This window comes from Electrona antarctica (genome assembly GCF_951216825.1).
Source record: "Electrona antarctica genome assembly, chromosome: 12".
Lineage (NCBI taxonomy): Eukaryota > Metazoa > Chordata > Actinopteri > Myctophiformes > Myctophidae > Electrona > Electrona antarctica.
This window is the reverse complement of record NC_136793.1, coordinates 11,011,034-11,155,212: the sequence shown is the minus strand read 5'-3', so window position 1 is coordinate 11,155,212 and position 144,179 is coordinate 11,011,034. Positions and strand designations below refer to the sequence as shown.

Sequence of the window (144,179 nt, the reverse complement as noted above, 5' to 3'; positions counted from 1 at the left end):
CCAGTGGTCTCAGGGTCTCTTTACTATTAGGGGAGGTGGGGGGGGGGGGGTGTTAGCCATGGATAATGTCGAGGCATAGAAAGAAACAAGCATCCACAAACGCAAGCGACGGATCAGAGAGGGTGAAACATCTCAGTTGCCCCCTTCAATGGGAATTTATGTGTCGCCTCTAATGCTAACCTTCAAGGATTAAACGAGCAATGAATCATAAAGGCTTGTAGCAATGGTGGTTTAAAGCGCCGCTGATTGCGAGAGCTGTCTCACTGAATTCGGCACCTTGCACAGGAATTATGGAAGAGTGCCGTTTGGAACGGTGACTCGGCCCCTTTTTGATTTCAAGGTGACATGCATGAGGCCACGGCAAAACGGACCCCGTTTCATACCAAACGGGGGTCTGTTTGGGAACATCCAATCCACATTGTAAAATCCTCAAGTGGGGTCTGTAACTGAGTGTACAAATGGAACCAAATGGACTCATTTGGGTCCATTTTGTACACTCTTTTGTACACACCAAATGGACACTTACACCCGTAAGTGTCCATTTGGAAGCCCTGGTGGTCCCCGGACACAGCGTTGAGAAACGCCAGGTCCGGGTTATTAGAAGGCAAGAATTGACGTGTGTCATAATTATCACATCCCATCATGACACCCACCCCCACCCAAATTATACATTTGTCCTATGGGAACGAACACACACACACACCTCTTTATGGCATTGAACAATAACTCTACTTACAATGCAACAGAGCGGAGAGGCTCGACGGCGGTGCACGTCACACAATGGAGCTTTACCCTGCTATAAAATGTGAGATGTGTGCATGCACCAGTCTTCCCCCTTCTCTCTCTCTCTCCCTCTCTCTCTCCCTCCCTTTTCCTCTCTCTCTCTCTCTCTCTCCCTCCCTCTTTGGCGCACAAGGAGCAGTCAGAGTGCGTGAGAGGACGATACTGAGTGGAGCCATAGTACACACGCTGGACTACTGCAGTGTAGTGGATATACTACTGCTGACCTGAGGATACACAGCCACTCTGCAACTGATACCTCTGCACGGCACGGTGCACCCACACACTCAGACAGGTGAGAATTGTGGGTTCATTATCTGCATGTTTTAATTTCATTTTGTAAATTTTTATCATAATTCCCTAATTTGGTCAGACGTATCCGCGACGATGTGAACAAATATCATAATTTGGGAACCTTTTTTTTTTTCTCTTCATAGATTTGGTAGAGTTAATGCCGACACCGCAACGCAATAGTACTTTGTAGTAGAATAAAATACTTTGTTTTTTCATCTACAAGATTTTATAATTTTTTTGGAGGTCGAGAATATCTCCATCTCACAAACATTAAACCCTAGTTGAATGGAGTCCCCCAGGGCTCTATACTAGAACCGCTTTTTTTTTGTCTACACCAAATCTCTTCGTTGAAAATAATGGATATACACAAGCTGCGTCCGTGACGCATTGTCAGCTTGCAGATTGGATATTTTCGCAGAATGTTAGCCCCCACAACACGGACGCTAGAATTCACGGGATTCTTTTTGCCGCTTTTCTTCCCCGCCTCCAGTGAGCCAGCCGGCACGGGCCGACCGACCATGACCAGGAAGGTGTTCACCAACACGAGGGAGCGCTGGCGCCAGCACAACGTCAACACCGCCTTCGCCGAGCTCCGCAAGCTCATCCCCACGCACCCGCCGGAGAAGAAGCTCAGCAAGAACGAGATCCTGCGCCTGGCCATGCGCTACATCAACTTCCTGGTGCAGCTCCTGGAGAGCCAGAACGGCGGGCAGCCGGCCTCCCGCCACTCCCCCACCGCCCTGCTCACCTTGCTCCGGGGCAACGTGGAGAGTCTCCACACCTCCTCGTCCCCGCGGGGACCCTGGGGCCTGGCCAGCAGCGACACGGACGCCGTGTCCCCAGGCTCCAGCTGTGGCAGCTCAGAAGCCTGGTAGTACAGCCCCCCGCGACCACCAGAGCTCGCCGATGTGGTCTTGGAGAGTGGACATTGTCTTTCTGGGGTTTTTTTTGCCTAACCTACAGTACATCCCGGGGGTGAAACTGGTACTTTTTGTCCCATCGGTAGGGCTGGGCGATATGGGCAAAAATGAAATGTCACAAGATTTGGACGGAACACCGCAATGTCAATATTGTAACGATGATGTTTCTTATTCATTATAATATCATCTTTTTCTTTTATCTAAAAAGCGATGTGTTGGTCACTATTTATGAACGTTTTTGAAAGTATAAAATAGGGTTTAAGCGATTAAACTCCGAAAAATACAACACTTGTGCCATAATCACAATATTATATCTCTGCTGTCGTGGAGAAACCACCTAATTCCAAAATGTTTTTTTTGGAAATGAAGAAAACCTTTGAAATTTTTGAAACAAGGCAATACTGCCTCATAAAAGTTGGTGTTGTGACTTTAGTTAGTTGCTTTAGTTTAGCAGACAATTTGAGAGTCCAATAGAGTTTTTTGTCCGACGCGCTTTTTTATACTTTTCATTGGTTCAATATTTTTTAACCGACACACAGAAAAGGGGTGTTCAATAGCATTGATTTATGGAAAGAAAAAAAAAGAAAAACCTCAAAAATGGAGTTGGGTGGTTTCCTCCCGACAGCGACGAACATTCCAGATGATATCTAGTCTCGTATATCACAATATCGATATAATATTGATATATTGCCCAGCCCATAATCCGGAGCTGCCCATGTTCTTTTGGACTGGACTTTCTTTTCTTTCTACTGTACTCACGTCCTGGCATGAAACTGGTATTTTTGTCACATCGGTACAGGTATCCGTATTTCCCCCCCTATGGCCAGTTTGACCAGCTTGTCATGCGGCTTTCACCAGTTCCAAAAGCAGAGGATACAGTATTATGTCTGTTGGACACCACTGTACAACGGAATGAAATGCGGTTGGATTCACCCACCGTAAGTCCTGTTGAAAATATCTTGACTTACGGGAGCCCACATAAAGACAAATGTCCATGTTATTCTGCATGGATGTAAAAAAAAAAAAAAGATGTACAGTGTTCCCATCATCATGTTAATATTCCTTGTTGCTGGCAAAGCTGGAACTAATTTAGTTTTTCATTAAAGAGCGTGTTTTGCCACAGAGGAGAATGGAAGGGGATTAAGGAATTTCTCATTTCAAGCACTAGTCTCACCAAGGCATGGTGAATTGATAACGGCACACCCAATTCACCAAGGAACGCAATCATTCTGAAATAGCCAAGGGCACTTTTTTGTCGACATGCTGATTTTCAGAGGGGACTACATTATACATTTATTTATCATGGTTATTTTTATTTAGGGAAAACATTATTTATTTCACAACCCTTCAATGAGATGATGGTAATTTTGTCGATTATCCATTTGCCATAAGAGGAACTGGGCTGATGAATGTTGGCAGAACTGACAATCCTTTGTGAAGAATTGATAAGACCACACTTTCTCATTTGAATCTTCATTTGCTCCTTTTGTACATTAAGCATGTAATTTAGCCAAAGATTGCTAATTAATTGATTGTCTGTCGTCAAGGCTATTGTGATAATTATTACAATACCTCTTTTGAAAATTAGTTTTGTTTGCCTGTGAATAAACACTATGCTATTTATTTGAACTTATTTATTTAATAAATGATTTGGTAAGAAACTATTTTGAATTGTTTATTTGTGAAGAGAACACTCCACATTATGGATTTGGAAATGTAACTGTTATATATATATAAATGTAGCCATTTATATTATACAAAACCTTTTTAACCACAACCAAATATGTCACATGGTATGAGCATTAGAGTATAAATACTAACTTGGGGTCATGTGACTGATCTGTGTGACAAAGATGAACTTTTTGGCTTGCAGAGTACCTCTGTGATGTCATTGATCACTTGACCCCAAGTTCTAGACCTCCAGTTCAAGGCTAAACAGAAGTGGGGACTTTATTTATTACTTCTACACAACAACTCTAATGTATATTAATGACATACAGTTGGAGGCCATCGATATTTTGCTGAGGTTTGCGTGATCTGCGCAAAACCCCTTTTGGTGTTTTAAACATTATGTTATAATTTAGCTATTGAAAAATAGCAGATCTACAAGCTCATAGCGCGCCACCGAGTGGCGCGCTACGAGCTTGTAGGTCTGCCATTTTTGAAAAATCGTGAAAATATTTATTCCAGAAAACTGGAGGATTTAGAAGGATTTTTTTTAATTTTGAGGTCCTAAATGGGTCAAATGATAAGGGACAATATCGGTGGCACCCAACTGTAGTTCAATGTTGAAAATGAGTGGTATTCCCCATTAAAGGGGCATTCCACTCATTTTCAACATTTTACTATGTAATTAATATACCTTAGAGCTGTTCTGTGGAAATAATAAAAAGGTTCCCCCATTCTGTGTTTCCTAGAACTGTAAGTATGAAAAAAATCATTAACATGGTGAAACACATCTTGATGACATCATCAAGATGTGTTTCACCATGTTAATGGTTAATGCCGTCCGGTAAGGTATATTAATGACATAGTGAAATGTTGAAAATGAGTGGAATGCCCCTTTAACTTAAACGCCCAATGCATTGTCAATTGCAATAGCACAAACGTTGGCACGCTACTAATCCTACATACTTACACCTAGAAACCCCATTCACACTTTAAAATGTTCATCTTATGGTTGACATGTTTGCCTGAAAAGGAATCTTTGAAATGTTTCATAGTTACACCTAGAAACCCCATTCAAACCTATTTAGGTTCATCTTACGGTGGCCATGTTTGCCTGAAAAGGAATCTTTGAAATGTTTCATAGTTTTAGAAATATAGTGCTTTCAAATTTGAGACATTTATAATGGGGCTCAATGGCAGATATTGGCACGTCAAAAAAGCACTTTCACCTAGAAACTCCATTCACACTTTTTATAATTCAGCTTACTGTGGAGACACATGCTGGAACTTTTTACTTTGAAATGTTTTGTAGTTTCCGAGTTATTTAACTTAAATGCCCAATGCATTCTCAATGACAATAGCACAAACTTTGGCATGCTACTAGTCCTACATACTTACACCTAGAAACCCCATTCAAACCTATTTAGGTTCATCTTACGGTGGCCATGTTTGCCTGAAAGGGAATCTTTGAAATGTTTCATAGTTTTAGAAATATAGTGCTTTCAAATTTGAGACATTTATAATGGGGCTCAATGGCAGATATTGGCACGTCAAAAAAGCACTTTCACCTAGAAACTCCATTCACACTTTTTATAATTCAGCTTACTGTGGAGACACATGCTGGAACTTTTTACTTTGAAATGTTTTGTAGTTTCCGAGTTATTTAACTTAAACGCCCAATGCATTCTCAATGGCAATAGCACAAACTTTGGCATGCTACTAGTCCTACATACTTACACCTACTGTATAGTATGTCGTTTTTTCATCATTTTCATATTTGTTTTTTAAATCGTTGTGAAAACCATGAACTATAGTTCATGGTTTTTGCAACGATTAAAAAAAAAGATGAAAATGATTAAACAAATATACTACAGTGTGTAGTTTTTTCATCGTCAAAAGTCAAGAAAAATGACATTGCCATTGTCGACGATTATAATCGGGGCCCAGTATGCAAATACACTGACTATTCTGTCAGATGAAATACACAGACTATTCTGTCAGATGATGGGCCAAAATGCATTGCTATTTTATTTTTAAACGTTTGACCTAATGCTTATCTGTAAAATGTTTTGTGGACAGGGTTCTTTCAGTCATAAGCCCCAACGGTTACTTATCAGGAAACAGGGGGAGAGAGCACCGTCTCCCGATGGTCCGCTCCAGCACCTTGATGACATGGGACTTGAACCTGCCAACTGTCTGTAGCAGAGGGAACCGAATCAACCAATATCAAGCACACCATGCCATTGAGCCAAGGCACCTTAGGGCATTCAGCAGATGTCTCCTGGTGCTTTTGAGTTTTTATTTTGTATTCGAGCCTTGAAAAGTTCAAAGTACTAGAGCATTGTGCTATATAGCAGCAATGGGACTTGAACATGGAATGTCCGTACAGAGAGACTGATCATTAGACCATTGCACCATCAGTCAGACACCCTCAGCCAAAGTCTCCTGGTAATTGTGTGTGTTGGCCTTCAGTTAGTAAAGTTGAAACACTCCAGCATTAAACTATAGGCGAACAGGGATTTGAACATGTAGAGCTGTATTAACTGAAGCCTATTGTAGCAGGGGCTCACAGCCCCAGCCTGATGACCTCTCATATCTCCCCTGCGCCATAGGCAACTGCTTTGGTTTAGTGGTTAAGATGTTGGCCTTCCGTGCGGGGGACCTGGGTTCGATTCCCGGCTGTTACACTAACATGCAAAAGAAGACCCCAACAGCGCTAATAGTAAGAGAAATCTATGAAAATCTGGGAACTAAATCGTTACCAAGAAATGTCTTCACCAATGTGTTTCTAAAGGTGTCTAATAACATGTACTAAAAGTTTGAAATTCAACTCCCGTGGGAAATTGAGTTTATTAGCATAATATGTGACCATACCCATAACATCCTATATAAGGCAAAAAAGTCCAAATTTCATCATTCTTTAAGTAGCATGTGACATATGTAACTAGGGGGTTTTCATGATTCTGAATCCATTCCAAGCATTAGTTTTGCACAAAAAACACTCCTTGGGAGGAAAACGGCCTCACAAACGTGATGAGGTCAGCACATTTGGTCAAGTGGATATGGCCTAATTTAGCCCAAGGAGTGTTTTTTGTGCAAAACTAATGCTTGGAATGGATTCAGAATCATGAAAACCCCCTAGTTACATATGTCACATGCTACTTAAAGAATGATGACATTTTGACTTTTTTGCCTTATATAGGATGTTAAGGGTATGGTCACATATTATGCTAATAAACTCAATTTCTCACAGGAGTTGAATTTCAAACTTTTAGTATATGTTATTAGACACCTTTAGAAACACATTGGTGAAGAAATTTATTGGTAACGATTTAGTTCCCAGATTGGTCAAATACCTGATAAAATGCCCTTACTATAAGGAACATCTGATTAATATGATTCTGTGTTATCTTAACTTTACTAACTGAAGCCTAACACACAAAAGATCACTTCAAAAGTACCAGGAGACTTTGCCTGACAGCGTCTGACTGATGGCGCAGTGGTCTAATGATGAGTCTTTCAGTACAGGCTTTCTGTGTTCAAGTCTCATTCAATGCTGCAGTAACTTGAACTTTTCAAGGCTCGAATAAAAAAATAAAAGCACCAGGAGACGTCTGCTGAATGCCCAAAGGTGCCTTGGCTCAATGGTGTGGTGCGCTTGATCGGTTGCCTCTGCTACAGACAGTTGGCAGGTTCAAGTCCCATGTCATCAAGGTGCTGGAGGACCATCGGGAGACGGTGCTCTCTCCCCCTGTTTCCTGAGATGTAACGGTTGGGGCATATGTCTGAAAGAACCCTGTCCAGCTAAACTTTTACCATGAAAATGTCCAATTTAACATACTCTTACCAGCTCTCAGTGTGCCCTTTTCCAACTGGCCTGGAAGCCAGACATAAAAGAGGGACTTTCCCACCAAGTTTTGGGCCACCAATCAGGGCCCAGTATGCAAATACACAGACTATTCTGTCAGATGATGGGCCGAAACCATGAACTACTGTAGAAACCCCATTGAAACCTATTTAGGTTAATCTTACGGTGGCCATGTTTGCCTGAAAAGGAATCTTTGAAATGATTCATAGTTTTAGAAATATAGTGCTTTCAAAATTGAGAGATTTATAATGGGGCTCAATGGCAGATATTGGCACGTCAAAAAAGCACTTTCACCTAGAAACGCCTTTCACACTTTTTATAATTCAGCTTACTGTGGAGACACATGCTGGAACTTTTTACTTTGAAATGTTTAGTAGTTTCTGAGTTTTTTAACTTAAACGCCCAATGCATTCTCAATGGCAATAGCACAAACTTTGGCATGCTACTAGTCCTACATACTTACACCTAGAAACCCCATTCAAACCCATTTAGGTTCATCTTATGGTGGCCATGTTTGCCTGAAAAGGAATCTTTGAAATGATTCATAGTTTTAGAAATATAGTGCTTTCCAAATTGAGAGATTTATAATGGGGCTCAATGGCAGATATTGGCACGTCAAAAAAGCACTTTCACCTAGAAACGCCATTCACACTTTTTATAATTCAGCTTACTGTGGAGACACATGCTGGAACTTTTTACTTTGAAATGTTTTGTAGTTTCTGAGTTATTTAACTTAAACGCCCAATGCATTCTCAATGGCAATAGCAAACTTTGGCATGCTACTAGTCCTACATACTTACACCTAGAAACCCCATTCAAACCTATTTAGGTTCATCTTACAGTGGCCATGTTTGCCTGAAAAGGAATCTTTGAAATGATTCATAGTTTTAGAAATATAGTGCTTTCAAATTCGAGAACTTTATAATGGGGCTCAATGGCAGATATTGGCACGTCAAAAAAGCACTTTCACCTAGAAACGCCATTCACACTTTTTATAATTCAGCTTACTGTGGAGACACATGCTGGAACTTTTTACTTTGAAATGTTTTGTAGTTTCTGAGTTATTTAACTTAAACGCCCAATGCATTCTCAATGGCAATAGCACAAACGTTGGCATGCTACTAGTCCTACATACTTACACCTAGAAACCCCATTCAAACCTATTTAGGTTCATCTTACGTTGGCCATGTTTGCCTGAAAAGGAATCTCTGAAATGTTTCATAGTTTTAGAAATATAGTGCTTTCAAATTCGAGAACTTTATAATGGGGCTCAATGGCAGATATTGGCACGTCAAAAAAGCACTTTCACCTAGAAACGCCATTTACACTTTTTATAATTCAGCTTACTGTGGAGACACATGCTGGAACTTTTTACTTTGAAATGTTTTGTAGTTTCTGAGTTATTTAACTTAAACGCCCAATGCATTCTCAATGGCAATAGCACAAACTTTGGCATACTACTAGTCCTACATACTTACACCTAGAAACCCCATTCAAACCTATTTAGGTTCATCTTACGGTGGCCATGTTTGCCTGAAAAGGAATCTTTGAAATGTTTCATAGTTTTAAAAAAATAGTGCTTTCAAATTCGAGAACTTTATAATGGGGCTCAATGGCAGATATTGGCACGTCAAAAAAGCACTTTCACCTAGAAACGCCATTCACACTTTTTATAATTCAGCTTACTGTGGAGACACATGCTGGAACTTTTTACTTTGAAATGTTTTGTAGTTTCTGAGTTATTTAACTTAAACGCCCAATGCATTCTCAATGGCAATAGCACAAACTTTGGCATGCTACTAGTCCTACATACTTACACCTAGAAACACCATTCAAACCTATTTAGGTTCATCTTACAGTGGCCATGTTTGCCTGAAAAGGAATCTTTGAAATGTTTCATAGTTCTAGAAATATAGTGCTTTCAAATTTGAGAACTTTATAATGGGGCTCAATGGCAGATATTGGCACGTCAAAAAAGCACTTTCACCTAGAAACGCCATTCACACTTTTTATAATTCAGCTTACTGTGGAGACACATGCTGGAACTTTTTACTTTGAAATGTTTTGTAGTTTCTGAGTTATTTAACTTAAACGCCCAATGCATTCTCAATGGCAATAGCACAAACTTTGGCATGCTACTAGTCCTACATACTTACACCTAGAACCCCCATTCAAATCTATTTAGGTTCATCTTACGGTGGCCATGTTTGCCTGAAAAGGAATCTTTGAAATGTTTCATAGTTTTAGAAATATAGTGCTTTCAAATTCGAGAACTTTATAATGGGGCTCAATGGCAGATATTGGCACGTCAAAAAAGCACTTTCACCTAGAAACGCCATTCACACTTTTTATAATTCAGCTTACTGTGGAGACACATGCTGGAACTTTTTACTTTGAAATGTTTTGTAGTTTCTGAGTTATTTAACTTAAACGCCCAATGCATTCTCAATGGCAATAGCACAAACTTTGGCATGCTACTAGTCCTACATACTTACACCTAGAAACCCCATTCAAACCTATTTAGGTTCATCTTACAGTGGCCATGTTTGCCTGAAAAGGAATCTTTGAAATGTTTCATAGTTTTAGAAATATAGTGCTTTCAAATTCGAGAACTTTATAATGGGGCTCAATGGCAGATATTGGCACGTCAAAAAAGCACTTTCACCTAGAAACGCCATTCACACTTTTTATAATTCAGCTTACTGTGGAGACACTTGCTGGAACTTTTTACTTTGAAATGTTTTGTAGTTTCTGAGTTATTTAACTTAAACGCCCAATGCATTCTCAATGGCAATAGCACAAACTTTGGCATGCTACTAGTCCTACATACTTACACCTAGAAACCCCATTCAAACCTATTTAGGTTCATCTTACGGTGGCCATGTTTGCCTGAAAAGGAATCTTTGAAATGTTTCATAGTTTTAGAAATATAGTGCTTTCAAATTTGAGAACTTTATAATGGGGCTCAATGGCAGATATTGGCACGTCAAAAAAGCACTTTCACCTAGAAACGCCATTCACACTTTTTATAATTCAGCTTACTGTGGAGACACATGCTGGAACTTTTTACTTTGAAATATTTTGTAGTTTCTGAGTTATTTAACTTAAACGCCCAATGCATTCTCAATGGCAATAGCACAAACTTTGGCATGCTACTAGTCCTACATACTTACACCTAGAACCCCCATTCAAACCTATTTAGGTTCATCTTACGGTGGCCATGTTTGCCTGAAAAGGAATCTTAGAAATGTTTCATAGTTTTAGAAATATAGTGCTTTCAAATTCGAGAACTTTATAATGGGGCTCAACGGCAGATATTGGCACGTCAAAAAAGCACTTTCACCTAGAAACGCCATTCACACTTTTTATAATTCAGCTTACTGTGGAGACACATGCTGGAACTTTTTACTTTAAAATGTTTTGTAGTTTCTGAGTTATTTAACTTAAACGCCCAATGCATTCTCAATGGCAATAGCACAAACTTTGGCATGCTACTAGTCCTACATACTTACACCTAGAAACCCCATTCAAACCTATTTAGGTTCATCTTACAGTGGCCATGTTTGCCTGAAAAGGAATCTTTGAAATGTTTCATAGTTTTAGAAATATAGTGCTTTGACATTCGAGAACTTTATAATGGGGCTCAATGGCAGATATTGGCACGTCAAAAAAGCACTTTCACCTAGAAACGCCATTCACACTTTTTATAATTCAGCTTACTGTGGAGACACATGCTGGAACTTTTTACTTTGAAATGTTTTGTAGTTTCTGAGTTATTTAACTTAACGCCCAATGCATTTCAATGGCAATAGCACAAACTTTGGCATGCTACTAGTCCTACATACTTACACCTAGAAACCCCATTCAAACCTATTTAGGTTCATCTTACGGTGGCCATGTTTGCCTGAAAAGGAATCTTTGAAATGATTCATAGTTTTAGAAATATAGTGCTTTCAAAATTGAGAGATTTATAATGGGGCTCAATGGCAGATATTGGCACGTCAAAAAAGCACTTTCACCTAGAAACGCCTTTCACACTTTTTATAATTCAGCTTACTGTGGAGACACATGCTGGAACTTTTTACTTTGAAATGTTTAGTAGTTTCTGAGTTTTTTAACTTAAACGCCCAATGCATTCTCAATGGCAATAGCACAAACTTTGGCATGCTACTAGTCCTACATACTTACACCTAGAAACCCCATTCAAACCCATTTAGGTTCATCTTATGGTGGCCATGTTTGCCTGAAAAGGAATCTTTGAAATGATTCATAGTTTTAGAAATATAGTGCTTTCCAAATTGAGAGATTTATAATGGGGCTCAATGGCAGATATTGGCACGTCAAAAAAGCACTTTCACCTAGAAACGCCATTCACACTTTTTATAATTCAGCTTACTGTGGAGACACATGCTGGAACTTTTTACTTTGAAATGTTTTGTAGTTTCTGAGTTATTTAACTTAAACGCCCAATGCATTCTCAATGGCAATAGCAAACTTTGGCATGCTACTAGTCCTACATACTTACACCTAGAAACCCCATTCAAACCTATTTAGGTTCATCTTACAGTGGCCATGTTTGCCTGAAAAGGAATCTTTGAAATGATTCATAGTTTTAGAAATATAGTGCTTTCAAATTCGAGAACTTTATAATGGGGCTCAATGGCAGATATTGGCACGTCAAAAAAGCACTTTCACCTAGAAACGCCATTCACACTTTTTATAATTCAGCTTACTGTGGAGACAACATGCTGGAACTTTTTACTTTGAAATGTTTTGTAGTTTCTGAGTTATTTAACTTAAACGCCCAATGCATTCTCAATGGCAATAGCACAAACTTTGGCATGCTACTAGTCCTACATACTTACACCTAGAACCCCCATTCAAATCTATTTAGGTTCATCTTACGGTGGCCATGTTTGCCTGAAAAGGAATCTTTGAAATGTTTCATAGTTTTAGAAATATAGTGCTTTCAAATTCGAGAACTTTATAATGGGGCTCAATGGCAGATATTGGCACGTCAAAAAAGCACTTTCACCTAGAAACGCCATTCACACTTTTTATAATTCAGCTTACTGTGGAGACACATGCTGGAACTTTTTACTTTGAAATGTTTTGTAGTTTCTGAGTTATTTAACTTAAACGCCCAATGCATTCTCAATGGCAATAGCACAAACTTTGGCATGCTACTAGTCCTACATACTTACACCTAGAAACCCCATTCAAACCTATTTAGGTTCATCTTACAGTGGCCATGTTTGCCTGAAAAGGAATCTTTGAAATGTTTCATAGTTTTAGAAATATAGTGCTTTCAAATTCGAGAACTTTATAATGGGGCTCAATGGCAGATATTGGCACGTCAAAAAAGCACTTTCACCTAGAAACGCCATTCACACTTTTTATAATTCAGCTTACTGTGGAGACACTTGCTGGAACTTTTTACTTTGAAATGTTTTGTAGTTTCTGAGTTATTTAACTTAAACGCCCAATGCATTCTCAATGGCAATAGCACAAACTTTGGCATGCTACTAGTCCTACATACTTACACCTAGAAACCCCATTCAAACCTATTTAGGTTCATCTTACGGTGGCCATGTTTGCCTGAAAAGGAATCTTTGAAATGTTTCATAGTTTTAGAAATATAGTGCTTTCAAATTTGAGAACTTTATAATGGGGCTCAATGGCAGATATTGGCACGTCAAAAAAGCACTTTCACCTAGAAACGCCATTCACACTTTTTATAATTCAGCTTACTGTGGAGACACATGCTGGAACTTTTTACTTTGAAATATTTTGTAGTTTCTGAGTTATTTAACTTAAACGCCCAATGCATTCTCAATGGCAATAGCACAAACTTTGGCATGCTACTAGTCCTACATACTTACACCTAGAACCCCCATTCAAACCTATTTAGGTTCATCTTACGGTGGCCATGTTTGCCTGAAAAGGAATCTTTGAAATGTTTCATAGTTTTAGAAATATAGTGCTTTCAAATTCGAGAACTTTATAATGGGGCTCAACGGCAGATATTGGCACGTCAAAAAAGCACTTTCACCTAGAAACGCCATTCACACTTTTTATAATTCAGCTTACTGTGGAGACACATGCTGGAACTTTTTACTTTAAAATGTTTTGTAGTTTCTGAGTTATTTAACTTAAACGCCCAATGCATTCTCAATGGCAATAGCACAAACTTTGGCATGCTACTAGTCCTACATACTTACACCTAGAAACCCCATTCAAACCTATTTAGGTTCATCTTACAGTGGCCATGTTTGCCTGAAAAGGAATCTTTGAAATGTTTCATAGTTTTAGAAATATAGTGCTTTGACATTCGAGAACTTTATAATGGGGCTCAATGGCAGATATTGGCACGTCAAAAAAGCACTTTCACCTAGAAACGCCATTCACACTTTTTATAATTCAGCTTACTGTGGAGACACATGCTGGAACTTTTTACTTTGAAATGTTTTGTAGTTTCTGAGTTATTTAACTTAACGCCCAATGCATTTCAATGGCAATAGCACAAACTTTGGCATGCTACTAGTCCTACATACTTACACCTAGAAACCCCATTCAAACCTATTTAGGTTCATCTTACGGTGGCCATGTTTGCCTGAAAAGGAATCTTTGAAATGATTCATAGTTTTAGAAATATAGTGCTTTCAAAATTGAGAGATTTATAATGGGGCTCAATGGCAGATATTGGCACGTCAAAAAAGCACTTTCACCTAGAAACGCCTTTCACACTTTTTATAATTCAGCTTACTGTGGAGACACATGCTGGAACTTTTTACTTTGAAATGTTTAGTAGTTTCTGAGTTTTTTAACTTAAACGCCCAATGCATTCTCAATGGCAATAGCACAAACTTTGGCATGCTACTAGTCCTACATACTTACACCTAGAAACCCCATTCAAACCCATTTAGGTTCATCTTATGGTGGCCATGTTTGCCTGAAAAGGAATCTTTGAAATGATTCATAGTTTTAGAAATATAGTGCTTTCCAAATTGAGAGATTTATAATGGGGCTCAATGGCAGATATTGGCACGTCAAAAAAGCACTTTCACCTAGAAACGCCATTCACACTTTTTATAATTCAGCTTACTGTGGAGACACATGCTGGAACTTTTTACTTTGAAATGTTTTGTAGTTTCTGAGTTATTTAACTTAAACGCCCAATGCATTCTCAATGGCAATAGCAAACTTTGGCATGCTACTAGTCCTACATACTTACACCTAGAAACCCCATTCAAACCTATTTAGGTTCATCTTACAGTGGCCATGTTTGCCTGAAAAGGAATCTTTGAAATGATTCATAGTTTTAGAAATATAGTGCTTTCAAATTCGAGAACTTTATAATGGGGCTCAATGGCAGATATTGGCACGTCAAAAAAGCACTTTCACCTAGAAACGCCATTCACACTTTTTATAATTCAGCTTACTGTGGAGACAACATGCTGGAACTTTTTACTTTGAAATGTTTTGTAGTTTCTGAGTTATTTAACTTAAACCCCCAATGCATTCTCAATGGCAATAGCACAAACGTTGGCATGCTACTAGTCCTACATACTTACACCTAGAAACCCCATTCAAACCTATTTAGGTTCATCTTACGTTGGCCATGTTTGCCTGAAAAGGAATCTCTGAAATGTTTCATAGTTTTAGAAATATAGTGCTTTCAAATTCGAGAACTTTATAATGGGGCTCAATGGCAGATATTGGCACGTCAAAAAAGCACTTTCACCTAGAAACGCCATTTACACTTTTTATAATTCAGCTTACTGTAGAGACACATGATGGAACTTTTTACTTTGAAATGTTTTGTAGTTTCTGAGTTATTTAACTTAAACGCCCAATGCATTCTCAATGGCAATAGCACAAACTTTGGCATGCTACTAGTCCTACATACTTACACCTAGAAACCCCATTCAAACCTATTTAGGTTCATCTTACAGTGGCCATGTTTGCCTGAAAAGGAATCTTTGAAATGTTTCATAGTTTTAGAAATATAGTGCTTTCAAATTTGAGAACTTTATAATGGGGCTCAATGGCAGATATTGGAACGTCAAAAAAGCACTTTCACCTAGAAACGCCATTCACACTTTTTATAATTCAGCTTACTGTGGAGACACATGCTGGAACTTTTTACTTTGAAATGTTTTGTAGTTTCTGAGTTATTTAACTTAAACGCCCAATGCATTCTCAATGGCAATAGCACAAACTTTGGCATGCTACTAGTCCTACATACTTACACCTAGAACCCCCATTCAAACCTATTTAGGTTCATCTTACGGTGGCCATGTTTGCCTGAAAAGGAATCTTTGAAATGTTTCATAGTTTTAGAAATATATTGCTTTCAAATTCGAGAACTTTATAATGGGGCTCAATGGCAGATATTGGCACGTGAAAAAAGCACTTTCACCTAGAAACGCCATTCACACTTTTTATAATTCAGCTTACTGTGGAGACACATGCTGGAACTTTTTACTTTGAAATGTTTTGTAGTTTCTGAGTTATTTAACTTAAACGCCCAATGCATTCTCAATGGCAATAGCACAAACTTTGGCATGCTACTAGTCCTACATACTTACACCTAGAAACCCCATTCAAACCTATTTAGGTTCATCTTACAGTGGCCATGTTTGCCTGAAAAGGAATCTCTGAAATGTTTCATAGTTTTAGAAATATAGTGCTTTCAAATTCGAGAACTTTATAATGGGGCTCAATGGCAGATATTGGCACGTCAAAAAAGCACTTTCACCTAGAAACGCCATTTACACTTTTTATAATTCAGCTTACTGTAGAGACACATGATGGAACTTTTTACTTTGAAATGTTTTGTAGTTTCTGAGTTATTTAACTTAAACGCCCAATGCATTCTCAATGGCAATAGCACAAACTTTGGCATGCTACTAGTCCTACATACTTACACCTAGAAACCCCATTCAAACCTATTTAGGTTCATCTTACAGTGGCCATGTTTGCCTGAAAAGGAATCTTTGAAATGTTTCATAGTTTTAGAAATATAGTGCTTTCAAATTTGAGAACTTTATAATGGGGCTCAATGGCAGATATTGGAACGTCAAAAAAGCACTTTCACCTAGAAACGCCATTCACACTTTTTATAATTCAGCTTACTGTGGAGACACATGCTGGAACTTTTTACTTTGAAATGTTTTGTAGTTTCTGAGTTATTTAACTTAAACGCCCAATGCATTCTCAATGGCAATAGCACAAACTTTGGCATGCTACTAGTCCTACATACTTACACCTAGAACCCCCATTCAAACCTATTTAGGTTCATCTTACGGTGGCCATGTTTGCCTGAAAAGGAATCTTTGAAATGTTTCATAGTTTTAGAAATATAGTGCTTTCAAATTCGAGAACTTTATAATGGGGCTCAATGGCAGATATTGGCACGTCAAAAAAGCACTTTCACCTAGAAACGCCATTCACACTTTTTATAATTCAGCTTACTGTGGAGACACATGCTGGAACTTTTTACTTTGAAATGTTTTGTAGTTTCTGAGTTATTTAACTTAAACGCCCAATGCATTCTCAATGGCAATAGCACAAACTTTGGCATGCTACTAGTCCTACATACTTACACCTAGAAACCCCATTCAAACCTATTTAGGTTCATCTTACAGTGGCCATGTTTGCCTGAAAAGGAATCTTTGAAATGTTTCATAGTTTTAGAAATATAGTGCTTTCAAATTCGAGAACTTTATAATGGGGCTCAATGGCAGATATTGGCACGTCAAAAAAGCACTTTCACCTAGAAACGCCATTCACACTTTTTATAATTCAGCTTACTGTGGAGACACTTGCTGGAACTTTTTACTTTGAAATGTTTTGTAGTTTCTGAGTTATTTAACTTAAACGCCCAATGCATTCTCAATGGCAATAGCACAAACTTTGGCATGCTACTAGTCCTACATACTTACACCTAGAAACCCCATTCAAACCTATTTAGGTTCATCTTACGGTGGCCATGTTTGCCTGAAAAGGAATCTTTGAAATGTTTCATAGTTTTAGAAATATATTGCTTTCAAATTCGAGAACTTTATAATGGGGCTCAATGGCAGATATTGGCACGTCAAAAAAGCACTTTCACCTAGAAACGCCATTCACACTTTTTATAATTCAGCTTACTGTGGAGACACATGCTGGAACTTTTTACTTTGAAATGTTTTGTAGTTTCTGAGTTATTTTACTATAACGCCCAATGCATTCTCAATGGCAATAGCACAAACTTTGGCATGCTACTAGTCCTACATACTTACACGTAGAAACCCCATTCAAACCTATTTAGGTTCATCTTACAGTGGCCATGTTTGCCTGAAAAGGAATCTTTGAAATGTTTCATAGTTTTAGAAATATAGGGCCTCATGCGCCAATAAGTTCCTAACTTTTCCTCTTACATTTCTTCCTAAGTGAATTCCTAAGTGAAGTCCAGTCAGATTCATGAAACGTTCTTAAGTAGGCAGAATTGTTCGTAAGCATGTTCTTATGATGATGAATCCAAATCCTCGTAACTTGAAGGGGTGTGCCAGTTCATTCAAATTATCATAGGTAGACGCCCCACATATCCTAATTAGCATCCTAATTACCATAGGGAACCGCCCCACCAATCCCATATAAGGCATTGGGAATTCACTTTCCTACCTGTGTTCACCCAGGTGGGTGTGGTTTTGCATGACTCCATGGCCTTGCCTGCAGTCACACCTGTGTGTGATTGCAGCTCACAGGACCTCACATACATATAAAGTTGAGTGAAGTCAAGAATACTTAAACTAAAGTCTAAATATGGTGGAACACCAGACTCCAAACATTAAAAATCAATAATACTGTGGAGGTACTGAAGTGAACAGAAATTTCACATTTTCAATATTTCAATATTTTAATATTTTCAATATTCATGAATGTATTTTATTATTTATCTCACAATAGTCAACTGGGGGGGGGGGGGGTGATGGCGGGGGGGGGGGGTAGGTGGGGGGGGGGGGTTATGTGGTGGGTATGGTGCGTTTGTTTGGGTTGGGTTGTGAACTCTAAACCAGTGGTTCTCAAACATTTTCATGTCAAGGACCCCCAAATTGACATGCATCCTGCAGACCCCCATATGGAAATATTTTCTGCTAGGGTAATGTTTTGAAGATTTATCAAAATGTTTTGAAAATAGCCGATCTACAAGCTCAAAATGGGCAGTAATGGGACGCGTTTGTGAGCTTGTAGATTGGCTATTTTCAAAGTATAAAATGGGATTAAAGTGGTAAAATATTCCATATTTTGCTGTGGACTGCCTGGAACTTCCTCAAGGACCCCTTGAGGTCCTCAGACCAAACTTTGAGCATCATGCAGATGGCGCTGTTTTCCCTTTATGTTTTCAGATTGCACTTAAGAACGAAAAAGGCACCCTAAGAGTGCTCCACAGTGTGCGTAGATTCTGTTCTTACCTACGAACAAATCACAGCTAAGAAAAGATTGAGGGATCCCAAAACCTTCTTAAAAACTTCCTAAGTGGGTCTAAGAACAAATTTCCTCTTAAGAACTTCTTAAGAACGGTTGGCGCATGAGGCCCATTGTGCTTTGACATTCGAGAACTTTATAATGGGGCTCAATGGCAGATATTGGCACGTCAAAAAAGCACTTTCACCTAGAAACGCCATTCACACTTTTTATAATTCAGCTTACTGTGGAGACACATGCTGGAACTTTTTACTTTGAAATGTTTTGTAGTTTCTGAGTTATTTAACTTAACGCCCAATGCATTTCAATGGCAATAGCACAAACTTTGGCATGCTACTAGTCCTACATACTTACACCTAGAAACCCCATTCAAACCTATTTAGGTTCATCTTACGGTGGCCATGTTTGCCTGAAAAGGAATCTTTGAAATGATTCATAGTTTTAGAAATATAGTGCTTTCAAAATTGAGAGATTTATAATGGGGCTCAATGGCAGATATTGGCACGTCAAAAAAGCACTTTCACCTAGAAACGCCTTTCACACTTTTTATAATTCAGCTTACTGTGGAGACACATGCTGGAACTTTTTACTTTGAAATGTTTAGTAGTTTCTGAGTTTTTTAACTTAAACGCCCAATGCATTCTCAATGGCAATAGCACAAACTTTGGCATGCTACTAGTCCTACATACTTACACCTAGAAACCCCATTCAAACCCATTTAGGTTCATCTTATGGTGGCCATGTTTGCCTGAAAAGGAATCTTTGAAATGATTCATAGTTTTAGAAATATAGTGCTTTCCAAATTGAGAGATTTATAATGGGGCTCAATGGCAGATATTGGCACGTCAAAAAAGCACTTTCACCTAGAAACGCCATTCACACTTTTTATAATTCAGCTTACTGTGGAGACACATGCTGGAACTTTTTACTTTGAAATGTTTTGTAGTTTCTGAGTTATTTAACTTAAACGCCCAATGCATTCTCAATGGCAATAGCAAACTTTGGCATGCTACTAGTCCTACATACTTACACCTAGAAACCCCATTCAAACCTATTTAGGTTCATCTTACAGTGGCCATGTTTGCCTGAAAAGGAATCTTTGAAATGATTCATAGTTTTAGAAATATAGTGCTTTCAAATTCGAGAACTTTATAATGGGGCTCAATGGCAGATATTGGCACGTCAAAAAAGCACTTTCACCTAGAAACGCCATTCACACTTTTTATAATTCAGCTTACTGTGGAGACAACATGCTGGAACTTTTTACTTTGAAATGTTTTGTAGTTTCTGAGTTATTTAACTTAAACGCCCAATGCATTCTCAATGGCAATAGCACAAACGTTGGCATGCTACTAGTCCTACATACTTACACCTAGAAACCCCATTCAAACCTATTTAGGTTCATCTTACGTTGGCCATGTTTGCCTGAAAAGGAATCTCTGAAATGTTTCATAGTTTTAGAAATATAGTGCTTTCAAATTCGAGAACTTTATAATGGGGCTCAATGGCAGATATTGGCACGTCAAAAAAGCACTTTCACCTAGAAACGCCATTTACACTTTTTATAATTCAGCTTACTGTAGAGACACATGATGGAACTTTTTACTTTGAAATGTTTTGTAGTTTCTGAGTTATTTAACTTAAACGCCCAATGCATTCTCAATGGCAATAGCACAAACTTTGGCATGCTACTAGTCCTACATACTTACACCTAGAAACCCCATTCAAACCTATTTAGGTTCATCTTACAGTGGCCATGTTTGCCTGAAAAGGAATCTTTGAAATGTTTCATAGTTTTAGAAATATAGTGCTTTCAAATTTGAGAACTTTATAATGGGGCTCAATGGCAGATATTGGAACGTCAAAAAAGCACTTTCACCTAGAAACGCCATTCACACTTTTTATAATTCAGCTTACTGTGGAGACACATGCTGGAACTTTTTACTTTGAAATGTTTTGTAGTTTCTGAGTTATTTAACTTAAACGCCCAATGCATTCTCAATGGCAATAGCACAAACTTTGGCATGCTACTAGTCCTACATACTTACACCTAGAACCCCCATTCAAACCTATTTAGGTTCATCTTACGGTGGCCATGTTTGCCTGAAAAGGAATCTTTGAAATGTTTCATAGTTTTAGAAATATAGTGCTTTCAAATTTGAGAACTTTATAATGGGGCTCAATGGCAGATATTGGCACGTCAAAAAAGCACTTTCACCTAGAAACGCCATTCACACTTTTTATAATTCAGCTTACTGTGGAGACACATGCTGGAACTTTTTACTTTGAAATGTTTTGTAGTTTCTGAGTTATTTAACTTAAACGCCCAATGCATTCTCAATGGCAATAGCACAAACTTTGGCATGCTACTAGTCCTACATACTTACACCTAGAACCCCCATTCAAACCTATTTAGGTTCATCTTACGGTGGCCATGTTTGCCTGAAAAGGAATCTTTGAAATGTTTCATAGTTTTAGAAATATAGTGCTTTCAAATTCGAGAACTTTATAATGGGGCTCAATGGCAGATATTGGCACGTCAAAAAAGCACTTTCACCTAGAAACGCCATTCACACTTTTTATAATTCAGCTTACTGTGGAGACACATGCTGGAACTTTTTACTTTGAAATGTTTTGTAGTTTCTGAGTTATTTAACTTAAACGCCCAATGCATTCTCAATGGCAATAGCACAAACGTTGGCATGCTACTAGTCCTACATACTTACACCTAGAAACCCCATTCAAACCTATTTAGGTTCATCTTACGTTGGCCATGTTTGCCTGAAAAGGAATCTCTGAAATGTTTCATAGTTTTAGAAATATAGTGCTTTCAAATTCGAGAACTTTATAATGGGGCTCAATGGCAGATATTGGCACGTCAAAAAAGCACTTTCACCTAGAAACGCCATTTACACTTTTTATAATTCAGCTTACTGTAGAGACACATGATGGAACTTTTTACTTTGAAATGTTTTGTAGTTTCTGAGTTATTTAACTTAAACGCCCAATGCATTCTCAATGGCAATAGCACAAACTTTGGCATGCTACTAGTCCTACATACTTACACCTAGAAACCCCATTCAAACCTATTTAGGTTCATCTTACAGTGGCCATGTTTGCCTGAAAAGGAATCTTTGAAATGTTTCATAGTTTTAGAAATATAGTGCTTTCAAATTTGAGAACTTTATAATGGGGCTCAATGGCAGATATTGGAACGTCAAAAAAGTACTTTCACCTAGAAACGCCATTCACACTTTTTATAATTCAGCTTACTGTGGAGACACATGCTGGAACTTTTTACTTTGAAATGTTTTGTAGTTTCTGAGTTATTTAACTTAAACGCCCAATGCATTCTCAATGGCAATAGCACAAACTTTGGCATGCTACTAGTCCTACATACTTACACCTAGAACCCCCATTCAAACCTATTTAGGTTCATCTTACGGTGGCCATGTTTGCCTGAAAAGGAATCTTTGAAATGTTTCATAGTTTTAGAAATATAGTGCTTTCAAATTCGAGAACTTTATAATGGGGCTCAATGGCAGATATTGGCACGTCAAAAAAGCACTTTCACCTAGAAACGCCATTCACACTTTTTATAATTCAGCTTACTGTGGAGACACATGCTGGAACTTTTTACTTTGAAATGTTTTGTAGTTTCTGAGTTATTTAACTTAAACGCCCAATGCATTCTCAATGGCAATAGCACAAACTTTGGCATGCTACTAGTCCTACATACTTACACCTAGAAACCCCATTCAAACCTATTTAGGTTCATCTTACAGTGGCCATGTTTGCCTGAAAAGGAATCTTTGAAATGTTTCATAGTTTTAGAAATATAGTGCTTTCAAATTCGAGAACTTTATAATGGGGCTCAATGGCAGATATTGGCACGTCAAAAAAGCACTTTCACCTAGAAACGCCATTCACACTTTTTATAATTCAGCTTACTGTGGAGACACTTGCTGGAACTTTTTACTTTGAAATGTTTTGTAGTTTCTGAGTTATTTAACTTAAACGCCCAATGCATTCTCAATGGCAATAGCACAAACTTTGGCATGCTACTAGTCCTACATACTTACACCTAGAAACCCCATTCAAACCTATTTAGGTTCATCTTACGGTGGCCATGTTTGCCTGAAAAGGAATCTTTGAAATGTTTCATAGTTTTAGAAATATATTGCTTTCAAATTCGAGAACTTTATAATGGGGCTCAATGGCAGATATTGGCACGTCAAAAAAGCACTTTCACCTAGAAACGCCATTCACACTTTTTATAATTCAGCTTACTGTGGAGACACATGCTGGAACTTTTTACTTTGAAATGTTTTGTAGTTTCTGAGTTATTTAACTTAAACGCCCAATGCATTCTCAATGGCAATAGCACAAACTTTGGCATGCTACTAGTCCTACATACTTACACCTAGAACCCCCATTCAAACCTATTTAGGTTCATCTTACGGTGGCCATGTTTGCCTGAAAAGGAATCTTTGAAATGTTTCATAGTTTTAGAAATATAGTGCTTTCAAATTCGAGAACTTTATAATGGGGCTCAATGGCAGATATTGGCACGTCAAAAAAGCACTTTCACCTAGAAACGCCATTCACACTTTTTATAATTCAGCTTACTGTGGAGACACATGCTGGAACTTTTTACTTTGAAATGTTTTGTAGTTTCTGAGTTATTTAACTTAAACGCCCAATGCATTCTCAATGGCAATAGCACAAACTTTGGCATGCTACTAGTCCTACATACTTACACCTAGAACCCCCATTCAAACCTATTTAGGTTCATCTTACGGTGGCCATGTTTGCCTGAAAAGGAATCTTTGAAATGTTTCATAGTTTTAGAAATATAGTGCTTTCAAATTCGAGAACTTTATAATGGGGCTCAATGGCAGATATTGGCACGTCAAAAAAGCACTTTCACCTAGAAACGCCATTCACACTTTTTATAATTCAGCTTACTGTGGAGACACATGCTGGAACTTTTTACTTTGAAATGTTTTGTAGTTTCTGAGTTATTTAACTTAAACGCCCAATGCATTCTCAATGGCAATAGCACAAACTTTGGCATGCTACTAGTCCTACATACTTACACCTAAAAACCCCATTCAAACCTATTTAGGTTCATCTTACAGTGGCCATGTTTGCCTGAAAAGGAATCTTTGAAATGATTCATAGTTTTAGAAATATAGTGCTTTCAAATTCGAGAACTTTATAATGGGGCTCAATGGCAGATATTGGCACGTCAAAAAAGCACTTTCACCTAGAAACGCCATTCACACTTTTTATAATTCAGCTTACTGTGGAGACACATGCTGGAACTTTTTACTTTGAAATGTTTTGTAGTTTCTGAGTTATTTAACTTAAACGCCCAATGCATTCTCAATGGCAATAGCACAAACTTTGGTATGCTATTAGTCCTACATACTTACACCTAGAAACCCCATTCAAACCTATTTAGGTTCATCTTACAGTGGCCATGTTTGCCTGAAAAGGAATCTTTGAAATGTTTCATAGTTTTAGAAATATAGTGCTTTCACATTCGAGAACTTTATAATGGGGCTCAATGGCAGATATTGGCACGTCAAAAAAGCACTTTCACCTAGAAACGCCATTCACACTTTTTATAATTCAGCTTACTGTGGAGACACATGCTGGAACTTTTTACTTTGAAATGTTTTGTAGTTTCTGAGTTATTTAACTTAAACGCCCAATGCATTTCAATGGCAATAGCACAAACTTTGGCATGCTACTAGTCCTACATACTTACACCTAGAAACCCCATTCAAACCTTTTTAGGTTCATCTTACGGTGGCCATGTTTGCCTGAAAAGGAATCTTTGAAATGATTCATAGTTTTAGAAATATAGTGCTTTCAAAATTGAGAGATTTATAATGGGGCTCAATGGTAGATATTGGCACGTCAAAAAAGCACTTTCACCTAGAAACGCCATTCACACTTTTTATAATTCAGCTTACTGTGGAGGCACATGCTGGAACTTTTTACTTTGAAATGTTTTGTAGTTTCTGAGTTATTTAACTTAAACGCCCAATGCATTCTCAATGGCAATAGCACAAACTTTGGCATGCTACTAGTCCTACATACTTACACCTAGAAACCCCATTCAAACCTATTTAGGTTCATCTTACAGTGGCCATGTTTGCCTGAAAAGGAATCTTTGAAATGTTTCATAGTTTTAGAAATATAGTGCTTTCAAATTCGAGAACTTTATAATGGGGCTCAATGGCAGATATTGGCACGTCAAAAAAGCACTTTCACCTAGAAACGCCATTCACACTTTTTATAATTCAGCTTACTGTGGAGACACTTGCTGGAACTTTTTACTTTGAAATGTTTTGTAGTTTCTGAGTTATTTAACTTAAACGCCCAATGCATTCTCAATGGCAATAGCACAAACTTTGGCATGCTACTAGTCCTACATACTTACACCTAGAAACCCCATTCAAACCTATTTAGGTTCATCTTACGGTGGCCATGTTTGCCTGAAAAGGAATCTTTGAAATGTTTCATAGTTTTAGAAATATATTGCTTTCAAATTCGAGAACTTTATAATGGGGCTCAATGGCAGATATTGGCACGTCAAAAAAGCACTTTCACCTAGAAACGCCATTCACACTTTTTATAATTCAGCTTACTGTGGAGACACATGCTGGAACTTTTTACTTTGAAATGTTTTGTAGTTTCTGACTTATTTAACTTAAACGCCCAATGCATTCTCAATGGCAATAGCACAAACTTTGGCATGCTACTAGTCCTACATACTTACACCTAGAAACCCCATTCAAACCTATTTAGGTTCATCTTACAGTGGCCATGTTTGCCTGAAAAGGAATCTTTGAAATGATTCATAGTTTTAGAAATATATTGCTTTCAAATTCGAGAACTTTATAATGGGGCTCAATGGCAGATATTGGCACGTCAAAAAAGCACTTTCACCTAGAAACGCCATTCACACTTTTTATAATTCAGCTTACTGTGGAGACACATGCTGGAACTTTTTACTTTGAAATGTTTTGTAGTTTCTGAGTTATTTAACTTAAACGCCCAATGCATTCTCAATGGCAATAGCACAAACTTTGGTATGCTATTAGTCCTACATACTTACACCTAGAAACCCCATTCAAACCTATTTAGGTTCATCTTACAGTGGCCATGTTTGCCTGAAAAGGAATCTTTGAAATGTTTCATAGTTTTAGAAATATAGTGCTTTCACATTCGAGAACTTTATAATGGGGCTCAATGGCAGATATTGGCACGTCAAAAAAGCACTTTCACCTAGAAACGCCATTCACACTTTTTATAATTCAGCTTACTGTGGAGACACATGCTGGAACTTTTTACTTTGAAATGTTTTGTAGTTTCTGAGTTATTTAACTTAAACGCCCAATGCATTTCAATGGCAATAGCACAAACTTTGGCATGCTACTAGTCCTACATACTTACACCTAGAAACCCCATTCAAACCTTTTTAGGTTCATCTTACGGTGGCCATGTTTGCCTGAAAAGGAATCTTTGAAATGATTCATAGTTTTAGAAATATAGTGCTTTCAAAATTGAGAGATTTATAATGGGGCTCAATGGTAGATATTGGCACGTCAAAAAAGCACTTTCACCTAGAAACGCCATTCACACTTTTTATAATTCAGCTTACTGTGGAGGCACATGCTGGAATTTTTTACTTTGAAATGTTTTGTAGTTTCTGAGTTATTTAACTTAAACGCCCAATGCATTCTCAATGGCAATAGCACAAACTTTGGCATGCTACTAGTCCTACATACTTACACCTAGAAACCCCATTCAAACCTATTTAGGTTCATCTTACGGTGGCCATGTTTGCCTGAAAAGGAATCTTTGAAATGTTTCATAGTTTTAGAAATATATTGCTTTCAAATTCGAGAACTTTATAATGGGGCTCAATGGCAGATATTGGCACGTCAAAAAAGCACTTTCACCTAGAAACGCCATTCACACTTTTTATAATTCAGCTTACTGTGGAGACACATGCTGGAACTTTTTACTTTGAAATGTTTTGTAGTTTCTGACTTATTTAACTTAAACGCCCAATGCATTCTCAATGGCAATAGCACAAACTTTGGCATGCTACTAGTCCTACATACTTACACCTAGAAACCCCATTCAAACCTATTTAGGTTCATCTTACAGTGGCCATGTTTGCCTGAAAAGGAATCTTTGAAATGATTCATAGTTTTAGAAATATATTGCTTTCAAATTCGAGAACTTTATAATGGGGCTCAATGGCAGATATTGGCACGTCAAAAAAGCACTTTCACCTAGAAACGCCATTCACACTTTTTATAATTCAGCTTACTGTGGAGACACATGCTGGAACTTTTTACTTTGAAATGTTTTGTAGTTTCTGAGTTATTTAACTTAAACGCCCAATGCATTCTCAATGGCAATAGCACAAACTTTGGTATGCTATTAGTCCTACATACTTACACCTAGAAACCCCATTCAAACCTATTTAGGTTCATCTTACAGTGGCCATGTTTGCCTGAAAAGGAATCTTTGAAATGTTTCATAGTTTTAGAAATATAGTGCTTTCACATTCGAGAACTTTATAATGGGGCTCAATGGCAGATATTGGCACGTCAAAAAAGCACTTTCACCTAGAAACGCCATTCACACTTTTTATAATTCAGCTTACTGTGGAGACACATGCTGGAACTTTTTACTTTGAAATGTTTTGTAGTTTCTGAGTTATTTAACTTAAACGCCCAATGCATTTCAATGGCAATAGCACAAACTTTGGCATGCTACTAGTCCTACATACTTACACCTAGAAACCCCATTCAAACCTTTTTAGGTTCATCTTACGGTGGCCATGTTTGCCTGAAAAGGAATCTTTGAAATGATTCATAGTTTTAGAAATATAGTGCTTTCAAAATTGAGAGATTTATAATGGGGCTCAATGGTAGATATTGGCACGTCAAAAAAGCACTTTCACCTAGAAACGCCATTCACACTTTTTATAATTCAGCTTACTGTGGAGGCACATGCTGGAATTTTTTACTTTGAAATGTTTTGTAGTTTCTGAGTTATTTAACTTAAACGCCCAATGCATTCTCAATGGCAATAGCACAAACTTTGGCATGCTACTAGTCCTACATACTTACACCTAGAAACCCCATTCAAACCTATTTAGGTTCATCTTACAGTGGCCATGTTTGCCTGAAAAGGAATCTTTGAAATGTTTCATAGTTTTAGAAATATAGTGCTTTCAAATTCGAGAACTTTATAATGGGGCTCAATGGCAGATATTGGCACGTCAAAAAAGCACTTTCACCTAGAAACGCCATTCACACTTTTTATAATTCAGCTTACTGTGGAGACACTTGCTGGAACTTTTTACTTTGAAATGTTTTGTAGTTTCTGAGTTATTTAACTTAAACGCCCAATGCATTCTCAATGGCAATAGCACAAACTTTGGCATGCTACTAGTCCTACATACTTACACCTAGAAACCCCATTCAAACCTATTTAGGTTCATCTTACGGTGGCCATGTTTGCCTGAAAAGGAATCTTTGAAATGTTTCATAGTTTTAGAAATATAGTGCTTTCACATTCGAGAACTTTATAATGGGGCTCAATGGCAGATATTGGCACGTCAAAAAAGCACTTTCACCTTGAAACGCCATTCACACTTTTTATAATTCAGCTTACTGTGGAGACACATGCTGGAACTTTTTACTTTGAAATGTTTTGTAGTTTCTGAGTTATTTAACTTAAACGCCCAATGCATTCTCAATGGCAATAGCACAAACTTTGGCATGCTACTAGTCCTACATACTTACACCTAGAAACCCCATTCAAACCTATTTAGGTTCATCTTACAGTGGCCATGTTTGCCTGAAAAGGAATCTTTGAAATGTTTCATAGTTTTAGAAATATAGTGCTTTCACATTCGAGAACTTTATAATGGGGCTCAATGGCAGATATTGGCACGTCAAAAAAGCACTTTCACCTAGAAACGCCATTCACACTTTTTATAATTCAGCTTACTGTGGAGACACATGCTGGAACTTTTTACTTTGAAATGTTTTGTAGTTTCTGAGTTATTTAACTTAAACGCCCAATGCATTTCAATGGCAATAGCACAAACTTTGGCATGCTACTAGTCCTACATACTTACACCTAGAAACCCCATTCAAACCTATTTAGGTTCATCTTACGGTGGCCATGTTTGCCTGAAAAGGAATCTTTGAAATGATTCATAGTTTTAGAAATATAGTGCTTTCAAAATTGAGAGATTTATAATGGGGCTCAATGGTAGATATTGGCACGTCAAAAAAGCACTTTCACCTAGAAACGCCATTCACACTTTTTATAATTCAGCTTACTGTGGAGACACATGCTGGAACTTTTTACTTTGAAATGTTTTGTAGTTTCTGAGTTATTTAACTTAAACGCCCAATGCATTCTCAATGGCAATAGCACAAACTTTGGCATGCTACTAGTCCTACATACTTACACCTAGAAACCCCATTCAAACCTATTTAGGTTCATCTTACAGTGGCCATGTTTGCCTGAAAAGGAATCTTTGAAATGTTTCAGTTTTAGAAATATAGTGCTTTCAAATTCGAGAACTTTATAATGGGGCTCAATGGCAGATATTGGCACGTCAAAAAAGCACTTTCACCTAGAAACGCCATTCACACTTTTTATAATTCAGCTTACTGTGGAGACACATGCTGGAACTTTTTACTTTGAAATGTTTTGTAGTTTCTGAGTTATTTAACTTAAACGCCCAATGCATTCTCAATGGCAATAGCACAAACTTTGGCATGCTACTAGTCCTACATACTTACACCTAGAAACCCCATTCAAACCTATTTAGGTTCATCTTACGGTGGCCATGTTTGCCTGAAAAGGAATCTTTGAAATGTTTCATAGTTTTAGAAATATAGTGCTTTCAAATTCGAGAACTTTATAATGGGGCTCAATGGCAGATATTGGCACGTCAAAAAAGCACTTTCACCTAGAAACGCCATTCACACTTTTTATAATTCAGCTTACTGTGGAGACACATGCTGGAACTTTTTACTTTGAAATGTTTTGTAGTTTCTGAGTTATTTAACTTAAACGCCCAATGCATTCTCAATGGCAATAGCACAAACTTTGGCATGCTACTAGTCCTACATACTTACACCTAGAAACCCCATTCAAACCTATTTAGGTTCATCTTACAGTGGCCATGTTTGCCTGAAAAGGAATCTTTGAAATGTTTCATAGTTTTAGAAATATAGTGCTTTCAAAATCGAGAACTTTATAATGGGGCTCAATGGCAGATATTGGCACGTCAAAAAAGCACTTTCACCTAGAAACGCCATTCACACTTTTTATAATTCAGCTTACTGTGGAGACACATGCTGGAACTTTTTACTTTGAAATGTTTTGTAGTTTCTGAGTTATTTAACTTAAACGCCCAATGCATTTCAATGGCAATAGCACAAACTTTGGCATGCTACTAGTCCTACATACTTACACCTAGAAACCCCATTCAAACCTATTTAGGTTCATCTTACGGTGGCCATGTTTGCCTGAAAAGGAATCTTTGAAATGATTCATAGTTTTAGAAATATAGTGCTTTCAAATTCGAGAACTTTATAATGGGGCTCAATGGCAGATATTGGCACGTCAAAAAAGCACTTTCACCTAGAAACGCCATTCACACTTTTTATAATTCAGCTTACTGTGGAGACACATGCTGGAACTTTTTACTTTGAAATGTTTTGTAGTTTCTGAGTTATTTAACTTAAACGCCCAATGCATTCTCAATGGCAATAGCACAAACTTTGGCATGCTACTAGTCCTACATACTTACACCTAGAAACCCCATTCAAACCTATATAGGTTCATCTTACGGTGGCCATGTTTGCCTGAAAAGGAATCTTTGAAATGTTTCATAGTTTTAGAAATATAGTGCTTTTAAATTCGAGAACTTTATAATGGGGCTCAATGGCAGATATTGGCACGTCAAAAAAGCACTTTCACCTAGAAACGCCATTCACACTTTTTATAATTCAGCTTACTGTGGAGACACATGCTGGAACTTTTTACTTTGAAATGTTTTGTAGTTTCTGAGTTATTTAACTTAAACGCCCAATGCATTCGAAATGGCAATAGCAAACTTTGGCATGCTACTAGTCCTACATGTATACTTACACCTAGAAACCCCATTCAAACCTATTTAGGTTCATCTTACAGTGGCCATGTTTGCCTGAAAAGGAATCTTTGAAATGTTTCATAGTTTTAGAAATATATTGCTTTCAAATTCGAGAACTTTATAATGGGGCTCAATGGCAGATATTGGCACGTCAAAAAAGCACTTTCACCTAGAAACGCCATTCACACTTTTTATAATTCAGCTTACTGTGGAGACACATGCTGGAACTTTTTACTTTGAAATGTTTTGTAGTTTCTGAGTTATTTAACTTAAACGCCCAATGCATTCTCAATGGCAATAGCACAAACTTTGGTATGCTATTAGTCCTACATACTTACACCTAGAAACCCCATTCAAACCTATTTAGGTTCATCTTACAGTGGCCATGTTTGCCTGAAAAGGAATCTTTGAAATGTTTCATAGTTTTAGAAATATAGTGCTTTCACATTCGAGAACTTTATAATGGGGCTCAATGGCAGATATTGGCACGTCAAAAAAGCACTTTCACCTAGAAACGCCATTCACACTTTTTATAATTCAGCTTACTGTGGAGACACATGCTGGAACTTTTTACTTTGAAATGTTTTGTAGTTTCTGAGTTATTTAACTTAAACGCCCAATGCATTTCAATGGCAATAGCACAAACTTTGGCATGCTACTAGTCCTACATACTTACACCTAGAAACCCCATTCAAACCTTTTTAGGTTCATCTTACGGTGGCCATGTTTGCCTGAAAAGGAATCTTTGAAATGATTCATAGTTTTAGAAATATAGTGCTTTCAAAATTGAGAGATTTATAATGGGGCTCAATGGTAGATATTGGCACGTCAAAAAAGCACTTTCACCTAGAAACGCCATTCACACTTTTTATAATTCAGCTTACTGTGGAGGCACATGCTGGAACTTTTTACTTTGAAATGTTTTGTAGTTTCTGAGTTATTTAACTTAAACGCCCAATGCATTCTCAATGGCAATAGCACAAACTTTGGCATGCTACTAGTCCTACATACTTACACCTAGAAACCCCATTCAAACCTATTTAGGTTCATCTTACAGTGGCCATGTTTGCCTGAAAAGGAATCTTTGAAATGTTTCATAGTTTTAGAAATATAGTGCTTTCAAATTCGAGAACTTTATAATGGGGCTCAATGGCAGATATTGGCACGTCAAAAAAGCACTTTCACCTAGAAACGCCATTCACACTTTTTATAATTCAGCTTACTGTGGAGACACTTGCTGGAACTTTTTACTTTGAAATGTTTTGTAGTTTCTGAGTTATTTAACTTAAACGCCCAATGCATTCTCAATGGCAATAGCACAAACTTTGGCATGCTACTAGTCCTACATACTTACACCTAGAAACCCCATTCAAACCTATTTAGGTTCATCTTACGGTGGCCATGTTTGCCTGAAAAGGAATCTTTGAAATGTTTCATAGTTTTAGAAATATATTGCTTTCAAATTCGAGAACTTTATAATGGGGCTCAATGGCAGATATTGGCACGTCAAAAAAGCACTTTCACCTAGAAACGCCATTCACACTTTTTATAATTCAGCTTACTGTGGAGACACATGCTGGAACTTTTTACTTTGAAATGTTTTGTAGTTTCTGAGTTATTTAACTTAAACGCCCAATGCATTCTCAATGGCAATAGCACAAACTTTGGCATGCTACTAGTCCTACATACTTACACCTAGAAACCCCATTCAAACCTATTTAGGTTCATCTTACAGTGGCCATGTTTGCCTGAAAAGGAATCTTTGAAATGTTTCATAGTTTTAGAAATATAGTGCTTTCACATTCGAGAACTTTATAATGGGGCTCAATGGCAGATATTGGCACGTCAAAAAAGCACTTTCACCTTGAAACGCCATTCACACTTTTTATAATTCAGCTTACTGTGGAGACACATGCTGGAACTTTTTACTTTGAAATGTTTTGTAGTTTCTGAGTTATTTAACTTAAACGCCCAATGCATTCTCAATGGCAATAGCACAAACTTTGGCATGCTACTAGTCCTACATACTTACACCTAGAAACCCCATTCAAACCTATTTAGGTTCATCTTACAGTGGCCATGTTTGCCTGAAAAGGAATCTTTGAAATGTTTCATAGTTTTAGAAATATAGTGCTTTCACATTCGAGAACTTTATAATGGGGCTCAATGGCAGATATTGGCACGTCAAAAAAGCACTTTCACCTAGAAACGCCATTCACACTTTTTATAATTCAGCTTACTGTGGAGACACATGCTGGAACTTTTTACTTTGAAATGTTTTGTAGTTTCTGAGTTATTTAACTTAAACGCCCAATGCATTTCAATGGCAATAGCACAAACTTTGGCATGCTACTAGTCCTACATACTTACACCTAGAAACCCCATTCAAACCTATTTAGGTTCATCTTACGGTGGCCATGTTTGCCTGAAAAGGAATCTTTGAAATGATTCATAGTTTTAGAAATATAGTGCTTTCAAAATTGAGAGATTTATAATGGGGCTCAATGGTAGATATTGGCACGTCAAAAAAGCACTTTCACCTAGAAACGCCATTCACACTTTTTATAATTCAGCTTACTGTGGAGACACATGCTGGAACTTTTTACTTTGAAATGTTTTGTAGTTTCTGAGTTATTTAACTTAAACGCCCAATGCATTCTCAATGGCAATAGCACAAACTTTGGCATGCTACTAGTCCTACATACTTACACCTAGAAACCCCATTCAAACCTATTTAGGTTCATCTTACAGTGGCCATGTTTGCCTGAAAAGGAATCTTTGAAATGTTTCAGTTTTAGAAATATAGTGCTTTCAAATTCGAGAACTTTATAATGGGGCTCAATGGCAGATATTGGCACGTCAAAAAAGCACTTTCACCTAGAAACGCCATTCACACTTTTTATAATTCAGCTTACTGTGGAGACACATGCTGGAACTTTTTACTTTGAAATGTTTTGTAGTTTCTGAGTTATTTAACTTAAACGCCCAATGCATTCTCAATGGCAATAGCACAAACTTTGGCATGCTACTAGTCCTACATACTTACACCTAGAAACCCCATTCAAACCTATTTAGGTTCATCTTACGGTGGCCATGTTTGCCTGAAAAGGAATCTTTGAAATGTTTCATAGTTTTAGAAATATAGTGCTTTCAAATTCGAGAACTTTATAATGGGGCTCAATGGCAGATATTGGCACGTCAAAAAAGCACTTTCACCTAGAAACGCCATTCACACTTTTTATAATTCAGCTTACTGTGGAGACACATGCTGGAACTTTTTACTTTGAAATGTTTTGTAGTTTCTGAGTTATTTAACTTAAACGCCCAATGCATTCTCAATGGCAATAGCACAAACTTTGGCATGCTACTAGTCCTACATACTTACACCTAGAAACCCCATTCAAACCTATTTAGGTTCATCTTACAGTGGCCATGTTTGCCTGAAAAGGAATCTTTGAAATGTTTCATAGTTTTAGAAATATAGTGCTTTCAAAATCGAGAACTTTATAATGGGGCTCAATGGCAGATATTGGCACGTCAAAAAAGCACTTTCACCTAGAAACGCCATTCACACTTTTTATAATTCAGCTTACTGTGGAGACACATGCTGGAACTTTTTACTTTGAAATGTTTTGTAGTTTCTGAGTTATTTAACTTAAACGCCCAATGCATTTCAATGGCAATAGCACAAACTTTGGCATGCTACTAGTCCTACATACTTACACCTAGAAACCCCATTCAAACCTATTTAGGTTCATCTTACGGTGGCCATGTTTGCCTGAAAAGGAATCTTTGAAATGATTCATAGTTTTAGAAATATAGTGCTTTCAAATTCGAGAACTTTATAATGGGGCTCAATGGCAGATATTGGCACGTCAAAAAAGCACTTTCACCTAGAAACGCCATTCACACTTTTTATAATTCAGCTTACTGTGGAGACACATGCTGGAACTTTTTACTTTGAAATGTTTTGTAGTTTCTGAGTTATTTAACTTAAACGCCCAATGCATTCTCAATGGCAATAGCACAAACTTTGGCATGCTACTAGTCCTACATACTTACACCTAGAAACCCCATTCAAACCTGTTTAGGTTCATCTTACGGTGGCCATGTTTGCCTGAAAAGGAATCTTTGAAATGTTTCATAGTTTTAGAAATATAGTGCTTTCAAATTCGAGAACTTTATAATGGGTCTCAATGGCAGATATTGGCACGTCAAAAAAGCACTTTCACCTAGAAACGCCATTTACACTTTTTATAATTCAGCTTACTGTGGAGACACATGCTGGAACTTTTTACTTTGAAATGTTTTGTAGTTTCTGAGTTATTTAACTTAAACGCCCAATGCATTCTCAATGGCAATAGCACAAACTTTGGCATGCTACTAGTCCTACATACTTACACCTAGAAACCCCATTCAAACCTATTTAGGTTCATCTTACGGTGGCCATGTTTGCCTGAAAAGGAATCTTTGAAATGATTCATAGTTTTAGAAATATAGTGCTTTCAAATTCGAGAACTTTATAATGGGGCTCAATGGCAGATATTGGCACGTCAAAAAAGCACTTTCACCTAGAAACGCCATTCACACTTTTTATAATTCAGCTTACTGTGGAGACACATGCTGGAACTTTTTACTTTGAAATGTTTTGTAGTTTCTCAGTTATTTAACTTAAACGCCCAATGCATTCTCAATGGCAATAGCACAAACTTTGGCATGCTACTAGTCCTACATACTTACACCTAGAAACCCCATTCAAACCTATTTAGGTTCATCTTACGGTGTACATGTTTGCCTGAAAAGGAATCTTTGAAATGTTTCATAGTTTTAGAAATATAGTGCTTTCAAATTCGAGAACTTTATAATGGGGCTCAATGGCAGATATTGGCACGTCAAAAAAGCACTTTCACCTAGAAACGCCATTCACACTTTTTATAATTCAGCTTACTGTGGAGACACATGCTGGAACTTTTTACTTTGAAATGTTTTGTAGTTTCTGAGTTATTTAACTTAAACGCCCAATGCATTCGAAATGGCAATAGCAAACTTTGGCATGCTACTAGTCCTACATGTATACTTACACCTAGAAACCCCATTCAAACCTATTTAGGTTCATCTTACAGTGGCCATGTTTGCCTGAAAAGGAATCTTTGAAATGTTTCATAGTTTTAGAAATATAGTGCTTTCAAATTCGAGAACTTTATAATGGGGCTCAATGGCAGATATTGGCACGTCAAAAAAGCACTTTCACCTAGAAACGCCATTCACACTTTTTATAATTCAGCTTACTGTGGAGACACATGCTGGAACTTTTTACTTTGAAATGTTTTGTAGTTTCTGAGTTATTTAACTTAAACGCCCAATGCATTCTCAATGGCAATAGCACAAACTTTGGCATGCTACTAGTCCTACATACTTACACCTAGAAACCCCATTCAAACCTATTTAGGTTCATCTTACGGTGGCCATGTTTGCCTGAAAAGGAATCTTTGAAATGATTCATAGTTTTAGAAATATAGTGCTTTCAAAATTGAGAGATTTATAATGGGGCTCAATGACAGATATTGGCACGTCAAAAAAGCACTTTCACCTAGAAACGCCATTCACACTTTTTATAATTCAGCTTACTGTGGAGACACATGCTGGAACTTTTTACTTTGAAATGTTTTGTAGTTTCTGAGTTTTTTAACTTAAACGCCCAATGCATTCTCAATGGCAATAGCACAAACTTTGGCATGCTACTAGTCCTACATACTTACACCTAGAAACCCCATTCAAACCTATTTAGGTTCATCTTACAGTGGCCATGTTTGCCTGAAAAGGAATCTTTGAAATGATTCATAGTTTTAGAAATATAGTGCTTTCAAATTCGAGAACTTTATAATGGGGCTCAATGGCAGATATTGGCACGTCAAAAAAGCACTTTCACCTAGAAACGCCATTCACACTTTTTATAATTCAGCTTACTGTGGAGACACATGCTGGAACTTTTTACTTTGAAATGTTTTGTAGTTTCTGAGTTATTTAACTTAAACGCCCAATGCATTCTCAATGGCAATAGCACAAACTTTGGCATGCTACTAGTCCTACATGTATACTTACACCTAGAAACCCCATTCAAACCTATTTAGGTTCATCTTACGGTGGCCATGTTTGCCTGAAAAGGAATCTTTGAAATTATTCATAGTTTTAGAAATATAGTGCTTTCAAAATTGAGAGATTTATAATGGGGCTCAATGGCAGATATTGGCACGTCAAAAAAGCACTTTCACCTAGAAACGCCATTTACACTTTTTATAATTCAGCTTACTGTGGAGACACATGCTGGAACTTTTTACTTTGAAATGTTTTGTAGTTTCCGAGTTATTTAACTTAAACGCCCAATGCATTCTCAATGGCAATAGCACAAACTTTGGCATGCTACTAGTCCTACATACTTACACCTAGAAACCCCATTCAAACCTATTTAGGTTCATCTTACGGTGGCCATGTTTGCCTGAAAAGGAATCTTTGAAATTATTCATAGTTTTAGAAATATAGTGCTTTCAAAATTGAGAGATTTATAATGGGGCTCAATGGCAGATATTGGCACGTCAAAAAAGCACTTTCACCTAGAAACGCCATTCACACTTTTTATAATTCAGCTTACTGTGGAGACACATGCTGGAACTTTTTACTTTGAAATGTTTTGTAGTTTCTGAGTTATTTAACTTAAACGCCCAATGCATTCTCAATGGCAATAGCACAAACTTTGGCATGCTACTAGTCCTACATACTTACACCTAGAAACCCCATTCAAACCCATTTAGGTTCATCTTACGGTGGCCATGTTTGCCTGAAAAGGAATCTTTGAAATGATTCATAGTTTTATAAATATAGTGCTTTCCAAATTGAGAGATTTATAATGTGGCTCAATGGCAGATATTGGCACGTCAAAAAAGCACTTTCACCTAGAAACGCCATTCACACTTTTTATAATTCAGCTTACTGTGGAGACACATGCTGGAACTTTTTACTTTGAAATGTTTTGTAGTTTCTGAGTTATTTAACTTAAACGCCCAATGCATTCTCAATGGCAATAGCACAAACTTTGGCATGCTACTAGTCCTACATACTTACACCTAGAAACCCCATTCAAACCTGTTTAGGTTCATCTTACGGTGGCCATGTTTGCCTGAAAAGGAATCTTTGAAATGTTTCATAGTTTTAGAAATATAGTGCTTTCAAATTCGAGAACTTTATAATGGGTCTCAATGGCAGATATTGGCACGTCAAAAAAGCACTTTCACCTAGAAACGCCATTTACACTTTTTATAATTCAGCTTACTGTGGAGACACATGCTGGAACTTTTTACTTTGAAATGTTTTGTAATTTCTGAGTTATTTAACTTAAACGCCCAATGCATTCTCAATGGCAATAGCACAAACTTTGGCATGCTACTAGTCCTACATACTTACACCTAGAAACCCCATTCAAACCTATTTAGGTTCATCTTACGGTGGCCATGTTTGCCTGAAAAGGAATCTTTGAAATGATTCATAGTTTTAGAAATATAGTGCTTTCAAATTCGAGAACTTTATAATGGGGCTCAATGGCAGATATTGGCACGTCAAAAAAGCACTTTCACCTAGAAACGCCATTCACACTTTTTATAATTCAGCTTACTGTGGAGACACATGCTGGAACTTTTTACTTTGAAATGTTTTGTAGTTTCTCAGTTATTTAACTTAAACGCCCAATGCATTCTCAATGGCAATAGCACAAACTTTGGCATGCTACTAGTCCTACATACTTACACCTAGAAACCCCATTCAAACCTATTTAGGTTCATCTTACGGTGGCCATGTTTGCCTGAAAAGGAATCTTTGAAATGTTTCATAGTTTTAGAAATATAGTGCTTTCAAATTCGAGAACTTTATAATGGGGCTCAATGGCAGATATTGGCACGTCAAAAAAGCACTTTCACCTAGAAACGCCATTCACACTTTTTATAATTCAGCTTACTGTGGAGACACATGCTGGAACTTTTTACTTTGAAATGTTTTGTAGTTTCTGAGTTATTTAACTTAAACGCCCAATGCATTCGAAATGGCAATAGCAAACTTTGGCATGCTACTAGTCCTACATGTATACTTACACCTAGAAATCCCATTCAAACCTATTTAGGTTCATCTTACAGTGGCCATGTTTGCCTGAAAAGGAATCTTTGAAATGTTTCATAGTTTTAGAAATATAGTGCTTTCAAATTCGAGAACTTTATAATGGGGCTCAATGGCAGATATTGGCACGTCAAAAAAGCACTTTCACCTAGAAACGCCATTCACACTTTTTATAATTCAGCTTACTGTGGAGACACATGCTGGAACTTTTTACTTTGAAATGTTTTGTAGTTTCTGAGTTATTTAACTTAAACGCCCAATGCATTCTCAATGGCAATAGCACAAACTTTGGCATGCTACTAGTCCTACATACTTACACCTAGAAACCCCATTCAAACCTATTTAGGTTCATCTTACGGTGGCCATGTTTGCCTGAAAAGGAATCTTTGAAATGATTCATAGTTTTAGAAATATAGTGCATTTAAAATTGAGAGATTTATAATGGGGCTCAATGACAGATATTGGCACGTCAAAAAAGCACTTTCACCTAGAAACGCCATTCACACTTTTTATAATTCAGCTTACTGTGGAGACACATGCTGGAACTTTTTACTTTGAAATGTTTTGTAGTTTCTGAGTTTTTTAACTTAAACGCCCAATGCATTCTCAATGGCAATAGCACAAACTTTGGCATGCTACTAGTCCTACATACTTACACCTAGAAACCCCATTCAAACCTATTTAGGTTCATCTTACAGTGGCCATGTTTGCCTGAAAAGGAATCTTTGAAATGATTCATAGTTTTAGAAATATAGTGCTTTCAAATTCGAGAACTTTATAATGGGGCTCAATGGCAGATATTGGCACGTCAAAAAAGCACTTTCACCTAGAAACGCCATTCACACTTTTTATAATTCAGCTTACTGTGGAGACACATGCTGGAACTTTTTACTTTGAAATGTTTTGTAGTTTCTGAGTTATTTAACTTAAACGCCCAATGCATTCTCAATGGCAATAGCACAAACTTTGGCATGCTACTAGTCCTACATGTATACTTACACCTAGAAACCCCATTCAAACCTATTTAGGTTCATCTTACGGTGGCCATGTTTGCCTGAAAAGGAATCTTTGAAATTATTCATAGTTTTAGAAATATAGTGCTTTCAAAATTGAGAGATTTATAATGGGGCTCAATGGCAGATATTGGCACGTCAAAAAAGCACTTTCACCTAGAAACGCCATTTACACTTTTTATAATTCAGCTTACTGTGGAGACACATGCTGGAACTTTTTACTTTGAAATGTTTTGTAGTTTCTGAGTTATTTAACTTAAACGCCCAATGCATTCTCAATGGCAATAGCACAAACTTTGGCATGCTACTAGTCCTACATACTTACACCTAGAAACCCCATTCAAACCTATTTAGGTTCATCTTACGGTGGCCATGTTTGCCTGAAAAGGAATCTTTGAAATTATTCATAGTTTTAGAAATATAGTGCTTTCAAAATTGAGAGATTTATAATGGGGCTCAATGGCAGATATTGGCACGTCAAAAAAGCACTTTCACCTAGAAACGCCATTCACACTTTTTATAATTCAGCTTACTGTGGAGACACATGCTGGAACTTTTTACTTTGAAATGTTTTGTAGTTTCTGAGTTATTTAACTTAAACGCCCAATGCATTCTCAATGGCAATAGCACAAACTTTGGCATGCTACTAGTCCTACATACTTACACCTAGAAACCCCATTCAAACCCATTTAGGTTCATCTTACGGTGGCCATGTTTGCCTGAAAAGGAATCTTTGAAATGATTCATAGTTTTAGAAATATAGTGCTTTCCAAATTGAGAGATTTATAATGGGGCTCAATGGCAGATATTGGCACGTCAAAAAAGCACTTTCACCTAGAAACGCCATTCACACTTTTTATAATTCAGCTTACTGTGGAGACACATGCTGGAACTTTTTACTTTGAAATGTTTTGTAGTTTCTGAGTTATTTAACTTAAACGCCCAATGCATTCTCAATGGCAATAGCACAAACTTTGGCATGCTACTAGTCCTACATACTTACACCTAGAAACCCCATTCAAACCTGTTTAGGTTCATCTTACGGTGGCCATGTTTGCCTGAAAAGGAATCTTTGAAATGTTTCATAGTTTTAGAAATATAGTGCTTTCAAATTCGAGAACTTTATAATGGGTCTCAATGGCAGATATTGGCACGTCAAAAAAGCACTTTCACCTAGAAACGCCATTTACACTTTTTATAATTCAGCTTACTGTGGAGACACATGCTGGAACTTTTTACTTTGAAATGTTTTGTAGTTTCTGAGTTATTTAACTTAAACGCCCAATGCATTCTCAATGGCAATAGCACAAACTTTGGCATGCTACTAGTCCTACATACTTACACCTAGAAACCCCATTCAAACCTATTTAGGTTCATCTTACGGTGGCCATGTTTGCCTGAAAAGGAATCTTTGAAATGATTCATAGTTTTAGAAATATAGTGCTTTCAAATTCGAGAACTTTATAATGGGGCTCAATGGCAGATATTGGCACGTCAAAAAAGCACTTTCACCTAGAAACGCCATTCACACTTTTTATAATTCAGCTTACTGTGGAGACACATGCTGGAACTTTTTACTTTGAAATGTTTTGTAGTTTCTCAGTTATTTAACTTAAACGCCCAATGCATTCTCAATGGCAATAGCACAAACTTTGGCATGCTACTAGTCCTACATACTTACACCTAGAAACCCCATTCAAACCTATTTAGGTTCATCTTACGGTGGCCATGTTTGCCTGAAAAGGAATCTTTGAAATCATTCATAGTTTTAGAAATATAGTGCTTTCAAATTTGAGACATTTATAATGGGGGTCAATGATTTTGGCAGCATCAGACCAATCACAGTGATGACTGTATGAGGCTGCTGCTGAGAGTGCCAAGAAGCTCCAGTGCAAGTCAGATGTTTGTTAGTGTCGGGGTACCTACCTGCTCTGCTGTGCTACGTAACCTTATGTACAGGTTCATGTGTAGGGCATCCGAGTCAATAAATTACATCGCTGTAATAACTGACCCTACACGCAGTTCGGTTAGGTTCTCATCTATAGATTGTGGAACCATTGGCGCACATGTTTGTATGTCAGAAACTGAACAGTGTGGGATATGTGCATTTTATTTAATTATTTTGTATCTTTATTTTTATTTTATATTTCCTGCTCTATTGTTTGTGATATGGATCTCCCTGGGTCTGAAATAAATATTTATATATATAGTGTGTGTGTGTTTGTGTGTTTGTGTGTGTGTGTGTGTGTGTGTGTGTGTGTGTGTGTGTGTGTGTGTGTGTGTGTGTGTGTGTGTGTGTGTGTGTGTGTGTGTGTGTGTGTGTGTGTGTGTGTGCACAAAAGGAAGTCTATAACAGGAAGGCAATTCCTGAACAGAAAGCTCTATTTCAAATCAAAATCTTATGGAAATGCCACAGGCCTGCCTACTTCTGAACTGGAGGTGAACAAAAGGCAGAGTGCAAAAAACACGTTCAAATCCCACTGTGGTCATTTTTTTCCTTTTTTGGTTAAAGTTAGGTATGGGCTTTTTATAACAAATACTATAATTATAATGACAAAAATAATAATACAGAGAATGACCAGGGTTCTATCCGTTTTCCGCAGCTATCTAGTGGGTTCTAGTGGGGTGTTGGTGACAGGCTGACACCCTACTACTTTCAGATCTGCAAAACGCAGCAAAAAACGCACCAGTGCGCAACCACCTTTAGGCTTGTCTGACCATTAATGGGATCTGAAGTAATGTAGTTAATTATCACAAAAGGAAAATAACTTTAAGGATATTTCCATGAGGCTTCATTCACTAGTTGAGGTCAAGGTGTCACGCCCTACTCCGCTTCTCATTTGTTCTGAGGGTGGGTAAGCCAATCAGAGGCGGAGTAGAAGTGACAGCTCACAGTATGCATTTTGTTTAACCTGTGTAAATGTTTAAAATGTGTCAATTTGAAATACAGAAAATACAAGATCTGATAATATACAAATTGCATCTGATTTTGTCCCGTCCCAGCCAAATACAAATGACAAAAAAAGGATTTGAAATACATGCATCTAAAGTACTGCCCGTCTCTGGATACAGAGACGCCAGGGTGAAGTGCTTAACACCATTGCAGATCTTCTGTCGTACTTAGCGAATTTCTTTATTGTGAAATTACTTCACACAGTAGAATAGAATACAGCTGCTCTCAGTGTGTTTAGGGTCTTTTGTGTGTACTCAATGGGCCCTGTGATATGTGGCCACTACATGTCCACTGATGACCGTGTGGACACAACGGTGACCCCCTGCCCTCCGGCCAGTGACCAGGGGCCCCCGGGAGACGAGAGGTTGAGGAGATAGCAACCGCTTAACTTGTGGCCCCGGGGGTCACAGGTTACTCGGGAGTCAAAGCACTGACCACCACGCACTGCCTGGAAAGACAGTGGTCAGCGACATCCTCCTCAGATGTCTTGCATTGTTTCAATATGAGACAAAATGGATGTGTGCTAATTGAGGGGTCGCTGTCTGATTTCTGATCATTTTAATAATAATAATACCTGCAATTTATATAGCACTAAGTATTCAAAGTCGCTTGTGTTTAACATTTTGATGACAGGAAATCTGTGTTGCCTATATAGATAATTGATTTGGCAGATTGTACCTCCTCACTCCCACATTGTCGGCCTTGTAAACAGTGACATCAGATATTCAAAATGTAAAAAATAAAATAAATAAATAAATAAATGTGCAAACATTTTCAATAATGTTGAGCAGAGCGTGTAGATTGGGTATTTTCACCGGCATACGACAAAGTATAAAATAGGGCTTAGCCACATCCCTATTCTGAGGGGAACATTTGCCAAAAATAACGAATATATCGAGTATAATGTGACAACGTGACCTGTTGTGATCTTGTAGATCAGCTATGTTTTCGTGAAGCAATTTTGGTGTGTAAACAGAAAAAGCTGTCAAAGTAGAGTTGTAACTCGTGTCCGTGGTTAAACTTGCACAAAAGATTGTGATTCTAATATCGGCTGCTATTCTAACTCCTTCATTTTATTGCAGTTTTGAGCCATACACCTTATGTATTATTATTATTATTTTACATATTAAATTAGGAATATTTGTCATTTCTGTCTTGTTTCCCTTCTTTCTCTTTTCTCTAAGACTTTCTTGAAACTGCAAATGCTGGGAGCTTAGTCAAATAATGTAGTTTTTAAACCTGTAAGAAAACCTAAAAATGTACCCTCATTATAAAATGAAAACAGATCTTGAGAATTACTTTTTATTTCAGATATGGCCTTGGCGAACAGAAATAAATGCCTACATTGTTTTGTATTTCCCTTTTTTGTGTGTTTACACGAGGACACACACACACACACACACACAAACACACACACACACACACAAACACACACACACACACACACACACACACACACACACACACACACACACACACACACATTTACATGCTTAACAGCCTATTGTGGTGGTGGCAGTCTGGCCCGTGTTCTTCCAAAAGGCTGCAACCGAACTAAGCTCAAGGGTAAATAGTGACTTGGTTTTTAGGGCATGGGGTGTTTTCGCCGCTATTAAACCGGCTAAATGTGTGTAAACGGAGCAGAGGGCAGCTGGACACACTGACTGTGAGGCCTGTGGGAATGGACAGGTGACTCCCATATACACTAGCAGTGCTGGATAAAACCACGGTAGGCTATACTTGAGTCAAAGTATAGATACTCCTGGTCAAATGTTACTCAACTACATTACATTACATTACAGTCATTTAGCAGACGCTTTTATCCAAAGCGACTTACAATAAGTGTATTCAACATAGGTAGGGAACAAAAACTACTAATCACCAGAAGTCTTTAGTGCATTTTCTGCAAAAACAAGCAACCAAGAGTATACCTAGCGCTAAGGTAAAAGTGCAATATATCAGCTACCTATTTCCTTAACCAGATGAGACAAAATAGCTAAATCAAATGAGCATGAGCTAAAACAATTAAGTGTATCGACTAAACAAGATCCAATAAACAATACAACAATAGAAGACAAGCGTTCGTACAACTAGTTAACAACAAGTAGGTCAGGCAGAGAGGAAGGGTAGTGTTTCCTGAAGAGGTGGGTTTTCAACCTGCGGCGAAATATGAAAGGTGAAAGATGCTCAGTCAAATTTGTACTTGTAATTTAAAGGGGCATTCCACTCATTTTCAACATTTTACTATGTCATTAATTTACCATAGAGCTGTTGTGTGGAAATAATAAAAAAGTCCCCCCATTCTGTGTTTCCTAGAACTAGAGGTCTGAAAAAAATCATTAACTTCACCATGTTAATGATTTTTTTCATAATTACAGTTCTAGGAAACACAGAATGGGGGGACTTTTTTATTATTTCCAAACAACAGCTCTATGGTATATTAATGATTAATTATGTTATAATTTAGCTATTGAAAAATAGCAGATCTACAAGCTCATAGCTATGAACTTGTAGGTCTGCTATTTTTGAAAAATCGTTAAAATGTGTCTCAAATCTTTCCGAAAATTGTCATTATTTAGGAGTACGTGCTTCATGAATTAAATTAATAACTACATAAGAACAGTACTCAAGTAAATTGTACCTTGTTACTGTCCAACACCACTGCACTATATTATATATATACACATGACATGATGCGTTCGGTAGCCCACTACGCCCACACTCTGTACTGACTGAAGATTCAAGAGGGTTTAATTTAGGCTAGCAGCATATATCTGGATTTATAGAAGTGCAGTAAGAAATAGACACACACGCACGCACGCACGCATACGCACACACACGTACATTATTGCAAGTAACAGCATGCATACATCACGGTATGCTCATGCTGTTAGTTTGCAATAATGTGCACATATGTGATTGTTATATATATATATATATATATATATATATATATATATATATATATATATTAATGCAGCATAGTACCACTGAGTGAGTGATTAGGCCTGGAATCAAATTTAACTAGGCTATCAAAATGTCAACGCATCTCAGAATAGCCGATTATGACAAAATGGATGGTCTATATTATAATGTGGATTGTGGATAAAATGTAGTTCATGGTCTGTCACGTTCTGAAAATAGCAGATCTACAAGCTCACAACACATCGCATCCGCAGCGGTTATTTTCGCTATATTCATACAAAGAGGCAAACATCGGCCATAAATGTGGGATGTCCAACATGTCATTTGCAATGGGATTATGGCGTGTGACAGCTCTGACATGCATCCCGTCATGCCGTGAAAAGCCACGGCTGTCCATTTTCGTAAATTTGCTGAGGCACATTATTTACAGAAGCCGCCCAATCACAACAACAGACATTGCGTTGACCCCGACTTCCAGCAGGATTACGGAACGCTGCATGCGTTTCCAAAATAATAACACATCTGCATGCTTCTCATCTCCTCGGCCAAGTATAGCTGCCCGATTGGCTATTCTCTCCCAAGTGTGCGGGTAATGGTCTATATGGAGAGCACATTTCCTTATCAGTGTCTCGCACGCTGTCTGAATCTGTTATCACAATGGGCCAGATCTGTGCAGGCAGCCCCTCGCTCTCCCCATCCCCGCCGAGGCGCCTATGAAAAAGAATTTCTGGAGCTGGGTGCCAAGCGATAGGCCCTGAGCTCTTTATCCCCTTAAAGCCAATTCACACTCTGCATGTTTAAATATCTCGGCGCAACCCCTGCCCTCCCTACTCCTGTCCTCCACGCCTCCCCTCCACCCTCTCTCTCTCTCTCTCTCTCTGTCTGTCTCTTTTCCTAGCTCTCCGCCGCTGCGGTTTGGTGGGCCCGCCGGAGCGGAGCTGACCTGCAGCCTGGGTGGGTGGGATGCAGGTGCAGGCCGGTCGGAGGAGGGGAGAGGCCCCTATTGTTGGGCTGGACAGCAGCCTCTCCTCTTCTGGAGCACTCCGTAATGGGGGCGCCCACGGACAATCCCACTTTCTAATCTGATTATGCAAATGACTACTTCAAAAAGCAACATGCTGTAACCCTTACCCAGTGGCAGAGAGAGAGAGAGAGAGAGAGAGGGGGGGGGGGGGGGGGGGGGGGCGGGAGAGTGAAGAGCATAAAGCACCACGGAAGAAGGCATCATGGAAAAGAGATGATGGGGAAAGGGAGGTGAAGAAGAGTATATAGATTTGGGTTCCCAAGTAGTTGGACCAGTCGCGGTTAACCACATGAACTGTAGCGGTAGTGGGCTGAACATTGTGCAATGTGATTTATAGCATGTTATGTAGACAGCACTATAATTGCATTGTATGTAGTCATAGCACGTCATAGTACATATGTATAGCATAGTATAGTATATATGTATAGTTTATATGTATAGTTTCATTAGATATTCCACTGTTACGTTCTTAGTTTACGCATGTTTCATGATAAATGCTTTTTTTAATGTGATGTATTCCCATGCTTTTTTGTTCTTGCTTAATGTAAATCGCTCTGGATTAAGAGCGTCTGCTAAATGCCTAAATTGTAAATTGTAATTGTTGCAAAGATAGCAGCTCCACAAATTCACAATGCATCGACAACACGTGTGAGCTTATAGATAGCCTATACTCGGCAAATACATTTAGTGTAGTGATTTAGTGAGGGGGCCGCAACAGGTTGCATGTTCATCCTCTGTTCCAATTAAGCAATATTACACAAGATTAAGAGGGTGTGCTTTACGGTCTTCTGCGCTGCTTACGGAGCTCACCATATCAGCGTGTTCCTGCAACGACATGATGTCGCCACTAGACCAAAAATGTTCCAAGAAAATCGCTTGAAAAAAGGAAAAGATGCCGCACAGCTCGTAGTCACGATGCAAGAAACTTTTATTTAACCGACATTTCGGCAAACAAAATGCCTTCTTCGGGATATGACACAAAATGGGTAAAACTACTATTTATAGAGATTGGGACAAAGGTGCACTCATCAGGGAGTGTCCTCAATCTGACCAACACCCAAAGTGGGCAATTGGTTGCTGGCAACAATTATAGCTTTATTTATACATCAATATAGAGAAATAATATATATAAATATAAACAACATCGAAATGCAACAGGTCAGTCGAGACAGATATATGTATAGAATTGCAAAATAGTAAATAGCCTACAATAATAAAAACAACCAACAAACAAACAAACAAAGAGAAATCGCTAGCATATACTGTAGCAACCCAGTTCCGCACTGGGGATCAGCACCGCTGATTTTTATGTTTTGATTATGGTGTTCCATCATTGGTCGTTTAAGCAAGGCCGGACAGCTACTTCAACCAACCAGATTGCTTCCTCGAAAAGACCTGTTGTATTTTACTCATTATTTTTACTCATTATTGCTAAGTTTCAATCCAGTTTCCTGGACGTTTGCTCCACAACAAGGGGAGGTCTGTCTGTGGACATACACTGCACATTTAATGAAGTAACAGCGGCCACTGACTTAATCAACAGGCCATTCAAATCAATATTCAAATGCTTATTGTTTTTCCAGATGCCCCCTAGCTCAATCCAACGTTTAAAAGGAATCTACATTGTTAATGAGGGGGCCAAGATGCCAAGTGTGAGGTTTCAGACAGCCTTGCACTGCGGTAGGAGGGAGGTGTCCTTTTCCAGGAACAACAACGGTGCCAGTCTCACTGGCTCCTATAAAGACTGCCTGAGCTCATGCATTCACACAGCATTGACCCCTGTGGCCCCGCACTGAAATCAGCTGCCCTTATTTCCAGTGGTGGAAAGTAACTCAGTACATTTACTTAAGTACAGTACTTAAGTACAAATTTGAGGTATTTGTACTTTGCTTGAGTATATTTCCAAATACTTTTACTTCTACTTCACTACATCTCGGATCTAAATATTGATACATTTTACTCCACTACATTTATTTGAAAACTTTAGTTAATGGTTAATGTGGTTAAACGCTAACGTGACATGGATGCGTTCCAGGTCTCAATGGATTAATATAGTTACTTTGTAGATTTTGATTATTATTACAAAACCATGAACCACTTCAGCCCCATCTATATACATTTCGGCCATTTGAAAATAGCAGTTCTACAAGCTCACAATGCATCGCGATGCGACACATTGTGAGCTTGTAGATCGGCTGTTTCCATCACTGCTTATTTCTACCAATAAATAAGTCTCTCTCTGAGGCAGAGCTGGGATGTATTCGCAACACCGGTAGGCCTACCTCTGAGATAGGCCATACCATAGAGATAGACCATACCATATATAGTAGCCATACCATTTTGGAAATATTTGAATCCTTGAAAAACTAAAATAAAGATGTCGTCACACTACGATATCATCATCACAATATCAAGATCGAGGTATTTGGACAAAATATTGTGACATTTGATTTTGTCCATACCTCCAGTGAATTTTCCATTTTGCCCATATATGGAGATGTCTCTTGTCTTTGTCCCTTTTAAGCCCGTATGAACATCTCAGTATCTTCTGTCTGTCTGTCTGTGTCCCTTTTAAGCTCATCTGGAGTTCCGTGTCAGCCATGACCAAATATGGATCGAGTCCACGCCAGTCTGTGATTGTACTCCATCCCAGCAATCCATGACGACATAATTTCGTCATGGCGACATTATGATGACGTCCTCCAGTGACGTTCAGGACTAGGCCAGATCACAGCCCATATGGGGATGATCTTTACGTCATTTCCAGGACGTCTTCAGCAGTTTAAATAATATAGCGGTTCTCGGGAGGTGGACGGTTCTCGAGATATGATGTGAGAGGCAACACTCAAATAAAAGCTCAAATGGCATTTCTGCTAGAAGTGTTAATTTCTTCTGAAGATTTTGATTGTCTTGTCTGAATAACACAACATTTAGTCTGTTTAGTCTTAAACAGACTAAATATCAAAATCTTAGTCTTTTAGTTTTAGTCTTAATGCAATGTTAATTTTGCCAGAAAATATTTTTTCTTAGTCTTTTAGTTTTCATTAACACACCATTTAGTCTTAGTCCTATTTAGTCTTCTGAAATTGTTTAGTCTTAGTCTAGTCGACTAAAAATAAAACCCTTAGTCTTTTATTCTAGTCAACAAAATTAACACTGCTGCTAGCGATTCCTTCTTTCTCGTCTTCCCCGCTGCTGCTCCCCGCCCTCCTGCAGGGCTCGAGTCTTCAACCTTGGGATCATCTCCGCAACGTAGAACATCAGGTCATCGCGAGAGGAGAACCTGTCCTGACAGAGGCTGCCATCTTCCTGCTTGAGCTGAACCCTGACCCTGCCCCTGAACTGGGCGTCCCGCTCCCTAGGATGCGTCTTGTTCTCCACATAGACGCTCATCCCAGCAGCCGTCAGTACATCACGGATCTCTGCACACATGGGATTCTCCACAGCCTTCTCTGAGGCGATCCTACGACCCTCCGCTCGCTTCTTCTTATTGTTTATGTACACCGGGTAGATACAGACAAACCTCTCTTTATTAGCATCATTTGTAGTTAAATATGCCATTATTAGGACAGTTGTCTTCTTTGTCTGCCCTGGACACTTCTTTCCGGGAACTTGATCCTATTATAATGAATCACCAGCATTATGGCTCTGCATTCATAATATATAGACTACAACTGCAGGCAACGTACAGATCTGACGCGTCGTGAATCGTGACATATTGATGACGAACCCATATATGGTGCTTGCTCTGGATGTAACTGATGCTAGTAAGCGCCTGGGGTTGCCATGGCTCCCATGACGTCAGACGTCCGTGTCAGGGGACAGGGATTTTGTGCCTTTAAAAGTTAAACTAAAATGATGTTTATTTGCAGTGAGTTGTGCAGTTATGGGAGAAGCTATACTTTATAATTTTTCTGTTATTTTTACAACACATTTGTACAGTAAGTCATCTGATCAGCTGCTCAACGGATGTTTTCATTCATTCACATAAAGAAAGGGGCGGGTCAAGCAGTGTGCAGGCCTTTGAGCTACACTCACTCTCAGACTCCCACATTCCATTCCCAGTACACACATGTCTTCATTCTCTCATCAGGCCAACAGCATTGGTGTTTGTTTTTGTGTTTGTTTAATCAAAGGATTTATTAAAAGCAGAAAAAAAAAAATCACCCTGTAGTGAGTTGCACTCTTATCAGAATACATCATCATCTTATTGCGGCCAATCACAACCTTCGTCTCCGTCTTCGATGTTTGTGTTTACACAAACACTCAAAGCTAGCCATTCAATGTCAACGGCATTCAATGTTTGTGTTAACAAACTGTGTGCACAAACCCTCAAAGCTGGACACACTAGCGCCCCTCAAAAAGGCAAGCTTAACTGATAAGAGGCAGAAGTTAAGCAGTCCAAAAATACAAAATCATACTCGTGTGAAGTGAGGGGCGCTCTTATGATCATACATCATCGTACATCATCATACATCACATTCCGTGCTCAGCCAATAAAATCAAAATGTCATTCCGGCCAATCACTTTTGATTTGATGATTGACGTTGCTACCTTGGTTAAAAGACAACCACAAAGATGCCTAGTAGGGAAACGAGGACCCGCCCACACCTCCCGAATCTACAGACAAATCTACAGCCTAAAATAAAGTTTGATTGCACCTAAAATAAAGTTTGATTGTTGCACTTTATCAGCATGTTCTTTTGTCGTTCTATGGCATGTCATGATCTAGTAATTGTTTTTCATTACAACTTTTATATATATATTTTTCTCTTTATATTAAAACTGCGAGGGCTGTCTGAGAACGACCTAGAGAGAGAAAACAACACACTTTGTTTATTAGATTAATACAAAAAAAGTAATAGAATAATTGCTATAAGAAAATATTCAATAGTTGCAGCCTACTACAGAAGATCTACATTTAGATTTAGGCTATGGCCATGTTTGGATACAGTACAGTAATACAAACACTCGATGCTGGCTGTATCACACAATTTCCAATTCAAAGGAGCATTATTGGCATGAGAAAACATATGTTTATATTGTCAAAGAAAGTGTCAATATATAATAAAAACAGTTGAAAATGGGGCAAGTATCTACGGTTGGAGGGGGTACAGCATTTTGTAAACAGAGCTGTCACATTGTCAAACACGACTACGCAAGGACCCACACACACACACACACACACACACACACACACACACACACACACACACACACACACACACACACACACACACACACACACACACACACACACACACACACACACACACACACACACACACACACAGCAGTGTGCTAAAGTGCATTTATTTCACCACTTTAATGATGATACAAGGCAATCTTTCACTACTACAAGGTCATTGTTACATAAATTTAAGATAAGGGAAGGATCGAAGACCAATCAATCATCTGGACTCTGGAGGAGTCCCGTTGAGGAGAATTTGTAAGAATGTAATAGAGTACAAATACTCAAGTCAGAATTAAGGACTGTAAAACCTTTTAAACTAAGTATATTAAACTTTATCTTTAATGTTATAATGTTAAACTGTAATTCTATATTAATACCTTTTAAGGATAAATACTTTAGAGGAAAACTACAATACTGAAATGAGAGAATTAGGCAGAGTAAAAGTATCAGAGTATACCAGAATACCTTAGAATGAGTTTGACACAGACACGGAAGAAGAAGTCCACACACCAGAGCTAAGGATTTTCCACTTGATATATATTATCAATTACATCGGGAGAGAAATGGCAGGTCCGTACAGCGTTAAAAAGATCTCTCCATGACACATCATCAGTGACAACATTTTATACTACATAAGTCATAACATCCTTTGGACATGGGGAAGTAATGTATTTGAGTTCAGAGGGTAACCAAAAGTGAATAATAGCGGCACCTATAGCTGGGAGGTGTACTTGGCATATTACAATTGACGGCCAAGCCGACTAATATAACATTAATAAGACGTAAATAGGAGAGCGAGGGAGACATGAAGTCTACCTAGCTACAAGGTCAAATAACATGGGTGTTTTGGCAAACAGGAGAAAACAATACTTTATCTTCCCGCCAGCTGGGGGGAGAATTAATACTTATCTAAACGCTGGGCAGAAATGAGATGTAAACTCAGTGGCACACAGGGCATGAAGATACAAAGTTATTGGGAACATGTAACCAAATCCCACAAAATAACAGATCTACAAGTCCCAAAAACCTATCAGTCATTATTGTAAATAAGAAAATCTGTATGTGGACTGTGGGCTACCTTTTACCACCAAAAGGTGTTCTTAATGGTCTGCCTGGTTAAATAAAGGTTTAAGAGAAAGTTTCTAGGTATGTTTTGAAGAGAATGTTTACATCATGTTAGCATTTTCTTGAAAATGGCGATATCACGTTAACCTGACTCTGCCAGCTGGTGGTAGCAGTGAGTTCCTCCATCTGGTCTCTCTCGGGCAGAGACGATGTACTCCGAACAAAATCTGATCGGAGCGATATGCGGCCCTAGGTGTTGATCCCGCGATCAACGCGAGACTGGTGACGTATTGTAGCTGTGCCACAGCGCAAATGTAAACACAACCTAACAGGACTACAACTCGAAATTATTATGGAGATATCAGATTTTTGTCCCACTGCTTCTGGTTCATAGTTTCTGCTTGAGAGAGACCAGATCAAGGTAGGAGGGAACTTGTGAACTCAATACTGCCACAATCTGGCAGGTCAGCCGGTTAATATCACACAGCCTATAACAGAATATACTGCACGTCATTCTGCATTTGTCACCAATACAAAACCTAAAACATACATTTTCCATATTAGTGGTTCAAGTTAACAGATAATATACTGTATTCGTAGTGTAAGTGGACATCAAAGCCCTCACCAATACGTCCAAAGGGTTATCAAAGGTTACCAAAAGGCGTTATCTGTGTTACAAATCTGCAACAAATCAGAGTTCACATCCGTCTCAAGTTAATGATTTCTCATGCATGAGCATAGTTTGCAAAGGTAGGGCCCCCAACTGATTTACTCACAAAGTCACAAGCGATCAGCATGCGGTGTGGTCGATGCGTGTCTGTGTGGGTGCTGCTGGCGGCATGCATCGCAGGGGATGCAAGCGGTGGCAACATTTTGGTATGGTACACCGAGGGAAGCCACTGGATCAACCTCAAGACTGTATTGGAGTCTCTGGTGGACAGGGGACACCACATCACTGTGCTGGTTCCCAGCACCTCCCTGTACATGACGGCCAGCGAGAATTCACGCTTCCACTATGAGCCTTTCAACGTCTCGCTCTCCATGGAGGGCTTGGAAGAGGTCGTCAAAGACTTCCTTAACTTCTTCATGTATGAGATGGACGACATGAATTACCTCCAGATCCTCAGTCGATTTACAAATATTATGAAGACAGACATGAAGTATAATCTGTATTACTTGGAGGGTCTGCTGAAAACAGACGGCGTCATAGAGAAGCTGAAGGGCGCCAAGTATGACCTTCTGCTGGCTGACCCCATCTACCCTGGCAGTGAACTTGTGGCTGAAATGTTGGATGTTCCCCTGGTCTTCACACTGCGCTTTTCCATGGCACACACCTGGGAGAGGCTGTGTGGTCAACTCCCTGCGCCGCCGTCCTACGTCCCAGCACCCATGGTCAAACTGACCGACCAGATGAGCTTCTCAGAGAGGCTGTTGAACTTTCTCTTCTATGCCTATGGGGACTTGCTAGCGCACTATGTTTGGCAAGACCTTAATGCTTATTACACTGAGATCAGAGGTGAGGGGTAGCCAATTGGTCATTTCAACACGCACTTAATATGCTTTCAAGGCTAGGCACGAGAGCCATGAAAGGAAGGGACATGCACAATGAATGAAATTAATGAATGAAACCTTTATTGCCTCTAGGAGAAATTACTTTGCACAAAGATTATAGAACAACAACAAAAACATCAGCAACCATACAGTACATGAGAGCATAACATAAAACGTATGTAAAAGAAAACACAATAAAATACTGTACATATAAGTTGAGGAAATTGATAGACTTAAAATGCAAGTGCCAAATTCAGACCATGTGATGATAGCTTGTTAAGAGTGAGTGATGTGATGACTGACTCTTCTAGTCTGTATCATCAGTGGCGTGCACAGATAGACACTAGGTGGTGCTAGAGCACCTGCCCTTTGTCCTCTTTTGAAAAAGCAAACAAAAAAATGTGTACAGTGTACACTGTACAGTATGTGGGTCATGGTGACATTGATAAATCATTGGGAAAAGAAAGCTTCTAATATATTATTTATGCTCTAAAATCTATAAATCTCACACTATTAAGGCAACCGGCCGGGGCCGGTTCCACGCACTGCATGCACAAGGTGCCCTTTTTTCACTTGAGCACCTGCCCCTCTAAATGTGCACGCCACTGTGTATCATGAGGGCATGCTATTCCTACACCATGCAGGTGAAGCCGCATATTAATCACGTCAAGACAGATGTCCCTATTTTGGGCATGTTGCTGGCAAACATTTTCAAAAATATTTTGAAAATAGAATATGTATTAGCAGAGCCACATCATGATCAACCATGATCTATCGTATCATTTTCCAATGACAGTAGCAAAGGTGTATACAGCAAAGACGTTGCCTCTCAGTAAGGAAATCGTATATCTAATGGTAGTTCTTTTGGCAAATCTAGAACTTCCTGTTTGAGAGCTAGCAAATTTAAGACATCCGGTTGCTTTCAGAATAAAAGCGTAGTTAATTAAATCATTATTACATTACATTATTAGTATTGTTATTACATTACAGTTATTGTGAAGACACACATTATGTTTCTGTGTAAAAATAAGTAATTAAATAACGTAAAAAAGTTATCTAAATGGATAAATGCCCAAGTCCATGCACTGGAGTGCCCAAATCCATTCACTGGAGTGCATGGACTTAATAAAGTGGATGCTGGACAAAATCCCTGCTATGTTTCGACTAGTGTGACATATGCACGCGTCCGGGGAGACCTCCTCTACAACACCACACTGTCCGCTAAGCAGCAGAGGTGTAAAACAAAAATTGGCACCAGGTCAGATGTAAAAAAACTTAAAAAAACTTCCCATTTCCAGACTACAGTGGACTAAAGTGGACACTGGACAAACATCCCTGCTATGTTTCGACTAGTGTGACATACGCACGCGTCCGGGGAGACCTCCTCTACAACACCACACTGTCCGCTAAGCAGCAGAGGTGTAAAACAAAAATTGGCACCAGGTCAGATGTAAAAAAAACTTAAAAAAACGTCCCATTTCCAGACTACAGTGGACTAAAGTGGACGCTGGACAAAAATCCCTGCTATGTTTCGACTAGTGTGACATATGCACGCGTCCGGGGAGACCTCCTCTACAACACCACACTGTCCGCTAAGCAGCAGAGGTGTAAAACAAAAATTGGCACCAGGTCACATGTCAAAAAACGTCCCATTTCCAGACTACAATGTCTGCAATGGGACTGCAATGCATGGTAGAGGTATGGCTATCACATTTAGATATGAGTGTTATGACAGTTGCCCTCATTTCATAACACAAACTGATAACAGTAGCTGTGGTCTCTACACTTGTTTGTTTTCCAAAGCTGTTCTGTTTGATGTGAGTCTCAACACTTACCAAACAGAGCCTGAAAAGCGAGATTGTGTATTGTATGAGCTGACAGGAAAAAAATTATTGCTCTGAGTACATAGTTTAAGTACTGCACTGCACTAAAAGGCTCTGTAGGGATTTTTGTCCAGCGTCCACTTTAGTCCACTGTAGTCTGGAAATGGGAAGTTTCTTTATGTTTTTTTTACCTGTGACCTGGTGCCAATTTTTGTTTTACACCTCTGCTGCTTAGCGGACAGTGTGGTGTTGTAGAGGAGGTCTCCCCGGACGCGTGCATATGTCACACTAGTCGAAACATAGCAGGGATTTTTGTCCAGCGTCCACTTTAGTCCACTGTAGTCTGGAAATGGGAAGTTTAAAAAAAAAAATTTACATCTGACCTGGTGCCAATTTTTGTTTTACACCTCTGCTGCTTAGCGGACAGTGTGGTGTTGTAGAGGAGGTCTCCCCGGACGTGTGCGTATGTCACACTAGTCGAAACATAGCAGGGATTTTTGTCCAGCGTCCACTTTAGTCCACTGTAGTCTGGAAATGGGACATTTTTTTAAGTTTTTTACCTGTGACCTGGTGCCAATTTTTGTTTTACACCTCTGCTGCTTAGCGGACAGTGTGGTGTTGTAGAGGAGGTCTCCCCGGACGCGTGCATATGTCACACTAGTCGAAACATAGCAGGGATTTTTGTCCAGTGTCCACTTTAGTCCACTGTAGTCTGGAAATGGGAAGTTTTTTTAATTTTTTTTACATCTGACCTGGTGCCAATTTTTGTTTTACACCTCTGCTGCTTAGCGGACAGTGTGGTGTTGTAGAGGAGGTCTCCCCGGACGCGTGCGTATGTCACACTAGTCGAAACATAGCAGGGATTTTTGTCCAGCGTCCACTTTAGTCCACTGTAGTCTGGAAATGGGACGTTTTTTTAAGTTTTTTTACCTGTGACCTGGTGCCAATTTTTGTTTTACACCTCTGCTGCTTAGCGGACAGTGTGGTGTTGTAGAGGAGGTCTCCCCGGACGCGTGCATATGTCACACTAGTCGAAACATAGCAGGGATTTTTGTCCAGTGTCCACTTTAGTCCACTGTAGTCTGTAAATGGGAGGTTTTTTAAAGTTTTTTTACATCTGACCTGGTGCCAATTTTTGTTTTACACCTCTGCTGCTTAGCGGACAGTGTGGTGTTGTAGAGGAGGTCTCCCCGGACGCGTGCGTATGTCACACTAGTCGAAACATAGCAGGGATTTTTGTCCAGCGTCCACTTTAGTCCACTGTAGTCTGGAAATGGGACGTTTTTTTAGGTTTTTTTACCTGTGACCTGGTGCCAATTTTTGTTTTACACCTCTGCTGCTTAGCGGACAGTGTGGTGTTGTAGAGGAGGTCTCCCCGGACGCGTGCATATTTCACACTAGTCGAAACATAGCAGGGATTTTTGTCCAGTGTCCACTTTAGTCCACTGTAGTCTGGAAATGGGAAGTTTTTTTAAAGTTTTTTTACATCTGACCTGGTGCCAATTTTTGTTTTACACCTCTGCTGCTTAGCGGACAGTGTGGTGTTGTAGAGGAGGTCTCCCCGGACGTGTGCGTATGTCACACTAGTCGAAACATAGCAGGGATTTTTGTCCAGTGTCCACTTTAGTCCACTGTAGTCTGGAAATGGGAAGTTTTATGTTTTTTTACCTGTGACCTGGTGCCAATTTTTGTTTTACACCTCTGCTGCTTAGCGGACAGTGTGGTGTTGTAGAGGAGGTCTCCCCGGACACGTGCATATGTCACACTAGTCGAAACATAGCAGGGATTTTTGTCCAGCGTCCACTTTAGTCCACTGTAGTCTGGAAATGGGAAGTTTTTTTATGTCTTTTTACCTGTGACCTGGTGCCAATTTTTGTTTTACACCTCTGCTGCTTAGCGGACAGTGTGGTGTTGTAGAGGAGGTCTCCCCGGACGCGTGCGTATGTCACACTAGTCGAAACATAGCAGGGATTTTTGTCCAGCGTCCACTTTAGTCCACTGTAGTCTGGAAATGGGATTTTTTTTGACATTTTTTGACCTGTGACCTGGTGCCAATTTTTGTTTTACACCTCTGCTGCTTAGCGGACAGTGTGGTGTTGTAGAGGAGGTCTCCCCGGACGCGTGCGTATGTCACACTAGTCGAAACATAGCAGGGATTTTTGTCCAGCGTCCACTTTATAAAGTCCATGCTCTCCAGTGAATAGCATTTATCCATTTAGATAACTTTTTAATTACTTATCTTTACACAGAAACATTACTTATGACTTATTTTTTACACAGAAACATAATGTGTGTCCTATAGCATCGTTTAAATGCTTAATTTATAGTTTTAATGTGCAAATTAATCTTTTTTTCAATACTCTAGAGGGTACTCTTATTTTGAAGAGATCGTCCCCCGGAAGTCTTATATTTGCTAGCTTAGATTTGCCAGAAAAACAGTGCCTAGCTCGGCTCCATAGCCTTCTACTGCTTCTACGATTCTGCCCTGCAGTATAAGGCTATGGGACTTTCAGTTTTAAATCTCAAATCGAAATCAGACCAGCCTCTCCTCTTTAGTGGAAATCTCACGAACGTTTGACTTACTCACCAATACAAAGGCGGGTTGTGTCAATAGAAAGCCTACTTTCCTTAGTGGACGCACTCTGAGCCCCCCACCACACGTATAAACTGTACTTTTTGGCCAAAAGGGGATTTTGTTTCCACCGGAAAAAAGATACTTTTAGTTACTCCGCTGCGCCCTCTACCGATATTGCCCAGAGAATGCCTCATAGAGAATATTTTTCCTCCGGTGAAAAAAAATCCCTTTCTGGCCAAAAAGTACAGTTTATAGCCTACGTGTGGTGGGGGGCTCAGAGTGCTTCCACTAAGGAAAGTAGGCTTTCTAATGACACAACCCGCCTTTGTTTTGGTGAGTAGCAAAAACGTTCTTTTTATTTACGCTAAAGAGGAGAGGCTGGTCTGCATTCATGCGAGCGGCGGAAGTTGAGAGTAACATAGCTCTAAATGAAACGCATTAGAGCTATGGATCAGAGCTAATCTAATGGGTGTGTGTGTGTATGATGAACATAGTAACAGACACAACCGAATACATTGTTTTGTTCATAGTGGCTTAAAATCATATAACCAAAATTAACAATATAATGTAATTAGCTAAAGATCCTAAAGTGAGAGAAAACAGTTACAGTACATCTGCAGAAATCATGAGGCCTAGTAAAAGTGCGGAATTCAAAATGTACTTGAGTAAAAGTACAAAAGTATTGGCATTAAAATGTAGTACCACAAGTAGAAAGTAATCACTATGCAGAATGTCCCATTTGAAGTTGTCAAAAATGTAAACATCTTTTGAAAATAGCAGATCTACAAGCTCACAATGCGTCGCATCGCGACGCATTGTGAGCTTTTCAAATGACTGAAATGTATATAGGGCTGAAGTGGTTAGTGTATGTTTTGTAATAATAATCCAAATCTACAAAGTAACTAGAAACTAAAGTTTTCAAATGCATGTAGTGAAGTAAAAGTACAATATTTGCCTCTGAAATGTAGTGAAGTAGAAGTAAAAGTACTGGAAATTGTAAATACTCAAGTAAAGTACAAATTGCTTATAATTGTACTTAAGTAAAAGTACTTAGTTACTTTACACCACTGCAATCAAGGCTCTTGTAGGTGAAAGGTGAAACCTAGCAGAGCACCTCCCACCAGGGACCCTGAAGTGGAGCCAGATCTGACTAGTTATAATATGACTTAAGTGGCTCTGGCCTCGATCGGACTCTCTCTGATTCATCCAGGGACGTCCATCTTCAGTGGGCAGAATGTATGTTGGTTGAAATCAGGTGACATTCTGGGCCAGATCTGACTAGTCAGGTCCAGACCGTGCTTGCTGGGAAGTTAACTGAAAAGTTATGGAATGTAGGATGTGATATACACAGGAATGTGGCAGACCATGCAGACTGTTACATTTTTGAGCGGCGCTAGTCCCTCCTATATTCAGCTATAGTGTAGATTTTTGTCCTAACACAAACATTGCCAATGAATAGAGAATTTACGTCATATGTAGACGAGCAAATCGGTATTTTTGTTAAATTCCCAATGACAATGAATGGAGAATTTACGTCATATGTGTCTGAGCAAATCGACATGTTACGTCATGATGATGTACGATGATAAGAGCACCCCTCACTTCACACAGGTGTGACGTTTTCTTTTTAAACCTGGGTTTTTGGTATAATGAAGTAGCCCCAGGAAAGAGACTTGTGTGCACAGTTCTCTGACTCTCCACATTAAAACTTTGGACGTTCCTTGACCATTGAGAGAGAGTATGGTTGCTATGTTCACCCTGTTGTAATGACGTAATAAAATCACACCCGTGTGAACTGAGTGGTGTAAGGTCTGTCTGACGTAATGAAATCATGTCTGACGTAATGAAATCACACCCGGTGTGATTTCATTACCTGGCTTTGTTTGTGCAGAAAAAATGAGCATGGTTGCTATGTTCACCCTGTTCACCCGGGTGTGATTTCATTACGTCATTACAACAGGGTGAACATAGCAACCATGCTCATTTTTTCTGCACAAAAAAGCCAGTTGTAGGAGTGGTTTACACCACTCAAAAATGAGCATGGTTGCTATGGTCATCCAGTTCATGGCAGCGGTGGCCGAACGGATAGCGGCGCGGTCTAGATACCGGAAGGTTCCCAGTTCGAACCAGCCGTCCGACACGTTAAAATTACCACCGCTGAAATGCCCTTGAACAAGGCATCAACCACTACGATGAAATGTGTTCTATGAGCAGGGCCTGGCTGGAAACAAGTTCTTGAGCTTAGCCCAGATACCCTGGGTAAATATAGATTTAATTTCATTTCACACGGGGGTGTGATTTCATCATTGTTAGTTTGTCTTACACCATTAAAAAATTAACATGGTTGCTATGGTCACCCAGTTCACACGGGTGTGATTTCATTACGTCAGACCACAGCTGATCAGTCTATATAAGACCTTACACCACTCAGTTCACACGGGTGTGATTTTTTTTTTTTTAAACCTGGGTTTTTGGTATAATGAAGTAGCCTGATATCCATGCAATTGAGAGAGAAAGTAGAGAGATTATGTAGTATGTAGCTTGAGATTAGTCTCAAGCTACATACTGTACTGTATAGTATACTATACAGTGTACAGTACAGTATACTACCTGGGAAAAGTTGCAGATTGATCTGCAGTTGGATAGTGCCAATAGTTGCCGGTAGTTGTTATGTCAGTCTCTTTGGCTGGTTCTGCTGGTCTAGCCAAAGAGAACTGATGGCACTAACAAGGTCATGGGTTCGATCCCATGTACCGCCAACTCAGCATATGAGTAAGACTTGCCACACCCAAGCCGTGGAGTAAGGACTAGCTGATGGTAGGTGTGGCGCTCCACCTCAGCATCCATCTCCCATGGGTCTAGTGTACTGTAACGGGGACAGACTCCCGCATGTTACCGGCTGATACCAACAATAAGAAGAATGTGTGTTGCTTCATGTTGGTATGTGACTACTGTACTTCTTTAGGATATGGAGGAGTTTGTGCAGAGTTCTGGAGATGCTGGCATCGTGGTGTTCACCCTGGGGTCCTTTGTCCAAAACACAACCACAAAGAGGGCCAACACCATCGCATCAGCCCTCGCTCAGATCCCACAGAAGGTGAGATATAAGCCGGTTCACAGACAGTACAATCTGCGCCTGACAGCCTGAAGTGTACTGTATATAGGAATATGGCTCAGGGTGCATTCAGTGTAGTGTAACATTTTGCCATTTTTACCAGGTTCTTTGGAGATACGCTGGAGAGAAACCAGAGACTCTGGGTGACAACACCAGAATATACAAATGGATCCCTCAGAATGATCTACTGGGTAAATAAGAACTTGACTGAAGTACTGTCAGGTCCAAACCAATGTTGACTGAAACAATACCAATACATTTAACTGAGTAACCATGAAATACTGAAAAAAATAACTATCTCAAGCAAATAACCTATAGGTATACCGGAGACCTCGCCAGCTTACAGACTCGCCGCGGTTTAGTGCATTTTAGTTTTAAGTCTTCACTTTCATTTAAATTGCATTGAATTGAGAGAGAGATAGTTGTTTAGAGTTTACACTAGATGAAGGAGGAATGCTAAAGTTTAAACACCAATGTACAGAAACAATGTAATTCATTAGTAAACAATATCCTGCTGAATTGGTAGGCCAACTATCATTGGTATTCACACATACTCAACTTTTTATCATTATCTAGCTGATAGTCTAGTAGCCAGCCCATAGAGCCCCATTGTGAACCCGGACATGTTGAGTACACCAAGGTTTTATGTTAGAAATGTTTAGTATGGGTCCCCAGCATGTAGAAACTGCAGGATGCTAACTTGCATATGTTGAGCAATTTTCATAATTGGCATAATATGTGACCATACCATTAACAACCTATAGAAGGCAAAATATTCAAAATGTCATCATGCTTTATGTAGGGGGTTTTCATGATGCTGAATCCATTCCAAGCATTAGTTTTGCAAAAAAAACACTCATTGGGCTAAAAACGGCCAATTCCGTCATCACAAATTGATGTGGGCATGGCCGTTTTAAGCCCAATGAGTGTTTTTTTTTGCGCAAAACTAATGCTTGGAATGGATTCAGCATCATGAAAACCCCCTAGTTTGACACATCACATGCTAGATAAAGCATGATGAAATTTTGAATATTTTTCTATAGGTTGTTAATGGTATGGTCACATATTATGCCAATTATGAAAATTGCTCACCAGCAGTTTCTACATGCTGGGGACCCATACTAAACATTTCTAACATAAAACATTGGTGTACTCAACATCTCCGGGTTCACTTTTTGGCTACTAGGCTATGACCATTTAATTGCACAAAATAATTTGATCACTTTGGAAATGAACTATAACATCTGTGGGTTTGACATACTACACTGATGAAGACAGCATGTTAGCATAACGATGAAGACATTGATGAAGAATTTTCGCTGCAGCGAGTTGGTAAACTGGCGAGTTCTCCGGATACCCCCTATAGATACTGAGATCTGCTTTGGTCTTTTCCTCAAGGACATACCAAGACCAGAGCCTTTATCACCCATGGTGGCGCGAATGGTGTCTATGAAGCCATTTATCATGGTGTCCCTATGGTGGGAATCCCAATGTTTATGGACCAGCCAGACAACATGGTTCACATGAAGGCAAAGGGTGCTGCACTCAACGTGGACTTCAACTCCATGAGCTCCAAAGATCTTGAGGATAAAATAAAGGCAGTCGTCAGTGAGCCATCGTAAGTTCTTATTGAAGTCATTTTTGGTCAATGATAGAATGGTGTATTATATAAAATAATAGATGTTGAAAATAGCGTTTTGCTATTGTCAATGTAAAGTACTAGAATTCTCAAGTCTAACACCATGCACTCCGTGTTGTTGTTTCTCTGTGCCACGTGTGTGTCGCAGTGCAATATGACACACACAACACACACACAGATAAGCTGTGGTGTTGCTTGCCATTGTCCGGTGCGATAAGGAAAAGGGCTGTTTTAGTTTCACTTGCAACACGGAACTGACTGCTGCTTGTAGTCCACAAAAATGTGCGCTCTGCCACAGAGGAATGTGAGCGTCGAATTCCCTCAATTGTATATAGGGCCTATAGATGCATTATATATACATACATAACAGTGAAATGTCATGTTGGTACAGAAAGATTCCTATTGTGCCTCATGTGTTTCAGTTACAAGGAGAACGCCATGCGGCTTTCCAGGATCCACCACGACCGGCCTATCAGCCCTAAAGACGAGGCGATATTCTGGATTGAGTTCACCATGAGGAACAAAGGAGCTAAACACCTGAGGGTGCAGGCTCATGAGCTCACCTGGTACCAATACCACAGCCTGGATGTCATAGGCTTCCTCTTGGCCGTCACTCTGATCATAGCTCTGCTCTTCTTCAAGACCTGTAGCTTCTGCTTCTCCAAGTGCTGTGGTCTAAGGAGAAAGAGCAAAACAGAATAACTGATAGTGATACAATTAAGCTCTTCCACTCAACTTGAACTGCTTCAAAGGGATAGTGGATTAGATCATTTCCTTCAACGGTCAACTCTGTTTCTATCGATGCACTTGTAACATGACATGCTATCCCTTTCATTTAAATTGTGAACTGACCAGAAACTATGTGCTTACACAATATACATCGAGACAACTTCTCAAATATCAACATACACAGGCCTTTATTTGGCCTGGATGCTGGGAAATCTATCACCATACCCAGCCATCATGAATGCCACAGACGAAAAACAATCTAAGTCCACACTATTTATCCATAAAGTATAAATGATGGATAAGGGTTCAGGACAACGAGGCCTTTTCGTGGATGGGTCAGAATGAAATTTGGACTGTTTTTCGTCTGTGGTACTGTGTGCATGAGAACACCATAACAACTGCAGTAGCCTGGCTGTTGTATCATGATAACATACAGTACCCATCATGCAATGTGAGCTTGTAGATGGTCTGTTTTCATACAACATACACTGTTGTGCAACGAAGTATTAAATAAGACTTAAGTCATTAAGCGATAGACAGACACACACACACACACAATATATATATATATATATATATATATATATATATAGATATCGGGAAGAAATGGCAATTTGTGTCAATAGAATTGCAGCTGGCACGTCATCTAATTTATTTCATACAGTAGTGAAAACGCCACTATGCTGGCTGCATCACACGACAACGCATTACGCATTACGCAAGGACCTTTGTGCATGCATAAAGACAGTGTGCCAAAGTGCATTTGGCCCATAACACATCAGTGATGATACAAGTCAATCTTTCACTACTACAACGCATTGTTGTAGTTACATTTTGAAGAGAATATTTACAGCATGTTAAGATCATTAAGTTACAGTAGATACATATCTTAGTGAATTATATATATATATAATGTACGAACTGTATATGCATTGTGGACTTTAAAGCCCTTACCTTAATAGCACCAAAACGTGCCTGATTAAATATGTCAGAGTTCACATGTCTCAAGTTAATGATTTCTCATGCATGAACATAGTTTGCAAAGGTAGGGCCCCCAACTGATTTACTCACAAAGTCACAAACGATCAGCATGCGGTGTGGTCGATGCGTGTCTGTGTGGGTGCTGCTGGCAGCATGCATCGCAGGGGATGCAAGCGGTGGCAACATTTTGGTATGGTACACCGAGGGAAGCCACTGGATCAACCTCAAGACTGTATTGGAGTCTCTGGTGGACAGGGGACACCACGTCACTGTGCTGGTTCCCAGCACCTCCCTGTACATGACGACCAGCGAGAACTCACGCTTCCACTATGAGCCTTTCAACGTCTCGCTCTCCATGGAGGGCTTGGAAGAGGTCTTCACAGACTTCCTTAACTTCTTCATGTATGAGATGGACGACCTGAATTACCTCCAGATCCTCAGTCGATTTACAAATATGATGAAGTCAGACACGAAGTATGCTCTGTATTATTTGGATGGTCTGCTGAAATCAGACGCCGTCATGACAAAGCTGAAGGACGCCAAGTATGACCTTCTGCTGGCTGACCCCATCTACCCTGGCAGTGAACTTGTGGCTGAAATGTTGGATGTTCCCCTGGTCTTCACACTGCGCTTTTCCATGGCCCACACCTGGGAGAGGCTGTGTGGTCAACTCCCTGCGCCGCCGTCCTACGTCCCAGCACCCATGGTCAAACTGACCGACCAGATGAGCTTCTCAGAGAGGCTGTTGAACTTTCTCTTCTATGCCTATCAGGACCTGCTAGCGCACTATGTTTGGCAAGAACTTAATGCTTATTACACTGAGATCAGAGGTGAGGGGTAGCCAATTGGTAATTTCAACACGCAGTTAATATGCTTTCAAGGCTAGCCATGAAAGGAAGGGACATGCACAATGATTGAAATGAATGAATGAAACCTTTATTGCCTCTAGGAGAAATTACTTTGCACAAAGATTATAGAACAACAAAAACATCAGCAACCATACAGTACATGAGAGAGCATAACATAAAACGTATGTAAAAAACACAATAAAATACATATAAGTTGAGGAAATTGATAAGACTTAAAATGCAAGTGCCAAATTCAGACCATGTGATGATAGCTTGTTAAGAGTGAGTGATGTGATGACTGACTCTTCTAGTCTGTATCATCAGTGGCGTGCACAGATAGACACTAGGTGGTGCTAGAGCACCTGCCCTTTGCCCTCTTTTGAAAAAGCAAACAAAAGAATGTGTACACTGTACAGTATGTGGGCCATGGTGACATTGATAAATCATTGGGAAAAAAAAGCTTCTAATATATTACTTATGCCCTAAAATCTATAAATCTCACGCTATTAAGGCAACCGGCCGGTGCCGGTCCACGCACTAGGTGCCCTTTTTTCACTTGAGCACCTGCCCCTCTAAATGTGCACGCCACTGTGTATCATGAGGGCATGCTATTCCTACACCATGCAGGTGAAGCCGCATATTAATCACGTCAAGACTGATGTCCCTATTTTGGGCATGTTGCTGGCAAACATTTTCAAAAATCTTTTGAAAATAGAATATGATTATGTTAGCAGAGCCACATCATGATCAATCATGATCTATCGTATCATTTTCCAATGACTGTATATCATACAGTAGCAAAGGTGTATACAGCAAAGACGTTGCCTCTCAGTAAGGAAATCGTATATCTAATGTACGTATGTGTGTATGATGAACATAGTAACAGACACAACCGAATACATTGTTTTGTTCATAGTGGCTTAAAATAATATAACCAAAATTAACAATATAATGTAATTAGCTAAAGATCCTAAAGTGAGAGAAAAAAACAGTTACAGTACATCTGCAGAACTCATGATGACATAATACCATCCTGTTGGCACCTGTTGACCTATTGACCTATGGCACCTGTTGACCTACTGTATACAAATGACTGTTATTTACTGTATTTGTTTGGCACCTTGACAGGCAAGGATACTATGTTTTGTGACATGATGGGCAGAGCAGACATCTGGCTGATGCGCACCTACTGGGACTTTGATTTCCCTCGTCCCTTCCTCCCAAACTTCAAGTTTGTTGGTGGCATCCACTGCAGACCAGCAAAACCTTTACCAGAGGTTAGTACAATCAAGCAGTGGTGGAAAAAGTACTCAATTGTTTTACTTAAGTAAAAGTACTAATACTGCAGTGTAGAACTACTTCATCATAGGGCCTCACTCAGACCTTTGCAGCATGCTTGTTGTATGAATGCTGTGAGTGTCATGGCCGCAACAAAGCATTTCCAATGGAAGTCACATGGTTTGACCCAACATTGTGTTGTGTGAGGGGGAGGGGCGGACGACTGCGCCCCTCCCCCTCACACAACACAATGTTGGGTCAAACCATGTGACCTCCATTGGAAATGCATTGGGCCGCTGGGCGGCCATGACACAACACCCAACGAGCACAGAGAATTGCATGAAAGGTGTGAGCTCAGCCTTAGGCTGAGCTCACACCTTTAATGCAATTCTCGTGCTCGTTGGATGCTTGTTGTGTTGTGTCATGGCCGCCCAATGTATTTCCAATGGAGGTCACATGGTTTGACCCAACATTGTGTTGTGTGAGGGGGAGGGGCGGATGACTGCGCCCCTCCCCCTCACACAACACAATGTTGGGTCAAACCATGTGACCTCCATTGGAAATGCATTGGGCCGCTGGGCGGCCATGACACAACACCCAACGAGCACAGAGAATTGCATGAAAGGTGTGAGCTCAGCCATAGGGTGCACTCACACGGTTAATGCAATTCTCTGTGCTCGTTGGATGAATGTTGTGTTGTGTCATGGCCGCCCAATGTATTTCCAATGGAGGTCACATGGTTTGACACAACATTGTGTTGTGTGAGGGGGAGGGGCGCAGTCGTGCGCCCCTCCCCCTCACACAACACAATGTTGGGTCAAACCATGTGACCTCCATTGGAAATGCATTGGGCCGCTGGGCGGCCATGACACAACACCCAACGAGCACAGAGAATTGCATGAAAGGTGTGAGCTCAGCCCATGGCTGAGCTCACACGGTTAATGCAGTGATTTTTGTTGTGAGTGTCATGCATTTCCAATGGAGGTCACATGGTCTGTTGTATGGCTTTCAGCTGTGTTTCGACTGCGCCCCTCCCCCTCATACAACACAATGTTGTGTCAAACCATGTGACTCCCATTGGAAATGCATTGGGCGGCCCTGACACAACACAACATTCATCCAACAAGCATAGAGCACTGCATTAACCGTGTGAGTGCACCCTAAGGCTGAGCTCACACCTTTAATGCAATTCTCGTGCTCGTTGGATGCTCGTTGGATGCATGTTGTGTTGTGTCATGGCCGCCCAATGCATTTCCAATGGAGGTCACATGGTTTGACCCAACATTGTGTTGTGTGAGGGGGAGGGGCGCACGACTGCGCCCCTCCCCCTCACACAACACAATGTTGGGTCAAACCATGTGACCTCCATTGGAAATACATTGGGCGGCCATGACACTACCCAACGAGCATCCAACGAGCACAGAGAATTGCATGAAAGGTGTGAGCTCAGCCTTAGGCTGAGCTCACACCTTTCATGCAATTCTCTGTGCTCGTTGGGTGTTGTGTCATGGCCGCCCAGCGGCCCAATGCATTTCCAAAGGAGGTCACATGGTTTGACCCAACATTGTGTTGTGTGAGGGGGAGGGGCGCAGTCGTGCTCACACAACACAATGTTGGGTCAAACCATGTGACCTCCATTGGAAATGCATTGGGCTGCTGGGCGGCCATGACACAACACCCAACGAGCACAGAGAATTGCATGAAAGGTGTGAGCTCAGCCTAAAAAAGTGCGGAATTCAAAATGTACTTGAGTAAAAGTACAAAAGTATTGGCATTAAAATGTAGTACCACAAGTAGAAAGTAATCACTATGCAGAATGTCCCATTTGAAGTTGTCAAAAATGTAAACATCTTTTGAAAATAGCAGATCTACAAGCTCACAATGCGTCACATCGTGATGCATTGTGAGCTTGTGAGCTTTTCAAATGACTGAAATTTATATAGGGCTGAAGTGGTTAGTGTATGTTTTGTAATAATAATCCAAATCTACAAAGTAACTAGAAACTAAAGTTTTCAAATACATGTAGTGAAGTAAAAGTACAATATTTGCCTCTGAAATGTAGTGAAGTAGAAGTAAAAGTACTGGAAATTGTAAATACTCAAGTAAAGTACAAATTGCTTAAAATTGTACTTAAGTACAGTACTTAAGTAAAAGTACTTAGTTACTTTACACCACTGCAATCAAGGCTCTTGTATGTGAAAGGTGAAACCTAGCAGAGCACCTCCCACCAGGGACCCTGAAGTGGACCCTTTTGAGCCAGATCTGACTAGTTATGATATGACTTAAGTGGCTCTGGCCTCGATCGGACCTGATTCATCCAGGGACGTCCATCTTCAGTGGGCACTGGGCAGAATGTATGTTGGTTGAAATCAGGTGACATTCTGGGCCAGATCTGACTAGTCAGGTCCAGACCGTGCTTGCTGGGAAGTTAACTGAAAAGTTATGGAATGTAGGATGTGATATACACAGAAATGTGGCAGACCATGCAGACTGTTACATTTTTGAGCGGCGCTAGTCCCTCCTATATTCAGCTATAGTGTAGATTTTTGTCCTAACACAAACATTACATGCCAATGAATAGAGAATTTACGTCATATGTAGACGAGCAAATCGGTATTTTTGTTAAATTCCCAATGACAATGAATGGAGAATTTACATCATATGTGTCTGAGCAAATCGACATGTTACGTCATGATGATGTACGATGATAAGAGCACCCCTCACTTCACACAGGTGTGACGTTTTCTTTTTAAACCTGGGTTTTTGGTATAATGAAGTAGCCCCAGGAAAGAGACTTGTGTGCACGTGATATTTGCACAGTTCTCTGACTCTCCACATTAAAACTTTGGACGTTCCTTGACCATTGAGAGACCATTGAGAGATAGATTTTAAACAATGTTTAAAATCTATACATTAACATCATCTCTATTGTCTGCTTATATGCGTTAATCACGTCAAGATTGATCGGGTGTGATGTTTTTTTTTAAAAACCTGGGTTTTTGGTATAATGAAGTAGCCTGATATCCATGCAATTGAGAGAGAAAGTAGAGAGATTATGTAGTATGTAGCTTGAGATTAGTCTCAAGCTACATACTGTACTGTATAGTATACTATACAGTGTACAGTACAGTATACTACCTGGGAAAAGTTGCAGATTGATCTGCAGTTGGATAGTGCCAATAGTTGCCGGTAGTTGTTATGTCAGTCTCTTTGGCTGGTTCTGCTGGTCTAGCCAAAGAGAACTGATGGCACTAACAAGGTCATGGGTTCGATCCCATGTACCGCCAACTCAGCATATGAGTAAGACTTGCCACACCCAAGCCGTGGAGTAAGGACTAGCTGATGGTAGGTGTGGCGCTCCACCTCAGCATCCATCTCCCATGGGTCTAGTGTACTGTAACGGGGACAGACTCCCGCATGTTACCGGCTGATACCAACAATAAGAAGAATGTGTGTTGCTTCATGTTGGTATGTGACTACTGTACTTCTTTAGGATATGGAGGAGTTTGTGCAGAGTTCTGGAGATGCTGGCATCGTGGTGTTCACCCTGGGGTCCTTTGTCCAAAACACAACCACAAAGAGGGCCAACACCATCGCATCAGCCCTCGCTCAGATCCCACAGAAGGTGAGATATAAGCCAGTTCACAGACAGTACAATCTGCGCCTGACAGCCTGAAGTGTACTGTATATAGGAATATGGCTCAGGATGCATTCAGTGTAGTGTAACATTTTGCCATTTTTACCAGGTTCTTTGGAGATACGCTGGAGAGAAACCAGAGACTCTGGGTGACAACACCAGAATATACAAATGGATCCCTCAGAATGATCTACTGGGTAAATAAGAACTTGACTGAAGTACTGTCAGGTCCAAACCAATGTTGACTGAAACAATACCAATACATTTAACTGAGTAACCATGAAATACTGAAAAAAATAACTATCTCAAGCAAATAACCGGAGACCAATTGCCATCTTACCGACTCGCCGCGGTTTAGTGCATTTTAGTTTTAAGTCTTCACTTTCATTTAAATTGCATTGAATTGAGAGAGAGATAGTTGTTTAGAGTTTACACTAGATGAAGTAGGAATGCTAAAGTTTAAACACCAATGTACAGAAACAATGTAATTCATTAGTAAACAATATCCTGCTGAATTGGTAGGCCAACTATCATTGGTATTCACACATACTCAACTTTTTATCATTATCTAGCTGATAGTCTAGTAGCCAGCCCATAGAGCCCCATTGTGAACCCGGACATGTTGAGTACACCAAGGTTTTATGTTAGAAATGTTTAGTATGGGTCCCCAGCATGTAGAAACTGCAGGATGCTAACTTGCATATGTTGAGCAATTTTCATAATTGGCATAATATGTGACCATACCATTAACAACCTATAGAAGGCAAAATATTCAAAATGACATCATGCTTTATGTAGGGGGTTTTCATGATGCTGAATCCATTCCAAGCATTAGTTTTGCAAAAAAACACTCATTGGGCTAAAAACGGCCAATTCCGTCATCACAAATTGATGTGGGCATGGCCGTTTTAAGCCCAATTTTGCAAAACTAATGCTTGGAATGGATTCAGCATCATGAAAACCCCCTAGTTTGACACATCACATGCTAGATAAAGCATGATGAAATTTTGAATATTTTTCTATAGGTTGTTAATGGTATGGTCACATATTATGCCAATTATGAAAATTGCTCAACATATGCAAGTTAGCATCCAGCAGTTTCTACATGCTGGGGACCCATACTAAACATTTCTAACATAAAACATTGGTGTACTCAACATCTCCGGGTTCACTTTTTGGCTACTAGGCTATGACCATTTAATTGCACAAAATAATTTGATCACTTTGTAAATGAACTATAACATCTGTGGGTTTGACATACTACACTGATGAAGACAGCATGTTAGCATAACGATGAAGACATTGATGAAGAATTTTCGCTGCAGCGAGTTGGTAAACTGGCGAGTTCTCCGGATACCCCCTATAGATACTGAGATCTGCTTTGGTCTTTTCCTCAAGGACATACCAAGACCAGAGCCTTTATCACCCATGGTGGCGCGAATGGTGTCTATGAAGCCATTTATCATGGTGTCCCTATGGTGGGAATCCCACTGTTTATGGACCAGCCAGACAACATGGTTCACATGAAGGCAAAGGGTGCTGCACTCATCGTGGACTTCAACTCCATGAGCTCCAAAGATCTTGAGGATAAAATAAAGGCAGTCGTCAGTGAGCCATCGTAAGTTCTTATTGAAGTCATTTTTGGTCAATGATAGAATGGTGTATTATATAAAATAATAGATGTTGAAAATAGCGTTTTGCTATTGTAAATGTAAAGTACTAGAATTCTCAAGTCTAACACCATGCACTCCGTGTTGTTGTTTCTCTGTGCCACGTGTGTGTCGCAGTGCAATATGACACACACAACACACACACAGATAAGCTGTGGTGTTGTTGCTTGGCATTGTCCGGTGCGATAAGGAAAAAAGGGCTGTTTTAGTTTCACTTGCAACACGGAACTGACTGCTGCTTGTAGTCCACAAAAATGTGCGCTCTGCCACAGAGTAATGTGAGCGTCGAATTCCCTCAATTGTATATAGGGCCTATAGATGCATTATATATATATATATATACACATACCGGTGAAATGTCATGTTGGTACAGAACGATTCCTATTGTGCCTCATGTGTTTTCAGTTACAAGGAGAACGCCATGCGGCTTTCCAGGATCCACCACGACCGGCCTATCAGCCCTAAAGACGAGGCGATATTCTGGATTGAGTTCACCATGAGGAACAAAGGAGCTAAACACCTGAGGGTGCAGGCTCATGAGCTCACCTGGTACCAATACCACAGCCTGGATGTCATAGGCTTCCTCTTGGCCGTCACTCTGATCATAGCTCTGCTCTTCTTCAAGACCTGTAGCTTCTGCTTCTCCAAGTGCTGTGGTCTAAGGAGAAAGAGCAAAACAGAATAACTGATAGTGATACAATTAAGCTCTTCCACTCAACTTGAACTGCTTCAAAGGGATAGTGGATTAGATCATTTCCTTCAACGGTCAACTCTGTTTCTGTCGATGCACTTGTAACATGACATGCTATCCCTTTCATTTAAATTGTGAACTGACCAGAAACTATGTGCTTACACAATATACATCGAGACAACTTCTCAAATATCAACATACACAGGCCTTTATTTGGCCTGGATGCTGGGAAATCTATTACCATACCCAGCCATCATGAATGGCACAGACGAAAAACAATCCAAGTCAACAACTATTTATCCAAAAAGTATAAATGATGGATAAGGGTTCAGGACAACGAGGCCTTTTCGTGGATGGGTCAGAATGAAATTTGGACTTAGACTGTTTTTTGTCTGTGGTACTTGATGGATAATTTTGAGTTATGGTAGATCTGTTATTTTGGTGGATGGTAGTTTCCATGTTCCCAATAACTTTGTATCTTCATGCCCTGTGTGCCACTGAGTTTACATCTAATTTCTGCCCAGACCGTGTTCCATATAGGTCATATTTTGTCATCTTGCCCTTTTATCATCATTTTACTCATAGCCTACTGTCTGTTTACTCCGGGTTGTTCTCCTTATCCTATTTATGTCATGTCACCATCCACATGCCTAATCATCTCAGACCTATATTATCCTTTATTATTTTATCATACTTATATTATGGGTTGCCTGACGCCAAGTTCAGATTCACTGTCTCTATTAGACTTTCCCCCAGTCAAGTTAACTCTGAGAGGTCTATTTTGATATGAGACTGCATGTATTTGACCTGGGTGCCTAGAAAGTAGATAGGAGTATTTCTCTCTGTCGAAAGTTTACAGCTAGCAGGGAAAGAATGTTATCTTCAGGTTGCCATAGCAACGCCAGCCTCTGTGCTTTCCCGGTCTATGGCCATCAATGACGGAACCAAGGAAGATGTCATGATACCAGTCTCATCATCCATGTGCTGGTCCAATGAGCGCTCGACAACCAGCGCCAGCGTGGCATATTGCGGAAATGAACTATCTATTCAGCCAATGAACGTTTATCAACAACTGACGTGGTCTACAGTATTAATGCCTGGGACATGATGTGTCAGGCAGAGACAACCCTGTGCATTTTGTGGCACAGGGAGAGAGATTTTGTAATTTGGCTGTATGTGGGTATCTGTTCGGTCTCTCTGATCTGGAAATGAACCGACAAAATCATATCTGCTCTTGACTGGACTCACTTCTTTCTGGTGGTATCATTTTTTATTGGGTACTTAAGGTATTTTTCTAAAAGAGTATTTCCTGCTCAGATTAACATTTGGACATTGATAATAATCCGGTTAAAGCTAATTGTTAACTTTGTCATCTGAAAAGGTTTGGTAACCATTTTTTTACCATTGTGGTGCTGAGTATTTATTTGTACTCTTTGATTACTTTCTTAAAAGTATTTTTATAGTTTCAGTATTATACAGTCCTTTTTATCATTAGTGAAACATTAATTGTCCCTTCTGCATTTTATATGCAACAAATTGGTTTTATCTTAAATATATTTCCAACAGTACTGTGTGCATGAGAACACCATAACAACTGCAGTAGCCTGGCTGTTGTATCATGATAACATACAGTACCCATCATGCAATGTGAGCTTGTAGATGGTCTGTTTTCATACAACATACACTGTTGTGCAACAAAGTATTAAATAAGACTTAAGTCATTAAGCGATAGACAGACACACACACTATCTATATATATATATATATATATATATATATATATATATATATATATATATATAGATATATATATATCGGGAAGAAATGGCAATTTGTGTCAATAGAATCTCAGCTGGCACGTCACCTAATTTATTTCATACAGTAAAAAACGCCACTATGCTGGCTGCATCACACGACTACGCATTACGCAAGGACCTTTGTGCATGCATAAAGACAGTGTGCCAAAGTGCATTTGGCCCATAACACATCAGTGATGATACAAGTCAATCTTTCACTACTACAACGCATTGTTGTAGTTACATTTTGAAGAGAATATTTACAGCATGTTAAGATCTTTCATATCTACATTAAGTTACAGTAGATACATATCTTAGTGAATTATATATATATAATGTACGAACTGTATACGTGCATTGTGGACTTTAAAGCCCTTACCTTAATAGCACCAAAACGTGCCTGATTAAATAAAGTTTTAAAATAAAGCTTCTAATATGTTTTGAAGGGAATGTTTACGTAATTGCCGACATTTTCTTGCAAAATTGATGAGAAAATGTAGATACGAACAGAATATACTGCATCTCCATCATATCCATCTGCATTTGTCACCAATACAAAACATAAAAATAAAATGTTAACATTTTCCATAATAGTGGTTCCTCTATACATCAAGTTAGTGTGCGGTGTGCCATAAGCCTACCGGTACTTTAAGTGGACTTCAAAGCCCTCACAAACACCACCAAAATGTGTTTGCGTTTGTCGTGTATTTTGGACACGAGACCCTACAAAAATACTTAACCAAAACGGGAGAGCGGAGATAATTGTGAGACGGCAGACAGAGTAGATGTTATCTACTGCAACAAATCAGAGTTCACATAGTCAAGTTAATGATTTCTCGTGCAAGAGCACAAAACCTATTTTGCTCACAAACGATGAGCATGCGGTGTGGTCGATGCGTGTCTGTGTGGGTGCTGCTGGCAGCATGCATCGCAGGGGATGCAAGCGGTGGCAACATTTTGGTATGGTACACCGAGGGAAGCCACTGGATCAACCTCAAGACTGTATTGGAGTCTCTGGTGGACAGGGGACACCACGTCACTGTGCTGGTTCCCAGCACCTCCCTGTACATGACGGCCAGCGAGAACTCACGCTTCCACTATGAGCCTTTCAACGTCTCGCTCTCCATGGAGGGCTTGGAAGAGATCTTCAAAGACTTCCTTAACTTCTTCATGTATGACATGGACGACATGAATTACCTCCAGATCCTCAGTCGATTTACAAATATTATGAAGACAGACATGAAGTATGCTATGTATTACTTGGAGGGTCTGCTGAAAACAGACGGCGTCATAGAGAAGCTGAAGGGCGCCAAGTATGACCTTCTGCTGGCTGACCCCATCTACCCTGGCAGCGAACTTGTGGCTGAAATGTTGGATGTTCCCCTGGTCTTCACACTGCGCTTTTCCATGGCCCACACCTGGGAGAGGCTGTGTGGTCAACTCCCTGCGCCGCCGTCCTACGTCCCAGCGCCCATGGTCAAACTGACCGACCAGATGAGCTTCTCAGAGAGGCTGTTGAACTTTCTCTTCTATGCCTATCAGGACCTGCTAGCGCACTATATTTGGCAAGACCTTAATGCTTATTACACTGAGATCAGAGGTGAGGGGTAGCCAATTGGTCATTTCAACACGCAGTTAATATGCTTTCAAGGCTAGGCACGAGAGCCATGAAAGGAAGGGAGAAGCACCATGAATGAAATTAATGAATGAAACCTTTATTGCCTCTAGGAGAAATTACTTTGCACAAAGATTATAGAACAACAACAACAAAAACATCAGCAACCATACAGTACATGAGAGCATAACATAAAACGTATGTAAAAAAACACAATAAAATACTGTACATATAAGTTGAGGAAATTGATAGACTTAAAATGCAAGTGCCAAATTCAGACCATGTGATGAGAGCTTGTTAAGAGTGAGTGATGTGATGACTGACTCTTCTAGTCTGTATCATCAGTGGCGGGCACAGATACACTAGGTGGTGCTAGAGCACCTGCCCTTTGCCCTCTTTTGAAAAAGCAAACAAAAAAATTTGTACACTGTACAGTATGTGGGTCATGGTGACATTGATAAATCATTGGAGAAAAAAAAGCTTCTAATATATTACTTATGCCCTAAAATCTATAAATCTCACGCTATTAAGGCAACCGGCCGGGGCCGGTTCCACGCACTGCATGCACAAGGTGCCCTTTTTTCACTTGAGCACCTGCCCCTCTAAATGTGCACGCCACTGTGTATCATGAGGGCATGCTATTCCTACACCATGCAGGTGAAGCCGCATATTAATTACGTCAAGACTGATGTCCCTATTTTGGGCATGTTGCTGGCAAACATTTTCAAAAATCTTTTGAAAATAGAATATGATTATGTTAGCAGAGCCACATCATGATCAATCATGATCTATCGTATCATTTTCCAATGACTGTATATCATACAGTAGCAAAGGTGTATACAGCAAAGACGTTGCCTCTCAGTAAGGAAATCGTATATCTAATGTACGTATGTGTGTATGATGAACATAGTAACAGACACAACCGAATACATTGTTTTGTTCATAGTGGCTTAAAATCATATAACCAAAATTAACAATTTAATGTAATTAGCTAAAGATCCTAAAGTGAGAGAAAACAGTTACAGTACATCTGCAGAACTCATGATGACATAATACCATCCTGTTGGCACCTGTTGACCTACTGTATACAAATGACTGTTATTTACTGTATTTGTTTGGCACCTTGACAGGCAAGGATACTATGTTTTGTGACATGATGGGCAGAGCAGACATCTGGCTGATGCGCACCTACTGGGACTTTGATTTCCCTCGTCCCTTCCTCCCAAACTTCAAGTTTGTTGGTGGCATCCACTGCAGACCAGCAAAACCTTTACCCGAGGTTAGTACAATCAAGCAGTGGTGGAAAAAGTACTCAATTGTTTTACTTAAGTAAAAGTACTAATACTGCAGTGTAGAACTACTTCATCATAGGGCCTCACTCAGACCTTTGCAGCATTGCCGCATGCTTGTTGTATGAATGCTGTGAGTGTCATGGCCGCCCCAAGCATTTCCAATGGAAGTCACATGGTTTGAGGACTACATTTTGGACTACAAGCTGTTGTATGGCTTTCGGCTGTGTTTCGACTGCGCCCCTCCCCCTCATACAACACAAGTGTTGTGTCAGACCATGTGACTCCCATTGGAAATGCATTGGGGCAAGCTGTGTCACACCCTTTGTATACAGCAAGCATACAGCAATCTGTTGTAAAGGTCTGAGTGAGGCCTAAGGGTGCACTCACACCTTTAATGCAATTATCTGTGCTCGTTGGATCAATGCTGTGTTGTGTCATGGCCGCCCAATGCATTTCCAATGGAGGTCACATGGTTTGACACAACATTGTGTTGTATGAGGGGGAGGGGCGCAGTCGAATGCGCCCCTCCCCTCCCCCTCACACAACACAATGTTGTGTCAAACCATGTGACCTCCATTGGAAATGCATTGGGCGGCCATGACACAACACAGCATTGATCCAACGAGCACAGAGAATTGCATTAACCGTGTGAGTGCACCCTATGGCTGAGCTCACACCTTTAATGCAATTCTCGTGCTCGTTGGATCAATGCTGTGTAGTATCATGGCCGCCCAATGCATTTCCAATGGAGGTCACATGGTTTGACACAACATAGGGGGAGGGGTTTGTTGTATGGCTTTCAGCTGTGTTTCGACTGCGCCCCTCCCCCTCATACAACACAATGTTGTGTCAAACCATGTGACCTCCATTGGAAATGCATTGGGCGGCCATGACACAACACAGCATTGATCCAACGAGCACAGATAATTGCATTAACCGTGTGAGTGCACCCTACGGCTGAGCTCACACCTTTAATGCACTGCATTGCTGTTGTTGTGTAGTGTCATGGCCGCCCCAATGCATTTCCAATGGAGGTCACATGGTTTGACACAACATTGTGTTGTGTGAGGGGGAGGGGCGCAGTCGAAACACAGCTGAAAGCCATACAACAGACCATGTGACCTCCATTGGAAATGCATTGGGGGCGGCCATGACACTCACAACAGCAACTGAGCTCAGCCTTAGGCTGAGCTCACACGGTCGCAACACAGATTTTTGTTGTGAGTGTCATGGCCGCCCCCAATGCATTTCCAATGGAGGTCACATGGTCTGTTGTATGGCTTTCAGCTGTGTTTCGACTGCGCCCCTCCCCCTCATACAACACAATGTTGTGTCAAACCATGTGACTCCCATTGGAAATGCATTGGGGCGGCCATGACACAACACAACATTCATCCAACAAGCATAGAGCACTGCATTAACCGTGTGAGCTCAGCCTCAATGCATTTCCAATGGAGGTCACATGGTTTGACACAACATTGTGTTGTATGAGGGGGAGGGGCGCAGTCGAAACACAGCTGAAAGCCATACAACAGACCCCTCCCCCTATGTTGTGTCAAACCATGTGACCTCCAACATTGTGTTGTGTGAGGGGGAGGGGCGCAGTCGAAACACAGCTGAAAGCCATACAACAGACCATGTGACCTCCATTGGAAATGCATTGGGGGCGGCCATGACACTCACAACAGCAATGCAGTGCATTAAAGGTCACACGGTTAATGCAGTGCTCTATGCTTGTTGGATGAATGTTGTGTTGTGTCATGGCCGCCCCAATGCATTTCCAATGGGAGTCACATGGTTTGACACAATATTGTGTTGTATGAGGGGGAGGGGCGCAGTCGAAACACAGCTGAAAGCCATACAACAGCTTGTAGTCCAAAATGTAGTCCAAAAACCATGTGACTCCCATTGGAAATGCATTGGGGCGGCCATGACACTACACAACATTCATCCAACAAGCATAGAGCACTGCATTAAGGGTGCACTCACACCTTTAATGCAATTCTCGTGCTCGTTGGATCAATGCTGTGTAGTATCATGGCCGCCCAATGCATTTCCAATGGAGGTCACATGGTTTGACACAACATTGTGTTGTATGAGGGGGAGGGGCGCAGTCGAATGCGCCCCTCCCCCTCACACAACACAATGTTGTGTCAAACCATGTGACCTCCATTGGAAATGCATTGGGCGGCCATGACACAACACAAAATGCATCCAACGAGAACAGAACATTGCATTAACCGTGTAACCGTGTGAGCTCAGCCTTGGTAAAAGTGCGGAATTCAAAATGTACTTGAGTAAAAGTACAAAAGTATTGGCATTAAAATGTAGTACCACAAGTAGAAAGTAATCACTATGCAGAATGTCCCATTTGAAGTTGTCAAAATAGCAGATCTACAAGCTCACAATGCGACGCATTGTGAGCTTGTGAGCTTTTCAAATGACTGAAATGTATATAGGGCTGAAGTGGTTAGTGTATGTTTTGTAATAATAATCCAAATCTACAAAGTAACTAGAAACTAAAGTTTTCAAATACATGTAGTGAAGTAAAAGTACAATATTTGTCTCCACCAGGCCGAAGGCATGGGGAGAGAGTATGTTTTGCACTCCGTCCGTCCGTCCGTCCGTGTGTCCGTCCGTCCGTGTGTCCGTCCGTCCGTGTGTCCGTCCGTCTGTGAACAGCTAATCTCCGGCATCGTTAACCCGGTCGATGCCAAATTTCGCACACACACTCCCTGGATGCCAACGATGAACCACTGCCCCAAAATTCCCCGAACGGCCTGTTATAGCGCCACCAGGAGGCCGCTTTGTGCAAAACAAGTTTTTGGACAGTACACCTACAGATTTTGTCCAAACATCACGCAAATTGGTACACAGTCTCTCTAGAGCCATTCAACGAAACGGGTTTTTCAGATTTCTCAGACTCCATCCTGATTGGCTAAGATTGTCTTCCAAAGTTCGCAGGAGTGCTCAGTTTCAAACAAAATGCTGCAAATCATGAACACATCGTGTGATTTCCGTGAAATTGCGCACGCACATTCCCACTAGGCCGAGGAAGAAATGCCATGTGAACATTTTCAACTCAGCCTCATGGTGGCGCTATAACTGGCCGAAAAGTGTTTTTACCTCCAATTGCGGATTTGTGGATAACTTTGTATGCCAACTCCCTAGAGGCCAAGGAAAAACCTTTGCCTGGAATTTTTCACATCTGCTCTTTATAGCGCCACCAGGAGGCCGACATATGTAAAACACATTTTCTAATATTACTCCTTCAGATGTTATCCAAATTTCACACAAATCGGTACACATGCTCTCCATAGTCATGTGATCAAGACGGGTTTGTTTGATTTCTCATAATCCACCTTCATTGCCTACGATTGGCATCTAAACTTTTCAGGAGTAGCCCGCTTTGTACCCGTTTTGTACAAATCGCCACAACTACTCAACGCAGCGTCCGATTGCGGTGAAACTGTGCATGCATATTCCCACTGGGCTGAGGAAGAAATGCCAGTTTTCTAATCAGCCTCATGGTGGCGCTACAACAGGCAAAGCCGTGTCTCACACACACACACACACACACACACACACACACACACACACACACACACACACACACACACACACACACACACACACACACACACACACACACACACACACACACACACACACACACACACACACACACACACACACACACACACACTCTCCTGGTGGAGACCTGTGCCCAGAAGGGCACTTTTTCTAGTTGCCTCTGAAATGTAGTGAAGTAGAAGTAAAAGTACTGGAAATTGTAAATACTCAAGTAAAGTACAAATTGCTTTAAATTGTACTTAGTTACTTTACACCACTGCAATCAAGGCTCTTGTATGTAAAAGGTGAAACCTAGCAGAGCACCTCCCACCAGGGACCCTGAAGTGGACCCTTACACCCGTAAGGGTGTAAGGGTCTTATAGCTTATTTTGAGCCAGATCTGACTAGTTATGATATGACTTAAGTGGCTCTGGCCTCGATCGGACCTGATTCATCCAGGGACGTCCATCTTCAGTGGGCAGAATGTATGTTGGTTGAAATCAGGTGACATTCTGGGCCAGATCTGACTAGTCAGGTCCAGACCGTGCTTGCTGGGAAGTTAACTGAAAAGTTATGGAATGTAGGATGTGATATACACAGAAATGTGGCAGACCATGCAGACTGTTACATTTTTGAGCGGCGCTAGTCCCTCCTATATTCAGCTGTAGTGTAGATTTTTGTCCTAACACAAACATTACATGCCAATGAATAGAGAATTTACGTCATATGTAGACGAGCAAATCGGTAATTTTGTTAAATTCCCAATGACAATGAATGGAGAATTTACATCATATGTGTCTGAGCAAATCGACATGTTACGTCATGATGATGTACGATGATAAGAGCACCCCTCACTTCACACAGGTGTGCGTTTTCTTTTTAAACCTGGGTTTTTGGTATAATGAAGTAGCCCCAGGAAAGAGACTTGTGTGCACGTGATATTTGCACAGTTCTCTGACTCTCCACATTAAAACTTTGACGTTCCTTGACCATTGAGAGAGAGGAGGGGGGGGGGGGGGGGGGGGGTTAGTGGGTCCAATAATTTTTAATTTTTTTTTAAATCTATACATTATTTAACACCAGTTAAGTGGTTATTGTCATCTCTATTGTCTGCTTATATCCGTTAATCACGTCAAGATTGATCGAGTGTGATGTTTTCTTTTTTTAAACCTGGGTTTTTGGTATAATGAAGTAGCCTGATATCCATGCAATTGAGAGAGAAAGTAGAGAGATTATGTAGTATGTAGCTTGAGATTAGTCTCAAGCTACATACTGTACTGTATAGTATATTATACAGTGTACAGTACAGTATACTACCTGGGAAAAGTTGCAGATTGATCTGCAGTTGGATAGTGCCAATAGTTGCCGGTAGTTGTTATGTCAGTCTCTTTGGCTGGTTCTGCTGGTCTAGCCAAAGAGAACTGATGGCACTAACAAGGTCATGGGTTCGATCCCATGTACCGCCAACTCAGCATATGAGTAAGACTTGCCACACCCAAGCCGTGGAGTAAGGACTAGCTGATGGTAGGTGTGGCGCTCCACCTCAGCATCCTTCTCCCATGGGTCTAGTGTACTGTAACGGGGACAGACTCCCGTATGTTACCGGCTGATACCAACAATAAGCCACTCTTATATCTAAGAAGAATGTGTGTTGCTTCATGTTGGTATGTGACTACTGTACTTCTTTAGGATATGGAGGAGTTTGTGCAGAGTTCTGGAGATGCTGGCATCGTGGTGTTCACCCTGGGGTCCTTTGTCCAAAACACAACCACAGAGAGGGCCAACACCATCGCATCAGCCCTCGCTCAGATCCCACAGAAGGTGAGATATAAGCCAGTTCACAGACAGTACAATCTGCGCCTGACAGCCTGAAGTGTACTGTATATAGGAATATGGCTCAGGATGCATTCAGTGTAGTGTAACATTTTGCCATTTTTACCAGGTTCTTTGGAGATACGCTGGAGAGAAACCAGAGACTCTGGGTGACAACACCAGAATATACAAATGGATCCCTCAGAATGATCTACTGGGTAAATAAGAACTTGACTGAAGTACTGTCAGGTCCAAACCAATGTTGACTGAAACAATACCAATACTCAATACATTTAACTGAGTAACCATGAAATACTGAAAAAAAGAACTATCTCAAGCAAATAGTTAGGTATAATAGGTATAAGGTATACCGGAGACCTCGCCAGCTTACCGACTCGCCGCGGTTTAGTGCATTTTAGTTTTAAGTCTTCACTTTCATTTAAATTGCATTGAATTGAGAGAGAGATAGTTGTTTAGAGTTTACACTAGATGAAGTAGGAATGCTAAAGTTTAAACACCAATGTACAGAAAGAATGTAATTCATTAGTAAACAATATCCTGCTTAATTGGTAGGCCAACTATCATTGGTATTCACACATACTCAACTTTTTATCATTATCTAGCTGACCATTTAATTGCACAAAATAATTTGATCACTTTGGAAATGAACTATAACATCTGTGGGTTTGACATTCTACACTGATGAAGACAGCATGTTAGCATAACCATGAAGACATTGATGAAGAATTTTCGCTGCAGCGAGTTGGTAAACTGGCGAGTTCTCCGGATACCCCCTATAGATACTGAGATCTGCTTTGGTCTTTTCCTCAAGGACATACCAAGACCAGAGCCTTTATCACCCATGGTGGCGCGAATGGTGTCTATGAAGCCATTTATCATGGTGTCCCTATGGTGGGAATCCCAATGTTTATGGACCAGCCAGACAACATGGTTCACATGAAGGCAAAGGGTGCTGCACTCAACGTGGACTTCAACTCCATGAGCTCCAAAGATCTTGAGGATAAAATAAAGGCAGTCGTCAGTGAGCCATCGTAAGTTCTTATTGAAGTCATTTTTGGTCAATGATAGAATGGTGTATTATATAAAATAATAGATGTTGAAAATAGCGTTTTGCTATTGTAAATGTAAAGTACTAGAATTATCAAGTCTAACACCATGCACTCCGTGTTGTTGTTTCTCCGTGCCACGCGTGTGTCGCAGTGCAATATGACACACACAACACACACACAGATAAGCTGTGGTGTTGTTGCTTGGCATTGTCCGGTGCGATAAGGAAAAGGGCTGTTTTAGTTTCACTTGCAACACCGAACTGACTGCTGCTTGTAGTCCACAAAAATGTGCGCTCTGCCACAGAGGAATGTGAGCGTCGAATTCCCTCAATTGTATATAGGGCCTATAGATGCATTATATATATACATACATACCTGTGAAATGTCATGTTGGTACAGAAAGATTCCTATTGTGCCTCATGTGTTTCAGTTACAAGGAGAACGCCATGCGGCTTTCCAGGATCCACCACGACCGGCCTATCAGCCCTAAAGACGAGGCGATATTCTGGATTGAGTTCACCATGAGGAACAAAGGAGCTAAACACCTGAGGGTGCAGGCTCATGAGCTCACCTGGTACCAATACCACAGCCTGGATGTCATAGGCTTCCTCTTGGCCGTCACTCTGATCATAGCTCTGCTCTTCTTCAAGACCTGTAGCTTCTGCTTCTCCAAGTGCTGTGGTCTAAGGAGAAAGAGCAAAACAGAATAACTGATAGTGATACAATTAAGCTCTTCCACTCAACTTGAACTGCTTCAAAGGGATAGTGGATTAGATAATTTCCTTCAACGGTCAACTCTGTTTCTATCGATGCACTTGTAACATGACATGCTATCCCTTTCATTTAAATTGTGAACTGACCAGAAACTCTGTGCTTACACAATATATATCGAGACAACTTCTCAAATATCAACATACACAGGCCTATATTTGGCCTGGATGCTGGGAAATCTATCACCATACCCAGCCATCATGAATGGCGCAGACGAAAAACAATCTAAGTCCACACTATTTATCCATAAAGTATAAATGATGGATAAGGGGTCAGGACAACGAGGCCTTTTCGTGGATGGGTCAGAATGAAATTTGGACTTAGACTGTTTTTCGTCTGTGGTACTGTGTGCATGAGAACACCATAACAACTGCAGTAGCCTGGCTGTTGTATCATGATAACATACAGTACCCATCATGCAATGTGAGCTTGTAGATGGTCTGTTTTCATATTTTCGCATTACACTGTTGTGCAACAAAGTATTAAATAAGACTTAAGTCATTAAGCGATAGACAGACACACACACTATATATATATATATATATATATATATAGATATAGATATCGGGAAGAAATGGAAATTTGTGTCCATAGAATTGCAGCTGGCACGTCACCTAATTTATTTCATACAGTAGTAGTGAAAACGCCACTATGCTGGCTGCATCACACGACTACGCATTACGCAAGGACCTTTGTGCATGCATAAAGACAGTGTGCCAAAGTGCATTTGGCCCATAACACATCAGTGATGATACAAGTCAATCTTTCAATACTACAACGCATTGTTGTAGTTACATTTTGAAGAGAATATTTACAGCATGTTAAGATCATTAAGTTACAGTAGATACATATCTTAGTGAATTATATATATATAATGTACGAACTGTATATGCATTGTGGACTTTAAAGCCCTTACCTTAATAGCACCAAAACGTGCCTGATTAAATATGTCAGAGTTCACATGTCTCAAGTTAATGATTTCTCATGCATGAACATAGTTTGCAAAGGTAGGGCCCCCAACTGATTTACTCACAAAGTCACAAACGATCAGCATGCGGTGTGGTCAGTTGTCTGTGTGGGTGCTGCTGGCGGCATGCATCGCAGGGGATGCAAGCGGTGGCAACATTTTGGTATGGTACACCGAGGGAAGCCACTGGATCAACCTCAAGACTGTATTGGAGTCTCTGGTGGACAGGGGACACCACGTCACTGTGCTGGTTCCCAGCACCTCCCTGTACATGACGGCCAGCGAGAACTCACGCTTCCACTATGAGCCTTTCAACGTCTCGCTCTCCATGGAGGGCTTGGAAGAGGTCTTCAAAGACTTCCTTAACTTCTTCATGTATGAGATGGACGACCTGAATTACCTCCAGATCCTCAGTCGATTTACAAATATGATGAAGACAGACATGAAGTATGCTCTGTATTACTTGGATGGTCTGCTGAAAACAGACGGCGTCATAGAGAAGCTGAAGGGCGCCAAGTATGACCTTCTGCTGGCTGACCCCATCTACCCTGGCAGCGAACTTGTGGCTGAAATGTTGGATGTTCCCCTGGTCTTCACACTGCACTATTCCATGGCCCACACCTGGGAGAGGCTGTGTGGTCAACTCCCTGCGCCGCCGTCCTACGTCCCTGCGCCCATGGTCAAACTGACCGACCAGATGAGCTTCTCAGAGAGGCTGTTGAACTTTCTCTTCTATGCCTCTCAGGACCTGCTAGCGCACTATGTTTGGCAAGACCTTAATGCTTATTACACTGAGATCAGAGGTGAGGGGTAGCCAATTGGTCATTTCAACACGCACTTAATATGCTTTCAAGGCTAGGCACGAGAGCCATGAAAGGAAGGGACATGCACAATGAATGAAATTAATGAATGAAACCTTTATTGCCTCTAGGAGAAATTACTTTGCACAAAGATTATAGAACAACAACAAAAACATCAGCAACCATACAGTACATGAGAGAGCAAAGACTTAAAATGCAAGTGCCAAATTCAGACCATGTGATGATAGCTTGTTAAGAGTGAGTGATGTGATGACTGACTCTTCTAGTCTGTATCATCAGTGGCGGGCACAGATACACTAGGTGGTGCTAGAGCACCTGCCCTTTGCCCTCTTTTGAAAAAGCAAACAAAAAAATGTGTACACTGTACAGTATGTGGGTCATGGTGACATTGATAAATTATTGGGAAAAAAAAGGTTCTAATATATTATTTATGCCCTAAAATCTATAAATCTCACACTATTAAGGCAACCGGCCGGGGCCGGTTCCACGCACTGCATGCACAAGAAAATTAAAAAAACAATGTTTAAAACCTATACATTATTTAACACCAGTTAAGTGGTTATTGTAATCTCCATTGTCTGCTTATGCGTTAATCACGTCAAGACTGATGTCCCTATTTTGGGCATGTTGCTGGCAAACATTTTCAAAAATCTTTTGAAAATAGAATATGTATTAGCAGAGCCACATCATGATCAACCATGATCTATCGTATCATTTTCCAATGACTGTATATCATACAGTAGCAAAGGTGTATACAGCAAAGACGTTGCCTCTCAGTAAGGAAATCGTATATCTAATGGTAGCTCTGGTCCATAGCCTTCTACTGCTTCTACGATTCTACCCTGCAGTATAAGGCTATGGGACTTTCAGTTTTAAATCTCAAATCGAAATCAGACCAGCCTCTCCTCTTTAGTGGAAATCTCACGAACCTTTGACTTACTCACCAATACAAAGGCGGGTTGTGTCAATAGAAAGCCTACTTTCCTTAGTGGACGCACTCTGAGCCCCCCACCACACGTATAAACTGTACTTTTTGGCCAAAAGGGGATTTTGTTTCCACCGGAAAAAAAATACTTTTAGTTACTCCGCTGCGCCCTCTACCGATATTGCCCAGAGAATGCCTCATAGAGAATATTTTTCCTCCGGTGAAAAAAAATCCCTTTCTGGCCAAAAAGTACAGTTTATACGTGTGGTGGGGGGCTCAGAGTGCTTCCACTAAGGAAAGTAGGCTTTCTAATGACACAACCCGCCTTTGTTTTGGTGAGTAGCAAAAACGTTCTTTTTATTTACGCTAAAGAAGAGAGGCTGGTCTGCATTCATGCGAGCGGCGGAAGTTGAGAGTAACATAGCTCTAAATGAAACGCATTAGAGCTATGGACCAGAGCTAATCTAATGGGTGTGTGTGTATGATGAACATAGTAACAGACACAACCGAATACATTGTTTTGTTCATAGTGGCTTAAAATCATATAACCAAAATTAACAATATAATGTAATTAGCTAAAGATCCTAAAGTGAGAGAAAACAGTTACATCTGCAGAACTCATGATGACATAATACCATCCTGTTGGCACCTGTTGACCTACTGTATACAAATGACTGTTATTTACTGTATTTGTTTGGCACCTTGACAGGCAAGGATACTATGTTTTGTGACTTGATGGGCAGAGCAGACATCTGGCTGATGCGCACCTACTGGGACTTTGATTTCCCTCGTCCCTTCCTCCCAAACTTCAAGTTTGTTGGTGGCATCCACTGCAGACCAGCAAAACCTTTACCAGAGGTTAGTACAATCAAGCAGTGGTGGAAAAAGTACTCAATTGTTTTACTTAAGTAAAAGTACTAATACTGCAGTGTATAACTACTTCATCATAGGGCCTCACTCAGACCTTTGCAGCATGCTTGTTGTATGAATGCTGTGAGTGTCATGGCCGCCCCAATGCATTTCCAATGGAAGTCACATGGTTTGAGGACTACATTTTGGACTACAGACCATGTGACTTCCATTGGAAATGCATTGGGGCAAGCTGTGTCACACCCTTTGTATACAGCAAGCATACAGCAATCTGTTGTAAAGGTCTGAGTGAGGCCTAAGGCTGAGCTCACACGGTTAATGCAGTGATTTTTGTTGTGAGTGTCATGCATTTCCAATGGAGGTCACATGGTCTGTTGTATGGCTTTCAGCGGTGTTTCGACTGCGCCCCTCCCCCTCATACAACACAATGTTGTGTCAAACCATGTGACCTCCATTGGAAATGCATTGGGCGGCCATGACACAACACAACATGCATCCAACGAGCACAGAACATTGCATTAACCGTGTGAGTGCACCGGCTGAGCTCACACCTTTCATGCAATTCTCTGTGCTCGTTGGGTGTTGTGTCATGGCCGCCCAGCGGCCCAATGCATTTCCAATGGAGGTCACATGGTTTGACCCAACATTGTGTTGTGTGAGGGGGAGGGGCGGACGACTGCGCCCCTCCCCCTCACACAACACAATGTTGGGTCAAACCATGTGACCTCCATTGGAAATGCATTGGGCCGCTGGGCGGCCATGACACAACACCCAACGAGCACAGAGAATTGCATGAAAGGTGTGAGCTCAGCCTTAGCCTTAGGCTGAGCTCACACCTTTCATGCAATTCTCTGTGCTCGTTGGGTGTTGTGTCATGGCCGCCCAGCGGCCCAATGCATTTCCAATGGAGGTCACATGGTTTGACCCAACATTGTGTTGTGTGAGGGGGAGGGGCGGACGACTGCGCCCCTCCCCCTCACACAACACAATGTTGGGTCAAACCATGTGACCTCCATTGGAAATGCATTGGGCGGCCATGACACAACACAACATGCATCCAACGAGCATCCAACGAGCACAGAATTGCATGAAAGGTGTGAGCTCAGCCTTAGGGTGCACTCACACGGTTCATGCAATTCTCTGTGCTCGTTGGGTGTTGTGTCATGGCCGCCCAGTGGCCCAATGCATTTCCAATGGAGGTCACATGGTTTGACCCAACATTGTGTTGTGTGAGGGGGAGGGGCGCAGCGAATGCACCCCTCCCCCTCACACAACACAATGTTGGGTCAAACCATGTGACCTCCATTGGAAATGCATTGGGCCGCTGGGCGGCCATGACACAACACCCAACGAGCACAGAGAATTGCATGAAAGGTGTGAGCTCAGCCCAAAGTGCGGAATTCAAAATGTACTTGAGTAAAAGTACAAAAGTATTGGCATTAAAATGTAGTACCACAAGTAGAAAGTAATCACTATGCAGAATGTCCCATTTGAAGTTGTCAAAAATGTAAACATCTTTTGAAAATAGCAGATCTACAAGCTCACAATGCGTCGCATCGTGATGCATTGTGAGCTTGTGAGCTTTTCAAATGACTGAAATTTATATAGGGCTGAAGTGGTTAGTGTATGTTTTGTAATAATAATCAAAATCTACAAAGTAACTAGAAACTAAAGTTTTCAAATACATGTAGTGAAGTAAAAGTACAATATTTGCCTCTGAAATGTAGTGAAGTAGAAGTAAAAGTACTGGAAATTGTAAATACTCAAGTAAAGTACAAATTGCTTAAAATTGTACTTAAGTACAGTACTTAAGTAAAAGTACTTAGTTACTTTACACCACTGCAATCAAGGCTCTTGTATGTGAAAGGTGAAACCTAGCAGAGCACCTCCCACCAGGGACCCTGAAGTGGACCCTTATGGGTCTGTAACTCTAGAAAAATAAAAAATTGAAACGGCAAAATTCTGTTTAATAATTTAAAATCTAGAGTGTACAAATGGAACCAAATTTGGTTTTGTGGGCACCTTAATAAAAAGCAACATAGAATATGTTAAAGCCGCAGTATGACCATCATCATCAGATACTGACCTGACGAAGATCCTGTGAGATCAAAACGTTAGGGTTAGGGAGTGCCATGATTTTTTCCACCCTAAAACATGTTCATCAGGTATTATTATTATATAAGGACGACGATCTTTTTCAAAAAAAGTGTATAGTATTTGTTAAAATGTCGTTTTTATGTGGGCACCCCCACCAGTTCATTAAGTATGCCTGGTTTGCCTGGTGGGTGGTCATCATAAGGCCAAATTACGTTATGACGACGTCCTCCGGTGACTCCGGTGATGTTCAGGAGGACTAGGCCAGATCACAGCCCATATGGGGATGATCTTTCCAGGACGTCTTCACCAGTTGAAATTATATAGCTTATTTTGAGCCAGATCTGACTAGTTATGATATGACATAAGTGGCTCTGGCCTCGATCGGACCTGATTCATCCAGGGACGTCCATCTTCAGTGGGCAGAATGTATGTTGGTTGAAATCAGGTGACATTCTGGGCCAGATCTGACTAGTCAGGTCCAGACCGTGCTTGGTGGGAAGTTAACTGAAAAGTTATGGAATGTAGGATGTGATATACACATAAATGTGGCAGACCATGCAGACTGTTACATTTTTGAGCGGCGCTAGTCCCTCCTATATTCAGCTATAGTGTAGATTTTTGTCCTAACACAAACATTACATGCCAATGAATAGAGAATTTACGTCATATGTAGACGAGCAAATCGGTATTTTTGTTAAATTCCCAATGACAATGAATGGAGAATTTACATCATATGTGTCTGAGCAAATCGACATGTTACGTCATGATGATGTACGATGATAAGAGCACCCCTCACTTCACACAGGTGTGCGTTTTCTTTTTAAACCTGGGTTTTTGGTATAATGAAGTAGCCCCAGGAAAGAGACTTGTGTGCACGTGATATTTGCACAGTTCTCTGACTCTCCACATTAAAACTTTGGACGTTCCTTGACCATTGAGAGAGAGAGAGAGAGAGAGAGAGAGGGGGGGGGGGGGTTAGTGGGTCCAATAAATGAAAAAACAATGTTTAAAATCTATACATTATTTAACACCAGTTAAGTGGTTATTGTCATCTCTATTGTCTGCTTATATGCGTTAATCACGTCAAGATTGATCGGGTGTGATGTTTTTTTTTTAAAACCTGGGTTTTTGGTATAATGAAGTAGCCTGATATCCATGCAATTGAGAGAGAAATTAGAGAGATTATGTAGTATGTAGCTTGAGATTAGTCTCAAGCTGTACTGTACATCATGTACAGTATACAAGTAAGACGCGCGAACGCGGGAAGCGAACACAGCTCGTAAATTGCAAAAACAACAATTAGAATAAATTACATAATTTTTTAAGGTTTTTTTTAAGTTCTCTTTTTTTTGTGTTTTTAAGATTTTTTTTTAAGTTAAGTTTTTTTTAAGTTTTTCCTTTTAAAGTTTTTCCCTTTTAAGTTTTTTTTTTAAGTTAAGTTTTTTTTTAAGTAATTTTTTTTTAAGTTTTTCCTTTTTAAAGTTTTTCCTTTTAAAGTTTTTTTTTAAGTTAAGTTTTTTTTAAGTTAAGTTTTTTTTAAGTTAAGTTGTGTGTGTGCGTGTGCGTGTGCGTGTGCGTGTGCGTGTGCGTGTGCGTGCGTGCGTGCGTGCGTGCGTGCGCGTGTGTGTGTTTTTGTGTGTGATACAGCTGCGCCCTCTGGTGGTGGGCGGGTGGTGTTACAGCGTGACACACCCAGACACACAGACAGACATGATCTGCTGGGTCTCATAGTAAATGCTCACTGCGTTCGCAACTACCTGGTAAAAGTTGCAGATTGATCTGCAGTTGGATAGTGCCAATAGTTGCCGGTAGTTGTTATGTCAGTCTCTTTGGCTGGTTCTGCTGGTCTAGCCAAAGAGAACTGATGGCACTAACAAGGTCATGGGTTCGATCCCATGTACCGCCAACTCAGCATATGAGTAAGACTTGCCACACCCAAGCCGTGGAGTAAGGACTAGCTGATGGTAGGTGTGGCGCTCCACCTCAGCATCCATCTCCCATGGGTCTAGTGTACTGTAACGGGGACAGACTCCCGCATGTTACCGGCTGATACCAACAATAAGCCACTCTTATATATAAGAAGAATGTGTGTTGCTTCATGTTGGTATGTGACTACTGTAGGATATGTACTCTTTAGGATATGGAGGAGTTTGTGCAGAGTTCTGGAGATGCTGGCATCGTGGTGTTCACCCTGGGGTCCTTTGTCCAAAACACAACCACAGAGAGGGCCAACACCATCGCATCAGCCCTCGCTCAGATCCCACAGAAGGTGAGATATAAGCCAGTTCACAGACAGTACAATCTGCGCCTGACAGCCTGAAGTGTACTGTATATAGGGATATGGCTCAGGATGCATTCAGTGTAGTGTAACATTTTGCCATTTTTACCAGGTTCTTTGGAGATACGCTGGAGAGAACCCAGAGACTCTGGGTGACAACACCAGAATATACAAATGGATCCCTCAGAATGATCTACTGGGTAAATAAGAACTTGACTGAAGTACTGTCAGGTCCAAACCAATGTTGACTGAAACAATACCAATACATTTAACTGAGTAACCATGAAATACTGAAAGAAATAACTATCTCAAGCAAATATATAGTATATAGTATACCGGAGACCTTGCCATCTTACCGACTCGCCGCGGTTTAGTGCATTTTAGTTTTAAGTCTTCACTTTAATTTAAATTGCATTGAATTGAGAGAGAGATAGTTGTTTAGAGTTTACACTAGATGAAGTAGGAATGCTAAAGTTTAAACACCAATGTACAGAAAGAATGTAATTCATTAGTAAACAATATCCTGCTGAATTGGTAGGCCAACTATCATTGGTATTCACACATACTCAACTTTTTATCATTATCTAGCTGATAGTCTAGTAGCCAGCCCATAGAGCCCCATTGTGAACCCGGACATGTTGAGTACACCAAGGTTTTATGTTAGAAATGTTTAGTATGGGTCCCCAGCATGTAGAAACTGCAGGATGCTAACTTGCATATGTTGAGCAATTTTCATAATTGGCATAATATGTGACCATACCATTAACAACCTATAGAAGGCAAAATATTCAAAATGTCATCATGCTTTATGTAGGGGGTTTTCATGATGCTGAATCCATTCCAAGCATTAGTTTTGCAAAAAAACACTCATTGGGCTAAAAACGGCCAATTCCGTCATCACAAATTGATGTGGGCATGGCCGTTTTAAGCCCAATGCGTGTTTTTTTTTGCAAAACTAATGCTTGGAATGGATTCAGCATTATGAAAACCCCCTAGTTTGACACATCACATGCTAGATAAAGCATGATGAAATTTTGAATATTTTGCCTTCTATAGGTTGTTAATGGTATGGTCACATATTATGCCAATTATGAAAATTGCTCAACATATGCAAGTTAGCATCCAGCAGTTTCTACATGCTGGGGACCCATACTAAACATTTCTAACATAAAACATTGGTGTACTCAACATCTCCGGGTTCACTTTTTGGCTACGACCATTTAATTGCACAAAATAATTTGATCACTTTGGAAATTAACTATAACATCTGTGGGTTTGACATACTACACTGATGAAGACAGCATGTTAGCATAACGATGAAGACATTGATGAAGAATTTTCGCTGCAGCGAGTTGGTAAACTGGTGAGTTCTCCGGATACCCCCTATAGATACTGAGATCTGCTTTGGTCTTTTCCTCAAGGACATACCAAGACCAGAGCCTTTATCACCCATGGTGGCGCGAATGGTGTCTATGAAGCCATTTATCATGGTGTCCCTATGGTGGGAATCCCACTGTTTATGGACCAGCCAGACAACATGGTTCACATGAAGGAAAAAGGGTGCTGCACTCAACGTGGACTTCAACTCCATGAGCTCCAAAGATCTTGAGGATAAAATAAAGGCAGTCGTCAGTGAGCCATCGTAAGTTCTTATTGAAGTCATTTTTGGTCAATGATAGAATGGTGTATTATATAAAATAATAGATGTTGAAAATAGCGTTTTGCTATTGTCAATGTAAAGTACTAGAATTCTCAAGTCTAACACCATGCACTCCGTGTTGTTGTTTCTCTGTGCCACGTGTGTGTCGCAGTGCAATATGACACACACAACACACACACAGATAAGCTGTGGTGTTGTTGCTTGGCATTGTCCGGTGCGATAAGGAAAAGGGCTGTTTTAGTTTCACTTGCAACACGGAACTGACTGCTGCTTGTAGTCCACAAAAATGTGCGCTCTGCCACAGAGGAATGTGAGCGTCGAATTCCCTCAATTGTATATAGGGCCTATAGATGCATTATATATATATACATAACAGTGAAATGTCATGTTGGTACAGAAAGATTCCTATTGTGCCTCATGTGTTTCAGTTACAAGGAGAACGCCATGCGGCTTTCCAGGATCCACCACGACCGGCCTATCAGCCCTAAAGACGAGGCGATATTCTGGATTGAGTTCACCATGAGGAACAAAGGAGCTAAACACCTGAGGGTGCAGGCTCATGAGCTCACCTGGTACCAATACCACAGCCTGGATGTCATAGGCTTCCTCTTGGCCGTCACTCTGATCATAGCTCTGCTCTTCTTCAAGACCTGTAGCTTCTGCTTCTCCAAGTGCTGTGGTCTAAGGAGAAAGAGCAAAACAGAATAACTGATAGTGATACAATTAAGCTCTTCCACTCAACTTGAACTGCTTCAAAGGGATAGTGGATTAGATCATTTCCTTCAACGGTCAACTCTGTTTCTGTCGATGCACTTGTAACATGACATGCTATCCCTTTCATTTAAATTGTGAACTGACCAGAAACTATGTGCTTACAATATATACATCAAGACAACTTCTCAAATATCAACATACACAGGCCTTTATTTTGCCTGGATGCTGGGAAATCTATCACCATACCCAGCCATCATGAATGCCACACACTATTTATCCATAAAGTATAAATGATGGATAAGGGGTTTTTGATTGATTGATTGAAGAATTTATTAACAGTTTGCAGAATTACAGTACATTTCAAGCACAAACTCAATACAAAGGCTGTTAACTGTGAGTGGACGACCCAATTAAGCATTACACTTGTTTCCAATAGGGTCCACCATGTTCAAATCATCAAAACATTTAGAGACGTACAAATAGACACTTCTATAGACAGAACAGGAATTCATCATAAAGGAGGTAAAAAGGGAAAAGAAACATATACAGTGAGGGGAAAAAGGGGTGGGCGGTGGGGTGGGGTCAGGACAACGAGGCCTTTTCGTGGATGGGTCAGAATGAAATTTGGACTTAAACTGTTTTTCGTCTGTGGTACTGTGTGCATGAGAACACCATAACAACTGCAGTAGCCTGGCTGTTGTATCATGATAACATACAGTACCCATCATGCAATGTGAGCTTGTAGATGGTCTGTTTTCATACAACATACACTGTTGTGCAACGAAGTATTAAATAAGACTTAAGTCATTAAGCGATAGACAGACACACACAATATATATATATATATATATATATATATATATATATATATATATCGGGAAGAAATGGCAATTTGTGTCAATAGAATTGCAGCTGGCACGTCACCTCATTTATTTCATACAGTAGTGAAAACGCCACTATGCTGGCTGCATCACACGACTACGCATTACGCAAGGACCTTTGTGCATGCATAAAGACAGTGTGCCAAAGTGCATTTGGCCCATAACACATCAGTGATGATACAAGTCAATCTTTCACTACTACAACGCATTGTTGTAGTTACATTTTGAAGAGAATATTTACAGCATGTTAAGATCTTTCATATCTACTTTAAGTTACAGTAGATACATATCTTAGTGAATTATATATATATAATGTACGAACTGTATACGTGCATTGTGGACTTTAAAGCCCTTACCTTAATAGCACCAAAACGTGCCTGATTAAATAAAGTTTTAAAATAAAGCTTCTAATATGTTTTGAAGGGAATGTTTACGTAATTGCCGACATTTTCTTGCAAAATTGATGAGAAAATGTAGATACGAACAGAATATACTGCATCTCCATCATGTCCATCTGCATTTGTCACCAATACAAAACATAAAAATAAAATGTTAACATTTTCCATAATAGTGGTTCCTCTATACATCAAGTTAGTGTGCGGTGTGCCATAAGCCTACCGGTACTGTGGACTTCAAAGCCCTCACAAACACCACCAAAATGTGTTTGCGTTATCTACTGCAACAAAGTTCACATAGTCAAGTTAATGATTTCTCGTGCAAGAGCACAAACGATGAGCATGCGGTGTGGTCGATGCGTGTCTGTGTGGGTGCTGCTGGCGGCATGCATCGCAGGGGATGCAAGCGGTGGCAACATTTTGGTATGGTACACCGAGGGAAGCCACTGGATCAACCTCAAGACTGTATTGGAGTCTCTGGTGGACAGGGGACACCACGTCACTGTGCTGGTTCCCAACGTCTCCATGTACATGACGGCCAGCGAGAATTCACGCTTCCACTATGAGCCTTTCAACGTCTCGCTCTCCATGGAGGACTTGGAAGAGGTCTTCACAGACTTCCTTAACTTCTTCACATACGAGATGGACCACCTGAATTACCTCCAGATCCTCATTCGATATACAAATTTGATGAAGACAGACATGAAGTTTTTTTTGGTTTATTTGGATGGTCTGCTGAAATCAGACGCCGTCATGACAAAGCTGAAGGACGCCAAGTATGACCTTGTGCTGGCTGACCCCATCTACCCTGGCAGTGAACTTGTGGCTGAAATGTTGGATGTTCCCCTGGTCTACACGCTGCGCTTTTCCATAGCGCACACCTGGGAGAGGCTGTGTGGTCAACTCCCTGCGCCGCCGTCCTACGTCCCTGGGGCCATGGTCAAACTGACCGACCAGATGAGCTTCTCAGAGAGGCTGGTGAACTTTCTCTTCTATGCCTCTCAGGACCTGCTAGCGCACTATCTTTGGCAAGATCCTAATAGTTATTACACTGAGATCAGAGGTGAGGTGTGAGGCTAATTGTACAGTTGAGTTGGATTGGTAATTTTCAACACATGCAGTTATTAATATGCCTTCAGGGCTAGGCACGTGAGCCTAGAAATGAATGAATTAAACATTTACTGCCTCTAGGGGAAATTGCTTTGTACAAAGAAACATACGCATGTAAAACATCATAAAAAGCGGAATTTGGAGAAATCGTTAAGGACAACAAATGCATGTTCAGGAAAGTGCCAGAGCTTGTTTAGAATGTGAATGATGCCTTCCTTGACCATAAAATGTACATATATATATATAGAGGGCGCAATTGATCTGCTATGATCTTGTGACCTTAATACAGACAGTTTAACACTATCCAGTTTCATATAATATGATATATCCTTTAATCAGGTAAACTCTCTTTTCCAAAAGTGACCAGGCCAAGAGAGAACAGTCAAGAAACAATACAAATACATAAATAGGTGCAAAAGTTGACAATTTAAAAGCAATCACTTTGTCAAACAGTACCAATTTCTCAATCTTTGTAGTGGAGTGGGATGTACCGTAAGAGTAACTTCAACCCCGGTGTCCCTAGTATTTTGGGCATGTTATGTTGTAGGCAAACATAAAAAAATAGATCTATAGCAGAGCCACATCATTGGCAAATCTTATCATTGTACAATGATCTAGCATTATGTACCATTATGTAACAGTCATTGGTAAAATACAGTAACTGTAACTGTGAACCGAAAGGGTGTTGCCTATCAGTACAGGCCTATTCATACTCCAGCAAATTACATGGCATCACACCGCAGTGGTAAGCGACTCGCCGCTCGCCCAAACCACCGTTTCGGTGGTCACCTTATCACCTAAAAGTATGAATAGAATAGGCCTTAAGCAAATTGTATATGTAATCTTGTGTGTATGATAAACATAACAGCTTAAATTGTTTAGTGGCTTAGTGGCTTATAGTGGCTTATTGGCTTATAGTGGCTTAAAATCATTGACTAACAATTGAATTAACAATACATCCTCTCTAAAGTGAGTGAAAAGTGAAAACATCTGCAAAACCCTTCCATTTATTTGTTTGGCACCTTGACAGGCAAGGATACTATGTTTTGTGACATGATGGGCAGAGCAGACATCTGGCTGATGCGCACCTATTGGGACTTTGATTTCCCTCGTCCCGTCCTCCCAAACTTCAAGTTTGTTGGTGGCATCCACTGCAGACCAGCAAAACCTTTACCAGAGGTTAGTACAATCAAGGCTCTTGTAGGTCAAAGGTGAACCCTAGCACACGGTGCTGACCGTTTCTCAACATCTGGTACGGGACCAACCAGGGGTCCTAAGAGGTCCACACCTCTCAGCATGTACAATCTTTTTCTTTTTTTGGGACCCCAATTTAAATTGTCACATTCTTAGTATTAATTTAGCAGAGTGTACCCCCTAGTGGTCCCTGAAGCCAACGCTGAGAACAGGCAATCTAGCATATGGCTGGACATTGTGGACAATGTGTGAAATTGTGGGCAGTTTAGAGGTTTTTAGGCATCGATCGCACCCCTTTCTACATCCCGAAAGGGTTGATGCACCCCCAAACCCCACCACACCATTTACAGTTGGGGAAATGGGGAGTGACACGCAGCGAAGGCTGTCGGGACCGGGACTCGAACCCGCAACATGCTGTCAAGAAACACTGAGCCTATAGGCACTTTGGTACAATGGAAATTGTTTTTAAATGTGCTTTATAAATAAAGGTGATTTGATTTGATTTGATTTAGGTGCCCGGACCTGGGCCTGTACGTCATCTAAGAAGAATGTGTGTTGCTTCATGTTGTTATGTGACTACTGTACTTCTTTAGGATATGGAGGAGTTTGTGCAGAGTTCTGGAGATGCTGGCATCGTGGTGTTCACCATGGGGTCCTTTGTTAATGACATGACCACAGAGAGGGCCAACACCATCGCATCAGCCCTCGCTCAGATCCCACAGAAGGTGAGACGTAACTTTAAGGCTATCTTGTTGTTAGCAGTGGTGGAAAGTAACTAAGTGCTTTTACTTAAGTACAATTTTGAGGTAATTGTACTTTTCTTGGGTATGTCAAAGTGTCAGTACTTTTACTTCTACTCCACTACATTTCAGATTGTACTTTTACTCCACTACAATTATTTGAAAACCTTAGTTACTAGTTACTTTGTAGATTTTGATTATTATTACAAAACTTACATTAACCACTTTGTGAGATTGTAGATCTGCCATTTTTAAAAGATTTTTATACATTTGAAAACTTTAAACATTCTGCACACTTAATACTTTCTACTTTTGGTACTTTAAGTACATTTCGATGCCAATACATTTGTACTTTTACTTGTAACAAAGTATTTCTATATTGCAGTATTTATACTTTACTTTTTCCACCACTGGTTGTTAACTAGTGCCCGAAAGCCTCAAGTAGCGTAACGTTCAGCCATGTTTACCAGGTTCTTTGGAAACACAGTGGAGAGAAACCAGAGACGCTGGGTAACAACACCAGAATATACGATTGGATCCCTCAGAATGATCTACTGGGTACGTAAGAACTTGACTTCTAAGTACTGTCAGGTCCAAATCAGTGTTCCCTCAAACAATACCAATACTCTATGCATTTAACTGAGTACCCATACAATACTGAAATAACATACTGAGATCTGCTTTGATCTTTTCCTCAAGGACACACCAAGACCAGAGCTTTTATCACCCATGGTGGCACAAATGGCATCTACGAAGCCATTTATCATGGTGTCCCTATGGTGGGAATCCCAATGTTCCTGGACCAGCCAGACAACATGGTTCATATGAAGGCAAAGGGTGCTGCACTCGTCGTGGACTTCAACTCCATGAACGCCAAAGATCTTGTGGATGGAATAAATGCAGTCGTCAGTGAGCCACTGTAAGTTTGTTTTGCAGTCATTTTAGGTCAATGACAGCGTAAAATGATGCGTTGTTTTGTGTTCGATTTAGGCATGCACCAGAATAATAATCAATAGTTGCAGTCCTAGGTAGTTGCAAAGAAATAAAGGGGATAATTTCATCATGAGATGATGAAATGTCTGATTGGTACTACATAAAGATCCCTTTTGTGCCTTGTTTTGATCTATATTTGCACGCCTGAAACCAACCATTATGTTTTTAGCTACAAGGAGAACGCCATGCGGCTTTCCAGGATCCACCACGACCGGCCTATCAGCCCTAAAGACGAGGCGATATTCTGGATTGAGTTCACCATGAGGAACAAAGGAGCTAAACACCTGAGGGTGCAGGCTCATGAGCTCACCTGGTACCAATACCACAGCCTGGATGTCATAGGCTTCCTCTTGGCCGTCACTCTGATCATAGCTCTGCTCTTCTTCAAGACCTGTAGCTTCTGCTTCTCCAAGTGCTGTGGTCTAAGGAGAAAGAGCAAAACAGAATAACTGATAAAAGTTCTTCCACTCAACTTGGGAGCTTTTATTTCAAGCCCGTTATATCACCTTACAAAGCCTGCATTTGCCCTGGGTGCAGGGAGTTATACTTCATATCAACATATCCAGTATTTTCCCTGGTCGGGTGCGAGATGTTACATTACAAAGCCCGTATTTGCCCTGGGTGTGGGGAGTTACAATATACAACATATGGCCTGTATGAGCGCCATAAGAGAACACGTCTATTTGCAGAGAGACATGTGTTCTCTCATGCGTCCTAGAAAAGTGTTCTTGTGAAATGACCCCCTCTCTCACCAATCGCTTTTCTGTACATATACGGTTATTGCAACTAGTGTTGATTTATTGTATGTCTCAATGAATTGAATACACAGGACCACAATGGAAACGAGCGCTTAGGACTTTGTGTTATCCTGTTATCCTTTTAGCATAATTGTGTAATTGTACCTCTGTATTATTTTGCAAACTGTTAGTGTTAAAACATTCAATCAATCACTGTAAAAAATAAATAAAAATAAAAACATTGTAAATAGCGAAAATAGCTTGGCTATTTTATCTATTCATCATAGTACTATATAGGGCTGAATTGTTAGTCGACGCTTTATTGATTGATTGATTGAAATATTTATTAACAGTTTGCAGAATTACAGTACATTTCAAGCACAAACTCAATACAAAGACTGTTAACTGTGAGTTATTGCATTGATGCACGATTGCACGTGACATCATCAAGTTTTGCAGGAACGCCTATACTGAGTAGCAAAAAACGACTTTCTGGCCTTGCAGCCCATGATACATCCAAAACAGAAACGTCCCATCTGATTGTATTAATTAAACGACGTTAAACTCAATTTGCCACTCACTTTGTGTATAACCTCTATTCTATTGGAGCCCTAGGCCTATCTCACAGCCCGTTTTTCACGCCCACTTCCGGTAAATAGTGGTGACTTTAACATGGGCATTTACACGTTTTTTTCTCTGGAGAATCTAAGTACATTTTCTAATGTAAAAATGTGACAGACCAATATTATTATGAAGCAAACAAGATGGTAAATCAGGTCGAGCAGATAGAACAAACCTTACCTTGAGAAAACAAAAGTTGTAGACTTCTTAAATAACCTCTGTTAACATGTAGCGTCTATGGAGTGACGTCACGCTATCACCACTAACCCCGAAAGGGGGCGTATTTAGGGGGCGGGGAAATTCTGTGAGATAGGCTTTAGGATAAAGAGGATTTTCTTTTTCAATCCCCGCTTTCAAAGTCACTCACCTTAGCGGGGGTATATGGAGGGCAGCATGTGGAACAGAGTGAGAGGCTGCGCTTGGGTGTCCGGGACACAGGATTGGGGATTGATGTAGCTCTTGTCTTGTCAATAATAGCCATGCATGCATTTAGGACATGGAAGTGTTCTTCCTGGCGTCGCATGAAATGCAGACCAGCATCTCCTCTGTAGCGAAAATATTAAGAACGTTTTACCTACTCACCAATACAAAGGCGGCTGCTTGTGTAATTAAAGCCTACTTTCCTTAGTGGACGCACTCTGAGTCTGAGCCCCCACCACACGAATACAGCACAGGGGTGGACAATGACATCAGCTAATTGAAAGCCTGTTCACCTTTGCATGAACAGAGGTTGACGGATGGCACATGATGGAGACTGGAGAGCTTCCTCAATGTAGTTTTCGGGTACCCGACGTGAAGCCGTTGTCGCTGCTCCCAAAAACTGCTCCGACACATTATGGCCACATGATGGCAATGATGTTACACTTTGCATGGGATGCCCGTAGTAGTTTGGGCCTGTGCACTGGCGATGCTGCTCAGCTTTCTGAGCTTGCAGGAGGAGTCGATGGTATTTGAATAACCGGCAAAGCATAAAATAATGGTTAAAATCTAAAGTGACACAGCTGCTTTCCCGGTCTTAATGGGTTAAGTATTACTTGAAACTCTGGTAAAGACGTTAAGGAACTCGTGAGTTGGTATAGTGTTAAATGTTGAACATTTTCAAAGTGTAAATTTAACTCTAGAAAGTGTGGAGCTATATAAACCCTGAAAAGGCCTCGGTGAGTCAATTCAACACCAGACGTCTTGCTATTTACTTGAGTTTATGACAAATGTTTATTAATTCAGGAGCGTAAATGTGTTACAAATTAATACCATCATTCAAAAGCACATAAATTCACAGTCAAATTCACATTTGTCAAGTCAAAAGATTATAAATGTGTCCTGTAAGAGCAGCAGGAAACAAAAGAAAATAATCGGCTCTACTTTGCTACACTGTAATACAATCAGAATGTCTAGATAGATATTCTATTTCCAGTGCAAAACACAATTTGTATATCGGTACTTTAAACTCTAACATTTGATGTTGATGATTGACGAAAAAGGAGAAAATACTCATAAATTACAGACTGTACATACATTGAGGTCTCATCCACTATTATTGCCATTAGTATTTCCATATCAAGAGAGAAAGCACACACTGGTGGCCGAACGGATTGCGGAGCGGTCTTGATACCGGAAGGTCGCCAGTTCGAATCAGCGGTCCGACACGTTAAAATTACCACCGCTGAAGTGCCCTTGAGCAAGGCATTGAACCACTACCATGAAATGTTCTATGAGCAGGGCCTGGCTGGAAACAAGTTCTTGAGCTTAGCCCAGATACCCTGGGTAAATATAGTAACTTTGCACTGGAGCTCTGGGGATGAAGTCGAAAGACCACCATAATTCACAATCTCAAAAATCATCCCCCCATAATCATGCAGTCTTTATATGATTGTAGCTAATATTCTAGGCACATCTGGTGGCACATCCCTCTCCCTCCATCACACAGGAATCCTCAACAGATATCGGGGTCAACGAGGGATGCAACGATTTCACTCAACTCACGAATCGATACACAACACTGGGTTAACGAGAACCCATGGATTAAAGCAAAATAAAAACTCACGAGGAAGTTTGTATGGCCACGTCGCGGGTTTATGAAACGATGTGAAAGAAGCCCCGGCACTAATGCCGTTTCTTAAATAATTAACACAATATATACATTTGTGATGTTTCAGTAATTTTGTTTCTGCTGTTCTACAACGAGGTGAATGATTGAGGCTTTGAGATTTTATGGAAGATGCTTAGAATTAACATATTGCTAGTTTTACCACTTCAAATGCTCTAATCTTAAAATAAAAAACGAAAATAGCCCATCTACAAGCTGTCATTGTGTCTGCGACGCATTGAGAGCTTGTAGAGCAGCTATTTTTTCTGCACATTATCCTTCCATATTTGCTGGCTTCTGTGGAATCCAGTGTTAATTTTGACAGCAAATTCTGATTTAGTCTTAGTCTTTTGAATAACGCAGAAACACACCATTTAGTTTTAGTCCTATTTAGTCATCCGATTTTTTCACCTTAGTCGACTAAATCTTAGCTTAGTCAACAAAATGAATACTGGTGGAATCCAAATGACTGAAGACAGTCGACTGAGAACCTTAATCAAATAATCCATGTGAGAACCTATTATTCACATTTGATTTCTTGAAAGAATCAATTGAAAGAATGGTTCCGGATATTCGTAATGTATACTAAAATCGTTCATTTCATAGTGCATTGTTACATCTCTAGGGTTTAACTCACATTAACCACTCATGCTCCATTTTCAAATATTTTGAAAAATGATATATATATATATATATATAAAAAAAGAAAATGATAGGCGAACATGTTTGCATGTAAAGACATGTCCAACATAGGGACACCATGGTTAAGAGATCACACTTGATGTGATTGTATTGGTCCCAGTAGAACTCAGATCTCTCCATCTCCACAGGCAATTAGATGAGTGCGTACTTATACTTGTGTGCTCTCAGGTCAAGCAGGGTTAGAAAAAAATAGCAACAAGCTACACAACTACAAGCTCACAACACTTCACGAGCTTGTACTGTAGATCAGCTATTTGTCATAAGAAAACGTATAATATAGGCCTTTTCTTACAAATCGAACCCTGGCTATCATGTCAAGTATTTCATTCCTGGGCTGGTGATGGGCGTGAGTCAATTTGTTTAGGCACAGGCGTCATCCACTGTCAACTCTGCTCACATTCGTCACTCTGTTCCGTTCCGTCGCTCGCCAAGCGCATTGAGCTCAACTGCTCCTCAAAGTGGTCCAAAGTGGACTCGTTGTCACATTCCTTCTCCAGCATCGTCTTCCAAAGTGTTACTAGAGGAGGAATAAAACATAAACCTTATGTTGTTTATAAATCAACTGAAAAATATGACATTTTTATTTGATAAGGCAATTCAAAGGATTTCATATTTTAAAGGGTAGCACTAGCTTAAAAAGGGTATCTTTGAAAAACAAAGAAAAAGGTCCCGCACACTGTCAGACACTGACTTGCCAAAATGTTGCTCTTTATTAGGTCGATGTTTCGGTCGATTAGATTTTCATCAGGACAGACAATCGTCTGTTGACAATTATTGTCGGTCAGACGGTCTGACAGTGTGTCGGTCAGACGGTCTGACAGTGTGTCAGACGGTCTGACAGTGTGTCAGACGGTCTGACAGTGTGTCGGTCAGACGGTCTGACAGTGTGTCGGTCAGACGGTCTTACAGTGTGTCAGTCAGACGGTCTGACAGTGTGCGGGACCTTTGTTTTTCAAAGATACCCTTTTAAATATATGCTCTATTGCCCTACGCACTTGTCACTAGCCTACTGAGGTGTGCATTGGCCTTTTGCTAAAAAAGGGTAGCACTAGCAACAGTGAAAACTAAGCATTCTTTAAATAAATAAATAAATCACACCCGTGTGAAGTGTGAACTGAGTGGTGTAAGGTCTTAGATAGACTGATCAGCTGTGGTCTGACGTAATGAAATCACACCCGTGTGAACTGGGTGACCATAGCAACCATGCTAATTTTTTGTACGGACAGACACGGACACGGACAGACACGTAAACTAACAAAGCCAGTTGTAGGAGTGGTTTACACCACCGGTACCGTTACCGGTACCGTTGCCGGTACGGTTACCGGTACCGGCAGGTTTAATGTAAAAAAATCACACCCGTGTGAACTGAGTGGTGTAAGGTCTTATATAGACTGATCAGCTGTGGTCTGACGTAATGTCTGACGTAATTAAATCACACCCGTGTGAACTGGGTGACCATAGCAACCATGCTTATTTTTGAGTGGTGTAAACCACTCCTACAACTGGCTTTGTTAGTCTGTCTGTGCAAAAACAATGAGCATGGTTGATGCTGATTGGTTGATGCTGATTTCATTACGTCAGACATTACGTCAGAACACAGCTGATCAGGCTATATAATACCTTACACCACTCAGTTCACACGGGTGTGATTTTTGTTGGTACGAACAGACACGGGTACATTTATTTTGGTACGAACAGACACGGGTACATTTTTTTTGGTACGAACAGACACGGGTACAAAGCCAGTTGTTGGAGTGGTTTACACCACTCAAAAAACAAAAAATCACACCCGTGTGAACTGAGTGGTGTAAGGTCTTATATAGACTGATCAGCTGTGGTCTGACGTAATGTCTGACGTAATGAAATCACACCCGTGTGAACTGGGTGACCATAGCAACCGTGCTCATTTTTTGAGCACAGACAGACAGACATGTAAACTAACAAAGCCAGTTGTAGGAGTGGTTTACACCACTCAAAAACATCAGTACTGCCGTTTTGAACACAGAACCGAAGGGAAGACTTCTGTTTGGTATGCTGCTTGCTGTGTTACGGCCTTAGACGTCACCTAGTAATTCATTATGAATGAGAGGTTGAGCGAGTAGGAGCCGTGAAACTGCACCCGTACCGTGCCAGTCATATATCTCTGCTGAGCCGTGAAACTGCACCCTTTATCTGTACATTCAGGGCATGCATGGTCTGTTGGTATGGAATGTTCATATTTATCGATATGATAATGATCATTCAGGCCGTGTGACGGGTCCAACCCGTGTTAAATTTCTTTCTCCCCCTGTACCCACAGCTTCCTGTCCATCTACACCCCTATCCAAATAAAGGCCTACAAACTAGTCCAGAATAATTAAAAGACTTTCGAAAGACTGAAGTTTTTATTTTTATTTTAATGTTCACGTCCATGTTTCGACAAAGTGGCTGACGTGAGCAGCGACTTACTGTACTCTGGTTCTTCAGATGTGTCAGGATCAGCCTCCGTGTCATGGCGTTCCGTGAGGTCCTCTCCCTCCTGGTCTCCTGCTAGCATCACGTTCTCCACCATCACCTCGTAGGCCCTCCTGGCCTCTGACGACAGCTCAATCATCTTGTGGTAAAAGTCCTGTTAACACCATTTAGACCTGAGACCAGATTCTACAAATCTTGACGGTTTTCTGAAAAAACCTATGTTTCGATATCAGTGGTTCTCAAACTATTTCATGTCAAGGAGGACCCCAAAAATATATGTAATTGGCCGCCAACCCCCATCTGAAAATATGTTGTTCCAGAGGGACCCCCCCAGAAGGACAGATATGAGTGAAAATGTTTCAATAGCTAAAGTTTTAAATAATGATTTGAAGCTATAAGCATCGTAGACCAATGCATATTAATGAATGTAATTAAGACTAGAGCAGGGCCGTATGACTTGCCGTGACGTCATTTGGCAGCCAAGTCTATGAACTTTTAATGTTTGCTTTTAAGCATGCCCTCCCTGTGGCGTCATGTCACGTGGCAACCACAGTGGGCTCCCCTCACTTCACACGAGGGGCATTTTTGCCTTTATTGATATATAGACCGGTGCCCGACTGTAGAGCACCGGGTCGGTAACGATGGAAGTTGGAGATCCATGCCCCACCTCAATACACATTGTACTCGTGTCAGAGAACCTGTTCCACCCATCTGTCTGTGTCCCTTTTATGGAGGGAATCTTGAAAAAACAAGCAAGTGGCCACACACGCCAATAGCTACTAGCTAGGCGACTGTGGCTCAAGAGGTAGAGCAGGTCGTCCAATGATCCATGGGTCGGCGGTTCGAATCCCGGCTCCTCCTGGCTACATGTCGAAGTGGCCTTGGGCAAGACACTGAACCCCAAATTGCTCCCGATGTGCTGGTTGGTACCTTGCATGGCTTCCGCCGCAATCGGTGTATGAATGTGTGTGTGAATGTAATGCACAATCTATGTAAAGCGCCTTGAATAAAGGCGCTATATAAATGCACCATTTACCATTTTAGCTAGAGTGCCAATACTTTATTAGGACGCAGCAGGTAAGACAAATGATGATCATTTGTCTTACACATAACTTATTTGGAGTTCTGTGTCAGGCATGCCCAAATATGAAGTGTTGTGATGTCAGAACAGGCCAGCTCTATGCCCATATATGGAGTTCTTTGTCTCAGGCATGCCCAAATTTGGAGTCTATGCAGATGTCAGAACATATTTGTGATATCATAACAGGCCAGCTCCATATATGGACCCTGGGCAGGGGCCCTGTACAGATCCCGGGCAGAGGCCTTTTGTGGCGGTTCTGGACAACCGTGGTTGTTGCAGTGCCCGACCGACACCAGGCACTGCACTCCCTGTGGGGGTGTGGAACGCGCGTGTCGAATTTCAAGTCGTAGGGGCGAACGGTTCTCGAGTTACGTGAATTACAGCCGTACACACACACGTACGTACAGACAGACGTACAGACTAGACATGCATTTGCATTTATGTAGATATAGTCACAGTGAAGATGGACAGGAAAGAGGGAGGAAGAGACGGGGAGAGACATGCAGCAAAGGTCGTCGTGAACGGGACTCGAACAGGCACAGATCCTATATGTGGCATGCGCCTGGACCGCTAGGGCAGCAAAGCGCCCCAGGATTGCACCTTTTAAAGCACACAGTTGACAAAAAGACATGACACTGACCTGCGCGCCATCATAATTGAAGATGCCCACCAGGCTGACGGGCACAGCCTTGTTGACGCAGCGGCCCAGGGCCTTTCTGGACAGAGCAAAGACGAACGGAACACCCTGCTCCCGACACGTGTTGATGATGTTGTGGAGAGCCTCGTCCAGACCGCCTGGAAACACCACAAACAAACCAGTGGTGGAAAGAAAACACTCAAATGTTTTACTTAAAAGTATCAATGCTGCAATTATAGAAACGCTCCATTACAAGTAAAAGTCCGGAATTCAAAATGTACTTTTGGCATCAATATACTTAAAGTAGCAAAAGTAAAAATACTGCAGAATGGCCCATTTCAAGTTTTGAAATGTATATAAAACTTTAGAAAATAGCTGATCTGACAAGCGCACAATGCACAATGCGTCACATCACATTGTGAGCTTGTAGATCGGCTATTTTCAAATGGTCGAAATGTATATAGGGCTGAAGTGGTTACTGCATGTTTTGTAATGATAATAATTAAAATCTACAAAGTAACTAAAGTTTTGGAGTAAAAGTACAATATTTGTCTCTGAAATGTAGTGGAGTAGAAGTAAAAGTAAATTTACTTAAGTACAGTACTTAAGTAAATGTACTTAGTTACTTTCCACCACTGCAAACACCAAACTTATCATGGTCCATTCACTTTAGTTACTCTTTTTTGTTTAGTTTTTTAAGAGAGGTTTAAGTCAAGCCCTTTGATGTTGTCTGTTTAAGGCCACAGTAGTTGGCTACAGGACTGGTGCCACATTTTTAATGTAGTAGTAGACAAATATTTTCATGGAGAAAATGAGAATCGTGACCGTGGAGGAAAATCGAGATTTACATTTGAGCAAGAATCATGCAGCACTAAAAGTTAAAAGAATCATAAAAGATATTTGTTATCGAAGCATTTGACGTTTTATTCATTTTTACCATTTCGGGAACCAAAAAGGGGAGAATCGATAAGAATTGGAATAAATAAAATCCTAATAGTTATCCCTACTTGGCAAAGAACCTACGGAGAGGTACTACTACTGAGAACACGACGAGACCACAGCTTGTTGAGGGGCCAGAACCTACGGAGAGGTACTACTACTGAGAACACGACGAGACCACAGCTTGTTGAGGGGCCAGAACCTACGGAGAGGTACTACTACTGAGAACACGACGAGACCACAGCTTGTTGAGGGGCCAGAACCTACGGAGAGGTACTACTACTGAGAACACGACGAGAACACAGCTTGTTGAGGGTTAGAACCTACGGAGAGGTACTACTACTGAGAACACGACGAGACCACAGCTTGTTGAGGGTTAGAACCTACGGAGAGGTACTACTACTGAGAACACGACGAGAACACAGCTTGTTGAGGGGCCAGAACCTACGGAGAGGTACTACTACTGAGAACACGACGAGACCACAGCTTGTTGAGGGGCCGGCGTACCTCCTACGGAGAGGTACTACTACTGAGAACACGACGAGACCACAGCTTGTTGAGGGGCCGGCGTACCTCCTACGGAGAGGTACTACTACTGAGAACACGACGAGACCACAGCTTGTTGAGGGGCCGGCGTACCTTAACCTACGGAGAGGTACTACTACTGAGAACACGACGAGACCACAGCTTGTTGAGGGGCCGGCGTACCTTAACCTACGGAGAGGTACTACTACTGAGAACACGACGAGACCACAGCTTGTTGAGGAACCTACGGAGAGGTACTACTACTGAGAACACGAGACCACAGCTTGTTGAGGCAAAGAACCTACGGAGAGGTACTACTACTGAGAACACGACGAGACCACAGCTTGTCGAGGGGCCGGCGTACCTTTGGACCTACGGAGAGGTACTACTACTGAGAACACGACGAGACCACAGCTTGTTGAGGGGCCGGCGTACCTTTGGACTGACTGAACCTACGGAGAGGTACTACTACTGAGAACAGGACGAGACCACAGCTTGTTGAGGGGCCGGCGTACCTTAACCTACGGAGAGGTACTACTACTGAGAACACGACGAGACCACAGCTTGTTGAGGGGCCGGCGTACCTTTGGACTGACTGCGCTCGCAGTTTGGCGAGATGACGACGCACTTGACCTTCCGGAGCTTGAGGTGTTTGAGGACCTCGCGGAGGCCCATCACCAGCCGTCTCTTCATGCGGGCCTTCATGGGGTCCTTCTGGTACAGACGGTCCTGGAAGCGAACCAGCTCCTTCAGCAGGGTCGTCACGCACTCGTCCACGTCTCTGCTCAGCACCTGGCTACAGTAACTGAAAATGCAAAAAGAAAAAGAAAAGAGAGGAAAAAAGGACAGGGTCTAATAAAGCTGTGGCTTCGTTTGGATCCAGTGTTGATTTTGACAGCAAATTTTGATTTAGTTTTAGTCGTAGTCTTTTGTATAAAATGTAATTTGGTATATATTTACTCACCGAAATGTGTTAGTCTCATTGTACTAAATGTACAGCTGATTTTTTGCGACTAAAATTAATTTTGGCGGGCCTTGATGACTTTGTGATGCCTGATTGTACACTTGGTTGCATACTGAAAATAGTCTACAAGCTCACAACGCGTTGCAGCGCTCAACACCTGAGCGCAACCAAACATAAAACGATCTCTTCTCCGCTAGTCCCTCCCTAAACATTTTGTCTCGTTTTTATTCGTTGACGAAATTGTCAGTATATATAGTCATAGTTTTAGTCATCATGGCTTAGTTTTTATTTAGTTTGTCAGTGAAAAAAGGTAGTCGACGAACATTTTTTGTCAACGAAATCAACACTATTTGGATCTCGGCCAGTCTATGACACCAATTCTATTACGCCAGCACTATCACGTCAGGTGTCTCCTAATTTGTGCAGTTTCATGAAAATGCTAATACACAATGATGAAACCAGAATATTTGTATGTAGTACTTCTGCTGGCCACCAAATGGGGTGGTAACATTGCGGGTAGTTCAATACCATGTTGATTGGCATGTCTGAGTAGTTCAACACGATAGTTCAAACATTCAATGATGAACAACAGTCTACAGTCTAGCATGCGATTTCAGACACACAGCCTTACTCTCTGAACTTCCTGCTGTGGATTTTGGGCGCATTTTTGAGGACAGGCGGTGGTGCCTGAGTGTTTGTTTGCTCTCCTCCAACCTCCTCCTCCTCCTCCTCCTCTGCCTCTCTCGGTTGCTCCGTTTGATTGCTCTCAAGATGACCCTCTGGCTCATCTTCTGGACCCGTAGGACTGCTGATCTCATCTGAATTTGAGTAAGCAAACGCAAACAGACACTTATCAAAGGTGTGTCTTTATCTGAACATGGCAAAACAACAGCTGCTTACTGTGTATGCATGAAGAGTAGATTGCTGCTTCAACGTTAGGCAGTTCATCCCCATTTTATACTTTGGTAAATGGACTGCATTGATATAGCGTCTCTTTCTCCAGCAGTTGGAGGTTCAGTGTCTTGCTCAAGATCACCAAGGTCCCTAATCTATTACACTGCAGTCAAATCCAGCCAAATCTGAGACGATCTTTTGGACCGACCTACCGTTGACACAGCAGTCTTGCACGCTCAGCTGTAATCAGCTGATAGTCGGCTGATTGTATCAATCAGCCTAGTTTCCCATGCCTCATTCACATCTCAGCTGATCATTATGTCACACTTCGATTCTCCAATCACACCTCATTCCCTCAACAAGGCGATCCATTTAAATATGTCTCTCTGCGACAAAATAGCTCAGCTTCCATTTGCTTCACAGACACTACCCCAGCCTCCACCTTTTGACCAGAGTCTGGCATAGGTTCAAGACAGGGGTTGACAATAAACCCCAAACCACACCAAAGGGTCGAGACTCGAGACGAGACGGTTTTTAAAGTCAACCACACCAATGCAACTCATTGAGTTACAATGAGTTGCAAACAAAGGGTTCAGCCCAATAAGTAAATAGTCCATTATAAAAATGACATGTACATTTTGAATTACCTTTTTTGTATTATTATTATAATTATTTTTTGAACTTTCTGGGGCTGTGTGATAACAAATATCATACCTCAATTTTTATGCCAAATACCTACATAGCTATGAAGAATGTGACTATGGGTTCACAGTTATTTTACATTTTTAAGTGTAGCAACAGTAAAAACAGCACATTATAGGTAAATAGTGCTCTTATTTGACATTCCAAAGACCAGAACACTGTATTGCTCAAAACGTGTAATGAATGTTGAACTGAAATCATCGTGTGCCTGGCTCTGAAGTAAACTAGAATTCAATGTTGCATAGCTCAAATCTGATTCAATGTTCTATGGCTTTAATGTGAAAATGCATTCAAGTTGTATGTTTCAAGTTTGCATGACTCAAGTTAATCTCATTAACGGTCTTGAATATGTGCCTGTTCTTGTGGGGGTTTGCTAATGTTCTCTGATTTTGCCTAGCATGCTGCATTTGTGTTTAGGTTTATTTAAACAAATCGGATTCCATTCTGGATACGTGGCACAGATCGGATTGGGATCCAGTAGGAACCCAGGGATCCATCTGGGAACCTTTTCGATTCCCAGACTATTTAAAATCTTTAGGAAATGTTGGCCTGTAATGACATGATGGCCTGTAATGCCCAAAACAGGGACGTCATATTGAAAGTGTTGCCGGGGCTGACCAGTATCACTGGGGTCACACTGCTCCTCTGTCGCAGTGTGCTGGGGCTGACCAGTATCACTGGGGTCACACTCCTCCTCTGTCGCAGTGTGCTGGGGCTGACCAGTATCACTGGTCAGCTCCTCTGTCGCAGTGTGCTGCTCGGCAGGTCTGGGTTCCTCTTGACCAGGAAGCAGTCCTCGTTCCTCCAGCAAGCGGTTCTGTTTCCTCTCCTCTCTCTCTTTCAGAATGACCTGACAAAACATGAAGCCACCAACAGCTTAGGCCTGTCACAATTATTACACAATTGCCTAATCGCAATTATTTGACATACCGGTAATCGTTTTACACATTGAAAAACATTCATACATTTTCCAAACAGCAGAAATAGCAGATCTACAACACGTCACTAAGTGACATTACAGCATATTATTATTACAGCATAATAAAAGTATAAAATTATTAAATGTCAATAATGTATTTGTATATTTAATATATTTGTCATCTCTGCCCTGTACGAAGCCTAAAAAACAAACAGAAATCAAAATTGTATTCATATGTTCAAATGCCAAAAACACAATTAAATCGTTAATCGAAATTATTTGTGCGACAATTAATCGTCAATTTAATAACTTGAAAAGTAACCACGACATTGCAAAAACATCAGGTGCTGATTCAGGACTGATTGACACGGCTGCGTCTATTCATATAGCATTTATAAAGTGACAATAGTGCCATAACCACTTAAACCCTATATAATTGTGTTGATCAGGGTCCCCCAGGGGTCTGTACTTTTCCCCTCCCTTTTTTACCCCACCAAATATCTTTGATTTACAAGGTTGCACGCTTGTAGATTGGCTGGTTTTGGCATTGGAGAAGCAGCGACAGTTTTTACGCACACATCTTGAACAAACATGCTACTGGCTTTATTTATTACTTATTTTCTTATCGTCCTTTATAATTATGGTTACTTTACACTCTCAATAACTTTGCCTAGTTTCGCAGAAATGTTCGCCTATTTAATTATGACATGCCAATAGCGATGCTCTTCTACACTACAATTTAGGATTTAGCAGACTATTCTTAATCGAGAGCGACTTACAGTAAACAAGAAAACATATGGTAATACATCGGATACATAGAAATAGTCATAAAGAATCATAAGCAAGCTAAGAAACTAACATCCGTCTAACAGTGAAATATCTATATAATGAAACTATGCGTATACACTATAGGGTGCTATGTTATGCTATCAAAATTACATAAGCTGAGCCTTTGCATACCTGTAAGAACGTCGAGGCCAGGGCAAGTGCAACGGCAAGTGCTACGAGCTAAGATGGAGTCTGAAGAGGTGGGTTTTCAGACTACGGTGGAAAGTTGGGAGTACACTAAATCTCTTCGCCCCAGAATTGGGACGCTAGTGTTCCCTGTGGTGAAGTGAGTGGACTCACCCTTTTAAGGGGGGTGGGTTTCTTGGCCTTGGGCACCTCTCTCTGCTTGCCCTTCTTCACCATGGGGCTGGTGGAGTCCAGCGGGTTGTGGGCGATCTTATCCTGCTGCCAGGGAAGCTTCTTCTGCATGGCCGCTGACTTGTGGCACGCAGCAGGCAGGGCACCACCCACTGCAAAGACAACGGGAAGTCAAGATGTGCTCAGAGTTTCTGATTAGGGCTGTTAACTATCCATTATAGTTCTTATCGATTTCATTTTTAACTTTTTCGATTCAGAGAATTCACAAATTCATAGATTTGTCCGATTTCTTTATGAAATTACTGAAATAATAATTAAAGACAAAATGTAGGAAACAAAAAATAAAGGGACCCATGAAAATGTGTCTGCGTCCCACAAATGGGTCCCCGGCCCACTGTTTGGGAACCCCTGCCCTAGAGGGAGTGGAGTCTCCTTACCTGAGAGAGTGACTGGCTTGGCCTCTTGCTTGGTTTTGTGAGACTGCTGTTTCTTCTCTAGGACCGTCAACATGTTGCCAATATCCAGCTGGACAGGAGCCTTGCTCTTCTTCCCACTGGCCTTCTCAGCTTTCTGGAGATCACAGGTCAAGCACCAACATGGTTAAAGGGATTGACATATAAAAAAAAAGATTTTGAAAATGTTCTTAATTATATATATTTTTAGGTTTTCTGAGCTCAATTGCACCCAAAAAACCTGAACTTTTAACATTCAGTAGATTTTCTGTGGTGTGGGGTTTTCAGGCTCAAACAAGTGCTCTGATTTGCCTGTGGACTGCGAGATAAGAGCTGTTTTCATTGCAGCTCAAAAGGCTTCAGAACACTTGTGTGGGTGTAACAGTGTAATAAATGAAAATAAATGAAAATTAATGCCATTAAACCTATAAACCCTCTTTTCCTAGTTGCAACTAAACTCCCCCCCCCCCCCCCCCCCCCCTCTACAACAGTGGTTTTCAACCCTTTTCATATCAAGGCCAATTAAATATTCGGAATTTGAGCCACTGACCACCATGTGATGAAATATTTTTTTTGTTATCATTGGATAAGATTTTGTCCACATTTCCATGCTGTATTGATGTGGTACCATTAGGAGGGATAACAGGCAAATGTTGATCAAAATAATAATCCTTCTACATTCTCTAATGTGTAGACTTACACAAGAAAGAAGAAATACAGATGTTTTAACAATAATTTAACCATTGGGAGTGTAAAAATGCACATTTGACATTCTCAAGAGTTAAAGATCTTAATTTGGTTACCAACTGTATAATTTAGCTGGGGACCACCTGAAACCCCCTCGACTAAGGACCACTGGTGATCCCTGGACCACTGGTTGAAAACCACTGATCTGTTATGAGCTTGCATATCTGCTAATTATTGTTCATGTATCTTATTTGTTCCACACTGATGAAGGCTGGATAGCCGAAACGTTTGTCTTCCATTATGCACAAATACAAACTAAAGAATGCAGTCTTGGTGTGTGCGACCCATTACCGTTATTATTTATATGATTTGAACGCACCACAAGTCAGAGAGAGCGTGGTGGTCACAAGAAAAGGTTTCTCTTATTTGTTCCAAGAGTTACATTAAAATCAATTAACTGTTGCACTCCTAAAGCCTATTACAAAGCACAGAAGTGTCTACAACGTGACAGGTGGGAATCAACAGAAAAACAAACCTGTGCTTTCTTTGTGGTGTCTGTGGGCAGAGACTTTCCTACAGTGGCCTTGTCTTTGTGTTGGTGGTCACCCTGCTGAGGTTGAACACCTTCTCTTTGGCTTGGCTGTACAAAAACACATTGTGTCATTTTAATGGGTCCCGGGACCCAGGGACAATTATTTTATGAGTCCCACTTCAACAACGCTACGAGTCATATTTTGTCATTTTTACAAATTGCAGCGTTTAACTCCCATTTCATCTCATGTGGTTAGTAGAAAATGTAGCCTATCTGAAAGAAATAAACAATTCCAAATCTGACAACTTATAATATTTGCAAAGAATTATGCAAACATCAACAGTGCAACGTATATACCGTAATACATTTTGCACTGTTTGTTATCAAATTATATACATTTTTAGGCATATACATGAATATACATGCTTCGTCGACCCAAGTGGTCGACGAAGCATTCCCTGGGGGTGTCTGTGTACACACAAGCACACGCACACACACACACAGCCCCCTTTTCCATGACGTACTTTCTGACCCGTGGCGAGATCGCAAATTAGGCTACGCTGTGGTAGTTTGCGTCAATGAGTAAACTAAACATTGTAGGCAGACGCTAGCCCCGTTTTGAACCTCACTCTCCGCTATAGTGAACATGGCTCGCAAATGAAAGTGAGTTTGTGACTCCTCTGTAACAAGTAGCTGTGTGAGAGGTAGGGGTGTGTGTGTGTGTGTGTGTGTGTGTGTACAGTGCACAGTGTGCTGTGACAAGAGGGAGGGAGGTAGGTCGGCTACTCGCCTCAGCTTCGCTCTTCTATGCTTATTTTGAGGGTCACTCAAAATAAGTGACCCTAAATAATTTGGTCAAAATGGCAGCACCCGTGTGTTTTATCATGTTTCTCAGACGATTTCTACGTGGATGTGGACATACAAAATGAATGTGACCGTGGATTTATATTTTTACAGAGATTATTTTTTTAACGTGGATTCTGTTACAGTACTGACTGAGTACAGTAACACCTCTGGATGGTGACATAACTGTGTCCTTTATCCATGTATTGCGTCTAAGGACCCACCGAATTTGCAACACTGTCTATCGACGGATCTGTCGATAGGACTGTCACGATCATGAAATTATCAAATATTACATTTATGTGGATTTCATCTACCTGTTTTTAGGAAAACAATTCTAATGATTATGGGAAAACATTATTGTGATTAGTTGAAATGATTGCGATCAGACAATATGTACGATATGTAAATAAGTATGACAGGATACCATCAATGCATGATATGGTTTACGTGTGAAGTGAATGGCTGCTCCATACCTCATTGCATAGCTTTGTTGTATTGCTGCTGGCTAAGCCTTTTTTGGCAACAGCCAAACCTGGAAACTCCTCTTCATCCTGGGAACAGAAGATCTTGATTCAAATTGGACCGGTACTTAACCCAATTTGGGCGGGAACCCCTTTTGGTGTTAGCATTATGTTATGCTTTAGCTATTGAAAAATAGCAGATCTACAAGCTCATAGCGCGGCACCGTGCCGCGCTATGAGCTTGTAGATCTGCTATTTTTTTAAAATCGAAGAACGACTGACATAGAAACATAGATTTTTCAGAAAACTGTCAGGATTTAGAAGTCATTTTTAGAATCTGATCTCAGGTCAAAATGAGTTAAGCACTACACTTAGTTGACCGAGTCCTCCAGGGCTATAGAATAGACTAGATTTCCCTCTAGAGCAAATCTCTTAGCTAATCTACAAGCTCACAAGGCGTCACATTTTGTGAGCTTGTAGATCAGCCCCAGCATAGGAATGCTAGGGTTCAAGTGCTTATGGTTAAAACATTTTCCTCTTTTTTGTCGCTATATTCTGATAGTCACTGCTATAAAAGTATTTGTTCCCAGTCTCTCCAGATCTTTAATAAAACAGAAAATACATTTTCAGGTGGTTGCCAATTTCATCCAACCAGGAGAAAGTTTACCGGCTTCAATTTTATAGTGTCCCAGTTCTATTTTCGTCTGCTAATTTCTTTGTCATCACTATTATTTCAATAGTGAATATTCAATATTATTTCAATTTATATTTCAATTGTTTACCCTGCATCATATATATATCAATTTTGATAAATAAAGTTGGTAATAATCCCAACCTAAAATTTGTATTTTCTGTTTACAATACTGAGGAGCTAAGCTAGAGACAGGAAGACCCCTGTTGCTGAAGAAATAGAAATCCATAGAAATCAGTTTCAGTTTCTCTCTATAGAGCTATACAACGCTTAATAATTGAACCAAGAAATATCACTTATGGCGTCGTTAACCACTTGAACCCCAGCATCCATATCCTGGGGGGACATTAGCCAAAAATAGCAGATCTCCAAGACGCATCGTGAGTTTGTATATCGGCAATGTATGTCAAGAAAAGAAAAATGTGGTTTAGAGAGAAAAAGGCGGTACAGTTGCTGCAACTCAAATCCGTTTCACTAAGAACAGAGGGTAAAACCTGAGTCCCGATTCTACAAAAGCCTTCTAAATCAGTAGTTCTCAAATGTTTTCTTGCAAAGGATCCCCAAATTGGCTTTAAAAAAAATAGTGCTACAAGCTCACAGCACGTCACTTCGTGCTGCACTGTGAGCTTGTAGATCTGCTATTTTCGAATAGCCAACGCAAGATGCTTTCCGGGATTCAGTGGGTTCTGTGGCAAAACGCTACTCTCATGTGAAACACGTCCTCATAGTAAAAGGTGCATTAAGGTGACCTCGAACTTGGGAGGCTCCTGCTGAGCCACGGCCTCCTCTGGATCCACCTCTCCGTCTTCCCCTGCGCTCTTGCCCTTCTTCTTCTTCTTCCTCCGCTGCTTCTTCTTCTCCGAAACGCCTTCTTCCTGCGTCGCTTCCTTCTGACAAGTGAAGGGTGTGTGAGGAGTCTTTTCCAAGTAATTTGAAATCTACAAGTGACTACAGAAAACAGTGATTCTCAAACACTTTAAGAGTGTACAGAAAGAGAACCAAATGGCCCTGTAAGGGTGACATCATTGGTAGGCAGGTTTGTATTTCACTTTATTTATTTAATGTGCACCCCTGCTTATATGAGACAATTTAAAATGAAAATAATCGACATGTATTAGTTGAACAGGGATGATTTCTCTCTCTTAAACCATGCCATGGTGGGACATGTGAACAGTGACTTTAAGAACTTAAGGTGTACCTTGGAGGCGCTGCCGCTGACAGTTCTCTCTTTAGGCAGAGGTGCTTTCGGAGGCTGAGAGGCAACGTTGGCCCAGGAAGTGACTACTGGTCCCGAGCCATCGGTGGGACTCGGAGCTCCTGCCGGCTGACCTGTTCACATCAAACGTAAAGGTTAGTTTCAGGAATTCATCTAAATCTTCCAGTCACAACATTTCTAATGCAAATCAACTGAAACAAATACAGACAGTATATTGAAATGGAGAGACAATATTAATTTTATTTTATTTATTTATTATTATTATTAGCTTAGATGTGATTCAATGGCGTCATTGTTTACCAAGACATGCTAGATGGATACATTCTTAATATTAGCTAACGAACATGCCAAAAATAGTGATACAATCATTTTTCAAAAATTACTAGTCACAAGCTCTAAAACCTTTGCCTTGTTTGGATGAATGATAGTGACATTGTCCAACAGTCATAAATAGCCCAGATGGCAGAAGTTGGATCCTACCTGCTGGGACAGTAGATGAAGCAGGCTTAGCCTCGCTGGCACGTTGATGGGGTTCATGCTTTGCTGGAGGTCCAGTTCTGGTGAGCAGTGTCACTGTCTATGCATGGGGAGTGCAAAGTGTTACGAGTCACACACTACACTTTACTAAAGCCTGACTGATATACAATGTCTGGCCAACATATCGGCCATTATTTTCCTTTTTTTTAAGCAATTATGCAGCACTTTAAATGTGCTATTTTGGGCATGTCATTATGTGAACATAGTGAAGAAAAATAAATACATATGGTAATAAAATAGCACATCTGACAAGATGTCAAAATGCAATGTGTAGATTGTAGTTCGCCAATTTGTCCGTTTTTGAATAGAGCTAAACTATGTAACTTTACTTGTTTGCTTGTTCATTGTATAATTAAAGTTAAATGTTATTTTCAAATATGAAAGTATGTATATTTTTTGTTTTTTTTATCTGTTGTTCAAATAGGAACTTGAATGAAATCTAAGTTTTCAAATTGATTCTAAAATGGTGCAGTTTGACAAAATATCTGTGGTATATCTAAGACTGTCCAAAAACCTAGCATTGGTCAGGCTCTACGCTTTACCTCACTTGAACAGAAAAATGCGTGCCCATTTAGCATGCACACCGTTTCTTGTTCTACGTTTCAGAAAACCTACCTTTTGAACTGGCTTTTGAATTTCAGGACTTGGGGACTCGGGACGGGGAAGAGTCGGAAGTGGAACCCAGACTGCTTTCTGTTGAACAGGAACGAATGGACTGCCGGAACCTGCCCTGACCCTCAACTCAGGGAAATCAGTCATCCTCACCTCAAACACCGCCGATTCGGTCTGTGCCGACTTGGGTCGGTCGACAGAGTTTGGGGCAGATCTGGTGTCTCTCAAACCTTTACAGAAATAGCTGTTTTGAAAATAGATCTACAAGCTCAAGAAGCTTGCACAAACAAGATGTCCATGACAATCTACAGTACATTCCACAAAATAATAGTAAAAGAGTCAACATTCAATAGGGCGGTTTATGTGTCACTTACTCATACACATACAAGCATGTTAATTAGTAGCTGGATAACAATATTAACAGCAATGTTAATTAGTAGCTGGATAAATATAATTTGCAATAAAAAAAAGGTATGAAAACGATATAACTACACTTTTGTTACCACCGTGCTCTTACTCCTATGGTGCATTGTCCTCTTAATACATGATATTTGGTAAGAGAGCGTGTGTGTGTGTGTGTGTGTGTGTGTGTGTGTGTGTGTGTGTGTGTGTGTGTGTGTGTGTGTGTTGCATGTACCTCTTCTCGACACATCCAATGATCTCTTGCCATGCCTTCTCTCCTGAGACAAAGAGTCGCTGTTGTATTTTGGGGTCTGTGGACAAAGATGCCATTCTACCGTATTAATCCGATTACCACGGTCCGGCTTCAACACTGTCCTTAGTTTGCACTAATCAGGAAGGAAACCTTGCTCACCTTTGACTGTGGATCTCGTATGGAGCGGTTCTCCTTGGACGGGTAAGCACTGGCGTCTGCCGTCCCTCTAACACGGCGGCTGTTGCTATAGCCATGTTTGCTTGGCTGGTCTCCTCCGCTACCCTGCTGCACTCCATCAGTGGCTGACGACCTCTGCCTCGGGTTAGCGACCGCATCATTCCTACACATAGGAGAGGCCAGATGTTTACTGTACACTAGGGCTGTTATTTTTCTTATTTTTTTATAATTAAAGGACCACTTTTCAACTTATCTTCATATAATTGGTCCTCACTAATGTTCATGATAAAATACCACAATTCTTTTCTACTCCGTCTGTGTCTCATAGGAGGGCTGTGGACAGTTCAGACAACAGATTTTCAGATTTTTTTTCAGATTTTTTTTCCATTATCATATTGCAACCTTTCAGGAATAGAAAGCCTGCAGTTTCTAATAGCTTGGATTCCCCATCGATGATGTCACTGGTGGACGGGTTCCTGTACTGCCCACAGCCCTCATATGAGACACAGACCGAGTAGGAAAAAATATTGTGGCATTTTATCATGAACATTAGTGATGGCCAATTATATAAAGGTAGGTTGAAAAGTGGTGAAGTGGTCCTTTAACTGTTGCACCCCTAGTTGTTTACGACAGTGGTTCCCAAAGTGGGGTCCGGGGACCCCCAGGGGTCCTTGAGGGAGTTCCAGGGGGTCCCCAGCTAAATGATAGTTTGGAACCAAATGGACCCTTATGGGTCTGTAACTCTGAGTGTACAAATGGAACCAAATGGAGCCGTCAGAGTTAAATTAACATTGATTTTACAATATAAAAATCACTGCTAGAGCCATAAAATAAAATAAATCTTCTCTTATGGGTGTCTCTGGCATGTCTCTTCAAATGGGGGTCCGTGGGCTAATTAGTGTCAATTTGGGGGTCTTTGACATGAAAAGGTTTGGGAACCACTGGTTTAGAGGCGAATACTTCTTATAACTGTCAGGGGACTAAGGATGCTGAAGACAACACGAGTGTGACTGCACTATACCTACCAGTAACGTATCAAAATCTAATAACAGGCGCAAAGTTCGAGGAATCACAATGACGCCACTACATACCGAACAAATATTTTCCCCACATACCGTCTTGAAAACTGCTCAGAGAGATAAGGATTTGGCAGTCTCATAAGGGGCGGTGATGATGATGATGATGAAGCTGTGGCCAGCTCCCCCCTAACTGGTCCCATCACATCATCTGACCTGCAGTGTTGAATTTGACAGCAAATTTTGATTTTAGTTTTAGTCATCTTGAATAGTTTTAGTCACATTTTAGTCACCTGGAATGTCTTAGTGTTAGTCGACTAAATATGATACGATTGACTTATACTGGATCTCTTGTCCACTACATTTTAGTCGTTTTTATATTTGTTGACAAATGGTCAATACATTTAGTCTTAGTCATCATAGCACCATAGCTTAGTTTTCGTCAGTGAAAAAAGGTAGTCGAACATTTTTTTGTCATAGTATTAGTCGACGAAATCAACACTGCTGACCTGTGGAATTTAGGGAAGAAGGGCTGGACAGCAGGAGACAGCTTGCTCTCCTGAAAAGGACAGCAAATAAGGCATTGTCATGGTTCACAAACAATCATATATAACACCAAATAGACACCTACTGTACTGTTACTGTACAGTGTAGTGAGTGTACACATACAAATCTTAACAAACGGTGGCAACATTTGTACCCTCTCAGAGTTAAATCAACACTCAGGATTCCATTGTGTAGGGGAAAAGTTAAAAGTAAACTGGAACTTATATAATAGGTGGTCTTGACGGCTAGCCTATGTATGGATTGGATATAGGTTATGCAACTAGGATAGCATTAACGTTTAGAATGTGGCTAATTAAACAGGCTACTAAACTAACACTCCACTGACTCCAGACTCCCAGTAGCATTCTAGCATTAGCTCACCTTCTCCATCTGCAGGCTTTGGGTCATACGGTCATAACCAGCTGCTTCTTTACTTGTGTCATTGTTAAATAGTTAACGTTGGCTTATATATATGTGGGTTCATTTGCTAACGATGCTAAAGCTACCTGTAGAAAGATAAGCTTTTTGCTAAACTCGCGTCACCAGGCGGAGGCTTCGCGCAGTACTTGTCTTGTGGAAAGCTTTCACCCTGTGTGCTGTTCAGGGCTCATATCTGGTCTAGAGCCCGCCTACCGCATCCGGTCATTTCCACTCACACAATGCACGCGCGCGCGCGGACCGTTTTCGTATCCGCTCCAGACCGGATGTGTAAACTGCAAAGCGAATCGATCCCAGTCATTAACGTGAACCTACCAAAAGCATTCTGCTAGGGCAGAGTCTATAGTTCCCATAGCCCGGATGAATGGTCGCTCTGCGATTGGTTGGTCAAGACAACTGCCGACGCGCTACGAGTTGAACTAAAATCGAAATATAAAATAAATATAATAATAATTTAAAAAAAAATGTTAACACGCTAATTTCTGATATCAAAAGCTAGCCTCAGTCTGTCACGATAACAACAAGTAGCCAGGCACAGCGCGATCATCTTTTCAGGCTATGTGATCTAAAGCACTGCCTGTTTTATGTATGCGGCATGTTGCCATCTTATGTATTGACAGCGCCACTGTGTGGTGGAACGGTTATAGCGCAACTACCTTTAACAAAAACTCGAAAAACTGATGTTACAAAAAGTTGTTTATGGAATGCTTGCTTCATAAATATTTACAGTAGTGAACAATAACGGATTAATTTACATTCATTTGACACATTTCATGTAGCCTTTTTTTGGTTTGTTTTACAAAGCTTTTAAAAAAAGAAAAGAAAATAGGGTTTTATCAACATTTGTGTTAAAATACAATTTTTATAGAAATAAATGTACTTTTATATATCTGAGTACTTTGCAGCAAAATATGATATGCATAGCATAAATTGGTGATAACAACATTGCATACTGAAATTACCTACAGTACCAACCAAGCATAGTAAGGATTATTCACAAGTAGAAAAAGAAACATTAAATAATCTCCCATCACTTATCATGTGAAGTCAGTGATCAAGAAGAGAGAACAAATATATCTCCCTTGTCTTTGTAAGCAACAAAGACCCACTTCAGTGCTTTTCAAGCAGCTGTAAACATTACTACTGTTTAACAAAGCAACAAAACTATGGCATAGGCATCTACATTCTACAATCAATGTGTTTTAACAACTGTTAACCTGGCCTCCCTATTTTGGTCATGTCATTATAGGCATAGAAACCCGTCCACCAGTGACATCATCGATGGGGAATTCAAGCTAATAGAAACTGCAGGCTTTCTTTTCCTGAAAAGTTGCAATGCAAAAATGGAAGCCATCATTCTCTCGATAATAACAATCTAAATATATTTTAAAACAAATCTTGTTTTAAAAAAGGTCTGCCTAACGATGATGTCACTGGTGGACATGTGTCTGAACTGCCCACAGCCCTCCTATGAGACACAGACCGAGTAGAACAAAATGGTTGTGTTTTATCATGAACATTAGTGAGGACCTATTATATGAAGAGATGTTGAAAAGTGGTGAAGTGGTCCTTTAAGGCATTTTTTTAGATGCCAAAAATGTGATGCACTGTGAGCTTGTAGATCAGCTATGTTCGCTATTTGTCGCATGGTGACATATTATAGGACTTAATAGACTTGTAATCTAATCAATGAAGCAACTATCGAAGATATACCACTAATATTTGAAGTCATATATAGGGCATTTTGCTTTAAACCCTACACGACATATAGTGAAAATAGCTGATCTACAAGCTGACATGCCATATCATACATTTGGAAAAACAAATCCCCAAATAGGGTCACCAGGGTTAAAGTGGATAAAGGCCAATGCATGCTCCATCCAACAGTGAGGTTCGTACAGGCTTTCCGAACTAGTTCGGAGAGTCAGGACATCTGGGGGAGTTCTGAGAAGTTCGGAATGACGCCAATGTGTAGTTATATCATCTCCCGTTTCCGAGGAAAGGTTCGGGCGCCGGATGCAGCATGACGTATTGGCCTTAAGAAAGACACTGTTCCGCTCTTGGTTAGTTGGCGCTCCTCAGTCCTCCTTGAGTGTCCTGGCCTTGCTCAGTAACGTTAGGGGTATAACGAACGAGGCCGAGGTCAGGATGAAACACACCTTGGCCCCGGCTATCCAGTATACTGTCAAAACAAAATAAGAGTGGTTACACAGAGGCCATCGCATAAGTAAAGCTGCGGTCAGTACGTTTTATGTTCTACATGGGACTGGGATATTATCCCACGAGTGAGAATCCAAACACCTAGTACCCACCCCTGAGCCAGAGCGAAACCCTCGCTTGGCTTGGCCCAGTGGCTTCCAAACTGTGGAACAAGATCCCCATTGCAGTTCAAACTGCAGACTCACAGGTCTTGCCCAGCGTGCTCAACAACAACAACAGGGTTTACATTTCTCAATAGAATAATAAGGAAGGAGACCACGTCCAGTCACTACAGATGTTTTAATTATATTGTATTAACATACTTTACCATGCTGATGAATTGAATACGTTGTTACAATGCAAACAAGTCCTGAGGACTTTTTTTGTGTGATTCCTTTTAGCCTTAATATCTGACTGTACCTCGTGCTGCTTACATTTTTGACTAATAAAGAATTCAATCACTCAACACCATTCAGATTGCTTAAAATAAATACAAATGTTGATTGAAAGAAGGATTGCATCTTTGACTTAATTCTCAGAGTTACAAATGGATAATAAAGGAACAATGCAGATTTTGCTGTGTAGGCAGTACTTACCAGAGGATGCCAGGATTGGACCCAGTGCTCTGGCCAAAGCCCCCAAGCTCCGTAGGATTCCCATGACTGTGCCTTTTTGATTTGCCGAGCCTAGATCAATTTGCATCCACAGATACATAATTAGTGATAGCATTGCATACAAATGGATGGCTTATACCTATGTGTCACTGTGCACAATTAACATTCACATTAAGCTTCTTACCGTGGTCGGCAACAAGTGTTGACAGACATGGAACGACAATTGCTGCGGCTAGAATAAGGCAGAAACAAACAACATTAAACGTCATTGCATGACAAATAGCGAAACAGTCGATCCACAGGCTAGATCGGGCTGTTTCTTGACAATATGACAAAAAAAGGGAGGGACACCAGGTTGAAAGTAAGCAACACAAAACTATGAAAATAATAATAAACTTGAATAATTGAATCTTCAGTTCCATCTAGCGATCATCTTACCCACTTATCTATTAATGCATCTATCCATCAACACAAGCTCAGGCTGTCAATCTGATTTAACGGCATGATAACCTGATTTTGCGACAGAGTACTCCAGACAAATATCAGTTGATACATTTATTAAATTAGGATTAGGAACCCTTGCTGGTTGACAGACGTTTCGGCTCGAAACATCTATTCATTGATGTTGCACTGCAAAAGTAGGCAATCTACAAACTCACTGTAGATCTTTTTTCATTTTGAACTTTGCCCAAAATAGGGTTGCCAGGTTTCAACTTTGAATGTGACTATATACTGTAGGAACATCCTCCCTCTGTCACAACTTTCATGAATCCTTCTGACAGCTAAATTACGCCATTCCAACTACCTGTTTGAACACATTTGTCGAACATGTTTCGACTACAAACCACATTTGCTGGGATAATGAAGGCTGACCTCCAGGGACGCAGACTGTAAACTGACTTACCGAAAGAGTATAACGCCAAGCCCATGTAAAGCATCTTCAAATTCCATGCTAGCCCGATAAGAAGAAATGCTGGAATCAGTGCTATGATTGCCTGAAAATCAAGAGACAAGGTCCATTAAAGCAAGCGTTCCTGCCATATGTATCATTATGTGTGTGTGTGTGTGTGTGTGTGTGTGTGTGTGTGTGTGTGTGTGTGTGTGTGTGTGTGTGTGTGTGGCTTCAAACGCACTGTGTTCAGTTTGTCACTCACTCATACAAGTAGCGAAATGTTAGCTCACAACGTGCTGCAATGCAACATGCTTGTAGATGAGCTATTTTAGATAGGTCACACATCCATCTACAATGCTTGTCTTGCTTGATGAATGTTCAGTTGACTGAAACATTACATTAATAATAATTGCGGGAATATTCTCTTTTAAATGACAGCACCTACCATTCGAACAGTCTTAATATGTTGTCCTGGTTTGATTCTGCGAGCATATCCCCCTTGGATTAAAGCCATGCTGATGCCAATGAAGGCAAACATCTTTCCTTGCTGCATGCTGAGGGAAGAAAGCAGACAGGCTCTATGAGATCAATGGTAATAACTTCAGAACTTGCGCAGTTCAAATCCAGGGTAAAAGAAAAAAGTTACATGGTGTCTAATAAGGCCGTACCTCGTGAACCCAAAGCGCTGATGGGTGAGGAAACTGAGCGTGAACTCCAGCCCAGAGAACAGGAACAGGTAGGTGAAGTAGACCAGACCCAGTGTTTTCAGCTTCTGCATTCCTGGAAATCCAAAGAGACATCCCCGTTAGTGCCCCCGTTTAGCCTGGTGGGACCAGGCTAAAAAATCCTTATCAGTCGAATGGACAGCTATAGCCAACTAACAAACCCGTATTGCACTATACTCACGTTCTTTGGAAGGTGGGTCTTCTGTATTGGCAACAGCAGAGAATTGGAACAACGCCAGGGGGTTCAGGAGGTGCTCAGCATCCTGAAAGCCTTCAGAGACCTGTGACGACGCAGCTACAGTTATGTATAGCAGTGGTTCTCAACACACGTGATGTTTTGGGGGGCTCCCCAGATTACAGTGAAGTGACAATTGAATTAACCCCTTTTAAAATGTGTTGTTTTTATGCAAATGCTGTTTTATGCTGTACTGTAGCACTTTGCGATTTGTTTCAAATGTAAAGTGCAATGTAAATCAAATGTATTATTATTGTCAGAATATAGTTTGTTAACCTTTTGACAAAAACCTTCTTGTTTTAACCCAAAAGTATTCACTTACCCCATCTTTAAATGGTTATGTTGTGCATTGGGATTTGATGATCACTTTGTATTTTTACCTTGTAGTCCTTGGTGAGGGTGAGGGTCTCTGGGAGAGCAAGCCAGATGAAGAGCAGGTCAGCCACACTGAAGGCCAGCGCCAGCAGAGCTGGAGCCTGATAGAACACCTCCCCTTTAGCCGAGCTGGCTGCGAAGTAGGCGCCCATCAGCGGACCCACCGTAAACCCCAAGGAGAATGCAACGCCAATCATGGCCTGGGGACACAATCGTGTAATACACATTAGAATCCTCAGTGTTTATTTAAAGAAAAGAAGGGGAAAATGTACGTGTTAAATAGCTCTACTATATCCTATCGGTGCTATACAGAGTTTTGTTCAGATCTGTCTCTCCACCTCTTTAGTAAACAGAAAATACAGCATACCTATTGTATCCCAAGAGGGGAGAGAAATCAATCAAGATACAGGATGAAATGAGTAATATTGAAAGTGGTAAATTGGTATCTTGGCCTGAAAATATGTTTTATGTTTGCTAAAGAGCTGGCATGGAGACATGGGGAGTCCCTGTTTACTGAACAAACACTCTATATAGCAATGATTCTTATATCAGAATGTAGAACATCTGTATAACTCTGAGTGTACAAATGTTATATTTTGTACACTCTCTGAATTACAAACAGATAAATAAACACAGAGGGTTTTACTGTGTGTAATAGCATCTTAACAGCAGGAAAATAGTGGCAGCGGTGGCCGAACGGATAGCGGCGCGGTCTAGATACCGGAAGGTTCCCAGTTCGAACCAGCCGTCCGACACGTTAAAATTACCACCGCTGAAATGCCCTTGAACAAGGCATCAACCACTACGATGAAATGTGTTCTATGAGCAGGGCCTGGCTGGAAACAAGTTCTTGAGCTTAGCCCAGATACCCTGGGTAAATATAGATTTCATTTCATTTCATTTCATTGCCTACCATTCCACGGTTCCGTGCTTTGGGACAGGGCAAGTCAGCAACAATAGCAGTGCAGAGGCTGACGTTCCCCTTACAAATGCCACCAATTACTCGGGACAAAAGGAACATGCTGAAACTCCGCGAAATGGCCCAGACCGCGTAGGAGGACATGAGCCCCAACTGGAGCACACAACACACATGAAGGCACTCAATTAGAACCAAACAAATTAGGGAGCAAACTGTTCCAGTTTATGCTTATACTGTATAACACACTGGTGTTCAATACTTCAATTCCATGATTTATTAAATAACTCCATAGTATGCATTGCTACTTATATTAAGTAAAACTAAAGACTAAGGCCCAAACCACACCAGCTACTCGCAACTCCTTGCAACAAAACAAACCACACCAATGCAACTCCTTGCAACATGCCATTGGAAATAATGGTTGCAATTAGTTGCATGTTGCAAGGAATTGCATGTCGACCCTCTGTTGTGGTTAGGGCTTAAAAGAAATAGTGTCAACTGCAGCAAAAATTATGCACTCATGTACTGGTAAACACCTAAAGAATAATTAGTTTCAAAAGTGGTGTGTTGAATGATTCTGATGTGGCACAGCAGCACTCACTGTGGTCAGGATGAGCAGTGGCCTTCTGCCATGGTGGTCTGACGCGGCCCCTGTCAAAGGTGATGACAGGAACTGCAGCAGAGAGAAGAGCGATCCAATCAGACCTGAAAAGTAGATTGAGAAGATAAGTGCAGGAATCCAACTTCAAAGCTCGGAAAGAATCACTTGCATTCTTGCAATTCATCATTCAATAGTTTTGTCATCCTATGAGACACTGGGAAATGCTGCGTTTGAGTGGTTCCCTGATCCCTTTCCATTCACTTGCCACAGAAAAAAATGAAAAAGAAAACCTTGAATCGCATTTAGGAGTTTATAGTATACCTCCAAAAAGGACACTGTTGTATTTTCTATCCATAGGAACGCCGACGACCTCTCTGAACCAGTCCACGATGCTTTGGAGGGACTGATACACATTGTCCTGTACAAGAGGATAAACAACAAAGAAAGCATTTTTACACTGGCCAATACGAACAACAGCAAATGGCAGTAACATCATCATGACTCAGCATTTAGACCGACATACATACAGCTGATGCTAGAAGTTCAGAACTGAAGATAGATGCTATATGTGCATAATGTATGCTGGTGGTTACTTGTTCAAATATTATTTAGGCAGACATAATTATACTGTTCGCTTGACCACACATGCCAAGAATGTTATTTAGATAGCATGACAGATGCTAGGTTTGATGTTTACCTGGTATCCTACAGTAGTAGTTTCTTTACACTCTACTTGCATAACCATTTACTTTGACGTTTTAACTAGGGTTTGTGTCATTTACTCTGATCTTGCACTTTGTAAGATGAGTGCCTTCAAAATGCCCAAATTGTTTGTCTTTCGGTTACAGTGTTATAATATGGAAGAAAAAAAAAGGTAATCAACGCGAAGCAACCTACTCTGAAATGTCAAGATGTGATGAAATGTCCTGCTCTGTTCAAGTAACTCCTCTTGAGAAACCAAATGGAATTACCATCATCCTCTGTTCTGTTGGTGTGAGACGGCTTCTAAACAGAATGTTTTGAATCATGCTCTCTAGCTAGCCCATACATGGGCAACTGGCGGCCACACGCGGCCCCCACTTTCACTTAGTGTGGCCTGCTGGTTAATAACGTTCTGCAGATTTTAGCAGACGGCTATTTTTGCTACATAGAATGATTAAGTAAAATACGGAGATAAGAGGTTTCTGACCGACAGTATATGCAATGTGGCCCAGGGCTGGAGTGAGTGTGGAAATACAGTGGCACTCTGGAGTGAGTGTGGAAATACTGTGGCCCTCTGGAGTGAGTGTGGAAATACAGTGGCCCTCTGGAGTGAGTGTGGAAATATAGTGGCCCTCTGGAGTGAGTGTGGAAATATAGTGGCCCTCTGGAGTGAGTGTGGAAATATAGTGGCCCTCTGGAGTGAGTGTGGAAATATAGTGGCCCTCTGGAGTGAGTGTGGAAATATAGTGGCCCTCTGGAGTGAGTGTGGAAATACGGTGGCCCTCTGGAGTGAGTGTGGAAATACGGTGGCCCTCTGGAGTGAGTGTGGAAATACAGTGGCCCTCTGGAGTGAGTGTGGAAATACAGTGGCCCTCTGGAGTGAGTGTGGAAATACGGTGGCCCTCTGGAGTGAGTGTGGAAATACAGTGGCCCTCTGGAGTGAGTGTGGAAATACAGTGGCCCTCTGGAGTGAGTGTGGAAATACAGTGGCCCTCTGGATTGAGTGTGGAAATACAGTGGCCCTCTGGAGTGAGTGTGGAAATACAGTGGCCCTCTGGAGTGAGTGTGGAAATATAGTGGCCCTCTGGAGTGAGTGTGGAAATATAGTGGCCCTCTGGAGTGAGTGTGGAAATACGGTGGCCCTCTGGAGTGAGTGTTGAAATACGGTGGCCCTCTCCTTCATCAAAGTTGCCCACCCCTGCTCTGACCTGTTTCTGTGCATAGTGGTCCAGTATGGAGGTGCTCTAACCCCCTGGTTCTCAAAGTGGGGAGCGGCAAAATGAGGAACAGTTTAAACACTTAAGCCTCATTCAAATATTCAACTATTTTTTTAAATATTTTGACACATCTTCTCTTATGGGACAACAATATATTTTCAGACACACACACACACACACACACACACACACACACACACCACACACACACACACACACACACAGGTTCTCAAAGTGTGGTCAGGGGACCCCCAGGGGTCCTTGGGGGGGGGGGTTCAGGGGGTCCCCAGCTAAATGGCTGATAGTTAGGAACCGAATGAGTCTACAAATTAAATGGAATCATTCGTAGTCAACTTCTTGTACACTCTCAGAGCTAAATTAACATAAATAGATTTCAGGGTCCCATAGATAAAAAAATGTGTGAAATGGCCCAAGTATTCCGTGGACTCATGTAAGCTATATCAAACTGGGTCGCTTTGAAATAAAACAAAAGCTGACAATCACTGCTCAAACCTGTGTTTGTCCATAGTGGTCCAGTATGGATGGCAGCAGAGGTAGGATGAGGGTGAACCCCAGCAGGTCAAGCAGGAGGCTGACGAACACGATCCTGATCACTCTGGATGAGTACGAGACCTCATTCTCTGGGGATTTCTCACAGGACATTCCTTCCTCTGAATACTGGCTTCTGTCCAAAATACAATTAAAGAAGGGAGGGGGGGGTGTCAACACAGATTTTTTTTAACATTTAAATTGCTCAATCTTTATATCCTCGTCACTCACAACAAGCTGACAGACAGGCTAATTCTGTATTCATACTCATTATGACCAAAGGTGTAAAGAAAACGTCCTTTTTAACTTCCTTAAAGTCACAACAATGAGTAGGTATTGCTCAATGGAGCATGCTGAGATTGCTCTTGAGGAAGAAGGAAATGTTTCAGAAGGTGAGACAGACTCCAACTTCTCAATGAAACTTTCTTTTCGGTCACATTTAATACTTTGTTTCAGTAAACATGTGGCACATTGCACTCGAGTAATCAAGTAATCATACGAATACATTAAATAAAATAAAAAACATGTGTATTTTTATTCAAAGACAGCTAGAAAAAAAGAAGTGACCAATTTAACAGACAATGAATAAAGCTCAAAGTGATCGATATACTGTAACAGAGATGGTAACATGTTTAACCACCATATAAAAACAAAACATCAACTTAATGATACAACGAGTAGGCATTGCTTATACTCACACAGATTTAGAGGTTTGTAGTGTTATGTAGAGGTTGTAGACTCATCTGATCACATCCCCAGCTCACTCTCTCTCTTTTATGCCTCTCAGCAGGAGTAAAGAGGGTGTCCCTCGCCAAAAAATAACGCAGATCTACAAGCTAGCAACGCGTCACGGTGCAACGCGTTGTTTAGCTTGCAGATCTGCGCTTCTGGGGCGAGCGATTTTGGACCAGGAAGAGGTGTCCCGTTTCGTTTATGCAGGAATGTGACGTATGCGTAAAGAAACGCCCCCGCTTCAGGGGGAACGCCCATTGGGGTGGCCCGGTCTTACCTCTTATGTGATGAGAAAAACTGATCAAAATGGCTTTTGGCTTTACATTTTTACAGAAGTTGTAAATATTAATCACACTACAATATATAATATTGAATATATAACCCACCCCCCTTTTTGTAAGTTCTTACTGTACTTACACTATGCTGCAGTGCTTTTAGTTGTATTGCATTATTTCCCCCAGCATAAAGAACAGTAGGCACTAGGCAGCACACTCCCGATTGCTGCTAGTTGTCTTTCTTTTAATCTGTGCAATTCTCAATTTATTTTAATACATGTATTATAATATACTTTGTTATATTGTAATTATTGTTAGCAGCCTGTTGAGCATTCCACACCAGTCTATTGCACAGTGCTTAAAACACCTGTATGAGTCACAAATAAACCCTCGTCTTGACTTGATTTTTTTTCTGTCTCCCCCCCCCCCCCCCCCGCACACGCGCACACACACGTCACACACACACACACACCAATAGAAAAATAGGCACTCAATAAAGTATAATTATAACATTTATTACACATTTAAAATAGACAATAGTTGATTAATTTGCTTATTTGGACTGTAGGCACCATTGGCAGTTTTTTTTTGATGAACTTTGCATCTGCAAAATATTGTAGTGTTCAGCCGTACGATTTCTTAAATTCTGAGTAGTACATGAAGCAGATGTTTCACCTCCTCCAAACTGGACTGAGGTCTACAGATTGAGATCTACTTGTACTACCACTGGTGGAAAAAGTACTCACGTTTTACTTAAACTTAAGTAAAAGTAACCATACTGCAATGGAGAAACTCTGTTACAAGTACAAGTACGGAATTCAAAATGTACTTGAGTAAAAGTACAAATGTATTGGCATAAAAATTTACTTAAAGTACCAAAATAAAAAGTACTCATGCATAATGTCCCATTTGAAGTGTTCAAATGTATCCGAGATGTAGTGGAGTAGAAGTAAGAGCATTGGAAGTGGGAAATACTCAAGTAAAGTACAAATTCCTCAACTGAAGTACATCACTTGAGTAAATGTACTTAAGTTACTTTCCACCACTGAGTACTAAAACTACCCTAAAACTAGTGATGCACATAATATCGGCCACATAATAATCGGTATCGGCCCATATTGCTGTTATCGGTCAATATCGGTATCAGCAAATTATACTGACATTAACCCCCATGGCAGTAGCCCCGATGTTTATCTGTTGTTGATAAGCATACATTTTGCATTGGCTATGTTGGCGTGTGGGTTATCTGTAGTCTACCAAGCTGTAGATTCTGTACATTTATTTATTGCAGCATTGAATTCTCTGGCACAAAAGGGGGAAATAAAAACAAGGAAAACTAAATAAACATATCGGTGTCGGTATCGGCAAAATTGTTATTTTAAACATCGGTATCGCTATCAGCCAATCATTTCCATATCGGTGCATTCACTACCTTAAACCATTTTAAACATTATAAATGCACACAGATTATATCAATACAGCTATAACAGATGATGGTATTTTAGCTAATGTTTTAGTGAAGTGCATGCATTATAGCTTACTCGTTCAACTATCATTTTAAACCTAACAATGTTATGGAAATATTTGTATAAGAAAATACACTTTGACATTAGTCTACGTTTAGAGTAGCCAATGTATCTCCTTTTTTCTCCAAATTCAAATGAATACCGCCACAGGCATTTGTGTTGCTACTGGTTTTGTTCCCTACTGGCTCATCTGCCAGTACATCCTACTCCTCCCGTTCCAGTCCTGACTGTCAGGTGTCGCCCCAGCCTCAGGCAGTAGTTATCTGTCCAGATGAGTATCTGGCCATCTGCAGAAAGATCACCCAGCCACTTTCCCTCCCTGAAAATGGCCAATAGGGCTTGCAAACCTCACACCTTTGGTATGCAAATTCGGGGGGTGTTTTCAGATAGACTCTCGGCCAAACATACACTGCATCTCTATGATAACGAAATGGCAAAAAGCCTATATGCAATTTGAAAGTTAAAGGGGGATGTGTACAAGATGTCATCTCCGTCAACCACAGTTAACCACTTTCAACTTGGCTTAAACTGCTAAAATAGCCAATATACAAGTTTGCATTGTGACACGTTGTGATATTGTAGATCGGCTATTTAAATGGTTAATATGAATAAAGGCTGCTTGTAGTGAAGTAGTTTATGACTTTTATTTTATTCAAGTATTTCTGACATGAACGTGTAAAATGTACCAACATTGTATAATGTGTGATACATTGTACATGTACAACTTATCACGTAGCACCACATGTTTAACATGTACACAATGTATCAGACATTATAGCTTTCCAATTAAATGATGAAACTGTTCATTATAAAATATTTCAACGATACTTTTAAATATAAAGCAAACATTAATCTCCACTTGACCAGTCCCATTAAAAGTAAAACAAGAAACCAAATAAACATAAAACAAATACAAATAAATCAAGACAAGAGGTAAGCAGCACTAAAAGGTCATGTTCAACATCAAGAAAAGGAAGGAAAGTTTATGATCAGAATGCAAGACAGACGCAGAGACTTGTCGACAAACTACAGTCCATGTTGCAGGACATGGCGCTCCAGTTGAGCTCCGCTTTTGAGGTAGCGTCCACACAGCGTGCACACAAACACCTCCTCCATGACCACACCACACACAACATCACCGATGGAGTCATCTCCTAGAAAAAGGTACATATCGTTAAGTGGGACATCTGAGGCAGCATCTTTTACGAACGAGAAATCATTTGACCGTTGTATTCAATTTGAGTAAATAAAAAGCCTGATTTATACTTAGTTGCGCGCCTGTGTCGCAAGCCAATCATACAGCTTGTAGATTGACTCTTTTTGACGTGCGACACTGCCACACAGCTAAGTTTAAATACTGTGCCGTCAGTGTTTCTCACCATCGAGTGCAGGAGAGCTGCAAAGATCCTCATCTTTCTCTTCTCCTTCAGTTTCTGGCAATGCGTAACTGTGTTCTCCATAGATCTTCTCATCCACCCGTTCCTGCTGGGCACACTCCGGAGAACCACTCCACTTGTCCTTTTGGAACACCTGTCCCTCGCCACCGTGTTTGTACGTTTCATCCTTTGGACATTCGTTATAGAGTACGGGCAACTCTTCGTAAGCGTCAACAAGCTCTTCGTCGGTCTCTCCTTGCTCCTCTTCCTCACAGCTCAGGAATGGGCCGTCCAGGCTCTTGGCGTCAAGCTCCTCGTCATGGCATGTCTCATCTTCTTCACCTGTGCCCCCTTTATGGGTGACGCAAGTATTTAGGTCCACATGCTCCGCACCTACACTGTTCGTGGCGTCCTCCTCCTGTCCGTGCGTCGGATGAACAGCACTGCTGAACGGCGGTCTCTTAATGACCATGATGGTCTGGTTCATCTCCTGGCCTTGCTTCTGAAACGCTGTTCTGCCGCTCGGCACCGTTCTCAAGAAACTGTCCTCCACTGGAACGTTAAGGTGCGCTGTGCCATCCTCCTTGCACTCTTCCGAAGGACTGTCCTCCCTCTTGCACTGTACTGAAGGACTGTCCTCCCTCTTGCACTGTACTGAAGGACTGTCCTCCGGGTGTTCATGGAAGATGCTGTTCTGTTTCGTTGCGTCCTCCACTGCCTTTTTCTTCTGCACCGCCTTTTTAAGAGTCCTGGCCTCCAGGAGGTCGACATTGATTTGTCCCACCAGCTCATGGTTCCTCACAACCTATGGTATGGGAGAACAGAAAACAACAAATAAGACGATTCACAAATCAGACAGTCACTGAGGAGAGAGGGCAATGAAGTCTTAGCATTTCTATTGAGGAAATTCAAAGAGAGGTTGAACTTTAGTATTGTGGCGTCTCCGGCGACAACCACCGGCATACAGTCACACGTTGCCATGGCAACCAGTAGCGCGCCACTCAGACAGGCGCGCCGAGTACAGAGAGCCGCTCTAGGCATCGTAGCACAACACGCCTACCTGCCCAACCTCCTACTCGGCCAGCTGACACTAATGCCTACTCGTCAGGTAACCACACGCACCTGCGCGTCTGAACCACTATATAACCGCCTGCCGGCTCGCGGGTCAGAGCAGGTTGATTCACCACGCAGGGCGGCTAGACAGACAGCACGCTCAAGCAAAAGCCTTGGGTGGCTTTATGGAGCAGCAGCAATAATAGCAGGAACGCGAGCAGCAGCAACGCGAACAGCAGCAACAGCAGCGACGACAGCGGGCCGGACGCCGAGGCGGAGGAGGAGAGTGACTAGAGGACCCCTCGTTCCTCCCGGCCGCCTACCTGCCACTCAGGTTGTACGCCCCCCCCTCTTTCTCTACTCTGGCATATAGAAGAATGTCGAAGATCACCATAGCAACCGAGCCTGGCCAGCTTTTGTTTGAGTGTCGCTAAACGGGCACCGCCCCCCTTTGTTATTCTGATGCGCTCTGAAAGAAGAGAGCGCACCTTTTGAAGAGACTTTAGAGAAGCCCGTTTGTTGTTTGATTTGGCTGAAGAGTGAGAGGAGAGAACGTTGGGCCTAGACCCCGCTATTGAACTGTCTGTTGGCGAGAGAGCGCCACCCGGCGGCTCGCTGCCGCTATTGCCGCCCAGAGAGAGAGAGAGAAAGAGGACCAGAAGAGTTTAATTCCAAAATCTGGTAGATCGCCTCGGGCGGACCCGAGGCCCCAGTATTATTATTTGTGACGTATATTACAAAGTGTCTAACAGTGCCTTCTCACCCCTGCAGCCTGGACAGACACCTGGAGCCCGAGGACAAAGGGCCTCGCCCCACCACCTGTCCCCGGACCTGTCCCTCAGACTGCCTGAGAATCATTTGTGCAAAATAAAAACCGTGGCCATAAAAGGCCCAGACTCTGGCTGACCAGTGCCCCGTGTCCAATTTATCTCAGAATCATCACAGTATGTTAACTTCAAGTCCTCCATAAAGAGCTGGCTGAACCACAACAGCTAGACCTAACCATTTATAGTAGAGTTGTAAAAGGTTGCTTTTACAGTACCCATGTTGTCCCCCACAGGGCACTCGGTTTACATACACATTAGCACTTAAAGGAGCAAAATGGAATTACACTCAAGCTTTTGTGCGTTATACTTTTGACAGGGGCGGCGGTGGCTCAGGGGTAGAGTGCCTGGATGGTAACCGTAAGGTTGCCAGTTCGAACCCGGGCTCCCCCAGAGTCACTGTCAAAGTGTCCTTGAGCAAGACACTGAAGCCCTAAGTGCTCCTGATGTGCTAGTTGGTGCCCTGCATGGTTTCCGCTGCCATCGGTGTATGAATGTGTGTGAATGGGTGAATGTAATGCACAATCTATGTAAAGTGCCTTGGATAAAGGTGCTATATAAATGTACCATTTACCATTTACAGACATGGTAATGTATTTGAATTTTTGTCAATAAAACAAAAAACACAATAAATTAATCAATAATAGAGATGTAGGTTGTAGTACCTGGGCATGCTTTAAGGGCAAATATTCTCCATTATTTAAAAAGGCGCCAAGTGTGATTTTGAGATCCATTTCTCAATACAAAGACAGTGAATGGAATTGCTACATCCGGTACCTCAACCACAGCGCAATGAAGCAACAGACCACATTTGGAATTACAGTATATCATTGTCTGGTAGCTATACAACCTAAGGCTCAACCGAAGCTCCAAATCACTTTATAAAATCACAGCAGCTTTGGTGCGACTCCCTGAACATTCTTTTCCAAACAACAGGAATCCTTGTAGGGTCAGGGGCTTGAAGGCAAATCCTCACCTGATGCTTATCACACAGGTGTGCCTCCAAGTCGCTGAGCAGAGTGCAGTCAAAGTAGCACAGGCGGCACTTATAAGGCTTGAGGTCGTCGTGCTTCAGTGCGTGCAGACGTAAGTTCTCGTCGCTGGAGCTGGTGAAAGTGCACTTGTGGCAACGGAAGACTATGCCTTCGAGGTACCGCGACAGCTTCGGTCGACGAACCTCTATCGGTATGACACGTTCCTCTGTGGACAAAAACACAACAACAGAAAGAGTAGGTGATGTGTGTGCGTCTTGGCAAAAGGTGTCCCCAGTCCCACAGGTGTTTCCCACAACTTGTGTATCAGTCGATACCGAGTACCAATCCATGAGTGTCAAATTTCAAAACAAACTAGGACAGTGGTTCTTAAACTGGGGTCAAGGACCCTCAGGGTTACACAAAATGAGGTTCCATTTGTACACTCCCAGAGAGATGGTGGTCCTTGAAATGCAAAGGTGAACCACTGGTCTAGGAATAAAAATGAAAATTCCATTCATAATTGTTAAAGTGCTATTGTACTATTTACAAGTTAGTAAAACAATGTAAATAGTACAGTAAGAGTATAGAACAGTAGTGCAACATAAACTGAAGCATTCAAAATATTTCTGTAAATGAAATATCATCTGAAATTATGTGGTATCGGATTGGCACAGCCACAGACCGTCGTACTTGCCGATACCAGCATTTTAGGCAGTATCAGAAGCTTCTCCGATATTGGCATCGGTATTGAATTTCAGGGATCAACTTACCCCGATGAAGCATGACGTGATCGATCATGTTGTTTTTGTTCTTGGACTGGTAAAGGCACAAGGGGCAGCGCAGGTCCTTCTGATGGGTCGGCTTTGAAGGGCAGTTAGTATGTCCCAACTCTATGTGCTTCCCCAGGGTCTTCCTGATTAAAATGGAAGCAAGGCATACGTGATGGATTAGCACATGTGTAAATGTAAATGCATGTCTTGACCAGTTAGTGTTGCAAATAGGCTGCATCCTGCATCCTTAGACGCAATACATTGAGAAAGGACGCAAGGATGTTACCCCCAGAGGGTCCTGGGCCGCAATACTGTACTGTTAACCCTTAGACAGATTACTACTGGAAAACACGTGGAGTTTTGCATTAGTTCTGTCTGACTTGTACGTGATTTTCCGTAGTTCTCTTTTTTTAATAATACCAATAAATTAATTCGGTCCGCACCTCTGTATAGAGTATTGAGCATAAATATCAACTACATTTCCCAGAAAACCCGTGTCACGTGACACACGTGTACGCTTTGCCATTGGAAGCTGAGCCCACCCCCCAGTAAACAGTGGGGGCGGAGGGAGTTTTCATAGTTTTCAGTGTTCAGCCCGTTTGCCGTCTCTCCCGAGCGATTTTCTATCAGAAAAAGTTGAAAGCAGTAATATTTATTTGAGCGAGTTTTGTGGTAGTAGTATTGATCCATACGCGTCCCAGTCGCCTTCTCCAGTCCCCACCAGCCCGGTCGCTGGGACCGGTGGCTGGGCTTAGAACTGGAGCGGGGACCGGCCACTACCACTCATTGTCTCCTCATCGTCGTCCTATGAGCTATACCGGGAAACCATTGAAAGAAGACGATCAACCCGGAATGTTTTGAGGTAATCTTATTGTAGAAAATGCCCTTCTATAGTGATCAGAAATCATGGACAAAAGAAATCTACAAGCTCACAACGCGTCGCGCATAACCACGCGTTGCTTCAGTAAACGATGCATGTTTGTTCTCCGTATTTGTAGACAGTAAATAAAAGGAGCGAACATTACTCTTCAGATCAGATCGCCTATATGGCACGCTACAATATAAAATAATTGTACTGCCATGCGTGCATGGCTGCATGCCTGCTACGATACATTTGTACTGCACCGACCGACACTAACCCCCCCTCCAGCCATTAGCCAGCACCTTTTACTGTCTACAAAGACGGAGAACAAACATGATGATCTAAGCTCAAACAGGTCACATGCGCGACACGTTGTGAGCTTGTAGATTTCTTTTGTCCATGAGTTATATGAGCTTGCATGATAATCGCATTCATTGTATATTGTATACAATCATGATTTTACATTGTTTAGTGTGTCACCGTGTGATGATGATGATGACTATGATGTCAGATAGCCTACGTCCCCCCCCCTCCCGGCCAATAGCCAGTACCATTTCTGCAGTGTTTGCTAGCAACTAGCCAACAGCCAGTGGAATGTGGCGACGCGATGGTGCTGGATATTATACCCGCGAGCACTCATTGGTGTCATTCTAACGTCGCCTATTATTTTATCGTGATACTAGCAGCCAGCTCTACAAGCTCAAACAGGTCACATGCGCGACGCGTTGTGAGCTTGTAGATTTCTTTTGTCCATGAGTTATATGAGCTTGCATGATAATTGCATTCATTGTATATTGTATACAATCATGATTTTACATTGTTTAGTGTGTCACCGTGTGATGATGATGATGATGACGATGATGTCAGATAGCCTACGTCCCACCCCCCCCCCCCGGCCAATAGCCAGTACCATTTCGTTTGCTAGAAACTAGCCAACAGCCAGTGGAATGTGGCGACGCGATGGTGCTGGATATTATACCTGCGAGCACTCATTGGTGTCATTCTAACGTCGCCTATTATTTTATCGTGATACTAGCAGCCAGCTACAAACACCATGTAATAGTAGCGTGCACTGACAACAGCTAAATGTTTATTTTTTATATATTTAGAACTGACATCAGATGAGGAGGATGATGATGATGAAGACGAAGAGTCAAGACTGCGATGGAGTTCTCCGATACTGAACCGGATTCATTCATTTCAGGGGGGCAGTTTTTTTTTAAATTATTATTATTATTTAGCCTACACACACACACACCGTCAAGAACAACTGGAATGCAGTGGTTTGGGGACACTGGGGAGTTTGGGGACAACTGTTTTGTATGTAGGCCTATTTATTTTCTGTAATATTTATTATAATTTTATTATGTTAGTAGTCATAAAAAAATAAGACGCTTTTACAATGAGTTAGACCTGTCATGGCTATTTTGTTCACTATTGTGAGGTTTATTGTATATGACTAAGCGAGTTTCAACTGTGATTTACTCTGTAACGGTAGATGGTAATAACTCAATTTCTTTTTTATAATACAGTATACATTCAAGTCTATATTTTGATACATTTCATGGGCACCAAGTCATATCAAAACAATGTCCTTGGATGTGTTTTCTATCAAAACTGTGTTTCTTCATAATAGGTTTTTGAGATACATGCATGAATAGACAAGGTACTGGTAAGACTATGTAAACATGGTGTATATCAAAATGTGCGTTAGAATGTCTAATTTTACCCCAAAAAAGAATTGAGTTTATATGATGTTCCAATTCAGAGCTCTGGGGACTTTTAGCTGGATAGGTCAGATTGATCATGACTGACCATGCTATTT

At 40.8% G+C, this 144,179-nt stretch overlaps 9 protein-coding genes across 15 annotated transcripts in view; 5 read left to right on the top strand and 4 right to left on the bottom strand.

The window, feature by feature from the left end:
* The first annotated feature begins 1,054 nt into the window (after positions 1-1,054).
* Positions 1,055-2,287, top strand: tal2 (T-cell acute lymphocytic leukemia 2). Its single transcript, XM_079515502.1, has 2 exons — positions 1,055-1,075; positions 1,565-2,287. The coding sequence occupies exon 2, from the start codon at positions 1,593-1,595 to the stop codon at positions 1,947-1,949; it is 357 nt and encodes a 118-aa protein (XP_079371628.1). The 5' UTR covers positions 1,055-1,075; positions 1,565-1,592; the 3' UTR covers positions 1,950-2,287.
* Positions 2,288-50,453: 48,166 nt separating this feature from the next.
* Positions 50,454-50,852, bottom strand: LOC306933751 (signal recognition particle 19 kDa protein-like; the record flags this gene model as incomplete). The annotated part of the gene is made up of 1 exon (XM_079516058.1): positions 50,454-50,852. The coding sequence occupies one exon, from the start codon at positions 50,850-50,852 to the stop codon at positions 50,454-50,456; it is 399 nt and encodes a 132-aa protein (XP_079372184.1).
* Positions 50,853-54,345: 3,493 nt separating this feature from the next.
* Positions 54,346-64,976, top strand: LOC306933750 (UDP-glucuronosyltransferase 2A2-like; the record flags this gene model as incomplete). Its single annotated transcript, XM_079516057.1, has 5 exons — positions 54,346-55,026; positions 62,465-62,596; positions 62,718-62,805; positions 64,013-64,232; positions 64,676-64,976. The coding sequence occupies 5 exons, from the start codon at positions 54,346-54,348 to the stop codon at positions 64,953-64,955; spliced, it is 1,401 nt and encodes a 466-aa protein (XP_079372183.1). The 3' UTR covers positions 64,956-64,976.
* Positions 64,977-66,072: 1,096 nt separating this feature from the next.
* On the top strand, positions 66,073-74,102 carry LOC306933749 (UDP-glucuronosyltransferase 2A1-like; the record flags this gene model as incomplete). Its single annotated transcript, XM_079516056.1, has 6 exons — positions 66,073-66,793; positions 67,940-68,088; positions 71,583-71,714; positions 71,836-71,923; positions 73,125-73,344; positions 73,802-74,102. 6 exons carry the CDS (start codon positions 66,073-66,075, stop codon positions 74,079-74,081), a joined length of 1,590 nt encoding a protein of 529 aa, XP_079372182.1. The 3' UTR covers positions 74,082-74,102.
* Positions 74,103-76,762: 2,660 nt separating this feature from the next.
* Positions 76,763-86,098, top strand: LOC306933748 (UDP-glucuronosyltransferase 2A1-like; the record flags this gene model as incomplete). The annotated part of the gene is made up of 6 exons (XM_079516055.1): positions 76,763-77,483; positions 78,629-78,777; positions 84,053-84,184; positions 84,306-84,393; positions 85,008-85,227; positions 85,676-86,098. The coding sequence occupies 6 exons, from the start codon at positions 76,763-76,765 to the stop codon at positions 85,953-85,955; spliced, it is 1,590 nt and encodes a 529-aa protein (XP_079372181.1). The 3' UTR covers positions 85,956-86,098.
* A 970-nt stretch (positions 86,099-87,068) lies between these two features.
* Positions 87,069-102,110, top strand: LOC306933747 (UDP-glucuronosyltransferase 2B15-like; the record flags this gene model as incomplete). The annotated part of the gene is given in 13 exon segments (XM_079516054.1): positions 87,069-87,786; positions 89,439-89,587; positions 93,834-93,965; positions 94,087-94,174; positions 95,396-95,523; positions 95,525-95,616; positions 96,063-96,340; positions 98,022-98,687; positions 99,765-99,913; positions 100,522-100,653; positions 101,139-101,226; positions 101,368-101,587; positions 101,831-102,110. Coding segments are annotated over 13 exon segments (3,120 nt in total).
* Positions 102,111-104,223: 2,113 nt separating this feature from the next.
* On the bottom strand, positions 104,224-125,120 carry LOC306933887 (uncharacterized protein). 3 transcript variants are annotated; one of them, XM_079516253.1, is made up of 20 exons: positions 124,878-125,119; positions 124,460-124,509; positions 124,050-124,166; positions 122,917-123,097; positions 122,740-122,815; positions 122,106-122,332; positions 121,434-121,530; positions 120,936-121,066; positions 120,487-120,627; positions 119,059-119,136; positions 117,743-117,847; positions 116,506-116,638; positions 116,051-116,220; positions 114,739-114,853; positions 114,622-114,693; positions 113,039-113,225; positions 112,028-112,248; positions 109,983-110,137; positions 108,256-108,415; positions 104,224-106,324 (listed from the first exon to the last, which is right to left on the bottom strand). In XM_079516253.1, the coding sequence occupies exons 1-20, from the start codon at positions 124,902-124,904 to the stop codon at positions 106,191-106,193; spliced, it is 2,577 nt and encodes an 858-aa protein (XP_079372379.1). In that variant the 5' UTR covers positions 124,905-125,119; the 3' UTR covers positions 104,224-106,190. The 3 variants fall into 3 exon arrangements, with proteins under 3 accessions (XP_079372379.1, XP_079372378.1, XP_079372377.1); XM_079516252.1 differs by having other exon boundaries at positions 114,622-114,853; positions 120,487-120,624; positions 124,878-125,120; XM_079516251.1 differs by having other exon boundaries at positions 114,622-114,853; positions 124,878-125,118.
* A 494-nt stretch (positions 125,121-125,614) lies between these two features.
* On the bottom strand, positions 125,615-134,740 carry mfsd10 (major facilitator superfamily domain containing 10). Of its 4 annotated transcripts, none has more exons than XM_079516096.1 (13): positions 134,661-134,740; positions 133,927-134,095; positions 131,816-131,912; positions 131,495-131,598; positions 130,888-131,046; positions 129,980-130,174; positions 129,546-129,645; positions 129,308-129,419; positions 129,085-129,193; positions 128,652-128,742; positions 127,932-127,979; positions 127,730-127,819; positions 125,615-127,116 (listed from the first exon to the last, which is right to left on the bottom strand). In XM_079516096.1, the coding sequence occupies exons 2-13, from the start codon at positions 134,074-134,076 to the stop codon at positions 127,013-127,015; spliced, it is 1,359 nt and encodes a 452-aa protein (XP_079372222.1). In that variant the 5' UTR covers positions 134,077-134,095; positions 134,661-134,740; the 3' UTR covers positions 125,615-127,012. The 4 variants fall into 4 exon arrangements, with proteins under 4 accessions (XP_079372222.1, XP_079372223.1, XP_079372224.1 ...); XM_079516097.1 differs by having other exon boundaries at positions 133,927-134,098; positions 134,663-134,697; XM_079516098.1 differs by lacking the exon at positions 130,888-131,046 and having other exon boundaries at positions 133,927-134,098; positions 134,661-134,735.
* A 2,380-nt stretch (positions 134,741-137,120) lies between these two features.
* LOC306934085 (uncharacterized protein) overlaps positions 137,121-144,179 on the bottom strand; it is a 20,039-nt gene continuing 12,980 nt past the window's right edge. For both annotated transcript variants that reach the window (XM_079516552.1, XM_079516553.1), the window contains exons 8-11: positions 141,493-141,635; positions 140,725-140,948; positions 137,875-138,676; positions 137,121-137,649 (exon numbers count right to left, since the gene is read on the bottom strand). In XM_079516552.1, the coding sequence (XP_079372678.1) occupies positions 137,522-137,649; positions 137,875-138,676; positions 140,725-140,948; positions 141,493-141,635 (1,297 nt within the window). In that variant the 3' untranslated portion in view covers positions 137,121-137,521. The remainder of the gene's footprint in view (positions 137,650-137,874; positions 138,677-140,724; positions 140,949-141,492; positions 141,636-144,179) is intronic.

Coding starts and splice junctions, on each gene's coding strand:
- tal2 (XM_079515502.1), top strand. CDS start 1,593: ATGACCAGGAAGGTGTTCACCAACACGAGGGAGCGCTGGCGCCAGCAC.
- LOC306933887 (XM_079516251.1), bottom strand. CDS start 124,904: ATGACCCAAAGCCTGCAGATGGAGAAG. Junction 124,510..124,877: donor AAAGCCTGCAGATGGAGAAG/GTGAGCTAATGC, acceptor TGTCCTTTTCAG/GAGAGCAAGCTGTCTCCTGC. Junction 110,138..112,027: donor CGAGCGCAGTCAGTCCAAAG/GTACGCCGGCCC, acceptor TGGTGTTTCCAG/GCGGTCTGGACGAGGCTCTC.
- mfsd10 (XM_079516096.1), bottom strand. CDS start 134,076: ATGTCCTGTGAGAAATCCCCAGAGAATGAGGTCTCGTACTCATCCAGA. Junction 131,599..131,815: donor CAACAGTGTCCTTTTTGGAG/GTATACTATAAA, acceptor TCTACTTTTCAG/GTCTGATTGGATCGCTCTTC. Junction 127,980..128,651: donor CTTGGCGTTATACTCTTTCG/GTAAGTCAGTTT, acceptor GCCTTATTCTAG/CCGCAGCAATTGTCGTTCCA.